This window comes from Rhinopithecus roxellana, chromosome 3, assembly GCF_007565055.1.
Source record: "Rhinopithecus roxellana isolate Shanxi Qingling chromosome 3, ASM756505v1, whole genome shotgun sequence".
NCBI classification, from domain to species: Eukaryota; Metazoa; Chordata; class Mammalia; order Primates; family Cercopithecidae; genus Rhinopithecus; species Rhinopithecus roxellana.
Window position 1 is genome coordinate 155,917,168 of NC_044551.1, and position 141,145 is coordinate 156,058,312.

The 141,145-nt window shown below is 45.3% G+C and overlaps 6 protein-coding genes, 1 long non-coding RNA gene and 1 other non-coding gene across 16 annotated transcripts in view; 4 read left to right on the forward strand and 4 right to left on the reverse strand.

Moving 5' to 3' along the window:
* Positions 1-14,221: 14,221 nt before the first annotated feature.
* LOC104681736 lies at positions 14,222-33,318 on the forward strand. 3 transcript variants are annotated; one of them, XR_004056404.1, is made up of 5 exons: positions 14,222-14,627; positions 16,562-16,591; positions 18,513-18,594; positions 19,232-19,310; positions 32,707-33,318. It is a non-coding gene; the product is annotated as an uncharacterized LOC104681736 (long non-coding RNA). The 3 variants fall into 3 exon arrangements; XR_750607.2 differs by lacking the exon at positions 32,707-33,318 and adding an exon at positions 23,294-23,723; XR_004056405.1 differs by lacking the exon at positions 32,707-33,318 and adding an exon at positions 21,104-21,591.
* LOC115896673 lies at positions 18,963-19,163 on the forward strand. Its single transcript, XR_004056578.1, has one exon. It is a non-coding gene; the product is annotated as a small nucleolar RNA SNORA74 (small nucleolar RNA).
* Positions 33,319-37,705: 4,387 nt separating the features above from the next.
* On the forward strand, positions 37,706-75,126 carry MATR3 (matrin 3). Of its 6 annotated transcripts, none has more exons than XM_030927664.1 (15): positions 37,706-37,863; positions 52,056-53,145; positions 59,691-59,752; positions 60,723-60,764; positions 61,102-61,214; positions 62,058-62,110; positions 62,608-62,733; positions 63,621-63,746; positions 64,046-64,213; positions 66,199-66,330; positions 66,800-66,843; positions 66,935-67,304; positions 69,979-70,345; positions 70,851-70,972; positions 74,029-75,126. In XM_030927664.1, exons 2-15 carry the CDS (start codon positions 52,234-52,236, stop codon positions 74,077-74,079), a joined length of 2,688 nt encoding a protein of 895 aa, XP_030783524.1. In that variant the 5' UTR covers positions 37,706-37,863; positions 52,056-52,233; the 3' UTR covers positions 74,080-75,126. The 6 variants fall into 6 exon arrangements, with proteins under 6 accessions (XP_030783524.1, XP_010386411.2, XP_030783529.1 ...); XM_010388109.2 differs by having other exon boundaries at positions 70,123-70,345; positions 74,029-75,122; XM_030927666.1 differs by having other exon boundaries at positions 37,841-38,086.
* Positions 75,127-85,587: 10,461 nt separating this feature from the next.
* Positions 85,588-112,771, forward strand: PAIP2 (poly(A) binding protein interacting protein 2). Its single transcript, XM_010388112.1, has 4 exons — positions 85,588-85,736; positions 106,826-106,989; positions 107,625-107,804; positions 111,759-112,771. The coding sequence occupies exons 2-4, from the start codon at positions 106,852-106,854 to the stop codon at positions 111,813-111,815; spliced, it is 375 nt and encodes a 124-aa protein (XP_010386414.1). The 5' UTR covers positions 85,588-85,736; positions 106,826-106,851; the 3' UTR covers positions 111,816-112,771.
* On the reverse strand, positions 110,216-126,835 carry SLC23A1 (solute carrier family 23 member 1). 2 transcript variants are annotated; one of them, XM_010388111.2, is made up of 15 exons: positions 126,430-126,835; positions 125,714-125,827; positions 125,115-125,272; positions 123,994-124,082; positions 123,759-123,826; positions 123,402-123,583; positions 123,150-123,270; positions 122,881-123,037; positions 122,412-122,559; positions 121,786-121,891; positions 121,429-121,558; positions 121,179-121,322; positions 120,592-120,687; positions 114,658-114,921; positions 110,216-110,652 (listed from the first exon to the last, which is right to left on the reverse strand). In XM_010388111.2, the coding sequence occupies exons 1-14, from the start codon at positions 126,463-126,465 to the stop codon at positions 114,677-114,679; spliced, it is 1,794 nt and encodes a 597-aa protein (XP_010386413.1). In that variant the 5' UTR covers positions 126,466-126,835; the 3' UTR covers positions 110,216-110,652; positions 114,658-114,676. The 2 variants fall into 2 exon arrangements, with proteins under 2 accessions (XP_010386413.1, XP_030783530.1); XM_030927670.1 differs by lacking the exon at positions 126,430-126,835 and adding an exon at positions 125,981-126,242.
* Positions 126,836-131,024: 4,189 nt separating this feature from the next.
* Positions 131,025-133,603, reverse strand: MZB1 (marginal zone B and B1 cell specific protein). Its single transcript, XM_010388113.2, is given in 5 exon segments — positions 131,025-131,378; positions 131,478-131,588; positions 131,914-132,038; positions 133,402-133,506; positions 133,508-133,603. Coding segments are annotated over 5 exon segments (567 nt in total). The 5' UTR covers positions 133,577-133,603; the 3' UTR covers positions 131,025-131,221.
* Positions 133,604-134,303: 700 nt separating this feature from the next.
* PROB1 (proline rich basic protein 1) lies at positions 134,304-140,286 on the reverse strand. The gene is given in 2 exon segments (XM_010388114.2): positions 134,304-136,194; positions 136,197-140,286. Coding segments are annotated over 2 exon segments (3,045 nt in total). The 5' UTR covers positions 138,796-140,286; the 3' UTR covers positions 134,304-135,748.
* Positions 140,287-140,487: 201 nt separating this feature from the next.
* The window catches only part of SPATA24 (spermatogenesis associated 24), a 7,951-nt gene continuing 7,293 nt past the window's right edge, over positions 140,488-141,145 (reverse strand). The window contains exons 5-6 of the mRNA XM_010388115.2: positions 140,761-140,863; positions 140,488-140,650 (exon numbers count right to left, since the gene is read on the reverse strand). Coding sequence (XP_010386417.1) covers positions 140,521-140,650; positions 140,761-140,863 — 233 coding nt within the window. The 3' untranslated portion in view covers positions 140,488-140,520. The remainder of the gene's footprint in view (positions 140,651-140,760; positions 140,864-141,145) is intronic.

The following is a 141,145-nucleotide window of genomic DNA, read 5'->3' on the forward strand; positions in this document are numbered from 1 at the left end:
TCTCAGCTCCTTGAAACTTCTCTCTCTCTCTCTCTCTTTTTTTTTTTTTTTTTTTTTTTTTTTTTTTTTTTTTTTTTTGAGACGGAGTTTTGCTCTTGTTGCCCAGGCTGGAGTGTAATGTTGTGATCTCTGCTCACTGAAACCTCCGCCTCCTGCATTCAAGCGATTCTTCTGCCTCAGCCTCCCAAATAGCTGGGATTACAGGTGTACGCTACCATGCCCAGCTAATTTTTTGTATTTTTAGTAGAGACGGGGTTTCACATGTTGGCCAAGCTGGTCTTGAACTCCAGACCTCAGGTGATCCACCTGCCTCAGCCTCCCGAAGTGCTGGGATTACAGGTGTGAGCCACCATGCCCGGCCTGAAACTTGCCTCTCTTGACCCTACATGATGTTCCCTTGACTTGGAACTCTCTCTCTTCTCCCAGCTAACTTCTACTGACCCTTCAGGTAGGTCTTAGCCTGAACTCACTTCACCATAAGCCCTTCCCCAGACTCGGTGAGCTGCCTCTGCTTCCTGTTCTTACTGCCCAATATTTTTTCCAGTACAACAGTGATCCTGATTGTTAACTGCTTACTTATTTACTCATATGTCTCCCACATCCAACTGGGAGCTCCCTAAGGACAAAGGCCTACCTTATTCCTTGCTTAGCCCAGAGTCTAGTAGGCTCTTTATGAATAATTGTTGAATTAGTTTGTGAACCAAGCCTTCCCTGTCTTCACAGCACAGACTCAGGCACTGCTGCAGCTTCTACCACCATCATTCTCATAGTTACCGTTCCAGATCATAGGTGATTGATTGTCTGGGTGTTCTTCTCTTTATGGACTGGGGTTGCACCTTTAATGTTTGTACCCGTAATACTCTCTTTTTTTTTTTTTTAGCTGGAGTCTCGCTCTGTCTCCAGGCTGGAGTACAGCGGCGCAATCTCAGCTCACTGCAACCTCCGCCTCCCAGGTTCAAGCAATTCTCCTGCCTCAGCCTCTGGAGTAGCTGAGACCACAGGCGCATGCCACCACACCTGGCTAATTTTTTTGTATTTTTAGTAGAGACGGGATTTCACTGTGTTAGCCAGGATGGTCTCTATCTCCTGACCTCGTGATCTGTCCGCCTCAGCCTCCCAAAGTACTGGGATTACAGGCGTGAGGCACCATGCCCAGCCCTGTACCCCTAATACTTAATACAGAGCTCAGCATTCATCTTTCCATCCATCCACTCATTATTTTTTAACAATTATTTCTTGAGTATCTACTGTGTGCCAGATATGGTGGATATAGCAGTGAACAAGGTAGAAAGGGCCCTGCCCTCAAGCTCACATTCTAGTGGCAAACAGTGAGTGCTCAGTGAACAGGAGGCTCAGTGGACCTCAGCCCTGTTGGGAAGCCTCTGGAGTCTTTCCTGTCAGGAGCTACAAAGCAGGGAGTACCGGTTCTGTAGGGGGGAGAGTAGATTTTCTTGGTGACCTCTGGACCTCTCTTTGTCCAGGTCTTGTTGGGACTGGCCATCACGTATCAGCAGCAGGGAGGGAAGAAATGAGGAAGGGAGAGAGAGGCAAATATAGACAAGGTCTGAGTCCCTAAAGACAGGCAATTATGTGTGGCTCAATGCCCGTGGCCACTTTGCCGAGGCAGTTTGGTAATCAGCTTTCTTTCCTACACTGGAGCAGAAGAAAGAAATAGAGTCACACAGTGAAAGATGTAAAAGGATAGAGATGACAGAGGAAAAGGGAAGGAGAGAAAAAATGGAACAGAGAGGAGGAGGAGCAGGGGTGGGGGGGAGGAGGAGCAGGGGTGGGGGGGGAGGAGAAGCATAAGGAGAGGGAGGAAGATTGAGGCACAGAAAGAAGGCCTGCAGGACTGAGCCCTGCCTGCGTCGTTGGCGGGCAGCTCTGGGGTATAGCTCTTCATTTAGGTCATCAGGGGAAAAAGAAGATTCAATTTTGAACCCTTGGAATTCCCTAGATGCTTTCAGTAGTCCACTGATCCTTCAAGTTGTCTTTGGCTCCATCTGGCCATCCCAGGAGGCTCCTGCCAGGGACCTGCCAGTCCCCAGACCAAGATATAGTCATTGTGGACCCTCTCAAGCAAAGGGCAAGTGAAGGAAAAACAGCCTCTCCGGGAATAGCAGCCACTGATTTTCTTCTTTTAAAAAAATTTTTTTAGTGCCTATATAATTGCAGAAACCACTGATTTTCATCTTTCTCAGAAAAGACCCTGTGTTCACCATCTGTTTCCTGACTAGGGGCTTCAGGCCCTACTCTCTGAGATACTGGCCTGACAGTATCCTAATCTGCAGGCACAGAGCAGAAACTTCCCTGAGCTGGGAGCCTGGGAGGCAGGGCTCCCAGATGCCAAGCCGCAGTCTGAGTTCCTTACAGTGATGCTGCTCTTGCCAGAAACCTCAGCTGCTCGCTCCTGAGGCTGGGACGCCATCTGCTGCTCAGCTTAGGAAACTGGCTGATGGACTATACAGCCAAGGCTAAGTCTGGTGGGGGTTGGGCAAGAGGCCCGCCCTGGGTCTCAGGAGAGCCATGTTTTTTGTTTCTGGATAAATCCAGTACTGGCCTTCAGGGACAGAGCAAATACTCTGTCCTCAGTCGTTCTTCTTAGACTAGGCAGGATGCCTCTCTTCAACAAGAGGAGACCTAGGGATTTTAGGGGGATGGGTGGGTCTGCTCTGCCCTTCATAAAGTTCAGTGTCATCTCAAGGTTAAATTACCCAGAGAGGTCCAGGCTGCCTTTGAAGTTCCATAGATTTCCTCAAAGGGTTTATTTCTTTTCTTTTCTTTTTGCTTTTTTTTATTTTTTTTAATTTGCAGGTTTAACTAAGATTATTACAAGTTGAGTTAATTGGCTGAATGAAATAATGAGGCCAGGCCTAGAGGAAGTGGGGCTTTGAAGAAAAAAGCATGCTCATGCAGAATTGAAATAAAACCTTCAGACTGTCAGCAGTTTTTGAAGCCCCTGCTCTTCGGGCTGTCTTTGTTCAGGCTTCAACCCAGATAGGGTTGGGAACTCTAGTATTTTAGGGGCCACATATTTGTTGGTATTTCTTGAAGAAATGGTTATTCTGAGGAAATTTTCTACAAGCCAGTGTGGTAGCCAGCCTCCAGGATGATCAATCCGCAATGCTGTCCATGTCCTGATATTCATGCACTTGTAAATCCCCTCTCCCATATGGTACCAGGGTTTGTCTGTGTGACCAGTAGAATATGACAGAAGTAATCATATGTAACACACACGATTCGGATATAAAAGACACTGTGGCTTCTTTCTTGGTCCCTCTGTCATCCTTTTTTTTTTTTTTTTTTTTTTTTTTTTTGAGACGGAGTCTTGCTCTGTCGCCCGGGCTGGAGTGCAGTGGCCGGATCTCAGCTCACTGCAAGCTCCGCCTCCGAGTTTACACCATTCTCCTGCCTCAGCCTCCGGAGTAGCTGGGACTACAGGCGCCCGCCACCTCGCCCGGCTAGTTTTTTGTATTTTTAGTAGAGACGGGGTTTCACCGTGTTAGCCAGGATGGTCTCGATCTCCTGACCTCGTGATCCGCCCGTCTCGGCCTCCCAAAGTGCTGGGATTACAGGCTTGAGCCACCGCGCCCGGCCGGTCCCTCTGTCATCTGATCACCCACTCTGGGGCAAGCCAGTTGCCATGTAGTGAACAGTGCTGTGGAGGGTCGTGTAGTAAGGAACTAGGCCTTCTATCAACAGCCACGTGAGCCATCTTGGCAGCAGATCCTCTGGCCCTTGTCAGGGCCTCAGATGACTGCAGCCCTAGTGGACGGCTTGACTACAACCTCATGAGTGACCCTGAGCCAGCTTAGCTGAGCTGCTCCCCAATCCTGACCCCCAGAGACTGTATGAAGTAAACATTTGTTACTTTAAATTCTTAAAGTTTTTGGATAATTTGTTTTGCAGCAACATAACAGATTTGTTATATGGTATTTTATTATATCATGGTATATCATCTGCATTATATTATTTCTTTTCCTTATAAAGTCTGGTGTCTGGACTCCACCCCCTTAATCTCTCTACCTCATCTCTTACCACCCTGCCTCCCCCCGGCTTAGTCTCACCCTAGGCTCAGTCTGCCACAGACCCTTTGAATTTGCTTTTCTCTCTGATGGAACTCCCTCCCACTCAACCAACCCCAAAATCTCTGCATGGTAACTTCTTTATCTCCTTCAAGTCTTCATTCAAATGTCATCTCCTCAGTATAGCCTGTCTTGACACTCTTCACTCCTTGTATAGTAACTCCTACATCTTCCTTTTCCCCCCCTACTGTATTCTTAGCTCTTATAGTTATATAACATGTAGTAAAATATCTTTTACATATTTATCTTGTAATTTCTGTCTCCCTCCACTAGAATGTAAGCTCCATGAAGGCAAGAATTTGTATTTTTGTCTATTTTAGTTAATGTTCTATTCTTAGCATCTGGAATAGTGACAAGTATATGGGAGATATGCAATATATTTAGTTATGGGGAAAAAATGAATGTCATAAATTGCCATTTATACCTTCTAGATTCCATATTATATATCATATGCCATAGTATGATAGTTGACATATATGTTATATTTAAATGCAGTGCAAGGCAGTGCAGATACAAGGGCCATAAATAAGAAGACCCAGCCAGGCACAGTGGCTCACGCCTGTAATCCCAGCACTTTGGGAGGCCGAGGCAGGCAGATCACTTGAGGTTAGGAGTTCGAGACCAGCCTGGCCAACATGGTGAAAGCCCTTCTCTAGTGAAAATACAAAAATTAGCTGGGCATGGTGGTGGTTGCCTAAATACCAGCTACTAGGGAAGCGGAGGCAGGAGAATAGCTTGAACCCAGGAGGTGAAAGTTGCTGTGAGCTAAGATTACACCACTGCACTCCAGCTTGGGGGACAGAGCCAGCCCCTGTTTCAGAAAAAAAAAATAAATAGAGATCCGGCTTTGTTGCCTGTTGGCCAGCTATGTGACCATAAGCCAGGCATATAACTCTCTGGGTCTGTTTTACTCATCTGTAAAGTAAGACTAGTATAACTTCCCTGTCTTATCATAGAGTAGTTGTAGGGATCAAATGAGATGAATGTTACAGCATTTTTAAAGAATCTAACACATGATGTAAGTGTTTCTGAAATGTGTTCCAAAGACCAGTTATTCCAGGGTGTGAAGAAAAAGAAAGGTCAAAGAGGTTTGCAAAATGTGAGTTCCCATATTCTAACTACTGCTGGACATTCGCAACTCACATTAGCACGTGACAAGCTCTGAAAATCCTGCATAGAAATATCTATTCCCAGTGCACCTGACTAACATTGGGAAAACTTGCTCTATACAAATACATAGCATTATCTTTATTATCAGAATAGTATTGTTAGTTTATTATTTATTATTATTATTTTTATTATTTTTGAGACAGAGTCTTGTGCTGTCGCCCAGTCTGGAGTGCAGTGGCACAATCTTGGCTCACTGCAACCTCTGCCCCCCAAGTTCAAGATATTCTCATGCCTCAGCCTCCCGATTAGCTGGGATTACAGGAACCCGTGACCATGCCCAGCTAATTTTTATATTTTTAGTATAGACATGTTTTCACCATGTTGGCCAGGCTGGTCTCAAACTCCTGACCTCAGGTGATCTGCCCACCTTGGTCTCCCAAAGTGCTGGGATTACAGGCGTGAACCATCACGCTTGGCCTATTGTTACTTTAGATCAAGAAGGAATGCTCAAGTTCTTGGAACAGAAATTCCAGTGGGTTGGGCAATGAGATCCAGCAGCTGAAATGGAGATTGGAGGAGGGAAAAAGGAGGAGGAGGAGAAAATAGAAAAGGAGGTGGCACAAGAGAGGACGAAAGGAAAAGAAGAGCAAGGAAAATAATAAGAAGAAACAAAAATGGTGGTGAAGGGAGAAAAGGACAACTAAACTAATACCCTTTGCAAATAACTGTAGAAAAAAGACAGGTCTGGCACGGTGGCTCACGCCTGTAATCCCAGCACTTTGGGAGGCTGAGGCAGGCAGATTACCTGAGGTCGGGAGTTCGAGACCAGCCTGACCAACATGGAGAAACCCCATCTCTACTAAAAATACAAAATTAGCCGGGTGTGGTGGTGTATGCCTGTAATCCCAGCTATTCGGGAGGCTGAGGCAGGAGAATCGCTTAAACCTGGGAGGTGGAGGTTGCCATGAGCCGAGATCACACCATTGCACTCCAGCCTGGGCAACAAAAGCAAAACTCCATCTCAAAAAATAAAAAGAAAAAGAAAAAAGGCAGCCTGTGATCTCCTACGGATGGGGTGGGAGAGGGAATCCTGAATCCTAGAGCTGTCTGCCGAGCCCTGCTTATTCCTTTAAGTGTGACCTCTGCCAGTTTCCACAGTTGGAGCTCAGGCTTCCTTTTCAACTTCAGGGAACCTCTGACTGAAGATATTTCTTCCTTATCAGAGAGGAGGAATCAGGTAAACCAAATCAGCAGTTTCTTAATTTAGTGTACTTATTAAGTGCCTGAAATGGCAGCTGCCATTTTTTTCCTTTCCTTGTGAGCAATAAGCCTTGGCAGCACGCCTGGCCTCAAAAAGGAAGAGGGCCAGCAATTCCTCCTGAAAGGATTCCTTAGGCTAAATGGGACATGAAGAGGCCATCAGGTTTATTCCTGACCTCTAGGTAGGCCTGCCTTGGCCCAGCCAAATAGATGCTCTTAGAAAACGAGATTTTGCAGCTCTCTCAGGCATCCACTTATATTTCCAGCCCTCATGGTGAGGAAGTCCTTTATTATATCTCATGTCAGTCTTTTTCCTATAATTTTCTGTTGTTGTTGTTGTTTTGCCTTTCTCTTATTTCAGAATAAGAGAGTGATCTGTCACAAGTTGCATGCATAGTGCAATATATAGTAACCAATATAGAAACAACCCATCTCTCTGGTCGTATAATTGGTGAATATCATTTGAGAATCCTCATTTCCAGTCAATTGGGAGACTAGGCTTTATCTTTATTTATTTATTTAAATAAATAGAGACCAGGTCTCACTGTGTTGCCCAGGTTGGTTGTTTATTTATTTTAAATTGTGGGATTCAAGGGTGGGATAGGGAAGTAATGGAAAGGAAGCAACATGCATTGAGTACCTGCCTGATCTTTTATATATGACATCTCATTTAATCCTCACAACAGCTCTAAAATATAGCGATTACTATTCCCATTTTATAGGTGATGGAACTGAGGCCAAGAGGTAACATACCTAAAAGTCAAATAGCTAACATAAAAGTAGTGGAGTCAAAATCAAATTCACATCTGACTCCTAGGTTCATGTTCTCTCTACCCAGGGAGCTTGTATATATCACACAGAAACCTAGGTCTTCAGTTTCCTTGCATCGCTGTGAGATATTTGGTTTATTGTCCAATACACATGCTGAGGTTCTGGCTATTTTACATGCCCATTTACTATTTGGTAAACTTAGCACCACGAAGGTGCAAGTAACTCCATCAAGTGAATGCCTAAGAGAGCAGCAGAATCTCCTTTTCTTTTTTTCTTTTTTTCTTTTTTTTTTTTTTGAGACGAAGTCTGGCTCTGTCGCCCAGGCTGGAGTGCAGTGGCCGGATCTCAGCTCACTGCAAGCTCCGCCTCCTGGGCTTACGCCGTTCTCCTGCCTCAGCCTCCCAAGTAGCTGGGACTACAGGCGCCCACCACGTCACCTGGCTAGTTTTTTGTATTTTTTTTTTTAGTAGAGACGGGGTTTCAACGTGTTAGCCAGGATGGTCTCGATCTCCTGACCTCGTGATCTGCCCAGCTCGGCCTCCCAAAGTGCTGGGATTACAGGCTTGAGCCACCGCGCCCGGCCAGAATCTCCTTTTCTCAAAGTATCTGTTTGAGCTGGGCCAGGGGAAGCTTACCTGGAGGCTTTCCTGTGACCAAATCTGAACTCACTCTACCTGATGTCCATTGTAATCTCCATAATGGTAAGGACTATGTCTGTTTTATTTATCATTGTATTCCTCCTAGAGCCTAGCACAGGGCCTGCCACATGGCAGATACTCAATATTGGTTCAATGAATGAACGATGAAGTCAGACAAAGACTCTAAAAACAAGGTAAGAGAACCAACCTTTAAAAGGGCCAATGTTTAGTTTAAAGAAGAAGCAAAGAAGAGGAGAGGTAGCCAGGAAAAGAATGAGAGACAGCAAGATAAGAAAACTCAGCACAAACAAGCAAGATGAAAATAGCCTCTCGCCACCACTGTCCTTTTAAAATTACTTTCTATATTTGAGCCTAAGTGACAAGTGAAATCTCCTCTGTAATTTCCCATGTGTTCAGTTTAATGAATTTCCGGCAAATGGTTTCAGTATTGGAGGGCCAATTTGGACATTGTGGGGGTGGGGTTGGTGAGAAAATGAGGGGTATGGAAATAGACTAACAAACAGTCTAGAAACCAAATGAAGAGGTGATTGAAGGCATGTGAGGAAGGAACCAAGTCCTGGAACTTGTTCAACTCCAAGAAGGACTGGGAATTGATCTTGCTCTAGCTGGTGTCACCATGATGTTTCCCTACATGCTGTAGAGGGAGCCCACAATCCCAGGTTGCCTTGCAACTACGCTTTGTAGCACATTGCCTATTGTCTAAAGAGCTTCGTTTAAACAGAGAGGCAATTGTTAATAACAATTTCAAACATTAGAGGGAATAATGAGACTGTGGCTCTTTCAGCTCCAACATGCCTTCTACATAGCAGGTATGCCATACATGTTAAACTGAGTCACAGTGAGGGGGTTGAGTTATGGAAGGAAAGCACGGGAATGCCCAGTCCACCCCTTTGCATCTGTTTGTGCTGCGGGCCAAATGCCTTCAGTTTTTCCATAGATGGAGGATGGAGCTCTGAGAGGCCACAGGACCCAGAATACAAAGTCCTTTTTATTTTAATCCTTAAAATTGACAATGACAGGCTGGTCATGGTGCCTCATGCCTTAATCCCAGCACTTTGGGAGGCTGAGGCGGGCAGATCACTTGAGCCCACGAGTTCGAGACCAGCCTGGACAACATAGTGAACCCTGGTCTCTACAAAAATTAGCTGAGCATGGTAGTACACACTGGTATTCCCAACTACTCGGGAGGCTGAGGCAAGAGAATCGCTTGAACCCAGGAGACACAGGTTGCAGTGATTATGCCACTGCACTCCAGCCTGTGTGACAGAGTGAGTGAGACTCCACTTCAAAAAAAAAGAAAAGAAAATTGACAGTGACCATGCAGCCCACAATTACAAGCAGAATTATAGATTTTTTTTCAGGTTCTCAAGTATGCTGCTTTCTTTTATGTGAGTGTGTGTGTGTGTGTATGTGTGTGTGTGTGTGTGTATTTTATTTTTTTATTTTATTTTATTTTGAGATGGAGTTTCACTCTGTCGCCTAGGCTGGAGTGCAGTGGCACAATATTGGCTCACTGAAAACTCCACCTCCCGGGTTCATGCCGTTTTCCTGCCTCAGCCTCCCTAGTAGCTGGGACTACAGGCGCCTGCCACCATGCCTAGCTAATTTTTTGTATTTTTAGTAGAGATGGGGCTTCACCATGTTAGCCAGGATGGTCTCAATCTACTGACCTTGTGATCTGCCCACCTCAGCCTCCCAAAGTACTGGGATTACAGGCGTGAACCATGCACCCGGCTGTATTTTATTTTATTTATTTTATTTTATTCTATTTTATTTTTAATACATAGAGACAGAATCTTGCTATGTTGTCCAGGCTGGTCTTATACCCTTGGGCTCAAGTGATCCTCCCACCTTGGCCTCCCAAAATGTTGGGATTACAGGCGTGAGCCACCATACCCGGCCCCATATGCTTTTCACTGTTGTTATTTAAACAGTATTATTGAGATATAATTCACACACACTACAACCTACACATTTAAAGAGTGCAGTTTGCCAGGTGTGGTGGCTCACGCCTGTAATCCCAGCACTTTGGGAGGCCAAGGCGGGTGGATCACCTGAGGTCAGGAGTTCGAGACCAGCCTGACCAATATGATGAAAGCCCATCTCTACTAAAAATATAAAAATTAGCCGGGCGTGGTGGTGTGCACCTGTAGTCCCGGCTACTGGGGAGGCTGAGACAGGAGAATTGCTTGAAACTGGGAGGCAGAGGTTGCAGTGAGCCGAGATCGTGCCATTGCACTCTAGCCTGGGCAACAAGAGTGAAACTCCATCTCAAAAACAAAAAGTGCAATTCAATGGTTTTTATTATACTCACAGTTACGTGCAACCATTGCCACAATTTTAGAACTTTTTCATCACATCAAAAAGAAACTCCAAGCCCCTTAGCTATCACCTTGTCCCCGACTCAACTCTAAGCAACCCCTAATCTACTTCCTGGCTCTACAGATTTTCCTTCCAGTCTCTGCAGATTTTCCTATTCTGGACTTTCTTATGAATGGGATCAAACAATATGTGATATTTTGTGACAAGGTTATCTTAATGTTTTCTTTCTTTCTCTCTCTCTTTTTTTTTTGAGATGGAGTCTCGCTCTGTTGCCCAGGCTGGAGTACAGTGGCATGATGTCGGCTCACTGCAAGCTCCGCCTTCCAGGTTCACGCCATTCTCCTGCCTCAGCCTCCCCAGTAACTGGGACTACAGGTGCCCGCCACCATGCCTGGCTAATTTTTTCTATTTTTTAGTAGAGACAGGGTTTCACCGTGTTAGCCAGGATGGTCTTGATCTGCCCGACCTCGTGATCTGCCCACCTCGGCCTCCCAAAGTGCTGGGATTATATGTGTTAGCCACCGTGCCCAGCCTATCTTAATGTTTTCAAGGTTCATCTATGTTGTAGCATGAATCAGTACGTGATTCATTTTTTTTTCTTTTTTTCTTTTGAGACAGAGTCTTGCTCTGTTGCCAGGCTGAAGTGCAGTGGCTCCATCTCCACTCGCTGCAACCTCCGCCTCCCTGGCTCAAGCAGTTCTCCTGCCTTAGCCTCCCAAGTAGCTGGGAATACAGGCTCAAGCCACCACACCCAGCTAATTTTTTGTATTTTTAGTAGAGATGGGATTTCACTATGTTGGCCAGGCTGGTCTCAAACTTCTGACCTCAAGTGATCCCCCCGCCTTGGCCTCCCAAAGTGCTGGGATTACAGGTGTGAGCCACCGTGCGCAGCCTCTTCTTTTTTTTTTTTTCTTTTGAGACAGAGTTTCACTGTCACTCAGGCTGGAGTGCAATGGCATGATCACAGCTCACTGCAGCCTCAACCTCCCAGGCTTAAGCAATCCTCTCACCTTATCCTCCTAAATAGCTGGGACTACAGTTGTGTATCACCCTGCCCACCTATTTTTTTTTTTATTTTTTGTAGAGATAGGGTCCCATCCTTATGTTGCCCAGCCTGGTCTTGAATTCCTGGGCTCAAGCAATCTTCTTGTCTTAGCCTCTTCAAAGTGCTGGGATTACAGGATCATTCCCTTTTATGGCTGAGTAATAGTCCATTGTGTGGATATGCCACTTTTTTTTTCCATTCATCAAGTAATGAACATTTGGTTTTGGGGGGCTATTATGAATAATGGTGCTATAAACATTTCTGTATAGGCTTTTGTGTGACAGGCTTTAATTTCTCTTGGGTGCATACCTAGGACTGGAATTGCTGGGTCATAAAGTAACTCTACGTTTAATCATTTGAGGAACTACCAGACGGTTTTCCAAAGCAGATGCACCACCATTTTACATTCCCACCAACAGTGTATGAGGGTTCCAATTTCTCCACATCCTTGCCAATCCAACTATGCTTTTGAGAAATAACAAGGACAACTGAAGAGCCCCCTCTAATTGAGTAGCTAGTACACAGCAGCAAGAGGAGTACACGGATGGAGGAGGGGTCCCTCCTCTACTCTAAGCCCTTAGGATCAGCCAGAGAGAATACAGCTATCTCTAGTACTCTTCCTGACCCCTTAGACTATGTTAGCTGCCCCCTGACATGTGACCAAGAATACATATAATACTTGTCATTCTTCTCCACTGGACTGTAAGCTTTAGGCAGTCTTTGTCTGCAGCATCTGAACAGAGTCTGGCACATGATAGATGCTTCATAAATGTTGATTGACTGAGTGACTAACTGAACAAACGACTAGATATTTCTCTACTGGTGGTTCCTGTCTAGGGAGAGAGAAAAAGAGTAGTCACAGAGGCAGAAGTCATCAAGGAGGGAAGCAGGAATGAGAGGAGATGTAGGAGAAAGGGAAAGGCAGGCAAGAAGCTTGGGGACCTGGTGTAACTTGAGGTCAGCTTTAAGTTATGAGGTCAAACTTAGAGCTAATGGACTTCCCCTAGTCCTTTACTTTCCATCTAGCTGCATTTTTTTTTTTTTCCACAAATGTTCCCTTTTATGTTTTGTTATTATTCTCAACAATTTTGTCTTTGGAAGAAGAGGAAACAAAAAAGTAGAAAAATAGTTGATATTATAGGTAAAAAAAACCATAAATCAACCCACCAAAATTAATCCAGAATTTAAAAGGATGGAAGTCAAAAAGGTTGACTATGAAGGATTTTTTTTTTTTTTTTTTGAGACAGAGTCTCGCTCTGTCACCCAGGCTGGAGTGCATTGGTGCAATCTCGGCTCACTGCAACCTCCGCTTCCCAAGTTCACAGCCATTCTCCTGCCTCAGCCTCCCAAGCAGCTGGGACTACAGGCACCCACCACCACGCCCGGCTAATTTTTTTTTTTTTTTTTTTTTTTGTATTTTTAGTGGAGACGGGTTTTCACCGTGTTAGGCAGGGTGGTCTCAATCTCGTGACCTCATGATCTGCCCACCTCCGCCTTCCAAAGTGCTGGGATTGCAGGTGTGAGCCACCGCACCCAGCCTGACTATGAGGATTTTTAAGTTGGGAACAAAAGAAATCATCTTGGTTTTTCTCCAAAGGTCACTGAAAGACCTATAGGCCAAAAAGTTGACCACATGTTCAACAGGACGTGAAAACACGGCTCACCTCACAGCCTTATTTATAATGGCTGGCCTTCCACACAAATCCTGCCTTCTACCTGGCCTAATCTGAATCCACTCATCACCAGGTTATCAGTCCCTCTCTCCCCAAAGGTCTGCATAGCTCCCTGTCCTCAGTTACTTGTCTCTTCTTTGAAAGCACACATGCACATTCACATTCACATGCACATACACCCTCATCTTTCCTTTTCATGAACCTTCAGAGTAGCTCTGCCCTCTGCACTTTGTGTGTTTGGAAAGAAAGAAAGCGAAATATATGAGATGCCAATGCAATTTCTCCTTTAGCAGAGCTCAGCAGGACAATTACCCACCCAATCTGCCTGGTTTTATAGCTCTCATAATCTTCCTTTATGAACACGTTGTGACAGCCGGATGTAGGCATTGATTATGGCAGCAGTCTTCAGCCACATTCCTATTTAACTGCAAAGCAGAGCTCCTGCCTACCAGCCCAGCACTGATCATGTGACTTTTTAAATTACTGTATTTATGGAAGCCTTTTCCCAACCAGAGCCTGTGTCCAACTCCATCAAAACTGGGGAGGATTTGAGCTCGCCACTTCCCCTCCAGTGGCTCTTTGGCCCTACAGCCTAGGGTCTCTTGCTGGAATCAAACTGGGGCTCTGGGCTTTCTTAGGAGAGGTCTGCAAGAGTTAGGGTGCACAAGAAGCATACCTTTTTCTTTATGAAAGAGCTGAGGAAATAGACAATGAAACATGTTGGCAGATGCCAAGGGCAGTGGCTTGGTTGCCAGGGGTTCATCTGGCAATGGTGCCGGTGCAAGAGATCAGCAAAACCCACAGGATAGGTTGTTGTTGTTGAGGGGCGGGTATCGGAAAGGAATTTGAGGGAATTAGAGCATGGAGTTAGGAATTACTGTTTGTAGGCCTTTCCACTCTGGACCCCAGCGGAATCATATGGACTCTAGCCAGTGGGAGAGGGAAGTTTTAGTGTTCCAAAGAAATCCTGGTAGCCTTGCAGGCAGTCTGTCCTGACCAAGGACTCTGCCTGCCTGGGCCATGGTGGAGGACAAGTCTAGCAGAGAAAGCCAGTGTTCTTCAGTTACTGCAGCTCAGCGAAAAATCCCACTGCAGGGCACTAGGGATGCCGGTACTGCAGAGGTAAGCAGTAGGAGTGACTGGCTTAATCTATTCGAAAACCTCCTAGAAAGATCCCGAAGACCGTGGACCAAGGTGACCTGCGTGGGTGGGCGATCCATTAGCCGAATGACAGCGTTGCCGCAGAAAGTCAGAAAAAGGATATGCGTGGGAAGCGCAAAAGCGTGGGCTGGGCCTGCAGCAACGGAAAGGCGCCACGCTCGTGAGGGGAACCAGCGTTCCGGGGGCGCTTAGTGTGGGGCAGGCAGGAAGCCTGGCTCCACTAGGACACACAGATTCTCTCCTGAGCAGCTGCGAACTATGCGCCCCTTCTACCCTTAAGAGATGGGATGGGAGTCCAACAAACGCAGCCATTGCTCAGACCCCAGCCCTTCTCTCCTGTAAGAAGCAGGTTCACCTCTGCCACCGCACTCGCATTTTTTTTTTTTAAGCCCGGCCTTTCCTAGGCGGGGTCAAGGGCCCCGCCCGCCGAAGCCACGCCCATAGCCGCCCCGGGGCGGGGCTCCCCTCGGCTCCCGGCTGCCCTTTCCCCTCCGGCCTCTACCAGTGCTGCTGCGCCCTGCGGAGCTCCGAACACGTGCGCGTGAGTAAGGACCCCGAGGGGAGAGTCCTTGGAGGTTTCCCAGCCTGGGGAAAGAAGCAGTGTAGGGTGGCTTCTGCCGGGGCACGAGATGAAATTGGGGTTCGTCCCCTCGTGACCCCGAACTTGGAGGGCATCGGAAAGAGACCTGGGCCCCGGAGTCGTCCCCTGTTTTTCTACCGTCCCTCTTCTCCCTAGGGAGTCCCCTACAGCCTGACTCTGACAGCCTCGATCTCCCAGTGCCAGGGGCAGGGACTTTGGAAGGTTTGTGAGGAACAAATGTCCGGTGGAACTGAGTCAGCTCCTTTAACCTGAGCCTTGAAAGTGGCACGCTATTTTTAGATCTGTTTTTAGACCCAGCGAACAATGAACCCTCTCTACTCATTTTCCTGTTCCTCTAAATTATTTGGAGGAAGTTAGGAGTGAAATTTGGGGATGGCTGGAAAAAGGTATGATCTTAGCCTTACATAAATTATAATGGTGACTGTGAGGCCGGGCGCGGTGGCTCACGCCTGTAATCTCAGCACTTTGGGAGGCCGAGGCGGGCGGATCACGAGGTCAAGAGATGAAGACCGTCCTGGCCAACATGGTGAAACCCCGTCTCTACTAAAAATACAAAACTTAGCTGGGCGTGGTGGCGCACGCCTCAAGTCGGTAGGCTGAGGCAGGAGAATCGCTTGAACACGGGAGGCGGAGGTTGCAGTGAGCCGAGATAGGCTCACTGCAGGCTGCACTTCAGCCTGGTAACAGAGCAAGACTCCGTCTAAAAAAAAAAATAGTGACTATGTAGAAATATTTATTATCATTTGTGCAAACATTTTGGTTATTTATTTTTTTTGAGACGAAAGTGTCGCTCGGTCACCCAGGCTGGAGTGCAGTGGCAAGATCTCACTGCAAGCTCCGCCTCCCGGGTTCACGACATTCTCCCGCCTCAGGCTCCCGAGTAGCTGGGACTACAGGCGCCCGCCACCACGCCTGGCTAATTTCTTGTATTTTTAGTAGAGACGGGGTTTCACCGTGTTAGCCAGGATGGTCTCTATCTCTTGACCTCGTGATCCGCCCACCTCGGCCCCGCAAAGTGCTGGGATTACAGGTGTGAGCCACCGCGCCCGGCCTAACGTTTTGGTTATTGCTTTTAATCAGTAGTTGAGGTCTTGGCATGACTACTGCCTCCAATTCCTCTCACATCCAATACTGCAGTTATTTTTCTAAGTGCTGTTTTTATTGTCTTTCAGGAAGTCCTGTATTGGACTATCTAGTTTTCCCACTGTTCACTGCCCATTTCTCTCACTGGATAACTTTTCCCTTTTTACTCACTCATATTCACCATCTGAGCCTTTTTTGGAATGTAGCTCCTCAGGTGTTTACAGAGTGCCCACACTATACCAGACATTATCCTGGGGGTTAGCTTATATCACTTAAGCCTCCCAACCACCCTATGTACAGAGTACTATTAGTTATATCCCCATTCGGCTTGGTGTACTCGCGCCTGTAGTCCCAGCTACTCACCTCAGGAGGCTGAGGTGGGAGAATCACTTGAGCCCAGGAAGCGGAGGCTGCAGTGAGCCATGATTGTGCCATTGCACTCCAGCCTGGGTGACAGAGAAAGACCCTGTAATATAATAACTCCATTCTACAAGTGAGGAGACTGAGGTATAGAGAGGTTACTCGCCCAGTGTCATTTGGCTAGACACTGGTTAGGCAATAGAGCCAGGCTCCCTGATACTTGTTTAATGGACTCTTTTGCTACTGTTGAACTGCCATCGTGTATAAGTAACAAGAGGTGAAAACAAAGCTAAACAAGGATAAGCTATTGGTTTTATCGTCTGCTGTTGTTTCTGTGGCTCAGGCCTAAGATACCATGTTTCGAGGGCAAGGACTCTGAGCTGCACACATGTTCACTGTTGGCTGACTAACCTGGAGTTGTTTCATTGCAGAGAGGCCAGCTGTGGCAGATGCAACTGCAGGTGAGTGCAACCCCTTCAGCTCTCTTGGCTCCAGCTGTAGGCAGCTGCCTAGGTTGTCTTGTACCTAGGCAAGTGTTACACTGCTGGGAGAACAGCAGCCAATAGCTGGTTGGCATTCTGGCCCTGGTTCGTGCCAACTCTGTGTTGACTACCCCAGGATGCCAGCATAGTTGCTTATCCATTAATGCAGGGGTGTTTTTTGGCTTCCCTGGGCCACATTGGAAGGATAAGAATTGTCTTAGGTCACACATAAAATATAGTAACACTAACGATAACTGATAGCTAAATTTAAAAAAATTGCAAAAAAAAAAAAACCACCCTCATAATGTGTTAAGAAAGTTTACCAATTTGTGTTGGGCTGCGGGTTGGAAAAGCTTGCATTAAGGTTTAATCTGTGAGAGCATGACTTTTTGCAGAGAGAATAAATCCAGACCTTCCTGAATAGTTCTGGTCCAACAGGTTTGGGTAGCAAGAAGTTTACTTGAATCATACCTTGGAAACAAAACAAAGCTAATGGGAAGAGGGGGTTGGTAAAATAGATGGAAAAGTCACACCTTTATTTTTAGTGCCTACCAAGTGCTCAAAGGGGGCCAGATACAATGGGATTTTTGCTAATTTCACTGAAATTAAAGTGCATAGCTCCCACTACCCACCATAAAAGCTAGTCATGATTCCCTTTGTAGAGGATTTTACAACCATAGTTATCTATGGGATTCCCTATTAGGGAAACATTGATGGGAATTCACTTTAAAATTATGGACATTCTCTAGCTCTTTAATAAAATATTAAAATATCGATTGAGGGGGCTCTGGGAACTGAACAACTACAACCACACTAATTTCTCCTTTGGGCTGACAGTATATTCGCTTTAGTGGCTTACTGATTTTCAGAAATGAATAGTTGTTGCCCCATTAAAGTGAGTTCCTTTTATAATTGTTGCCCCATTATTGAGTTCCCTTTGTAGTAATTTTGTTGTGGAATGCTTTTTCCCAAGTGGTTGGGATGATAGGTGTGTGCCACCACAACCAGCTAATTTTTTGTTTGTTTGTTTTTTTAAGTTGTGGAGACAAAGTCTCATTATGTTGCCCAGGCTTTAGTAGAGACGGGATTTCACCATGTTGTCCAGGCTGGTCTCGAACTCCTGGGCTCAAGTGATCCTCCTGCCTCCCAAAGTGCTGGGGTTACAGGCATGAGCCACTGCACTATGCCTGGCCTGGAATGCTAATTTTTTGAGAAGAGGTTCTTTTGAGAAAAGATGACCCTCAGTTGCTGTGAAAAGTGACATCCTAGTTTCCACAGGAGGAACTGGGGAGGATGTTGGGGGGCAGGGGAGTTGTTTATCAAAGCTTGTTTTGTTAGATCAGTTGGCATTCCCTTAATAGGATTCTCTCAACTAAATATGAGTGCTTTGTGTGAATGCCTCAACTGTGAATAGCCTTTTACATATGGGGTCTTAAGGCTAGTGATATCTGTAGGGTTGGGGGATGGTTAGCTTTATAGTACTCTAGGCAGGGAAAAGGCAAATAATGGTAAATAAAATAATTCCTGAGGCTGTAGAAATGAGGGTAAATCATAAATGGCAAGCAGCATTCTGTTTCCATCTCTCCAGATAAGGGTACTTAGGAGCTGTTGTTTTAGACTGGGGTGCCAAACATTCAAATTCATTGGGAATGTAAAAAACAAAAAATAAATTAGGTGGGTGTGTTGGCATGCACCTGTAGTCCCAGCTGCTTGGGAGGCTAAGCTGGGAGGATCACTTGACCCAGGAGATTGAAACTACAGTGAACCATGGTCACGCCACTGCACTCCAGCCTGGACAGAGTGAGACCCTATCTCAAAAAATATATATATACACAATGTATTGCTATTTATTCACCATTCTGTGTACTAGATCACTAAATTTGCTTGTCTTCCTTTTTAGGATGACTTGGAAGTAGAGCATCCTTCACCCATCTGAAGAGAGGAAATAGTGGCAGGTGACAGTCTGCATGTGTGGTTTTCAGGTAAATATCCCTGTTCATTCCAACATTGACTACCTCCTCTGTGCCAGGCCTGTTGGCTAGTTGGTATCTATCAGGAAACAACTGAGAGGTAAATTAACCTATATTTGTAACATCCATGAAGGAAAGGACAGTATATCTTGTTTTATTCACTGCTAGATCCCAATCACAGTGCTTGGCACATGGCAGGAACTCCCTGAATGTTGGATAAAACAACTGAAAACATGGAAGGGGATTCCTGTTAAAGAGTTTGACAACAGGGTCTGCAATCAGTGCTTCCATGCCTGTTTTGCAGCCAACATTCGACTGATAGGTCTTCCACCTGGAGTGCCTAGGTATCTGAAACAATGAGAAAGCTGTTTCAGGAATCATCCAGCGGTTGTCAGCTATCCAGGCTTGTGTGGTGCCTGTGATGGTGTTACACTCTTGGAAGAGCAAGCACTGTCTTTATTGAGGTTTGGCTCCAAGCACTGTTTTGGTGTTGTAGCTGAGTACCTTTGGGCAGTGTTTTGCACCTCTGAGAGTGGAATGACTCCTCCTGTGGAGTTGGTCCTAGTCTGGGTGCAAACAATTTTTTTCTGTTAGAAAAAGGACTCTGTCTTAGGGACAGCCTGTCATTCTTTACCTCTTTGAATCCTAGATACCTTCACCTGAATATCATCTACCTCCATCATGACCCCAGATGTCTGACAGGCCTGTGTGACACCAAGATAAGTAATGTATGTAGTCTTCTTGTCATGTAGGTTCCAATTAAATTACTGCAGCTCAGACAGGGGTAGGGTACTTAAAATTATGATTTGAAAAATTATGTAGAGTATCAGAATTTTTTTTTCTTTTTTTTGAGACGGAGTCTTGCTCTGTTTCCCAGGCTGGAGTGCAGTGGCTTGATCTCGGCTCACTGCAACCTCCGCCTCCCAGGTTCAAGCGATTCTTCTGCCTCAGTCTCCCAAGTAGCTAGGACTACAGGCACCTGCCACCACGCCAGGCTAATTTTTTTATTTTAAGTAGAGATGGGGGTTTCACCATATTGGCCAGGATGATCTCAAACTCCTGACCTTGTGATTTGCCTGCCTCGGCCTCCCAAAATGCTGGGATTACAGGTTTTTTTTGTTTGTTTTTTGAGACAGAGTCTCACTCTGTCACCCAGGCTGGAGTGCAATGGTGCGATCTCAGCTTACTGCAACCTCTACCTCCTGGGTTCAATCGATTCTCCTGCCTCGGCCTCCTGAGTAGCTGGGCTTATAGGCACGCACCACCACGCCCAGCTAATTTTTGTATTTTTAGTGGGGATGGGGTTTCACCATGTTGATCAGGCTGGTCTTGAACTCCTGACCTTGTGATCCACCTGCCTTGGCCTCCTAAAGTACTGGGAGTACAGGCATGAGCCACCGCGCCTGGCCAAGTATCAGAATTTTAGAGAATTCTTAGAATCTAAAGTCCAACCCTTATTTTCTAGAGCTCTGCTGTGCAGTAGCTATATGCTACATGTGGCTGTGTAAGTTGATAAAAATTAATCAATTTCGTAATCTCAGAATCTGTTTAGCTGCTGACTACCCTACTGGAAAACTCAGAGAACATGTCCACCAATTCAGAAAGTTTATTATGCACTGCTGTTCAAAAGCAGGGATCAGCAAACTTGCTGTAAAGGGCCAGATAATAGTATGTTTGTTCAGCCATGTGGTTTTTGCAACTATGTTTGCAGCTCTAGTGCAAACACAGCCTTAGACAGTAGCAAGTCTATAGTTCTAATAGAACATTGTTTATGGACATTGAATTGGAATTTCATAAAATTTTCAGTGTCAAAACGTTTTTCAATGATTTACAAATTTAAAGACCATTCTTATTTTGAGAGCCATACAAAACAGGCTGGAATTGGCCCTCGGGCTATGGTTTGCCAACCTCTGTCCTAGAGAATGAAATTCAGGCCTTGAAAGTCGAACAGCTCATTAGTGACAGGTTCAGAGCCAGTAGCAACATGTCTCCCTGAAAAATTTAACGTTATCGATAGCTTTGCCTTAGAATGTTATGCTCTTCATCTTTTTTTTTTTTTTTTTTTTTTTTTTTTTTTTTTTTTTTTTTTTTTTTGAGACGGAGTCTCGCTCTGTCGCCCAGGCTGGAGTGCAGTGGCTGGATCTCAGCTCACTGCAAGCTCCGCCTCCCGGGTTTACGCCATTCTCCTGCCTCAGCCTCCCGAGTAGCTGGGACTACAGGCGCCCGCCACCTCGCCCGGCTAGTTTTTTGTATTTTTTAGTAGAGACGGGGTTTCACCGTGTTAGCCAGGATGGTCTCGATCTGCTGACCTCGTGATCCGCCCGTCTCGGCCTCCCAAAGTGCTGGGATTACAGGCTTGAGCCACCGCGCCCGGCCTATACTCTTCATCTTTTAGGGCACTAAGGTGACTGCAAGAAATTAACCAGTAGTAAAAATAGTCTGTTTTTTGTGTGTTTGGGATTTGTGTTTTTTTGCATGGGTTACTTATACCAGTTTTCTCCACTTTTAATGTGCTCCAAAGGGAGAAGTCTTAAGAAAGAATAGCAGTCTGCACTTCTCAAATTCAGCCACAATCTCAGTCCAAGTTGGTAAAACCAAAATGGCTCCTAAGGAAAGAGGAAATTTTTGTGTTATGAACAGTTACAGTATTTTAAATCTGAGTCCTCAAGTTCTAAGCATATAGGTTGTCTTCCTGACTACAGTAGGGCTATCCATGAGCAGACAGAGGTTCCTATGTTGCTACTTGAAAAGAGATAATTCATTGGCATTTCTGTTCCTGTATTCAATATCCCAAAAGGCATCAATGGTGTAGTCATGTGCATTTAAATAATTTGATGGGATTTCCTACTTGATAAATAAAGTTAATTATTCACCTACATATCCCTCTTTTTTTTTTTTTTTTCTAAGCAAAGAAATTTATTTCCTGGTGAGTCTAAGAAGATTAGTAAAACATTTCAGAGTAGTTTTTAAAATCTTTTTTGATACAGGGTCTCAATTGTGTCATCCAGCCTGGTGTGCAGTGGCACAATCACAGCTCACTGCACCCTCGACTTCCTGGGCCAAGCAAACCTCCTGCCTCAGCCTCCCAAGTAGCTGGGACTATAGGCACATGCTACCATGCCTGGCTTCAAAGTAGTTACTTATTTTTTTTAGAGATAGGGTCTCACTCAGGCTGGTGTGCAGTGGCGTGATCACAGCTCACTGCAGCCTCAACTTTCTGGGCTCACGTGATCCCCCGACTCAGTCTCCTGAGTAGCTAAGATTACAGGTGTCACTGTGCCTGGCCTCGAAGTAGGTTTTTTTCTCTTTTCTTTTTTTTTTTCTTTTTCTTTTTTTTTTGAGATGATGCCTTGTTCTGTTGCCCAGGCTGAAGTGCGGTGGCACGATCTCAGCTCACTGCAACCTCCTCCTCCTGGGTTCAAGCAACTCTCCGGCCTCAGCCACCCAAGTAGCTGGGACTATAGTTGCATGCCACCACACCTGACTAAATGTTTTTTTATATTTTTAGTAGAGATGGGGTTTTGCCACGCCACGTCGGCCAGGCTGGTCTCAAACTCCTTACCTCAGGTGACCCACCCGCCTCAGCCTCCCAAAGTGCTGGGATTACAGGTGTGAGCTACCACACCAAGCCGAAGTAGTTTTTTTCTGTTAATCTTTTCCTGTGCTGCAATGGAAACTGGAATGAGACTGGCAGGGTTACTGGTCTGTAAATACCCAGGCTGCCAGCTGCCATAGGTAGCAGTAAATACAAGTGCCTCTTTTCATTGCTTAGGCCAAGTTTCAGGTCTTAGGCCTGTACCATATTAAGAGGAAAAACTAAAAATGAGGGTTTTCAAACATCCCCACCAACCTTGAATTTAAAAAAAATGAAGGAACCACAACTAATAAACACTATTCCTGGCACCTGTCCATGATTTCACTTGCCGGGTTGAAACAAACTAGTCAGTGGGATTTTATGTTGAAATTTTAGATCATGTCTCACTCAAATTTCAACCAGTAAAGCAAAACCCAGAGGGATAAATTCTGCAAGTCCCAAAGGGACACAAAGAGATGGCTAAGTGCCTAGGAATTCACACAAAGGAAAACACCATGCTAAGAGCTACTAATGAAGAACTTAAAAAGAGTGACAATGACTCCTGTGAATGTTGTTTCTTAATTAGGGCTTTGTGAACAGCTCCAGTTAATGGACCTGTCAATATACTCTTGAAAAACAATTTCACTGAATTAACAAATTAACTGTAATAACTTAAAAATCTCTGCTTAGCAACATCTTTATCCTCAATGCTATTTAGGAACACTTATAATGAGCCAACTTGCTGAGTCATAAATTTGTCAGTTTAGTAGCCTAGGGCTTGTTCAGAGGAGTCCCTGCTACTTATTTGGCCTTTCTTTCCCTCCAGTAAAGGCCCTTTAGGGTGTAAGAATGTTCTGTGCTGCTTCTTAAGGGTGATATACTCATTGGGAAAGCACAGTAAAAAGGACTTTAAATTTTATTTTATTTCACAATACTTTTAGATTTATAGAAACGTTGGGAAGATGGTACGAAAAGTTCCCATATATACCATACACAGTTTCCCCTAATAACATCTTACATTGGTATATTATGGTTGTCACAATTAAATGGGCTAATATTGATACATTAGTATTAACTAAAGTCCATACTTTGTTCAGATTTCATTAGTTTTTATGTAATATGTTTTGTCTGTTCCAGGATCCCATTGAAGATACCACATTACACTTAGGCTCCTGTTGGCCATGACAGCTTCTTAGACTTGTTTTTGATGACCTTGACAGTGTTGTTTTGTTTTTTTTTGTTTGTTTTTATTTGAGATGGAATCTCTGTCGTCCAGGCTGGAGTGCAATGGCTCAATCTCAGCTCACTGCAACCTCCGCCTCCCGGCTTCAAGTGATTCTCCTGCCTCAGCCTCCCGCGTAGCTGGGATTACAGGCGCAAGCCACTGGGCCCAACTGCCTCCTAAATTCTTTAAACATTCCATTTTCATTCTGTGGTCTTAGTTTATTCTGTCATGTAGAGATTAGTGGTTGAGCCTGTTGTCTTTGAGAGTGGATGCTGTAGTCCTTACGTGGCTGATTTTCACCCCATAAGCTTATAGTAGAGGATGAGGATTTCCTTTTTTTTTTTTTTTTTTTGAGACGGAGTCTCACTCTGTCGCCCAGGCTGGAGTGCAGTGGCCGGATCTCAGCTCACTGCAAGCTCCGCCTCCCGGTTTTACGCCATTCTCCTGCCTCAGCCTCCCGAGTAGCCGGGACTACAGGCGCCCGCCACCTCGCCCGGCTAGTTTTTTTGTATTTTTTTAGTAGAGACGGGGTTTCACCGTGTTAACCAGGATGGTCTCGATCTCCTGACCTCGTGATCCGCCCGTCTCGGCCTCCCAAAGTGCTGGGATTACAGGCTTGAGCCACCGCGCCCGGCCTTTTTTTTTGTATTCTTTAGTAGAGACGGGGTTTCACTGTGTTAGCCAGGATGGTCTCAATCTCCTGACCTCATAATCCGCCTGCCTTGGCCTCCCAAAGTGCTGGGATTACAGGCATGAGCCGCCGCGCCCGGCCGTGGGGATAGGGATTTCATTATTAGCTGCTAAAAGGGAGAAGCCAAGCCCAGAACTAAGGGTTCTGATGAGTTGAAGGAGAGGAAAGATCCCCCTCAAGGCAAAGAGCCTCTGAGTTAGAATCTGTGCTTCACCAGAGTGACAATGGTAGAACTTCTCTTTCTCAGTATTAATTCTCTTGGAGAGAACTCTAGGGTTGTCTAAACCTGTTCAAATAGGCTGGCTACCCCAGCAAGTGATGGGTTGGATATAAGGCAAAGAACAGGAAGGGTGAAAGGAGGCAGAACAGACAAGTTCTGTCCCAGCCTCTGCTACCTCTAACCCCATGGCATTCTATCCTTTTCTACACTGGGCTTCCATTTCTTACCCCAACCATGATCTATCATTTAGTTTTCCAGGCACTTGACCTCCTGATTTGTGTACTCCCTCCAAGGCTGAGTTGCAGTGAGTGACAATGATCTATGCTAATTACTTATCTTGCCAGAAGACTCACACCCTTTTTAAAGGGTTTATGGCTTTTATTAACTGAATTCTATGCTAGATGTTAGGGATAAATGGTTAACAGGACACAGTTCTTGCTTATCTTGCTATGGTCTGTCAAGCCTTATGCAGTCTAGCCTTATCTCTCTTAGCCTCTTATCTTTATCATCCTTAGATTCCCTTGTTGGCCACCCTGGTTTCTTTCAGACCTTAATTAGCCTTTTGTCACTACCCTTCTACACATGCTGTTTTTCCCTTCTGGTTCCATCTTGGCATTGTCTATTTTGAGATCTCAGCTCAGTTGCAGAGAAGCTGCCTTCCCCATCTGGCCACCCATTCTGTGTGTCATAGTACCATGTTGTACCATAGAGCTAGACACAGGTGCCATGTTGTGTCTTGAAATGTGTTCACGAGCTTCCAAAGGTTTACCTCAATCCCCTTTAGTCAAGAAGCCTCAATTCTACTGACAGTTGGTAATAATAACCTCTCTGTCATAATGTACCCAAAACAGAGTAAGAATATCATGCTTTTCAGTAATACTCCAGTGAGAGAGGCTAAGAGTACCATTTTTGTTCTTGTAAAATAATTTTTTTGGACATGAATACAAAGGTGTCAGGTTACCAAATCATTTACTAGTAGACCCTAACAATATATAGGAAACTAAATGTAGCCTTTAAACATTAAGTGATGATAATGGATTTGGCCGGGCGCGGTTGCCTATAATCTCAACACTGAGAGGCCAAGGAGGCTAGATCACTTGAGGCCAGGGCAGGACCAGCATGGCCAACATGGTGAAACCCTGTCTCTACAAAAGAAAAAAATTAAAAATTAGCTGGGTGTGGTAGTGCATGCCTGTAATCCCAACCACTTGGGTGGCTGAGGCACGAGAATCACTTGAACTTGGAAGGCAGAAGTTGCAGTGAGCTGAGATCGCGCAACTGCACTCCAGCCTGGGCAACAGACGGAGACTGTATCAAAAAAAATTAATAATGGATTTGCAGAGACTTGCTATTTAGATTTCAGACATCTGTTAACTAAAACACATGTGCGGGCTTTTGTTATTATTTCAGTAATCTGTAAATATCTTTATATTTGAGAAAATTTGTGAAACATCTTTGTGTGTAAATTGACTTGCAGAACCTCTCTTACAAGCAGGCATATTGGTAAGTAGCTGCCAGGATATAACTTACAACCAGATTGAAGTGTATAATTATAACATATTTATTATTCTGGGGTTCTATAAAAAATAAAATATTTAAATCTATGATTTTTGTCATTAGGGTATACTTTGGGACACGTGGTGCCATAGAATATCAATACCATTTACTACATGTTGACCATGTTAAATACATTTAACACATCTCTTCTTTTAACAGCCCTACAAGGTACATGTTACTTGCCCAGAGTCACAGTCACACAGGAACTTGTGTGGTGTTGAATGAACCTGGCTCCAAAAGTAGTGTTTGGTTTAGGAGCTTTCATGTATTAAGTCTTGTAAATTTCTGCTTCTTCAATCATCAACCTTGTTCAATCTAACATCTTGAAGGGACTACTCAAATGCCTTACTTACAGATTCTTACACCAATTCCAAATGCCAAATACCTTGTTTGAGACGGTCAACATCTGGGCTACTCTTGCAGTGGGTTCTGTTTGTCCTAATGGAACAAAACATATAGTCTTTTAGATTTTTAAAAAATATTCCTCTGGAAAGCCTTAATGAATGCCACATTCTAATCCCTAGTCTTGCCCTATGATATGATTTATCACTTTTTATTAAAATTCTTCAATGCTTGCCCTATTGTGTCTTGAAGAAACCATGGGTTGTTTTTATTTGAGACAGAATCTCGCTCTGTCACCTGGGCTGTAGTGCAGTGGCAAGATCTTGTCTCACTGCAACCTCCGCTTCCCAGGTGCAAGTGATTCTCCTACCTCAGCCTCCTGACTAGCTGGGATTATAGGGCTGCACCACCACACCTGGCTAATTTTTATATTTTTAATAGAGACCAGCTTCACTGTGTTGGCCAGGCTGAACTTGAAATTCTGACCTCAAGTGATCTGCCTGCCTCAGCCTCCCAAAATGCTGGGATTACAGACGTGAGCCATCACCCCTGGCACTATGACATTTAAAAATTAATTCCTCAAGGGTTTACTTAAATTTTTAGAAGACGGAGATGAAGTTGGATTCCCTTTATATATGTATATGCCTGCTAAATTGGGAACATAATAAGATTTGGGGCTGGGCATGGTGGTGCAAGCCTGTAATCCCAGCTTGAACCAAGAAGGCCGAGGTTGCAGTGAGCAGAAATGGAGATTGTAGCACTGCACTCCAGCCTGGGTAACAGCAAAACTCTCAAAACACTTGAATAGGCACATTGTAAAATCATTACATGATAATACAACACAAAGTAATTCTTAGATTATTTCAAGAATATTTGCGGTTAATTGGTCTAAAAAATTACATAATCTCCCTACATGCTAAAACATTTGCTGTCTGGGCGTGGTGACTCATGCCTGTAATCCTACCTCTTTGGGAGGCTGTTGCAGGAGGATCCTTTGAGCCCAGGAATTCAAAGCTGCCATGAGCTATGATGGTACCACTACACTCCAGCGTGGTGAAAAGATCCTGTCTCAAAAGAAGCATTTGCTAAAATGGTCGGCATTCGGCACTCCCAAGCTTACAAAATGTATCTGACTCCAAAAGCCACAGTAATGCTTAATGAAGAAACCCTGGAAGTCTATCAGTTAAAAAGAGAAAGCTTTATTCAAGGCTAGCAAAGGCAATTAGGCAAGAAAAGGAAATACATGAAAGGGAAAAAACGTTAAAATGAGGTAAGATTACTTGGAATGCTGTTTCACCTGAAAATAGTTAATTGAGGTAGCAAGTAATCAGTTTTAATACAAATTTGTGCTTAACAAGGGGGATAAGTAGGAAATTGAAAGGAAAATAAGGCTTAGAATAATTAAGTTATGTATGAAGAAGGCATTGGAATGATGACTGTACAATAGAGGCCTAATAAAGTAAGTCATACCATGTCCAAGGAATCTTAGCATAGAATGGAAATTGTCAGTTTACAACAGTTGCTTTTGTAAACACTTGCTTTTGTAACTGGACAAGATGATTCTAACATTCATATGGAAAAATACAATGATAGTATTCTGCAAAATTAAGGGTGAAGAAGGAATAAAACACAAAAACAATAGAAGGTAGCTCAGGCTTGTAATCTCAGCTACTTGGGAGGCTGAGGCAGGAAGATTTCTTGACCCAGGAGTTCAAGGTTGCAGTAAGCTGTGGCTGTGCCTCTGCACTTCATAATCTCAACTACTCAGGAGGCTGAGGCAGGAGAATCCCTTGAACCCGGGAGGCGGAGGTTGCAGTGAGCCAAGATCCTGCCACTGCATTCCAACCTGGCCAACAGAGCAAGACTCCGTCTGTGGGGAGGGGGAGGGAATTCTGTGGAGTGATTGGGGTGTAGCCAACTGGAGGCTCCACTTTTACTTGTGGGTGACATGATCTCTCACCTGGAAGCTCAGCTGGGCCTGCTGACTATAGCAGCTTTGCTCTTTTCATATGGCTTGAGATTCTCACAGTATGGCAACAAGGTTCTAAGTGGATAAAAGCAGATCTTGAAAGTTCATTTCTGGGCTGGGCATGGTAGCTTATACCTGTAGTTCTGGCACTTAGGAAGGCAAAGGCAGGAGGATTGAGTGAGTCCAGGAGTTTGAGACCAGCCTGGGCAACATGGCAAGACCCTGTCTGTACAAAATTTTTTAAAAAGAAAACATTAGCCAAGCGTGGTGGTGGGCATGCTCCCAAATACTGGGAGGCTGAGATGGGAGGATTGCTGGAGCCTGGGAAGTCAAGACTGCACTTTAGCCTGGGCAGCAGAGCAAGACCGTCTCAAAAAGAAACCCCACCAAAACCAAAACAAAAGTTTGTTTCTGTATTCTATTATTCTGTAGGGTAAAGCCAGTCACAGGGCCTTCCAGATATAGGGTGAGGGGAAATTAATTGCATTTCATGAGAACAGCAGCACAGAATTTGTGGCCATATTCAGAAGAATATATATGTATACATACACACATATATATGTACATAAAATGCTTTGTATATGTATAGTAACTTCTTAGAACACATGAGAAATATAGTAGTTGCTTTTCTTATTGTAGGTATATCTAAATCGGGAAACTTGATAGGACATCAGTAAAGTGGCAGAATAGAACAGTCTGGTGCTTAGGACCTCACAGAAACACCAATTTGAACAATAATCAATACAAGAAAATACCTTCACAAGAACTAAGGAAGCCAAGTGGCAGATAGTACCTGCGTATGGCACAGAAATAAGAAAAGATGCAAGTGAGAACCGGATTTGCCTTGTATGCAAACTCCAGCCCCACCTCAGTAAAACCCACTGACTGGCAGGCCCTCACAGCCTCATACTCCAGGCTGGTACCTGCAACTCCAGGTCAGGTTCAAGCACCTGTGGACCTACACTTCAGGCTGGCTCCCACATTCAGGCTTCAGGCCCACTGCTGCACATCCAGGTGGCAGGCTAGCCTACCACATATGGTGTGCCCAGTGTCTGGATGAGCTGACTGCTGAAAGATTTTCTCAGTTAAAGCCAGGCGTGAAGACCAGAATAAGTGTCCCCTTAAAATGTGTGGATACTAACGCATGACCATAAGGATCATAAACAATCAGGGAATCACAGAAAGGTGCAAAATAAATCACCAGCAACCCTAAAGAAGTGGCAATTTATGGACTGCCTGACAATTAAAAATAATATTATTGAAGAAGCTCAGTGAGCTACAAGGGAAATCCAGATAGAGAACTAAATGAGGGCTGGGCATGGTGGCTCACGTTTGTAATCCCAGCACTCTAGGAAGCCGAGGCAGGCGGATCACCTGAAATCAGGAATTCCAGACCAGCCTGGCCAACATGGTGAAACCCCATCTCTACTAAAAACAACAAAATTAGCCTAGTGTGGTGGCACATGTCAGTGATCCCCGCTACTGGCTAGGGAGGCTGAGGCAGGAGAATCACTTGAACATGGGAGGCGGAGGTTGCAATGAGCGCCATTGCACTCCAGCCTGGACAATAAGAGCGAAACTCCATCTCAAAAAAAAAAAAAAAAAAAAAAAAAAAAAAATTAAATGAGATCAGGAAAACAAGACATGAACAATATGAAGTTCAACAAAGAGAAATCATTAAAAAGAAACAGGCCTGTAATCCCAGTTACTTGGGAGGCTGAGGCAGGAGAACTGCTTGAACCTGGGAGGCGGAGGTTGCAGTGAGGCAAGATCATGCCACTATACTCCAGCCTGGGCAAGAGAGCCAGACTCTGTCTCAAAAAAAAAAAAAAAAAAAAAAAACGGAATAATGGTACATTACCCTCAATGGTAATTAAAATGTGTTATCAACTGCTTAATAGAGCATGTAAATAGTGGTCTATTCTACTAGACACCTGAGCTCCATGAGAACAGAGACCTTTTATTTTGTTTACTATTGTGTACTGGCAAGTGCCTAGTACACAATAGTAACAAATAGTCTCTCAAATATTAGTCAGCTGCTGAATATCAAATGGTTGACCTCAAAGGTGTGAATTTCATTTTGTCATCTTTTAGGACTTTTACTTTTGTCAAGCTTAATTTTCTCATCAAAAGAAATTTCAAGAAAAATAATGTTATTGATGACAGGACTCCTCATATTCACCTAATACATTTTAATGGATTTTGTGGTGTCAAAATATATGCCCCCCAATCTTTTCTTGCTTTTTCCTCTACTCAAAATTGGAAAAGGTCCTCATTACCATCTCAAATCCATACTCTATTCTGGCATTGAAAGTTTCATCACAGGGCCGGGCGAGGAGGCTCATGCCTGTAATCCTAGCACTTTGGGAGGCCAAGGTGGGTGGATCACCTGAGGTCAGGAGTTCGAGACCAGCCTGGCCAATGTGGCGAAACCCTATCTCTACTAAAAGTACAAAAATTAGCTGGACGTGTTGGCATGTGCCTGTAATCACAGCTACTCGGAAGAGGCAGGAGAATCACTTGAACCCGGGGGGGGGTGTGGGGGTGGAGGTTGCTGTGAGCCGAGATCGCGCCATTGTATACTAGCCTGGGCAACAACAGTGAAACTCTGTCTCAAAAAAAAAAAAAAAGAAAATTTCATCATTAAGTTGTACCAAACTTGTCACTTAGACCTTTCAAAGTCTCACCAGCAGTTCTTGCTTTGAAAGGCCCCATTCTTTACCATTCCTTAGGCACACCCACTCCCACACCCAAATGTGAATACAGCTTTTTACCCATCCCTGTTCACAAACAGGCCCACTTTGAGCGCAGAAACAGCCCCACTTTGAGGTCAAACTCCTTGTCAATCTCTATCAAACCAAGATCCTAAGGGCTGGAGGTTTGTCTTTTCCATCATTGTAGAATGTCCTTTATGAAATAGGCATTTGATGAATGAAATCTTGCATTAATTTTGGTGGCCGGGCATGGTGGCTCACACCTCTAATCCCAGTACTTTGGGAGGCCAAGGCAGCCAGATTACATAAGCCCAGGAGTTCGACACCAGCCTAGGCAACGTAATGAAACCCCGTCTCTACAAAAAATGCCAAAAAAAAAAAAAAAATTAGTTGGGTTTGGTGATGTGCTTCTGTAGTCCCAGGTACTTGGAGGCTGAGGTCGAGGAACACTTGAGCCCAGGAGATCAAGGCTACAGTGAGCCAAGATGGCACTATTGCACTCCAGCCTGGGAAATACAATGAGACCCTGTCTCAAAAAACAAACAAACCAACAAACAAAAACCAAACTTTTGTTTCTTTTGTGTCTTTTTGCTGATAAGCCCCTAAGCACCTGTTATATTTCTTTTGAATCTCCCACATCATCATAAGTTAAATAATTACTCAGTTGAAAAAGTTTGACTTTCTCTGCACAATCACCAGATGGCATTAGAACCTTATGCAAACATGGGTAGTTGTGTATCTGAACTGAGATTTGATAGGCGGTCATGTTTCTGTCTGCTAGAGGACCACAGGCTGTTTCATCTAAGAGTTGAGAACAAGATCAGTTGGAATCAGACTTGCAGAGTAGAAAGCAGATAAGCTTTTGAGTGGAAGACTCAAGAGTCACTGAAAAGTGGGATCCCCTCCAAAAAAATTTTGTCTTTCCAAAGCTAGCTACATGGTGGGTTTAAACATCATCTTTTTTTTTTTTTTTTTTTTTTTTTTTTTGAGACGGAGTCTCACTCTGTCACCCAGGCTGGAGTGCAGTGGCGCGATCTCAGCTCACTGCAAGCTCCACCTCCCAGGTTCACGCCATTCTCCTGCCTCAGCCTCCCAAGTAGCTGGGACTACAGGTGCCCACCACCATGGCCGGCTAATGTTTTTTGTATTTTTAGTAGAGATGGGGTTTCACCATGTTAGCCAGGATGGTCTCGATCTCCTGACTTTGTGATCCATCTGCCTCGGCCTCCCAAAGTGCTGGGATTACAGACGTGAGCCACCACGCCCGGCCAAGCCCAACTAATTTTTTGTATTTTTAGTAGAGACGGGGTTTCACCATGTTGGCCAGGCTGGTCTTGAACTCCTGACCTTGTGATTTGCCCACCTTGGCCTCCCAAAGTGCCGGGATTACAGGTGTGAGCCACCATGCCTGGCCAGCATCATATCTTGAGGGAAGCCCCAGCCCTTGATGAATCCTACCAAATTCCTTTTCCAAGCCTTTCAAATGATTGGCCTCAAAGATGTGAATCACATTTTGTAAGCTTTGCTCAAACCTTGAAAAACAGAACATAACATACAGATGTAAGATTGCAGTTCCACTTTCACAATGGCTATTTAAACATTTTCCCTCCCTGGGCATGGTGGCACATGCCTGTAAGTACCAGTATTTGGGAGGCTGAGGAAGGAGGATAGCTTATAGCCCCAGAATTAGAGGTTACAGTGAGCCACAATCAAGCTACTGCACTCCATCCTGGTGACAGAGCAAGACTCCATCTCTAAATATATAACCTGTCTCTAAATTTATATATATGATAAAAAATAAATACATAAATATATAAATTTCCCTCTTGCAGCTCCAGCTCTCAACAGAAGACTTTCTCACAGAGAAAACTGAGGTTACTTGACTATAATGCCCATGTCTTCCTTCTACCAATCTAATGAAATTTAAGCACTGTCTGCTCCATACCTCCTAGGGAAGCAAGGAAATTATCTTGCTTCCCTATCCTTTCAGGAACCTCTGTTATGGATTATCCCATCTCCTTGTATTTCCAACAATTTCTTCCCTAAGATATCCTTACTGCCAATTAGTTGTGGTCAAGTCCCTTACGTAGTAAAACAAAAAACTCTTAATCCTGCTTTCTCTCCTCTAGTCTCCATAGCTGAAATTTTCTGTATTGAATAGTTTGTCTTCCTTCTTCCCATATTCAGCCCTTCCAGTCTGACATTTCACGCTTTAGTGGAAGCAACTCTCAATGTTACCACTGATACCCATGTTGCTAAATCTTGTAGATGTCATTGGTCTTCATCTTGACCTCTTTGTAGCATTTGACCCTGTTGATCACTTTGTCCTAGAAGTATTTTTGTTGTTGTTTTCAAGGCAACACAATTTCTGTGCTTTCCTTCCTCTGCCTTCCCCTCACATATATATATATTTGCTTTTCTCCCCCTACCTCTGTCCACTAAGTGTCCTGTGCTATACTTGATTAAAGTTCCTCAAGGATTGGTGCTCAGGCCTCTTTTTTCACTGCATTCACTTAACTTTTTTTTTTTTTTTTTTTTTTTTTTTGAGACAGAGTCTTGCTCTGTTGATCAGGCTGGAATGCAATGGTGTGATCTCGGCTCACTGCAACCTCCGCCTCCCAGGTTCAAGCAATTCTCCTGCCTCAGCCTCCCAAGTAGCTGGGATTACAGGCGAGCACCACCACACCCAGCTAATTTTTCATATTTTTGGTAGAGACGGGGTTTTACCATGTTAGCCAGGCTGGTCTCAAACTCCTGACCTGAAATGATCCACCTCCCAAAGTGCTGCGATTACAGGTGTGAGCCACCGTGCCTGGCCGCTCTTTTATTTTTTTTTTATTTTTTATCTTTTATTTTTTCCTTTTTGTGGAGAACGGGGTCTCGCTGTATTACCCAGGCAGGTCTCGAACTCCTGGGCTTTAGCTATCCTCCCGCCTCTGCCTCCCTGAGAACTGGGATTATAGGCGTGAGCCACCGCGCCCGGCCGCTCTTTTATTTTTTAAACATGGTCCCGCTCTGTTGCCTAGCTGGAGTGCAGTGCCACCCCCTCCCAAGCTCAATTGATCCTTCCACATCAACCACCCCGGACGCTGTCTACCCCCGCCCCAGAGTAGCTGGGACTACAGGTGCGTGTACCACCATGCCCAGCTAATTTTTGTATGTTTTGTAGAGACATGGTTTCACCATGTTGCTTAGGATGGTCTTGAACTTTCTGGCCTCAAGCGATCCGCCCGCTTTAGCCTTCCAAAGTGCTGGGATTATAGGTGTGAACCACCATGCCTGGCTTTAAGTTTATTTTTGAACTCCTGTTACTTCATTTACAGCATTAACTTGTAAATTTGTCACTAACCCACAATCTTTCCCTGAGCTCAAGACCCATATATCCGTACCTTAAATCCATATCCTTACCTTAAAATTCATGTGTTCCCAACTGAATTTGTGTTGGATAGTATTAAATAGGACTTGTATTACCCAGTTTATCTTAGATTCTGCATTTGAATTTGTAACCCCAGGGAAATGGCACTTTCCTACATCTCCAGCCCTTTTTAATGTCTATGCACAGGAGGCTGAGGTGGGAGGATTGCTTGAACTGGGGAGGTGGAGGTTGCAGTGAGCCATGGTCACACCACTGCACTCTAGCCTGAGCAACAGAGCAAAACCCTGTCTCCAAAAATAAACAAAATACAAAAAAAAAAAAAAAAATCTGCAGTTTCCCAAAGTCTACCTCAGAGTTTTCACACATTCTGATCCCTCTGCCTGGGGATGCTTTATTCCCTTCACCTACTCATCAGATATTAACTCAAACCTCAGTTTCTCACGAAAGCTTCCCATCCCCTCAGATTATTCACTCATCTCAAATATACACGTATTTATTGGTTCAAAGTCTGCATAAACTGTAAGCTCCATGAGGGCAGTGCTTTTGTCTCCTTTCCTGCTGTTTGCCTGAAGCCTAATATATTGACGCAGTAGGTACTCAAGAAATATTTCTTGTATCACTGACTAAATTAGATTGAGATAAAGTAATATTGTGAATCAGTGGCTTACTACTTATTTTGTAGATAAAACAATTTACCCTGTCCTGAGATGGTAACTTCATTTTTTTTTGAAACGGAGTTTCACTCTTGTTGCCCAGGCTGGAGTGCAATGGCACGATCTTGGCTCACCACAACCTCCGCCTCCCGGGTTCAAGCGATTCTCCTGCTTCAGCCTCCCAAGTAGCTGGGATTACTGGCACGCACCACCAAGCCCGGTTAATTTTTGTATTTCGAGCAGAGATGGGGTTTCTCCATGTTGGTCAGGCTAGTCTGGAACTCCCGACCTCAGGTAATCCACCCGCCTTGGGCTCCCAAAGTGCTGGGATTACAGGCATCAGTCACCGCACGGCCAAGTAACTTCATTTTTATGGCTATGCCATTTCAGGTAGTGCCTTGTTGAGTCATCAAGACTCCACTGACTAGCTTTTTCACCTCTGTTAAATTACATAACCTTTTTTTTTTCTTTTTTCTTTTTTTGAGACAGTGTCTGACTCTATAGCCCAGGCTGGAGTGCAGTAGTGCCCTAGGCTCACGGCAACCTCCGCCTCCTGCTTAAACTATCCTCAGCCCCATCCTCTGTACCAGGTGAGTAGCTGGGACCACAGGTGTGCACCACCACGCCCAGCTAATTTTGTATTATTATTATTATTATTGTAGAGACGGAGTTTTGCCATGATGCCCAGGCTGGTCTGGAACTCCTGAAATCAAGTGATCTACCCGCCTCGGCCTCCCAAAGTGCTGGGATTACAGGCGCCATCTACCGTGCCTCAAATTACATAACCTTTTAATGTCTCAGTTTTGTTATCTACCAAATGGTATCCCCTAGTAGCCGCCTCTCAAGGTTATTGTAGGGTTATGTGTAAACTGCTTATTGCATTGCCCACCCTATAGAAAGCACTCCATATTATAACCATTAACTGTGCCGGAAAATTCCCCACTCTCCAGATGCGGAGTTCTGCAAGGATGGTTGGGGAGAGAGTTGCAGCCAGATTAGGTCTCCAAACAATTTACTTAAGCCTCTGAAGGCCAGAGCTCAAATCCCACCAACCTGGGTACCTAACCAGTACCTCAGTCCCAAGGGTGCAGTCAAATTCACCAAAAGGCGGCGGTGGTCTTTCCGAGGGAAAAGGCTCGCCGTCCTCCGCCTCAACGACCCTCCTGCACAGAATTCCTGATTTTAAAAACCAGCTGGCCACTTTGGGAGGCCGAGGCGGGTGGATCACGAGGTCAGGAGATCCAGACCATCCTGGCTAACACGGTGAAACCCCGTCTCTACTAAAAATACAAAAAGAAATTGGCCCGGCGTGGTGGCGGGCGCCTGTAGTCGCAGCTACTTGGGAGGCTGAGGCAGGAGAATGGCGTGAACCTGGGAGGCGGAGCTTGCAGTGAGCCGAGATTGCGCCACTGCACTCCAGCCTGGGCGACAGAGCGAGACCCCGTCTCAAAGAAAAAACAAACCAGGCCGGGCGCGGTGGCTCAAGCCTGTAATCCTAGCACTTTGGGAGGCCGAGACGGGCGGATCACGAGGTCAAGAGATCCAGACCATCCTGGCTAACACGGTGAAACCCCGTCTCTACTAAAAAAATACAAAAAACTAGCCGGGTGAGGTGGTGGGCTCCTGTAGTCCCAGCTACTCGGGAGCCTGAGGCAGGAGAATGGCGTAAACCCGGGAGGCGGAGCTTGCAGTGAGCTGAGATCCGGCCACTGCCCTCCAGCCTGGGTGACAGAGCGAGACTTCGTCTCAAAAAAAAAAAAAAAAAAAAAAAAAAACCCAAAAACCAGCTGGCTGGGCGTGGAGGCTCACACCTTTAATCCAATGCTGAATGCTGAGAGGCGGAGGTGGGAGCATCGCTTGAGCCAAGGAGTTCCCCCCAGCCTGGGCAAAATCACGAGACCTCGTCTCTGCGGAAAAAATAAAAATAAAAAAAATCAGCTGGGTGTGGTGGTGCGAGCCTGTAGTCCCAGCTACTGGGGAGGCTGAGGTGGGAGGATCTCTTGAGGAAAGGAGTTCGAGGCTGCAGTGAGCCGTGATAACACCAGTGCACTCCAACCTGAGCGACACAGCGAGACCCTGCCTCAAATAAACAAATAAATAAATTATAAATAGACATACTTAAATAAAAACCAGCCAAAATTGTATCGTTTTGCCTTTGTGGCCCCAATATCTGGCGCTTTCCACCATTCCTTGGCAAACTGAACAACCAGCATAAAAGTCGGGTCTAAGCCAGGGACTCTCGCGAATCGCTTCTAACGCATACTCTATTTAAATTTTGTATTGGCTGGGCGCGGTGGCTCAAGCCTGTAATCCCAGCACTTTGGGAGGCCGAGACGGGCGGATCACGAGGTCAAGAGATCCAGACCATCCTGGCTAACATGGTGAAACCCCGTCTCTACTAAAAAATACAAAAAACTAGCCGGGCGAGGTGGCGGGCGCCTGTAGTCCCAGCTACTTGGGAGGCTGAGGCAGGAGAATGGCATAAACCTGGGAGGCAGAGCTTGCAGTGAGCTGAGATCCGGCCACTGCACTCCAGCCTGCGTGACAGAGCGAGACTCCGTCTCAAAATAAATAAATAAATAAATAAATTTTGTATTATGCTATTCAGGAGGTTGACAAACAGCCTTTTAGGGAATGGGACTCGAACTCGTAAGCCACGGCTGTTCCTCCATTTCCCGCCTCAGCTGGATGACGGAGAGGATCTCCAGGATTAAAGAACAACTACCTCAGGCTAGGGCGCGAGCGAGGTGCGCGCGCCGAGTAGGGGGCGGGGCCTGGCGCGCACCGAACCGGACCGAGGGGGTGGGGGCGAGCTCTCTCGCGAGAGTGGGTTTGTTCTTGGGCTGCAGCCGCTGCCGCCACCTCTCGCCAGCGCCGTTGCTGCGGGGGATTGTGGGAGCCTCCGCGTCCCGCTCGCTGGGAGAGAGGTACCTCTCCTTTTCCCTCTCCCTTTCCCTAAGGTAGGCGTGAAGCGGGTAAGAGTCGGGGTGGGGTGGCTGGGGGCTCTCCGTGTCCGCCGGGAGGGGACAACGACAGCGACAGGGGCTGTGGGAAGCCGGCGGCGCGCCTTTCTTGCTCGCTCCCGCTTTGCCTCCCTCCGCGCTGCGTATGTGAGCCGCCTGATCGGCGGCCGCCATGTTAGGAGCGCAGTGGCGGCGCAACCAGCCTTCTCGGGCGGTGGAGGTGAGCGGTCCGGGAGGGAAACACGCGGCCGGCCGAGGGCCCAGGGTGCGGCGGGAGATTGGGGGTCAAGAGGTGCGCTGACCGGCCGAGCTTCCCGCGCGTCCTGGGCTCGTTGTGGGCGGGGGCGGGACGACTGGCCCGTTACACGCGGGCCGCGGCGCTGAGGAGGAGGGAGGAGCTCGCTCGAGGCCTGAGGGACAGACTGTCTATTGGGAGCATGCCGTTTGGGGAGGATGGTTAAGATAGCTAAGTCCTTGGGTAGCGCTGGTCCCAAATAACCCGTTCGCCTTTTTTTCTCTGAAAATGTTCCCCAAAATGGAGGATTTCGCAGACTCCGAAGAGCCTGCTGTTTGAGCAGCGTTTCTTTCTTTTCCCGGTGTCACGGCCTTCACGCCGCTCCTCGCCCATCGCCTGAGAGCGCCCCCTAAGAGTCCCAGCCCAGACGCGCGCGCTCGCGGCATTAGTTGGACATCAGAAACAATTCCTCCCCGCCCCCCATCGCGTAAAAATGGCCGAAAAATGAAACGTTAACGCTTGTTTTTCGTACTGCGTCGTGGAGCTAGCCGCCTGCAGTACTCTGCGAGGCGGGTGATTTGCGCTTGTTTAGTAAGTCACCTCACATCCTTTTTCTCTTTATCAAAATACTATTAGTTCTGGTTCCTGTAGAGAGGATCGTGTGGTGTGGGACCTTCCGGTTTCCAGACAAAGGGTTTTGGAGTACCGTGGTGTAGTCGCCGCATCATTCTTTGCATTTCAAGCTCTGTGCCATGTTCTGTGTTCTGCATTTACCGTGGATGAATATCCCCTAGGTGTTTATCCTGCTCTGTGGCCATGTTCTGTGTGGAATATTTCTATTGGATCAGTTGGAGTTTTTCAGCCAGACATTTCTAGAACGATTATGGTGGTTCTGAAATGTCTAGTCTTTCGGGCGCGCTGGAATAATGTGAAGAATTGTTGATTTCGTAGGTAGTGGTCACGAGATTTTGTATTGATGCTGCGTTCTGTGTTTTAAACCTTGGCTTAAGGTTTCTGAGTAGTCGGTAAAATACATTTTTCTCCCAGGGAAATCTAAACAGTTGACTATGCGGACAAAAATGATGTTTCAGGCTATTTTAAATTTTTTAAATGTTTAAGATTTCTCTTTAAAAATATCTTTACTAACGGCTCAGTCATCTACGCAGTCTATCGACGTTGTTTTTCACATTAGTATTGTTTTAAAAAGCAAGAAGTGCTTGAGACATTTTCGTTGAAAAAACGCTCTGGATGATGCCTTTTCCACTTAAATAGAATGTTTTCGCAAACTCGAAATTAAACAACATTAAAATACTACATGAAGATTCTTGTTGGTTATGTAAGATTTGAAAAAGATCATTTAGCCAGATGTGTGTGTTGAAATGCTTTAAATTTGTATTTCTTTCTTTGCACTTAACAGTATATACTTAGAACATTACTTTGTACTTAATCCAGAGAAGTTTCACTTTATCATCTTTATATATTTTTCAGCCGTGTACAGCTTTTGTTATCACATTTTGAACTAATTTGGAAGGATTTAACCACCCCTTGATCTGTGTATTTGTTTTAGTCTTTAAACATACTAATTTTCTTACTAATGCTTTTAGAGTTTGTAAACGCTAATATTGCAAGTGAGTTAATGGTTTTTACTGAGGAGTGCAATGATGATGTCATATTTTAGGAGCATCACGTAGTTCAAATCCTTAATTTTATAGAAGAGAAGGTTAAAGCCCGGATAGGTCGTAACCGGTTGCAATAGTAGCAGTGCTGCCAGTGTGGTCTACAGAGGCCTTGGATCTTTTTTTTCTCTGAAACAGGATCGCTCTATTGCCCAGACTGGAGTGCAGTGGCGTGATCACTGGCTCAGGGCAGCCTCGACCTCCCAGGCTCAAGTAATCCTCCCATTTCAGCCTCCTGGGTAGCTGAGATCACAGGCGCGCGCTCCCACACCAAGCTAATTTTTTGATCATCTGTAGAGACGTGTTCTCACTATGTGGTTCAGGCTGGTGTCGAACTCTCGGAGCTCTTAGATCTTAATTCAGACTCCTTCATAGTATAATAGGCTTAAAATGGAAAGACGGTGCTTACAGGAATTTATCCTAAGGGAGTAATGTGTCAGAGTTGCGTGTATAAATTTAATACCAGTTTTAAGAATGTTTTTTAAAAATCTAAAGATTCAAGTTTTGGGAATATGCTAATTCTATTGTGGAAATGGAAATCTATACAGCTACTTAAAACAGTATTTTAGGTGGAGAGTGTGATGGGAAAATGGTAATGGTATATAGTTTTAACTGGAAAGGAAAATTTTGTAAAACTGCTAATGTCGTTCAATTGTTTTTTTTTTTTTTTTTTTTTTTTTTTTTGAGATGGAGTCTCGCTCTATCGCCCAGGCTGGAGTGCAGTGGCCAGATCTCAGCTCACTGCAAGCTCTGCCTCCCGGGTTCACGCCATTCTCCTGCCTCAGCCTCCCGAGTAGCTGGGACTACAGGCGCCCGCCACCACGCCCGGCTAGTTTTTTGTATTTTTTAGTAGAGACGGGTTTCACGGTGTTAGCCAGGATGGTCTCGATCTCCTGACCTCGTGATCCACCCGTCTCGGCCTCCCAAAGTGCTGGGATTACAGGCCTGAGCCACCACGCTCCGTTCAATTGTTTTTTAAAGGACAATGTAAAACATGAAAATAGAGATATACCCCGAAATGTTTGCTCAGATGTTGGCATTACGGATGATTTCTGTTTCCTCCTGATGTTTTTCTGAATTTACCACGAGAAATAACATCTACTTTTGTAATGAGAGAAAAAAATGAAAAACGTTTTGTAAATGCTGTAACTGCTTAAAATACTAGAATCTTCTGTATTTTTAAGGGAAATTGGCATAGACATAAACTAGCTGCTTCAAGTCTGAAGTGAAAAGTACTCAGAAGTGACAGAAAGCAGTACTTGTGTAACATTTTGGATATTAGGTATAAGCAAACACAGGAATCATTCTTACGCAAAAATGTTAAAATCATGATTATTGGAAATATTACTAATTAGCTTACAATATGAATTGCCGCCAAAGAATTGAATAATAGATGTTCTTAGAACATCTTTTAGTTAGGGATACTTGCTTTTATATACCTCCTTTAGTTAGAATTACAGTACAGTTATCCCACACTTCTGGCAACAGGTTCTAAAAGTGGGTAATTGTGGCCGGTGGCCTGTATTCCCAGCACTTTAGGAGGCCAAGGCGGGCGGATCATCTGAGGTAAGGAGTTCTGAGACCAGCTTGCCCAACATGGCGAAACCCTATTTCTAGTAAAAAGTACAAAAATTTGCTGGGCGTGGTGGCAGGCACCTATAATGTAATCCCAGCTACTTGGGAGGGTGAGGGAGGAGAAATCACTTGAACCCCGGAGGGGGAGGTAGCAGTTAACCGAGATGGCGCCACTGCATTCCAGCCTGGGCAACAGACTGGAATGTTTAATTTTTTATGTTCCATTTTAAATGTTTAATTTTTTCTCAAAAAAAATTAAAGTGGATGGTTGACTTAACATTTGGGATGGACAGTGCTAAGTTTGTTGAGATTAATTGGAAGGGTTATAGGCTGGGAGTGTAGTTTTGTAGATTTTGCCATTTTCTGTTTATGTGATTGGTTACTATAAGGCACAGTGCTGTTCAGGAAATAAAGTGCTGTAATTTATAATTATTAGCTATGTAGCAAACCTTTCTCATTGGATCATTAAGATTAAGGGCTCTGAAGTTCTTGATAAAAGTTTGTGTGGAAAAGGTTAATGGATAATTAAAAGTAAAACAGAAAACAAGCCTATGGGTTGAGTTTTGGCTATGTACCTTTAAAGGGGTTTTATATGTAATTTAAAAAATTGTAAGTTTTAGGTTTTAACAACACGTTTATATTATAAGCCTATTTGTAATACAGTAAAAGTTACATGATAAAGTGCTGTTATCGACCTAACCTGAATGTAATTTATTACTGTGGCACTTCCGTGTGGATGGAGTGCGGAGTGCCAATGATGTGATGCAGCTTTGGTATACTTTTCCAGTTGTGCATTAAGCCCTGTTGTTCTCTGTATAGATTAAAGCTCAAGGTTCTTTGCAAGTGGAAAACAAAAAAAAAAAAAAAAAAAAAAAAAAAAACGAAGTACTAATGAAAGCTTAGGTTTGAAAAAATTTTTAAACTATTCCAAAATTTAAAGTATGCTTGCTTACCCGCCCCCCCTGCCCCCGCAAACCTTAAAAACATCTTAGGTGACATTCTCTTTAATCTAGAATCCCACTAGAATCCCACTAATGTGTGGTTGTTGATACCCTGTTCTCAGGCAAAAAACAGGTTAGTAGGAAAGCAAGAGAAGAGGGTGCCTGTGGGGCAGGAGAGAGTAGTTCTTTCCTATGCAGATGGATAAGAAAAGTAAAAGCAACAGAGTGCCTATGGTAAATGTCTTGGCCAGCAGTAAATGCAACAAGTATGGAAAGTAATCATTTAATTAATATTAGGGAGCAGTATCATCTGCATTTAGTTCATGACGATGCATAACTTTCAGGTCTTTTAGGATGAAGCGTTTGGTTTTTTTCCTCCTTTGTGAGGATTGTTAGGATAGTAAGCATCCCCCTTTGGTATAGTAACACACAGGAACCTATACCATATGTGAAAATTAAAAGTCAATTATTTGAGCACCCAACTTAAGCAGTAGTTGGAGAAAGAACAGTGATGTCAAAGAAATACAAACATTTGGCTGGGCATGGTGGCTCACACCTGTAATCCCAGCACTTTGGGAGGCTGAGGTGGGGGGATCACTTCAGGCCAGGAGTTCGAGACCAACCTGGGCAACATGCTGAAACCGTTTCTACTAAAAATACAAAAATTAGCCGGGCGTGATGACGTGTGCTTGTAATTCCAGCTGCTGAAGAGGCTGAAGCAGGAGAATTGCTTGAACTTGGGAGGCGGAGGTTGCAGTGAGCCGAGATCGTGCTACTGTGCTCCAGGCTGGTGACAGAACAAGACTGTCTCAAAAAGAAAAGGGATACAAACATTTGAACTCCAAATATTCTTTGTGTGTAGAAAAATTTAGTGGATAATTAAAACTAAAGCAGAGAGAAAAGCCTATGAGTTGAGAGATTTTTAGATATGTGACTGGAAAGATTGGAAAAGCATATCAGTTTTAATGCTTGTATCTGTTTTTGTGTGGGCTGTGGTATTTTGGAAGAGCACCATGGAGGAGGAAGTTTTGCAGTTATGCACCAAGGGACACCAAGAAACATTAGCATTGTTCTTGGTAATGGCAAGAAATTGAAAACAACCTAAATGTTCATCATCTGCAGAATAGATAAGTACATATGCATACGTAATGATACCTATATTGCAGTGAAAATGTAGGTTTAAGTCACAGTTGTGGATAAATCAGTTTTTAAAAGTAAGTCAGAACAGTACATTTGAAGTCGATTTGCATAAAGTTCAGAAATGCAAAATTAACACTTTTTAAGGGTACATACATTAAGTAGTCAAACTTAAAAACAAGGGGAGGGAGTCTTTTGAAATTGCTATGTAGATTTATTTCCAAGGTCTTTTTAATGTTCTGTTTCATATTTTTATATACATTGGTTTGTATAATACATTGAATGATTAAAAGGAGGTGGTGGGCCTTGAGAAAATTATTAGTATTACATGGAATGAGAGAGGGATGCATCCCAGCTATTAATTTTATTTACACAAGCATTGAGTAGTTTCTGTAAATGGAATAGCAAGCAGACGTTTCTATAAGGTGTTTGGTTATGGTTGAGGAAAAGGTTTAAAGAAGTAGAACGGAACCAATATATGAAAGGCATTGAAAATTACATGTGAGGCAGGGCACAGTGGTTCATGCCTGTAATCTCAGCACTTTGGGAGGCTGAGTCAGGAGGATCACTTGAGCCCAGGAGTTCATGAACAGCTCAGGCAACATAGTGAGACCTTGTCTCTACTAAAAATGTAAAAAGTTAGTCAGGTATAGTGGTGTGTGCCTGTGGTCCCTGCTGAGATGGGAGGATCACTTGAGCCCGAGAGATTGAGTCTGCAGTGAGCCAAAATTGTGCCGCTGCGTTGGGCAACAGATTAAGACCCTGTCTTGGAAGAAAAAAAAAAGGGAAATCAGTGTGGATTTCATGTGGTAAGTGGTAGGGAGTAGTAGGTTTTTGAGCCAGGAGAGTGTGAAATGAGTGATGGTTCAGGTTGTTTATATTGAAAGATGATGAGGTATGAGCTTTGATGCTAGGAGGCCAGCTAACAAGCAGAGCTAAGATTATGGCAGAGAGAATAGAAAGGTAAGGTCTATGGCCGTACCACCCTAAACGCACCTGATTTCATCTGATCTTGGATGCTAAACAGTGTTGGGCCTGGTTAGTGCTTGGATGGGAGACAGGTTGAAGGGTGATTTAAACACGTTGGCAATAGAGAATGAAGAAGGAAGATGTTTAGTTTGTCCACTTTTACTAGAATTACTGCAGTATAGTGTATTGTTCTTTATCTTACCTGTTAAAAGTTACTACCAGTTGGCTCACACCTGTAATCCCAGCACTTTGGGAGGCCAAGGTGGGTGAATCACAAGGTCAGCAGTTCAAGACCAGTCTGGCCAACATGGTGAAACCCTGTCTCTACTAAAAAATACAGAAAATTTGCCTGTTGTTGTGGTGTGCGCCTGTAATCCCAGCTACTCAGGAGGCTGAGGCAGGAGAATTGCGGGAACCCGGGAGGTGGAGGTTGCAGTGAGCTGAGATCGCGCCATTGCACTCCAACCCCCGGCAACTTGTGTGAGGCTCCTCTCAAAAAAAAAAAAAAAAAAAGTTACTACCAGTGAGTGAGACGCGATCTCGGCTCACTGCACACTCCACCTCCCGGGTTCACGCCATTCTCCTGCCTCAGCCTCCCCAGTAGCTGGGACTACAGGCGCGCGCCACCACGCTCGGCTAATTTTTTGTATTTTTAGTAGAGGTGGGGTTTCACTGTGTTAGCCAGGATGGTCTCCATCTCCTGGCCTCGTGATCTGCCCGCCTTGGCCTCCCAAAGTGCTGGGATTACAGGTGTGAGCCACTGCGTCCAGCTGTTACTACCAGTCTTTAAATCTGTTTTTGAAAGCTAGTACCTGGTTACTAGTATGACATTAAAGTTGACACATGAAAGAGACTATGGTGCAGATAAAAAGATTATAAGCTCTTTATTCATGTGTCTTTGGATTTCAGTCCTTTTACCTCAAAGTTTTTCTCATCTAAAAATAAAGAAAAATAGATTTTACCTTCTTAGTTTTATGAGGATCAGATTACACCAAATTAGATGATTACTATGGTGCTTTGTGCCAGACACTATTTTAGATGTTTTATGTAGACTAATTTATTAAGTCTTCTTTTTGAGACGGTCTCGCTCTGTCACCCAGGCTGGAGTGCAGTGGTGCAATCTTGGCTCACTGCAGCCTCTGCCTCTGGGGTTCAAGTGATTCTTCTACCTCACTCAGCCTCCCCAGTAGCTGGGATTACAGGCACATGCCACCACGCCTGGCTAATTTTTGGTGGTTTTTTGTTTTGTTTTGTTTTTTTGAGACAGTTTTGCTCTTGTTGCCCAGGCTGGAGTGCATTGGCACTATCTCAGCTCACTGCAGCCTCCGCCTTCTGGGTTCAAGTGATTCTCCTGCCTCAGCCTCCCAAGCAGCTGGGATTACAGGCACCTGCCACCACACCCTGCTCATTTTTGTATTTTTAGTAGACACAGGGTTTCCCTACGTTGGGCAGGCTGGTCTCGAGCTTGTGGCCTTAAGTGATTATCCCACCTCAGCTTCCCAAAGTGCTAGGATTACAGCCATGAGCCACTGTGCATGGCCTAATTTATCAAGTCTTTACAGCCTTATGAAGTAGGTATTATTTTTATTTTCCCCCACCCTTTTTGGCTCAAGATCACACAGCTGTTTGTAATAGAACCAGGATTCATGTGAAGGTTTTTGGACCCCCCAAATTTAGTATGTATGAAATAAAAGTTGTACAAATGTTGATGAAAGTCAAGAGAGTAGGGCTCTTAGGGATACAGAATGGAGCCTTTTTTTTTTTTTTTAATTTGAGACAGAGTCTCACTCTGTCACCCACCCTGGAGTGCAGTGGCACAGTCTTGGCTCACCGCAGACTCCACCTCCCGGGTTCAAGTGATTCTCCTGCCTCAGCCTCCCAAGTAGCTGGGACTACAGGCATGTGCCACCACACCTGGCTAATTTTTGTATTTTTAGCAGAGATGGGGTTTTGTCATATTGACCAGGCTGGTCTTGAACTCCTGACCTCAAGTGATCCTCTCGCCTCAGTCTCCCAAAGGGCTGGGACTACAGGTATGAGCCCCGGCACCCAGCCCAGAATGGAGCCTTGAAAGAAATCACTGATTTTGCTTAAGCAGAGAAGAAAGTAGAGAGCCAAGTTTCTGTCGAGATCAAATAGACAGTGAACATCATCAGGTTAACAGGGTAACTTTCTATCTTGTGAGACAGGTTTACTCCATCAATTTTGTGTAGTTTCAATCAGTAACTATTTCTTGCCTGATTGAAGGTCACTGGGAAAAAAATTTAAACCTAGGAAGACAATATTATTTCAGGTCTGAGTGAGAGTTTCTTACACTGGTTGACAAGTAGTGTTCTATCTTCTCAGCAGCTGATGCCACTCTGCAACACTCTTATTAATTAGCCTAAGGATCAAGAAGTGGACTAGAAGTTGATTTCACATCTGTTAGATGGATTAAGAGCAATGGTCTTAAAGCACTTTTGAAAATACTCAGGCTTGTTTTTCAGCCTTCCTGGCACTACACTCTTTTATCTTTTCTATTGTATGATGACACGTGCTACTTTACCACACCTGGCTAATTTTTGTATTTTTAGTAGAGACGAGGTTTCACCATGTTGGCAAGGCTGGTTGCAAACTCCTGACCTCAGGTAATCTGCCCGCCTTGGCCTCCCAAAGTGCTGGATTACAGGTGTGAACCACTACGCCTGGCCTGTTTTAAAAACTTAAGGCACTCAAAGTACGTGCCATACTGAGATGAGATTGTGACACTCGAAAACATAGAGAGCATAAGATTTGAAAGTGGCTGAAACTCTAGGAAAAAAAATGGAGTAGTTCCTCAGCACACTTCAAAAAACAAACCCTTAAGTGAAATCATTGTTACAGAATATATTAGGAAATACTATATACACCAACATTAAAATGAAAACTTCTAGTACCTTTAAAATGGAAACTATGGTAAGTTCTTTATAAAACCATTAAAAAATTTAATAAATGAAGAAAAATTCAAAGAGTAACTGAAACCTGTTTGAATTGAAAATAAGTTGGATGCTTGTTTGAAAGTCCTGACCACAGGAATCAATATTTTTGTGTGATTTACGACAAAAATCAAGCAGTTGCCTTTCCAAATGATGCTGCTTTGAAATTACTGATAGTCAACTATGTCTGCCATCTGCCAGTGACATGGGTTAAGACATTTTTACTAAATTGGTATTGTTGATTGCTGTCTAAAACGTATTTGGTATATTTTCACATGAATAAGCTAATAAATGATCAAGGTGATTGGCCTTGATAGAACATTTGGAAAATCTGAACATTTCTTGCAGTTCAGAAGAGGAAAATACAAGAAACTGTAGTTTTCTAGCTGTTGCTTGTAAGTTTCAATGTGAAGTTAAAGGATTAAAATAATGTCATGAAGGTATTTTTTTCCCCGCGTATCCCTACTTTTATAGTTAAACCACAAATAATCTTTTATAGTTTTATGGGTAAACCATCTCAAATTAGTTGTGTGTGGGTTTGTTTTTTTTTTTTTTTTTTTTTTTTTTTTTTTTTTAGTTCTGACTACAAAGACTGAGATGAGAAAATTTTATTTTTTTGTTTGTTTTGATTTTTGAGACGGATTCTTGCTCTGTGGCCCAGGATGGAGTACAATGCCGCGATCTCAGCTCACTGCAACTTCTGTCTCCCAGGTTCAAGCAATTCTCTGGCCTCAGCCTCCTGAGTAGCTGGTACTACAGGTGCGTGCCACCATGCCCAGCTAATTTTTGTATTTTTCGTAGAGACGGAGTTTCGCCATATTGGCCAGGATGGTCTCAATCTCTTGACCTCATAATCTGCTCGCCTTGGCCTCCCAAAGTGCAGGGATTACAGGCGTGAGCCACCGTGCCCTGCCAGAGAAAAATTATTTAAAAGAGTGATTATCTCACACAGTTGAAAGCATAGCTGAAGATCCATGTAGAGTAGTAGATACCTCTTAGCATTTTGGGAGGCCAAGGCAGGAGGATCGCTTGAGCCCAGGAGTTGGAGACCAGCCTGGCCAACATGGTGAAAACCCCTGTCTACCAAAGCTGTGAAAATTAACCGAGCATGGTGGTGTGTGTCTGTAGTCCCAGCTGGTTGGGCTGAGGTGGAAGGATGGTTTGAGCCTGGGAGGCAGAGGTTACAGTGAGCATGGGCAATGGAGGAGTCAGACACTGTCTTTAAAAAAAAAAAAACAGCTAAAGATCTTTTCATTTTTTTCTAATACCTTCTAAGAAACTAAAGTTGGCTTGCGCTTATTTTAGTAATTATGCTAAATAACCCTCTGAAAGAATGACTAAGGACTTACAGGTAATCTTTAAGGAAATTTAGATCTGGAACAGCTGTTTGCTTCTGTTCTCCATGAATTTTCAGGGTATGAAAATTTTCAGAAATATTTTAGTAGTCTAGTTATTTTAATTGGAAAAGAAAAATCCAATAACAAAAATCAGATTCTCATGGAATGGGAGGTAGAATATTAACTGAAACGTTTCCTAACCATACATAGGGATGATATTCAGATTTGTTTAGATGTTGAATGTGAAGCTGACATTTTTAAACAGCTTAAAATTGTATCATAAAATAGTTTTAAGTTACAGTTTGTTTTGAGTTGTCTATAAAAATGAATTTTTAAGCTCATTTGTTCAGAATTTGGTTATCGGGCCGGGCATGGTGGCTCACGCCTATAATCCCAGCACTTTGGGAGGACGAGGCAGGGGGATCATGTGAGGTCAAGACCAGCCTGACCAACATGGAGAAACCCTGTCTCTACTAAAAACACAAAATTAGCTGGGTGTGGTGGCATGTATCTGTAATTTCAGCTACTTGGGAGACTGAGGCAGGAGAAGCACTTGAACCCAGGAGGCAGAGGTTGCAGTGAGCTGAGATTGTGCCATTGCATTCCAGCCTGTGGGCATCAAGAGTGAAACTCCATCTCAAAAAAAAAAAAAGAATTTGGTTATCAAGATTGTAGTAAATGGCATTTGTGAAGTGAAGTTGTGGGTAATGTTGATAGTTTTTAGGGGGGTGCAGGTGCTTTCTTTTTTCGAAGTGAAAGGTTCTACATTGATGGGCATTTACACTATTACATAGAGATTTAAAATAGGTAAATTGGATTTTGATAGTAAATGTTCTCCCAAAGCTACTATATTCAAAATTGTTTTAACCTCTAGTGCAGTTTCCTATAGAAAAGCAGTTTTACAATTACAGAAAAAAAACATGTAGTAAAAGAAGCTAATCTTTTGTAAATCTTAGTAAATGTCTCAATATTGTGCTGCCTTTACTAATAGGCAGTGGATCCCATGTGAATGAACCTTTAAAAGTGGCTTGTACATCTTATGTTCAGCATTAACATGATACAGGAACTGTTTTCATAAATGCTTTCTCAACAGTGCTGCCACATCTGGTTTCTCCCAACTTTGTTCTAATAAAACCATTTTTAAGAATTTGGTTTATTTGTGGTTTAATCCAAAATCTAACTTAAGTTGCTTTTCACTAATTTTACCCTAATATCCTTGATGGAGTTGCATTTTAAGTTGAAACTGAGTATCTTAAAAATACTAAGGTGGTTGTTATGGAATTACACGTTGTCATGGGATTTACATTGTTTGTCTTGACTCTTTTCTGAGTTTTTCCGACATCCATTTTCTGTTTGTCTTCAGGTTATCCTTTACCTTTGCTTCTCTTAACTTTTTCTTTTGTAGATCCACTGTTTTCCTATGAGCTACCAAAAAATGTAATTGAGAGCTCTGTAATCTAACAATCACGTTTCCTTAAAATATGACCATTTAAAAAATTTTAAACATAATTGTAATACCATTATTTAATTTCTCTTAGGGAAAAAATAGTTCAAAAGACTGACTTTCAGGAATACAAAGCTTTGGCTACAACATGAGGTCAAAGCTGCAATTAATAACCCTGATACTTAAACATTTTTATTTTGAAAAACCCTCTAAAGGTTTTGATTTTTAAAATATGTGTGAAAATTTAGAGGGTCCACCACCGTTTACATAGCATCTCAGCCACCATTCTGTGTGGCATTTATAAGACATATCAAAGAAACTTTCATCCAAAGAAGTCCACTTATTCTCGTCTTTATTAATCTTAAAGCTTAAGTAGTTTACATAGTGGATCTTGTCTAGAACCATTGATAGTTTCTTTGGTGTATTTTCTCGAATTCATCTTTCTTGGTGTGCAAAAACATCTTCCTGTAACTCCAGCCACCTCTTACAGCATTTCTGTGTCTTTTAAAACTTGATTATATCTATTTTTAAAAATCTAGTCTAAATCTTTCTTGCTGCAACTTTTTTTATACTTCCTCTGCCACTGTATTTGTCCATTTGTATCCTTGCTTTAATCTATCATTGGCGAAATTGGTCCTGTAATAGACTTGTAACTACTGGATATTGTCTGGTTTTACTGTTAAAGTTTAACATATTAAGCTACCAGTGCTGAGTGTATTGGTGATCAAAAAATAGAAAATTTAAACAATGCCTCATAGAATTCTGTACCAAACAACTTCAGATTTACCTCTGTATGTAGTTGTGATTATAAAATTGTTTCACTGAAGACGTTTTGTATATCCTTTAACTAATGTTTTATGATAATCGTGATATAAATTATTTGGAAATTCTTATGTGACAGTTTCTGAGGTACAATAATGATTTAAGAAAGAAAACAATTTCATCTAGAAACACGTCTTGGGGGATCATAATCAGAACATAAATTTATCAGGTGATTTGGGCTATTCTTGTGAAAAGTTTACAGGAAACTGTGTAACCAAGATCTCATTTTCATTTTTACCTGTTTTGTGCTGTAGATATGCTGTAGCCCTGAGCATTAAATGAGTACTGATGGATGCTAATTGGGGAGTTCCCTTCTTTTAATCACCTGCATTTCCTGTACCTAGGTTTTTTCTTGGGAGGGCTCCTATTCCTGTACTGACCAGAGTTAGTTCTCCTTACTTTAAAAGATTAGATACGAAGAAAGCACTGCCTGATGTAGGATGGTCAGTAAGAAGGCAATTAGTTATATAACTGAAATTTGGGCAGCAACTATAGGAAATGACTTATTTTTCTTATTCACATCTATCTTCACCTCAAATTGATTTTGCTGTATAAAGGTCTCAGCTATTATGTTTGGTCTTATATCTTATATTAGGTACTTGAAACCTAAGCTTCATTTACTTATGATTTTACTTGGTTCTTTCTGATAGTGATAATAGGTCTCATTTTCCAAAGCACAATACAACTGATTCATCTTTGACTTGCTGACCTTGATTTTTTTGTTTTTAGTCTTCTCCTGGAACTTAAGCATCATACTATAGGGTGTATTTTTATTCTTCTAAAAGAAGAAACCCATCTATATTTTTACCAAAATTTTGATGTACTCAGACATCTAACCTTTCAATTTACATGTTTTTAAACTCAGTATGAAAGTCCCTTTAATAGTTAAGCTTTAGCGTGAAATACTACTTTTTAAATATCTATATGCAGGCTCTGCATACATCAGGAATCTGTTTAAGATATGTAAGAAATTCCTTGTAAGTTTGAGATCTTAAATGTTTTTTTTTTTTAAATCAACATGATGCATAAGTTTTTTTTTCTTAAAAAAACGGCATCTGCTTAAAGGGATTTATGACTAAAATTGCTTATTTTTCTACAGAGTTGTCTGCTGGTTCTCAGCTTGAAGAAGATTCTGCAGTCCTTATTGATCCTTTTTCTTGGCGTTACCATTTTTTTGAAGCAAAGTTAACCTAGCTTTCTAGTTTGAGCTTTCTTTTTGGCCGTCTTTTAAAAAATTTTTTTTTAAATCTATAAAATAGACAAGAGCTAGTTCCACAATGTCCAAGTCATTCCAGCAGTCATCTCTCAGTAGGGACTCACAGGGTCATGGGCGTGACCTGTCTGCGGCAGGAATAGGCCTTCTTGCTGCTGCTACCCAGTCTTTAAGTATGCCAGCATCTCTTGGAAGGATGAACCAGGGTACTGCACGCCTTGCTAGTTTAATGAATCTTGGAATGAGTTCTTCATTGAATCAACAAGGAGCTCATAGTGCACTGTCTTCTGCTAGTACTTCTTCCCATAATTTGCAGTCTATATTTAACATTGGAAGTAGAGGTCCACTCCCTTTATCTTCTCAACACCGTGGAGATGCAGACCAGGCCAGTAACATTTTGGCCAGCTTTGGTCTGTCTGCTAGAGACTTAGATGAACTGAGTCGTTATCCAGAGGACAAGATTACTCCTGAGAATTTGCCCCAAATCCTTCTACAGCTTAAAAGGAGGAGAACTGAAGAAGGCCCTACCTTGAGTTATGGTAGAGATGGCAGATCTGCTACACGGGAGCCACCATACAGAGTACCTAGGGATGATTGGGAAGAAAAAAGGCACTTTAGAAGAGATAGTTTTGATGATCGTGGTCCTAGTCTCAACCCAGTGCTTGATTATGACCATGGAAGTCGTTCTCAAGAATCTGGTTATTATGACAGAATGGATTATGAAGATGACAGATTAAGAGATGGAGAAAGGTGTAGGGATGATTCTTTTTTTGGTGAGACCTCGCATAACTATCATAAATTTGACAGTGAGTATGAGAGAATGGGGCGTGGTCCTGGCCCCTTACAAGAGAGATCTCTCTTTGAGAAAAAGAGAGGCGCTCCTCCAAGTAGCAATATTGAAGACTTCCATGGACTCTTACCGAAGGGTTATCCCCATCTGTGCTCTATATGTGATTTGCCAGTTCATTCTAATAAGGTGAGTTAACGCAACAGATGCTTCTAATTTCTTTTACATTGTAGTGCCTATTTACCTATATCTTTGACTCTAATTCTGTAGTCTGATGACATTGAGTTGATCAAGCATTTTTAAACTTTTGAGAACACTTACTTTATTTGGAAGGTAATTGTTTTTGAGCATTTTAAACCAGGGCTTTACATTAATGTATTCTGCCTAGATTACTTCTGGCCACAAAGCTGTCATCCACTGAGATTATCTTGTTGGTTTTTGGCATCAATATGTTCTTCTTAATCATATATTTAAGCAGGTTTTTTTGTCTGCTTTGTTGAATTGTTTTAAGTATTTTTTTTGCAGTCAATGTGCTCTGCCATTCAGGATGCTAGATTTCAGCTCTCCATCTGTCTTGATTGCTGATTTGTATGTAGTAAAGATGTATTCTTGAACAATTCTCCTTTTTTCCTTATCTGTGGCTACAGGGAAAGAGTTAATGTAGAGCCCTGGTGTTTGTTTCAGTATGTTTCATATTTTAGATTAGTTCATTCTTCCTTTTTTAATTTCCCTTTAACACAAACTTTCATACTATGACTGAAATTTTTCATCATTTTTTTTCTCCTTTTCCACAACTTTCTTAAACATACTTCAGAACTCACTTTTTATTATCCCATATTACATCTATCCCTTTAGAGACTTGGACAAATCAACTGCTACAGTATCCTGCTCTGTGTTCCTCATAAACAAATTCTTTTTCTGAGTTAGGCTTAGACTTCTGATACAGTCATTTGAAAAGAAAATCTAATTCTCCTTTGCTTTAATTATCACATCTGCCAAAATGGGAACTTTTTCAAAATGCCCTTTTAAATATGTTGTCCTTTCTCTTTCAACTTTTTCAGTGTTACTCGTTCTGACTTTTTTCCCCCAATATATGGTGCAGTTGACTTAAAGTCATCGTTATAGCACCCCACTAGCTTGATCTATAATCTGTGACCATCCATTTTTCCTGATGTGCTCTACTTAACTGGAACAAGTTGCTGCCATGAAATTGATTTGATGGTTACTGTTACAGGGTTTTTCTTTACAGTAACATCTGGAAGGGTCATTTTCTTTTCATAGCTAATCCTTTGATAAACATTTTTTAGTAAGTGAGTATGGATTTTTTTTTTAGTAGACTAAATCATACCATTGTTTTTAATATTCTGTTAAAGAGTATTACCAGTCACTCCCTTTCCTTATGTTTGGATCTCAGTGTTTTTGTCTTTTAATCTTTAATCTGTACCAAAGTAAATTAACATAAATACTAAATTTAGGTTTATTTAAACATTTAAGAAGATGTATTTTCATTAAGAAGTACAACCCCAAACTCTCAAAAGCCAGCAAATTTTAATTGGTATATGTTTTGGGTGTTACCTTTTCCTAAATTTGTTGGCTCTACTAGATATATCATGGAATTCATTTTAGTTTTTGATCAGCACTAAACTTTAAATTTTAGGTCCCGTGTGAATTGATAGAACGAAAAGGTCCATTAAACATTGGTGACTCCAATTTTTTCTACGTTATTTCTTGCCTGTTTATAAGGAAATAATAGCAGAAATGGCAATGTGACCAATATTCTCAGAAAGGATCTCTAAATTCTGAGGAAAATAGATAGTTACGGTGTCTCAAATGAGAGTGATGTTAAGGGACTTAAAAAATCTTTGCTACTGGAGTCATTAAGCTGTTGGGACATCATAAAGGAACACAACGGAACCATGAGAGGACTTAGAGAAAAGTTTCTGTTTTTATGTATGATTATGCTTTTTTTCTCCAAATTTTGCTACCTTCTAGTTCCTGAAGAAGGCTAATAACTTAAATGGATCTAAATTAACAAAAGAGCAGTTTTTACATATTTTGATGAAACTATGGATTCAAGAGTAAGATACCCTACCCTAGTGCAAGAGGTACTTTTCGCCTGTAAAAATGCTTAGGTCCTAACCAGTTTTGGTATTCTGTCAAAATACTGAGTACATTTGAGAAGTATTTTAGAGGCCTTTTGTTTAATTCTGTGGTTTAAATGTGTAAATTGGACCAACTTTAAGAAGTTTAAACACATGGATTATCTGAATTTCTAGTTTTCTAGTTGCCTTACTATGTTTTTTACGTATATGCATTCTATTGAAAAAAATATTTAAATACTCACTTTAGCAGTGGACCCTCTATAACCGCTATAGAAATGACCTTAGAGAAAATTTCTGTGATGGAAGTAGATAATGAAAAATTTTTAAACATTGAATCCTGCTCTCTGGTATTGCTGCATAACTTGGAAAATCTGTTCTTTTTACTTATTGGTATTGTTAAATAGTTTACATGATCAAAAGTTCTTACTGTGAAGTAAAAAACTTAAGTAGAAAATAATTTAATTTGTCATGGAGTGTCATTATTTTTAGATGACTTAAAGTGATGGTGTTGCTTTTATTTCTTTCTAGGTCATTTTAGATCATCAGATTGCTTTTCTTTTTCTTTTTCTTTCTTTCTTTTTTTGAGATGGAGTTTTGCTCTTGTTGCCTAGGCTGGAATGGATGCAGTGGTGCAGTCTTGGCTCAGCTCACCGCAACCTCCACCTCCTGGGTTCAAGCGATTCTCCTGCCTCAGCCTTCCGAGTAGCTGGGATTACAAGCATGCACCACCACGCCCGGCTAATTTTGTGTTTTTAGAGACAGTGTTTCTCCACGTTGGTCAGGCTGGTCTCGAACTCCCTACCTCAGGTGATTCACCACCTTGGCCTCCCAAAGTGTTGGGATTACAGGCGTGAGCCATCGCACCCAGCCATCAGATTGCTTTTCTATGCAATCTCAAGCTTCTCAGCTTCCTTTCACTTAAAGAAAATTATCCACTATAGCACTTTGACTGTCTTGTCACTTGAGTTTATATTAAGTTATTCTTTTTTTCTGCCATTCTGTAAGTGCTTCCCAAATTCTTTTTTTCTGTCTATAGTTTAAGGTATCTCAAATACATCAAGGTGAATGTAGTTTTCCTGCAGAAATGTCTTGACTTTGATTTTGCAGGAGTTACCTCAGTGTAGAGTCCAGGAATATAGATATTTATAAAACTCTTTCACTTAGTCCTCACCGTAAACCAATCAGTAATAGATCGGTAGTACAGATTAGTCATGGGTGAGTTTGGGAGGTACATGACTGATTTTTTTATTTTGGCCTTCCTTCTATCACTTTGAAAGAGCAGACACAGTTTTCCCATAAGTTTGAACCTTTAAAGAACATGGAGGATTGGATATAATTTCTGGTCAGCTATGTGTCCTTTCTAGCTCCTATGAAATAGAAGCATGGCTAGTAGGATAACATTTATTCCTCTCCCAGAACTTAAGAATATTTTAAGTAAAATCTGAATATTTTTAGTTCAGAGAATTCTAAGTCATTAATGGGTATTTGTTTAATTAATCCTTCTTTCTTTTTTTTTTTTGGAGAAGGAGTCTCGCTCTGTGTCCCAGGCTGGGGTACAGTGGCGCGATCTTGGCTCACTTGCAGCCTCTGCCTTTCGGGTTCAAGCAGTTCTCCTGCCTTAGCCTCCCAGGTAGCTGGGATTACAGGCATACATCACCATGCCCAGCTAATTTTTTTTGTATTTTTAGTAGAGATGGGTTTCACCATGTTGGCTAGGCTGGCCTCCAACTCTTGACCTCAGGTGATCCGCCTGCCTTGGCCTCCCAAAGTGCTGGGATTACAGGTATGAGCCACCATGCCCAGCCAAGGCTTCTAAATTTTGTGAACTTACCTGTGGTTCCTCTGGCTTACAGCCATTTTTGTTTTGTTTTGTTTTGTTTTGTTTTGTTTTGTTTTATATTTTTGAGAAAGAGTCTCTCACTTTGTAGCCCATGCTGGAGTGCACTTATGTGATCGTAGCTCATTGCACTCTCCACCACCCAGGCTCAAGTGAGGCACGTACCACCACACCTGCCTTTTTTTTTTTTTTTTTTTTTTTTTTTTTGAGACGGAGTCTCGCTCTGCCGCCCAGGCTGGAGAGCAGTGGCCGGTTCTCAGCTCACTGCAAGCTCCGCCTCCCGGGTTCACGCCATTCTCCTGCCTCAGCCTCCCGAGTAGCTGGGACTACAGGCGCCCGCCACCTCGCCCGGCTAGTTTTTTGTATTTTTAGTAGAGCCGGGGTTTCACCGTGTTAGCCAGGATGGTCTTGATCTCCTGACCTTGTGATCCGCCCGTCTCGGCCTCCCAAAGTGCTGGGATTACAGGCTTGAGCCACCGCGCCCGGCCGCCATTTTTTTTTAATAAGAGACTTGGTTTCACTATGATGCCCAGGCTAGTCTCAACCTCCTGGGCTCAAGTGATCTGCCTGCTTTGGCCTCCCAGAGTGCTGGGATTATATGCGTGAGCCACTGCACCTGGCCGTTACAGCCATTTAAAAAATGGTCTCCAACAAGTCAGTGGTCCATTACTTTCCAATGGAAACTTTAGATAACCCAAATAGCTGATGATTGTAGAGCCAACTGGAGAGATCTTGAGTTCCTTAACTATTAGCCATTATTTTAAAAAGAGACCTGGAAATAGTTTATAGCTTTCAGCATTTTAAGAAAGGTACCATTCTATTTGGATGAGTTCCATTTTAGTTCACAGGATTTTATTTTATTTGTTTATTTATTTTGAGACGGAGTTTCTTGCTGTCACCCATACTGGAGTGCAATGGCGTGATCTCCGCTCACTGCAACCTCCGCCTCCCAGGTTCAAGCTATTCTCCTGCCTTAGCCTCCTAACTAGCTGGAATTACAGGCACCGGCCACCACTCCCGGCTAATTTTTGTATTTTTAATAAAGATAGGGTTTCACCATGTTGGCCAGACTGGTCTCGAACTCCTGACCTCAGTTGATCCTCCCACCTCGGCCTCCCAAAGCGCTGGGACTGCAGGCCTGAGCCACCGCACCTGGCCTTTCACAGGATTTTAGATAATTTTTCTAGCGCATAGGAATGTACCTAAACTGTTGTCACATAAATATAAACCCCTCCTTTTTTTTTTTTTTTAAAGGATCCCATTTATAAAATACCAATCCGCAACTTTTTGAAAGCGTGTATCTTGTAATTTGGTACCTTACTTTAATTTAGTTCAGCTATCAGTGAGCTACCCCCCTTTAAAAACACATTGCCTGACCATGTTTTATATTCCAAATATAATTGTATTGGGTAGTGTGGGTGTTACAGAAATTACAATTTGTGGGAGTTTGTGAAACATCCATAATAGTTGTAAAGCAGGAATTGTAAAACAAGACTGCTTTATAATCAGTTCGGTTTTTTGGTTTTGTTTTGTTTTTTTAAGCACATTCCATGTGCCTGGCAAGGGTCTGATAAGCAGTTTACCTTTATAGACTCATTTGCTTTTCACAACAACCCTATGACTACTGTCCCAGTGAATTTAAATAACACGGACCAAAGATTCACATCTTTGTAATTTCGGAATGGAACCTAGGCAGTCTAGGTAGAGCCCACTTTTCCTGACTCCTCATTCTTACATTGCCTAAAAAGTTAACTCATTTATATCTGCATTTTTTTCTAAAGAAATTATTTGAATAAGAGTTACTTCTTCAATTTAAAATAAACCACGAAAGAGTGAATAGTGATAGAATGTCATGTTTCCCTCCCTAAATTTGTTGAGGCATTCCTTAAATTTGCTTCTTTATTTTGGGGAAATATAAAGAAAGCTTAATATTTTGATAAATGGGATTCATTTTCTAGAAAAGCCATTTCTGTTGAATCATGTTAGCATTTTATGGTAATGCTAATCATGGTGCATTTTTCATTCACTGTGTATTTAATAGGTAGTAAACCTGGAACATCCTCAAAAGCTGGATGTGGTTAAAGTTTTTGTTTTGTTTTGTTTTTGGCGGAGTCTTTGTCACCTAGGCTGGAGCGTGGTGGCACAATCTCAGCTCACTGGAATCTCTGCCTCCTGGGTTCAAGAGATTCTCCTGCCTCAGCCTTCCAAGTAGCTGGGACTACGGGCGTACGCCACCACGCCCGGCTAAAGTTTGTATTTTTTGTAGAGATGGGGTTTCGCCATGTTGGCTAGGCTGGTCTCAAACTCCTGGTCTCAAGTGAGCCACCATGCTTCGCCTAAAAGATTCTATTTTAACTAATTGTTCAAATTTATAGTATATAGTTTCTAGAAAAGTAGATAGAAACATGGATGTTTTATCATTCAGAGTACTCTAAAGTAGCATACAATGAATACTTCAGTTTGGTCCACAGTAAAAGTTAATAAGCCTTGCTAATCTCAAGGTTAGTTACTACTCTTGATCTTTATTAACTCTGTATCTTTTCCCTGTCAAATCTCTTATGTTGACAAGTTAATCCAGTTTTTCCAAGAATGTGCATAGCGTATTTGAGGGCAGGATCAAGCCTCAAGGATTCAGAGAAATGGTTTTAAATTAAATCAATGTGATTTAGTGAATGGGCAGGTGTTTGTATAGCCTATGATACTGCATAGACATTAATGTCCTAAGAGTTTGAATGGTTCAGATGAAAATATTTTAGCTTTATTTTTGTTAATTCTACTAATTTACTTTGCTGCAGGAGTGGAGTCAACATATCAATGGAGCAAGTCACAGTCGTCGATGCCAGCTTCTTCTTGAAATGTAGGAGTTTGAAATACCTTTAAAACATCCTTATCGTGAATCAGAATCAGCCATTATTGGTTTTTGGGAATTTATCATTTACTTGTAATATCCACAATGTTAATATCACGTAGTGGTACTGTATGGGCAATACTATTTACAAGTAAAATGTTTAGATCTGGAAATTTCATATTGAATATTAGATGCAGTAATAATGATATTTTGTTGTTATTTAATATTTCTAGGATACATACACATTGGTCATTATAGAAATTGATGATTTTTACTAGATATAGTGAAAGATAGTATTTGATATGTAGAGTGGATTCACAGTAACATTTTTAATAATACGTACTTTAAAAATGCAAAAGATACAGAAAAGAGGGTAGGTTATTAAAAGATTCTAATTCTTTGTCCAGGAAAATCCTTGGTGGTGTTTTTTTTTTGTTTTGTTTTGCTTTTGAGATCTTTGGTTTTTGAGTTCAGGCTGCTGCCATGAAATGGAATTCCTAAAGAAAACTCCCTGCTTAAGCAGCACACAGTGCCCATTGTTCACTGGAGTTGGAATTTTCACATATGCCTAACTCTGTTGGGGCTATTCTTTCTTTCTAATGTCACAACTCAACTGTGCTCTTGGTATTAATATTGGAGAAGGAAAATCTGTGCTCTGTTCTTGTTTCTATGTAACCCACATTTCTAATTCTTTGTGCAGCACTTCCTCCTTACAATTTAACAAATAGAGGAAAAACTTAAATTTCAACATTATCTTCATTTGCAAGCAATATAAAACAAGTTTATTCTCGTGGATTATTTTGAAGTTCTGAAGTTTTTATTTTGAAATATCTATGGGAAATGCTTTAAAACTATGTTTCTAACACTTAGACTCTCAGATAACTTTACTAATAAATGATCTCTATTTTAGAGGCCAAACAAGGCTGTTTTGTGAAAAGGACAGTTTTATTTTAAAGTTAATTTTCTGGTCTTTTTAAAGCTACCCAGAATGGAATCCTGACAATGATACAGGACACACAATGTAAGTTAAATTTTTTAAGCTACCATTTGTAAAGGAGATCAATGTAAGGAATTCAGGTTTAACTTTCAGCATTTCATGAACAAAGTATTTTCAGAATTTCTTTACTGAAAATGAGACTTGGATAAAATTCACTTCGGTTAACAATTTTTAGAATATATATTATGTAGTAATTTGTATTTTTTTATTGTTAATGTAGACTTTGATCTAGTTACTTCACAGATACCCTGAAAGATTGAAGTGGTTGTGGTCATATGTTGGGGTGCTTTAACATTAAATCTTAATTCTTTCCAATGGACCTCTTTATTATGATTTATATTTTATGTCTTCACTTTACTAGGGGTGATCCATTCATGTTGCAGCAGTCTACAAATCCAGCACCAGGAATTCTGGGACCTCCACCTCCCTCGTTTCATCTTGGGGGACCAGCAGTTGGACCAAGAGGAAATCTGGGTAATTATATAAAATTCATGTTACTTTTCCTTACAGAGCCCTTACTGAAAATGTTTATTTTTTTGAGACAGGGGTTCGCTCTTATTGCCCAGGCTGGAGGCGCGATATTGGCTCACTGTAACCTCTGCCTCCTGGGTGCAAGCATTTCTCCTGCCTCAGCCTCCCAAGTAGCTGGGATTACAGGTGCCCGCCACCACGCCCAGCTAATTTTCGTATTTTTAGTAGAGATGTGGTTTAACCGCGTTGACCAGACTAATCTTGAACTCTTGGCCTCAGGCAATCTACCCACCTGGGCCTCCAAAGTGCTAGGATTACAGGTGTGAGTAGCTGTGCCGGGCCACAAATTTTACTTCTTTGAGACAGAGTCTCACTCTGTCTCTCAGGCTGGAGTGTAATGGTGCAATCTCCGCTCACTACAACCCTGCCTCCCTGGTTCAAGCAATTCTTGCGCTTCAGCCTCTTCTGAGTAACTGGGATTACAAGCGTGTGCCATCACACCTGGCTAATTTTTGTATTTTTGGTAGAGGCAAGGGTTTCGCGGTGTTGCCCAGGCTGGTCTCAAACACCTGGCCTCAAATGATCCATTCTCCTCAGCCTCCCAAAGTGCTGGGATTACAGGTGTGAATCACCACACTGGCTCCTTTCTGAAAATTAAAGGCAATGATTATAGGTGAAAGAAGGCTCATTTAAATATTACTCAGAAATAACATTGCATGAAAAGTGGTAATCACATATTTGTAAGAGCTTTTCGTTTGTGTTTGGAAGATGCGCGTTTTTCAGTAAAATTGCTTTTTTAAGCAAATATATTGATTACAAGACTGAAAACTTTCTCTTCCCATAAAGGTGCTGGAAATGGAAACCTGCAAGGACCTAGACACATGCAAAAAGGCAGAGTGGTCAGTAATGAATGAAGCTTTTGCTTTTACTGTATTTACGATTTTGGGGAATATGATTTGTCCTAAATCCTTACTAGTTGAATATGTATCATGGTCCTTATGGGATGATTGCTATAATTTGAAAACCATCAGGTTTTTATATGGCTTTGATAATAATTAAGACTTCAAATTTTATATGCCCATAGTCCAGTGAGCTCACCTTGATTCAGCATCTTGGAACCTTTGCTCTCCATTTATGTGTACAATATTTAATTTAAAAATCACAGCAGAGACTATGTTTTGACACTTTGAAGTAGTTTAACCATTTGGCTATGGTCAGAAAGAACTTACCCAGTGACGTTTGATGTGTAGTTTTAAAATTCTCTAAAATGTTATGAGTTGTTGTTTTACTTACACTCCCCTGGTTAATTATAGATTATAAAAAGTCCTAATGCATAATTGGTTTCATATTGCTTTAAAGAGACTTAATTGCTTGTTTTTTTCCCCCTAATGGACAGGAAACTAGCAGAGTTGTTCACATCATGGATTTTCAACGAGGGAAAAACTTGAGATACCAGCTATTACAGCTGGTAGAACCATTTGGAGTCATTTCAAATCATCTGATTCTAAATAAAATTAATGAGGTATGAATTAAAATGATGGTATTATTCATTTATTCATGCCACTAATATATTTTCTATAAGAATTAAATGATTTTGTATTAGAAAAATAAAACTCAAGGTAATCTTAAGTTTATCAAATGCGGAATGTTGTAGAGGAAAAGACCGGTAGTGATAAATAACAGTAATAATAGAGTGCTAATGGATTATTAGTAACTATGAATTATGATCCTTAGGTAGTAATTGTCATTATACTACTATAAAAGCTGTAAAAGGAAAATTCTGTGGAAAGCCATTTCAGATCTATACCAAAATGATGGTTTCAAGTCATTATTTTTAGTCCAATAGGCATAGTAAATAATAAAAGTAATGCAGTAGAATGAACTAATATGAGGTGGTCCTTATAATAAAATAGCAAATTGGCAACATTGTTTTGTGGGGTTTTTTTGTTTCTTTGTTTTATGAGACGGAGTCTTGCTCTGTCACCCAGGCTGGAGTGCAGTGGCGCAATCTCGGCTCACTACAACCTCCACCTCCTGGGTTCTAGTGATTCTCCTACCTCAGCCTCCCAAGTAGCTGGGACTACAAGCGTGCGCCCTCACACCCAGCTGAGTTTTGTATTTTTAGTAGAGACAGGGTTTTACCATCTTGTTGGCCAGGATGGTCTCAATTTCTCGACCTTGTGATCCGCCTGCCTCGGCCTCCCAAAGTGTTGGGATTACAGGCGTGAGCTACTGGGCCTGGCCTGTTTTTTGTTTTGTTTTTTAATTCTTGAAAGTATTTTCTACTTACTGATTAAATATATCTGGAAAGATTTGGGGCATTGTTATTTTTTAGGAAGAAAAATCTGTAGTTCAATGTGAGAGGGCTGATTGGAAACAACAGAGAAATAACTTTTTGTACAATTTCAGGCATTTATTGAAATGGCAACCACAGAGGATGCTCAGGCTGCAGTGGATTATTACACAACCACACCAGCGTTAGTATTTGGCAAGCCAGTGAGAGTTCATTTATCCCAGAAGTATAAAAGAATAAAGGTAATGTTTATTTTTGCAAGCTGTATATCAGTTTAACAAATCATTTTAATATTTATTAACTTTGGTTATTTAAAATTACTGCTAAGGCCGGGTGTGGTGGCTCACGCCTGTAATCCCAGCACCTTGGGAGGCCAAGGTGAGAAGTATTATGTGAGGCCCAGGAGTTCAAGGCAAGCCTGGGCAACATAGTAAGACCTCGTCTCTATAAAAATAAAATAATTGGTAAAGACTAGGATGTTTTTAACTGTTAACTAATAATTATTGCACGTTTTTCCTTTTGTTGTTGTTGTTTATTAAAGAAACCTGAAGGAAAGCCAGATCAGAAGTTTGATCAAAAACAAGAGCTTGGACGTGTGATACATCTCAGCAATTTGCCCCATTCTGGCTATTCTGATAGTGCTGTTCTCAAGCTTGCTGAGCCTTATGGGAAAATAAAGAATTACATATTGATGAGGATGAAAAGTCAGGTAATACACATAAGGAATTTTTAGAGAAGATAATTTATTAAAATCCTTTAAGATTTTTCAGTATGTGGCCGGGCGTGGTTCCTCACGCCTGTAATCCCAGCACTTTGGGAGGCCAAGGTGGATGAATCACCTCATGTCAGGAATTTGAGACCAACCTGGCAAGCTTGGTGAAATTCTGTCTCTACCAAAAATACAAAAATTATCTGGGCGTGGTGGTGCGTGCCTGTAATCCCAGCTGCTGGGGAGGCTGAGGCAGGAGAATTACTTAACCGTGGGAGGCAGAGGTTGTAGTGAGCTAAGATTGCACCACTGCACTCCAGCCTGGGTGGCAGAGCGAAACTGCCAACTCAAAAAAAAAGAAAAAAGAAAAAAAATTTTTTTAAGTGTATCCCTATTTTTAGTGATGAAATCTGGAGGACGAGTTGTTTTATTTCATCCTTTTTTTTTTTTTTTTCCTTTTATTTAAAAAATTTAGAGTTAGCCAGGTACGGTGGCTTACGCCTGTAATCCCAGCACTTGGGGAGGCGGAGGCGGGCAGATCACAAGGTCAGGAGATCGAGACCATCCTGGCTAACACAGTGAAACCCCATCTCTTACTAAAAATGCAAAAAAATTAGCCAGGTGTGGTGGGGAGGCTGAGGCAGGGTAATGGCGTGAACCCGGGAGGCGGAGCTTGCAGTGAGCCAAGATCGCACTGCACTCCAGCCTGGGTGACAGAGCAAGACCCCATTTCAAAAAAAAATTAGAGTTAGGCCAGGTGCATTGGCTCATGCCTGTAAATCCCTAGACTTTGGGAGGCTGAGGCCAGAGTTGCCCAGGAGTTTGAGACAACATACTGAGGCCATATCTGTACAAAAAAAAAAAAATTTTAACCAGGCAAAGTGGCGTGCTCATACGATTTTAGCTACTCTGGGAGTCTGAGGTTGGGTGGAACACTTAGGTAACCCAGGAGTCCAAGGTTGTAGTTAACTGTGACTGTGCCACTGCACTTCAGCATAGGCAGTGGAGTGAGAGCCTATCTCAAAAAGGAAATAAGGATGAGGAGAACATCTTTTCTATTTTTCTTTTTTTGTTTTAAACACTTCTGTAATTCAGCATTGCAAGTTTGTGTTCTTCCAGACTTTTATTTTTCTTACAGTATTTTAATATCTTCTGGGCTTATTACTTTTTTGCAGAAATAGTGTATATAGATGGTTTAGTATTTGGCACTACAGTGATTCTTGGGGATTTTGTAAATCTGACAGGTTGGTTTTTTGGTTTTTGGTTTTTTCTGAGATGGAGTCTCGCTCTGTTGCCCAGTCTGGAGTGCAATGGTGCCATCTTGGCTCACTGTAACCTCCCGCCTCCTGGGTAGCTGGGACTACAGTAGGCACACTCCACCAGGCCCAGCTAATTTTTGCATTTGTAGTAGAGATGGGGTTTCACCATACTGGTCAGGCTGTTCTCGGAATTCCTGACCTCAGGTGAGCCACCCGCTGTGGCCTCCCAAAGTGTTGGGATTACAGGCGTGAGCCACTGTGCCCAACCCTATTCAGTGACTTTTTAACTCTGTGTTAAAGATTAAAAGTTTTAGCCGGGTGTGGTGGCTTTCACGAAACTGTAATCCCAGCACTTTGGGAGGCCAAAGCAGGAGGAGGATCGCCTGAGTCCAGGAGCTCGAGACCAGTCTAGGCAAGATGGTGAAACCCCATCTCTACAAAAACTACAAAAATTAGCCAGGCATGATGGTGCATGCCTGTAGACCTAGCTACTGGGGGGCTGAGGTGGGAGGATCACATGGGCCCAGCACATCGAGGCTTCAGTGAGCCAAGATTGTGCCACTGCATTCCAGCCTGGGTGACACAGTGAGACCCTGTCTCAGAAAAGAAAAAAAGTAATGAAGATTTTCTAACCAGTAGGTAGAATACATAATAAGGTTTTATACAATTTTATAAAATATAATGTGCTTTGTGGTATCTCTTTTCTTGTGTTCTTTTCTTTTCAAGGCTTTTATTGAGATGGAGACAAGAGAAGATGCAATGGCAATGGTTGACCATTGTTTGAAAAAAGCCCTTTGGTTTCAGGGGAGATGTGTGAAGGTTGACCTGTCTGAGAAATATAAAAAACTGGTACTGAGGGTATGTAGTGTTTGATTTGTCATCATTTAACAGCCTGTTTTTACATATTTAAAGCCACAACATTCTTCTAAACATTTTTGTATGCTAAAAAATACAGGATTATTGAAATGTAAGTTTATTGAAAGAGGTAAATCTATTGAAAGAAATAAGTTATTGAAAAAGAACAACTTTTTTTTCTGGTCTTTAATGGCAGAACTAGTCTTCCCTAAAGGACACCTTCATTGCTCTTACCTGTTTAAGTTTTTAATAGCGTTCTGCTACCAGAATGCTTTATTTTCCACTTTTCTGTTGGTATGGTCATAATGATGAATGTCTGACTGTAGGCACCTTAGGTTCTTGGATAAGGTTATGGGGATTGAATAAGCTGAGTTGATTATAGGGATCGTCTCCAATTATTAATTCACTGGATAATTGTGTATTCTGCAAATGTATTATTTAACTTCTGTAAAACTTTTTTTGTCTTTTTTAGATTCCAAACAGAGGCATTGATTTACTGAAAAAAGATAAATCCCGGTAATTTCATTTTGTTTTTCATATGTGTTAGTATATTCAACTTAACTTTTTCAGATGACAAATTAATTGTGGTGTGTCCTTTTGATTTCAGAAAAAGATCTTACTCTCCAGACGGCAAAGAATCTCCAAGTGATAAGAAATCCAAAACTGATGGTTCCCAGAAGACTGAAAGTTCAACCGAAGGTAAAGAACAAGAAGAGAAGTCCGGTGAAGATGGTGAGAAAGACACAAAGGATGACCAGACAGAGCAGGAACCTAATATGCTTCTTGAATCTGAAGATGAGCTACTTGTAGATGAAGAAGAAGCAGCAGCCCTGCTAGAAAGTGGCAGTTCAGTGGGAGACGAGACCGATCTTGCTAATTTAGGTGATGTGGCTTCTGATGGGAAAAAGGAACCTTCAGATAAAGCTGTGAAAAAAGATGCAAGTGCTTCAGCAGCAGCAAAGAAAAAGCTTAAAAAGGTAAAGAAAGACATAATACTGATTTGTTTTAGTAGAACATTAGATCAGATCAGTGTTTCAAGTTATTCACCTAAGCAGTGTCAGATAAAGAGAATTACATGATTTAAATCAAAAATAAATCAGATATGAACCAGAATATAAACATTTAAACTCTGCAATCAATAATTAAATAAGACATTTTATTATAGTTGGCAAAAAACATCAGCTCAAAGAGGAAACTTTTTAGTAAAAATGAGGGAGAAGGACTCAATATATGCTTCTGTATTGTAGTGGTAGCATGTGGGTAGGCAGCCTTATAGTGTAGCTTTAAAAAAATAGTTGTGGTAGCATATAGGTAGGCAGCCTTATATTGTAGCTTTGGGAAAAAAAAAATACAGGACATGAGTTTGCAGTAAGTTAATTGACCCGAGATAGTTAAAACTTTTGCCACTCATTCAAAAATTATTGAATAATTTTTCCTATTTGAGATATGTTGGCCTGGTCCGATACTTTAGTATCTTTTAAAACAATTTTGTTTGAACATGTAAGTCATTTAGAAGACACATACAAAGTGAATATAAATATGAAAATACACACATAAGAGTAAAACAAAAGACCCACATTGTGCTGACTGCCTAGCTTAAGGAGTAGGGCATTAAAATGCCTTTGAGGAAAACTTTTTATGTTAAATGACTCATAAAATTTCAGAGTCAACCAGGCCCAGTGGGTCACGCCTGTAATCCCAGCACTTTGGGAGGCCCGGCAGATAACTGGAGGCCACGAGTTCAGAACCTACATGGTGAAACCCCATCTCTACTAAAAATACAAAAATTAGACGGGTGTGGTGGCACATACCTGTAGCAGCTACTCAGAAAGACTGAGCCAGGAGAATTGCTTGAATCTGGGAGGCTAGCGAAGATCACACCACTGTACTCCAGCCTGGGTGACAAGAGCGAGACTCTGTCTCAAGAAAAACAAGTAGAGTGAAATGAAATTTTTGCCATCCTATTCCATATTCCGTTGGTTCCTTTTCTGTAACATTCAACTCAAAACCAGTATTTACCTCTGGGTTTTTATTTGATGGCTTCGTCAAGTAACTTCCTTTATTTTTCTTTTCTTCTTTTTTTTTTTTTTTTGAGACGGAGTCTGTCTCTTGTCGCCCAGGCTAGAGTGCGGTTGCGCGATCTCGGCTCACTGCAAGCTCCGCCTCCCGGGTTCAAGCCATTCTCCTGCCTCGGCCTCCCGAGTAGCTGCAACCGCCACCATGCCCAGCTAATTTTTTGTATTTCCAGTAGAGACGGGGTTTCACCGTGTTAACCAGGATGGTTTCGATCTCCTGACCTCGTGATCCACCCGCCTCGGCCTCCCAAAGTGCTGGGATTACAGGCGTGAGCCATCGCGCCCGGGCAGCTTCCTTTATTTTTCTAACTAGAGCTGATCATTATGTTTACATTTATAAATGCTAATAATTACGTTTAATGGCATTTAATGCCATACCTTTTTCTAAGTTCTTTATATATATATACACATTTATTAATTTAATCCTCAAAATAACCATATGTAGCTCGTACTGTTGTTACCTCCATTCCACAAACAAGGAAAATCAAAGTATGGAGAAGTTAAATAATCCTATAAGACGCAGAGCCAAAATTTAGGTAGTTATTCTTCAGAGCATGATTTTTTTTTTTTTTTTTTTTTGAGACGGAGTCTCATTCAGTCACCCAGGCTGGAGTGCAGTGGCATGATCTCGGCTCACTGCAGCCTCCACCTCCCAGGTTCAAGTTCTCCTGCCTCAGCCTCCCAAGTAGCTGGGATTATAGGCACCCAGCACCACACCAGGCTAATTTTTGTATTTTCAGTAGAGACGGGGTTTTGCCATATTGGCCTGGATGGTCTTGAACTCCTGATCTCAGGGTGATCTGCTCACCTCAGCCTACCAAAGTGCTGGGATTACAGGCGTGAGCCACCGTGCCTGGCCCAGAGCTTGGTTTTTTAGCCATTACACTATTTGAAACTGAGCGTTTGCTCTAAAGAGTAGGTATTTGTAATATACTGTCTTACAAAGGACATTGCTCAACTTTCACCAAATCAAGTTTTTTACACGTTCACTAGCAGCATTGTAGTCTCAGAAAAGATAAAATATGAATATTCTTACCTCATTTAACTTCTGCTGTTTGTGTGAGGCAGACCTTCCATTTTTTAGTTTTAAAATAAGCTAAATTATTTTTCAAATTATCAGTAATTTTTTTGGGAGAAAGGAAGAAGTTATTATTTTGAGCTAATGAATAAAGACAAAGATGCAGCCGGACGTGGTGGCTCACGCCTGTAATCCTAGCACTTTGGGAGGCCGAGGCGGGCAGATAACAAGGTCAGGAGATCGAGACCATCCTGGCTAACATGGTGAAACACCGCCTCTACTAAAAATAACAAAAAAATTAGCCGGGCATGGTGGCAGGCGCCTGTAGTCCTAGCTACTCGAGAGGCTGAAGCAGGAGAATGGCGTGAACCCAGGAGGAGGAGTTTGCAGTGAGCAGAGATCATGCCACTGCACTCCAGCCTGGGCAATAGAGCCAGACTCCGTCTGAAAAGAAAAAAGAAAAAAAGGCAAAGACGCTATCCATTTCCCTTCAAGTAAAGCAGATGGAAGGGATGCTGCAGGATAATTGTTGCAGAGTAAATTTGTCTTTCTTAACAGCGTCGTTTCCCAGGGAGTATGGAAGGTTTTGTCACTCTAGATGAGGTTGGTGATGAGGAAGATTCGGAACTTCAGAAACTTCGTAAATCGGGCATGGCATTTAAATCTGGTGACAAAAATGATGATGGTTTGGTTGAAATTAAGGTGGACAAGATCGAGGAACTTGATCAAGAAAACGAAGCAGCGTTGGAAAATGGAATTAAAAATGAGGAAAACACAGAACCAGGTGCTGAATCTGCTGAGAACGCTGATGATCCCAACAAAGATACAAGTGAAAACGCAGATGGTCAAAGTGATGAGAACAAGGAGGACTATACAATCCCAGATGAGTATAGAATTGGACCATATCAGCCCAATGTTCCTGTTGGTGAGATTTAAGTCTTTGTTCTTCACCTTCCTCACTCTCCTCAAAACAAACTCTTAGGTTTTAAAATAAGATTTTAAAGTTGGTCTTATATAAGCTGTGATAGCATTTTAAATTTGCTTTGTTTTATAGGGAACAATTTATAAATCTTAATGGATATATTTTCCTCTTAAGCATGTCTCTGATTTTGTATTATTTTCTGTTGTCATTCCACAGTGTGTTCCCTTTTCTCCTCATAAAACTTCCTGCAAATTGCACATGCTTTTGTTTTGCCTTTCTATGTTGTTTTTCTATATTATATTTCTTTTTAAGAATACAGTTAGGTGGGACCTGAAACATCAATTAGGTAAAAGCAAAATATGGTTCTATTTTTGTTTTTGTTTTCTATCTTAGGCTGTATTGAACTTCTCAGAAACATGTTTCATTTAAATTATGTTGACAGATAAAATTGTGAATACTAAATAAAATCTTCAGTTTGATTTGTAAGAATGTATGTTTGTGTTTCTAGGTATAGACTATGTGATACCTAAAACAGGGTTTTACTGTAAGCTGTGTTCCCTCTTTTATACAAATGAAGAAGTTGCAAAGAATACTCATTGCAGCAGCCTTCCTCATTATCAGAAATTAAAGGTAAGGCTGAATGTAAAACAGGAGAGTTCTTTTGTGAAAACTTAGTAAGTTCTGGAAATAAGTGGGATATATAAGTAAAAATGTGTATAGTCTTCTCTCTAGACTCAATGCAGTGCTTTATCCTGAAGATAACTTTTTATTTACTTTTTTCTTTTTTAAGACAGAGTTTCACTCTTGTCGCCAAGGTTGGAGTACAATGGTGTGATCTTGGCTCACTGCAACCTCTACCTCCCGGGTTCAAGCAATTCTCCTGCCTCAGCCTCCCAAGTAGTTGAGATTACAGGCATACACCACCACACCCAGCTAATTTTTGTATTTTTAGTAGAAATAGGGTTTCACTATGTTGGCCAGGCTGGCTGGTCTTGAACTCCTGACCTCTGGTGATCTGCCCACTTCAGCCTCCCAAAGTGCTGGGATTACAGGCATGAGCCACCGCGCCCGGCCCTTTCTTTCTTTCTTGATGGATTATGGAAACATCTGTTGAGCCTCTTGTCATAGTTTACCCTTGTTACGTAACAATTTAGTGTTTTCTAACCATGTTATAAATTCCGTGATAGAATTAAACTTACTCAAGTATTCTCAAATTGTTGTTGGGCTGTATCTCTTAATTTGGAAGATGCTGGGAGTCTGAATACTAAAAGTCGCATGACCATTCATATTAAATAATTTTTTAATATTGACATTGATAATGACACTTCAGTTATTTTTATGACCAAAAGAATATAAAGATCAAAGGCGTAAATATATAAACCACAACATCACTGAAGAATAATTCCTGTTGAGATATATTGAAGTTTGTTTTTGTAATTATCAGCCTCTTTGGACTACTTGTTGAAATAGTGACTGAAACTTAAAAGTAGTTGCTAAACAACTCAATTATAGATACCTTGGTTTTTCACACTGCTTTATAATAAGTTAACTATAGTTATTCAATCTTTAGATATGTTCTATGTTGACTAAATGGATGAATGTAATCTTTAATTTTGTAAATAATTTAGGTTCCTGGCTGTGTATCACTTCTGTTTTTTTGTTGTTGTTTTGTTTTTTAATGTAGCTGCTCTTTGCCATCTATATGTCTCTTACCATGCTGTATATGAAGAAAGAATCGTGGTTATTTGCAATGGTAGCAGCAATGTAGTACAATTTTTTTATTTTTATTTTTTTGAGACCATTTTGCTCTTGTTTCCCAGGGCTGGAGTGCAGTGGTGTGATTTTGGCTCACCCCAAACCCCTCTCCCGGGTTCAAGCCATTCTCTTGCCTCAGCCTCCTAAGCAGCTGGCATTACAGGCATGCACCACCACGCTTGGCTAGTTTTGTATTTTCTCCATGGGGTTTCTCCATGTTGGTCAGGCTGGTCTGGAACTCCCGGCTTCAGGTGATCCGCCTGCCTCGGCCTCCAGAAGTGCTGGGATTACAGGCCTGAGCCACAGTGCCCGCCCTGGTACAAGTATTTTTATCTGCTTTGATTTTAAGCGGTTTGGGGTCAAAAACTGTATGTATTGTTGAGAAGAATATGGAAATAATATAAAAGATTGCTTGGTGCTTCCTGTGGCTCCTTTTATTATTTCCTTATATTTTATTTATTTTTATTTTTTTTGAGACAGAGTTTTGCTCTTGTTGCCCAAGTTGGAGTACAACGGCACAATCTCAGCTCACTGCAACCTCTGCCTCCCGGGTTCAAGCAATTCTCCTGCCTCAGGCTCCCGAGTAACTGGGATTACAGGCGCATGCCGCCATACCCAGCTAATTTTATGTATTTTTAGGAGAAACGGGGTTTCACCATGTTAGCCAGGCTGGTCTCAAACTCCTGACCTCAGGTGATCCGCCTGCCTCAACCTCCCAAAGTGCTGGGATTACGGGCGTGATGACCTATTATTTCCTTGTATTTTAAAGAAACTTTGTCACCTTCATCAAGAAACTATTAAGCAATACAGTAACTTGCTAATGGTATATTCATACTTTCCTAACTGAATGTTTGTGGGGTGTTTTGTTTTTTTCTTAAAGGATATAATGGCTTTTAATTCATACTATTTTGCATTAACTATATTAAGTTGATAAATTCCAATGAGATGGAAAGATACTTTGGACATTTTAGATTAGATTTTTGAATATGTCTTTTGTACTTCCATTAGTGTCTTAATGGAGCTGCTGTGTCTAGAGACTCTAGAAGTCCCAGGTTTAATGGCAGGGGTCAGCAAGCTACGCATGTTGCTCAGTCATCTGCTTTTGTAAGGTTTTATTAGAACCCACATCCATAATCATTTAAGTGTCATCTATAGTTGTTTTAGTTTATAATGGAGTGCAGGATTGAGTAGTTAAGACTGAATGGCTCAATGAGTCTAAAATATTTACTGCTGGCCTTGCAAGAAAATGTTTGTGCAGGTGATTTAATGAATAGTGCATTAAGGCCAGATGTGGTAGCTCATGCATGTAATCTCAGCACTTTGGGAGGTGGAGACGGGCAGATCACCTGAGATTAGGAGTTTGAGACCAGCCTGGCCAACACAGTGAAAACCTTGTCTCTACCAAAAGTTCAAAAAAATTAGCTGGGCATGATGGCGAGTGCCTGGAATCCCAGTTACTTGGGAGGTTGAGGCAGGAGAATCACTTGAACCTGGGAGGTGGAGGTTGCAGTGAGCCGAGATCACGCCACTGCACTCCAGCCTGGGCAACAGAGCAAAACTCTGTCTCAAAATAAATAAATAAATAAAATAAAATAAAAATGCATGTCATTTAGACCCATAGTTCTTGGGCTGGTGTCAGTTCAGTGTGACTGTGGTCTTTGTTTTCTCATCTCTAAAATTTAGGCTTAATTATAACATTCAAAATACCCTTTTTTTTTTTTTACCTTTTACCATTTTTTCCCCATGCCTTATTTTAATGTCCTGAAACAGTTTTTGTGTGCTAGTAAGGATTAACTAATTGTTGAAAATATTGACAAAATTATAGTTTAAGTCCCTGAACTTGGATATAAGATATTTGGTTTTGGAATTAATCCATTTTGCTGTGTTTCTCTTAGGTGACTCAGTGGCTTTAATTCTCTCTCTCTTTTTAGAAATTTCTGAATAAATTGGCAGAAGAACGCAGACAGAAGAAGGAAACTTAAGATGTGCAAGAAGATTTAATGATTTCAAAGAAAATAATGGTTCTTCGTTTTTAATGTTAACCTTTTTTAAATACAATACTGATAGTTAGAAGAAAACTATTGTACTCTTTTGTTTTAGTGGAGAAATAATAGATGTCTGTTCATGTGTTAAGTGTTATAGCAAAAAAAAAATACACATATGGTTAAGTTAATGAATAGTTTTTGTTTTATCAAAATGGCAATGGACAGAAGTACTTTGTAGAGATTGACTTCCTAAGCTACTTAAGACAACTTGCACCACTAAGAAAGAAATGTAGAACCATTTGGAAAAATGAAATTTAGTAGTTCCAAGTTTCAAAGAAATGTCAACATTTTATTCCATTCAATAAAGAACAAAACCAATAGTATTTTTATTACTTTCATCTGAAACATTCCATGTTTTAATCTGAGCCTTGCAGACTTTGATTTGGAGTTTGAACCTCTTTTGGTTGCATTTCATTTTTGGAGAACTTCATTAACGTGAGATTGGCGATTCAAATGCAGGTGCAGTTTTCTGTTAATGTCATGCTGTTGTTTAGGTAATAAGAAATATTAAGTAATTGGCTTTAGATTTTGTAATTTTTTCCCTGAGTTCCTGCTAGATTTCGTATTCTAGTAGTCAATGTATTTTCAGTGAAATGTAAAAATATTCCCGTTCTCTTTGACCAGTATTAATTTTTGAGATCTTACTGCTTGTCACTTGAATCCCATAATTGTCATACATCTCTGGTATAAGCAACATTTGATTTTTGAAGTGTGTAGACCATCTCTTCATATTTTCAAGATGTAATTTTACATTTCTGCATTTTTAAAACAGTTTGGCCATAATCCTAGATGCACGCTTCTAATTCATGTACCTGCACATGTGACCTTTGTGAACAGAAATTTGCATGTATAATTTGTGTTTACTTGTAACTTTCTGGTTATATACTGCTTATATCTGTGGATTCAAGTTACTGAAGTGAATACCAATAAAAAGAAAACCCTAGGCCATGTTCATTGGTTATACATGTTTGGAATGTTAACCAACATACTTGTCAGTTGTGGTTTTTATTCGCTCTTAAACTTTGTGCATGCTTTAACAATTTATTACTTTTAAATCTAGAATGAATGTTCTAAAGACTGCCACTAAAGGTCTGAGTTTTAAAAATTTTGCTGCTGGTGGATTTCTTGTTCCTGTTACATAACTAAAAGTGAGGCCATTTGTGGTTTTTAAAAACCTTACGAATTAAAAATACTGCAGGTGAGGCCGGGCGCGGTGGCTCAAGCCTGTAATCCCAGCACTTTGGGAGGCCAAGACGGGTGGATCACGAGGTCAGGAGATCGAAACCATCCTGGCTAACACGGTGAAACCCCGTCTGTACTAAAAATACAAAAAACTAGCCGGGCGAGGTGGCGGCGCCTGGAGTCCCAGCTACTCGGGAGGCTGAGGCAGGAGAATGGCGTGAACCCAGGAGGTGGAGCTTGCAGTGAGCTGAGATCTGGCCACTGCACTCCAGCCTGGGTGACAGAGCGAGACTCCATCTCAAAAAAAAAAAAAAAAAAAAAAAATACTGCAGGTGAACAAAAGCTTGTATTTAGACATACTGTTGACTTAACAGTACAATTGGAAATAGTATGGATGAGCAAGAATTAGTTCTGCCAACTTTTCAAAATAATTATGTAGGGCTTCTTGGTATATTGGATCATCTGTTGTAAACAGTTTTTTTTTTTTTTCCCCCTGAAACAGGGTCTCACGCTGTCACCCAGACTGCAGTGCAGTGGCACAGTCACAGTTCTCTGCAACCTCAGCCTCCGGGCTCAAAGGACCCTCCTACCTCAGCCTCCCGAGTAGCCGGGACTACAGGCTTATGCCATTATGCCTGGCTAATTTTTGTTTTTTTTTTTTTGTATAGATGGGACTTTGCCATGTTGCCCTGGCTGGTCTTGAATTCTTGGGCCCAAGTGATCTCACTTCAGCCTTCCTAAGTGCTGGGACTGTCGGCATGAGCCACCGTCCCTGGCCAAGAAACAAAGTTTTAAGAGGATAGGCGGCCGGGCGCGGTGGCTCAAGCCTGTAATCCCAGCACTTTGGGAGGCCGAGACGGGCGGATCATGAGGTCAGGAGATCGAGACCATCCTGGCTAATACAATGAAACCCCGTCTCTACTAAAAAATACAAAAAACTAGCCGGGTGACGAGGCGGGCGCCTGTAGTCCCAGCTACTCGGGAGGCTGAGACAGGAGAATGGCGTGAACCCGGGAGGCGGAGCTTGCAGTGAGCTGAGAGCCGGCCACTGCACTCCAGCCTGGGCGGCAGAGCAAGACTCCGTCTCAAAAAAAAAAGGATAGGCATTGTCTTTCAAATGTTCAGACCCAAATGCAATAAAGGATATTTCAAATAGTTGGATAAATTTTATGGTCTCTCCTGTTGAAAAGCAGGTGATGATTTTAATGTGACATGCACAAAAAATCCTTGCCAGTTTACTTCTGCAATTTTAGCCTTTACTAATTACCCACTTCTGTTTAATTCCCATTTTTAACTAACAGCAGGTACAGAAAGCACTATGTGCACAATGGAGTTCTTCAGTGTTTCCTGTTGGTGATGGCTTTTTCATAGCTTTTACTTTGTTAGATTTAGCAAGTTGAAGGAAAGAATGCTTTGTTTACTTATTATCTACATTTGAGAGCATTTAGAAATCAGAAATTGTTATAATAAGCTGCTAGTGATAAATCTATAACAGCCCTCAGATTATGAGAAAACTTTTTAATAGGAATGTTTCCACTTAAGTTTGCTGTAAAGTTTAAGAACATGTTTCCTACAGCTATTTCAGCCCTTAGTTTAATCTTATATTCTACAAAAGTGAATGAAGCTTTTAGAAGTACCTTGGGTTTGTTTCATAAGTCTTCTTTGTTGACCCATTGCTAGTAAATTTGGGATCTGAGAGTGTCCTTTAAAAGACTTTAATTGGATAGCTGTAGTATTGCTTTGAGTATTCTAAAAATAAGTTCATTTGAAATATTATTCAAGAGTATGAATTTCCAACCATAGTGTGTGTACATCAGTACTTCTAGAGATTTATTTATTTGAGACTGTCTTGCCCAGGCTGGAGTGCAGTGGGATGATCTCGGCTGAATTCTCCTACCTCAGCCTCCCAGGTAGCTGGGACTGCAGGTGCATACCACTGTGCCCAGCTAATGTTTCTGTTTTTCTTAGTAGAGGCGGGGTTTCACCATGTTGACCAGGCTGGTCTCAAACTCCTGACCTCAAGTGATCTACTTGGCCTCCCAGAGTGCTGGGATTACAGGCGTGAGCCACCGCACCCAGCCCCTCCAGTGATTTTTAAGTGGTAACATTCTGTGGAGCTTTTTAGGAATAGCCATTATATGAGTTCCTTAAGGACAGGTTCCCCTGCCACCTTTTTAAGGTGATGGGGACTGGAAAAGGAAATGGTAAACTATGGAATGTTGTGGCATGTAGTAAGGTTATTGTAGTAAGGTTATACAAGGAGAAGAGTGTACTTAAATTTGTTACTTCAGCTTTGTTCACAGTGGATTTTTTTTCAGCCTAAAGTTTGTGACAAAAGCAGCTCATGGTATGTAATAGAAATCTGCTGGGACACTGCAGAGCATCATATGGGCTGTTTAAGATAACTTGCACTAGGACAGAAGCAGCTCTGGGTATAGTCTGTTGGTTGCCTTCCATCATAGTGTAGCTGAAAGCCTGGGTATTCAGTGTTTAATGAGTTTGAGGTGGTTTTATACCCTGACAGAGGACCCTCACCTCATTGTTGAGCTAGCTGGGTTTGAAGTACTCTCCCACTTCGACCATTAGGTGATAAGGTCAAGATTCTTGGAATCAACACTTGTGCACAAACAGTTACGGTAATTATTTTCCTTTAAAACGAATTGTTTTCAGCCGGGTGCGGTGACTCATGCCTGTAATCCCAGCTTTGGGAGGCCAAGGTGGGCAGATCACAGGGTCAGGAGATCAAGACCGTCCTAGCTAACACGGTGAAACCCCATCTCTACTAAAAATACAAAAAATTCGCCGGACGTGGTGGCGGGCACCTGTGGTCCCAGCTACTCGGGAGGCTGAGGCAGGAGAATGGCGTGAACCTGGGAGGCCGAGCTTGCAGTGAGCCAAGATGGTGCCACTGCACTCCAGCCTGGGCGACAGAGTGAGACTGTGTCTCAAAAAAACAGTTTTCAAATGTTTGCATGCATCAAAATTGCCTACAGGTTAAAGCATTGCTGGCTCCCTGCCATGTTTTCTAATTTCTTAAGGTTGGGATGAGTACTGATAATTTGCATTTTTGAGAGATTGTTTGGAGGTTTTAATGGAAACCCAGCTACACGTATACCCTTAAAGGAAGACCAGTCCTCCATTGGTGATGGTTGTCCTCTTCAACACACTGCACAGCTTCAGAAGGGTCAGGAGGGACACACTTGGAGCCGTGAGTGAGTAAAGGGACACCTACCTAGCCAGCCAGATCAGCTGAATCCGTTTTTGTAGTTCTAGTAGAGATGGGGTTTCACCGTGTTGGCCAGGCTGGTCTCGAACTCCTGACCTCAATCCTCCTGCCTCAGCCTCCCACTCAGCTCTCAGGTGAGCCACCGTACTCGACCTGATGTGCATTTTTAACGCGTTCCCAGGTGATGGCAATGTCAGTGAGATGAAGCTTTGAGAACTTTACCTGTAACTGAAGATGTGTTGGTGGTAGGTAATTGTAACCAGATCCTACCTGGCTTGGTTGGTTACTATTGCCTGAGGTACTGGTTTTGCTACTCTTTCCAAAGCTAAAACTAAAGGAAAAACTATATAGTTACCTTTTTTTAAAAAATCATTTATGGGAGACAACCTCTTTCAGAGCCGTAGATACTGTTTCCCTTTATATTTAGCCAAAGTTTTGTAATTTTGTTGGGGATATGGTAAGAAATTGCAAGGAATGTTATTGGGATAGAACTACAACAGGAATTTGCCATTTTGCCTGGTCAAGCGGTTTATTATCTTTTTGTTTTTCCTTTATTTTGCATCTCTCAAGCTCTACATAGGAACTAATTAATGATGATGCTTGGTAGCAGCTAGTTTGCTGAAATTTAATGAGAATGGAAAAATGGAAATGGTTAATTCTCTGTCTGGCAGATCTAACTTGCTGATGGATCTGTTAAAGCACTAGTAATTGGGTAATAGCCTGAAACTTGAGAGAATTTTTGTCAAAATAACTCCCTATGGAAGTTACTTGAAAAAACTCTTGATGAGAACAGTCAAGAAGTAACATGATTAATTTTGAAGAGAATCAATTTTTTTTTCTTTTTTCTTTCTTTCTTTTTTTTTTTTTTTTTTTTTTTTTTTGAGTCATGGTTTTGCTCTTGCTGCCCAGGCTGGAATGCAATAGTGCGATCTCGGCTCACTGCAACCTCTGTCTCCCGGATTCAGACTATTCTCAGCCTCTTAAGTAGCTGGAATTGGAATTACAGGTGCCCACCACCACACCCGGCTAATTATTTTTTCTTCTTTTTTTTTTGGTAGAGACAGGGCTTCACTATGTTGGCGAGGCTGGTCTTGAACTCCTGACCTCAGGCGAGCCACCCGCCTCAGCCTCCCAAAGTGCTGGGATTACAGATGTGAGCCAGCCCAATTATATTAATTTTAAAGGATTTATCCTTAAAGTTTTTGGTCGTGTCCTGCCTTTGAAGTTTTCTTGTTTGTTGTTGAGACAGGGTCTCACTGTCACCCAGGGTGGAGTGCTGTGGTGCAATCATGGCTTGCTGCAGCCTCCATCTCCCGAGTCAGGTGATTCCCACATCTCAGCCTCCACAGTAGCTGGGGCTACAAGTGCACGCCACCACACCCAGCTAAGTTTTGTATTTTTTCTAGAGGGGTTTTGCCATATTACCCAGGCTAGTCTCTCAAACTCCTGGACTCAAGTTATCCACCCACCTTGGTTTCCCAAAGTGTTGGGATAACAGGTGTGAGCCACCGCGCCTGGCCTATGAGAAGTTTCTTCTAAGGACCTGATCCAAAAGGGTATACACAAAGAGCAGCAGGAGTCCTACCTTTGATTAGGACAAAATGCTTTTCAAGCTTCACTCCTTGCCCCTGCCTATCAAAAACGGGACCAATTTCAGTTGGCTCAACTTTGACAGGGTTGTTAAATAAGAAGTAGCTGCTGCTTATTGGCCATTTGGCTTTTGAGATTTAAATGGAAGAGTTTGTTTTCCTACATGATGGGAAAACTTGAAACATCACAGAGCAATCAGATCCCAGCTACTTTCTTTTTTTTTTTTTTTTTTTTTTTTTTTGAGACGGAGTCTCGCTCTGTTCGCCCAGGCTGGAGTGCAGTGGCCGGATCTCAGCTCACTGCAAGCTCCGTCTCCCGGGTTTACGCCATTCTCCTGCCTCAGCCTCCCGAGTAGCTGGGACTACAGGCGCCTGCTACGTCGCCCGGCTAGCTTTTTGTGTTTTTTAGTAGAGACGGGTTTTCACCGGGTTAGCCAGGATGGTCTCGATCTCCTGACCTTGTGATCCACCCCTCACGGCCTCCCAAAGTGCTGGGATTACAGGCTTGAGCCACCGCGCCCGGCGCTACTTTCTTAATAACTATCAACTCTACTTTTTTGTTTTGTTTTGTTTTGTTTTGTTTTTGTTTTGAGATGGGCTTTGGTGCTGTCACCCAGGCAATAAATTACAATCATACATAGCTCACTGCAGCCTCGAACTCCAGGACTCAAGTGATCCACCTGCCTCCACCTCTCGAGTAGCTAGGGCTACAGTCATGTGCTGCCATGCCCAGCTAATTTTTGTAGGGTGTGTGTGTGTCTAGAAGATGTGGTCTTGCTATGTTGCTCAGGCTGGTCTCAAATTCATGGGCTTAAGAGATCCCCCTACCTTGGCCTCCCAATGTGCTGGAATTATAGGGGTAAGTCACCATGCCCGGCACTTTTTACTTTTTTTGCTACGCTTGCATAAACCCTAGTTTTTTTTGTTGTTGTTTTGTTGTTGTTGTTGATTTTTGTTTTACTTTTTTGAGAGGGGTTCTTGCTCTGACACCCAGGCTGGGGTGCAGTGCTGTGATCTCAGCCCACTGCAACCTCCGCCTCCCAGTTTCGAGTGATTCTCCTGCCTCAGCCTCCCCAGTAGCTGTGACTACAGGTGTGCAACCACACCTGGCTCATTTTTATTTTTGTACTTTCAGAAGAGACGGGGGTCTCATCATGCTGCCCAGGCTGGTCTCAAACTCCTGACTTCAAGTGATTGGCCTACCTCGGCCTCCCAAAGTGCTAGGATTACAGGCGTGAGCCACTGTACCTGGCCCACCCCCACCTGTTTTTTTTAGAGACAGCTTCACCGTCTTACCAGGTTGGGGTGCGGTGGCACACTAATAGCTCATGGCAGCCTCAAACTCCTGGGCTTAAGCAACTCCTGCCTCAGCCTATGAGTAACTGGGATTTACAGGAATGTGCCACCACACTTAGCTATTTTTTTTTTTTTCATTTTTTGTGAACATGGGGTTTTGGTAAGTTTCCCAAGCTAGTTTTGAACTGGCCTCAAGCATTCCTCTGCCTCAGCCTCCCAAAGTGCTGGGATTATAGGTGTGAGCCACAGAACCCAGCCTATGCCCTATTTGAATAGGGAAACCTGCTTTATGGTGTGAGAGCCTGTGGAAAAGGATTGCAGTTTAAGTGATGATTGGTGTAATGGATAGTGAGACTTTCGTGGTACCTCCTAGTTCATTTTCCTGATTTTGGTTGCTTCTGCTGAAACTCCAAGTGTATCTCTGGCCCATCTTATTTTAAAAGGCAAGCTTCTAGAGAGCCGAACATGGGGAGGACATGGAAACAAAAAGCTGAGCTGCACAAAGTCAGCAGGGAAGGGTTTTTCCAGCTGGAAGAGAGGAATTGCTTCTGCCTTTCCAGTTATTGAGCACATCTGTAGGCACACATGATGATTCTGCAAAAACGTTTACCTATTCTACACCTACACATTGTTTTCCAAATCCTGACCATGCTGCCTATTCAACCTACATAAGTTTGGCTCTTTAAGGCCAGGTGAGTTTTAAACTTCACTAAACAACTTTTTTAGGAAAACCTACCACTTACTGTCTGGTATCCTCAGTGCCTAGATCAGTGCAGACATAAGTAGGCATTTTAAAAGCTGAATAATACTTTATCGCCTCACCTCATTCAGAGCAGGACCTTTGCTTACCCTGCAGTGTTAGGCCCTTACTCAAGCCCATGTACCTGCCCTAGCTAGCTACATTCTCTGCCTAGCTTGATACAAAGGAGCATAGGGACAAGACCATTACTGAAGCACTATAGGAACCTGTTAGAGTTCATTTTGGGGTAGGGAAGGGGGTGTTTTCCTCTTTATAAATGCAATATGCAATTGAAGCTTTCCTAGAGAATTTAGACAATATTTTAAAATTCAGAAAATAATGACTCCTTTGAAATCTGACCACCTGGAAATACTGCTATTAACATTTTCATGACCACTCTATCGGATACTTGGCATTTATATCTATTCGTGCCTGTTTACATATAAAATTTTGAAAGATTGTACAAACATGCTGTTTTGCAACCTGCTCTTTTAAAAAGCATTGATATATTCTATATCAATGAATATACATACTTTAAATGATTTTATTTTAATGCGTCATTATTCATTTAACCAATTTCCTGTTAGGCATTTTGATCTTTTGGGTTATATAACCAGGCTATATTCTTACATGTCTCTCTTTACATCTGTCCATTTGGGTAGATTCCTATATTTAGAGTGTTGGGGTAAGAAGGTACATACTTTTTACATTATTGATGAGAAATGAGAGGTCTGTAGGAAGGTGATGATTTACAGTGGGGCCTACTCAGCCATCCTGGGCCTTCTGATTTCTACTTCAACCGCCATCTTAAGATGGTTACTATGTGAATCAGCTAGGTAAATTTTTGCAGTGTTTTAAAACTGGATCTCTCTGTTGGTCCCATTGCAGTGTCTTTCCTTATCATTAGCAAACTTGTTAGCCTTAATTATTCTGTTTTCCATTTATAGATCATCACCATCACTATCCAAGCATAATATTACTACATTGAAGTTTATTTTGCAATCGAGCAGCGTCCTTGTGTCTAGAGAATGCCAAGGAAATATTGGGCCCCTGACGCTTAGCCCCAGTGGTGAACTCTCAATGCGATTTGGAAATTGAGATCTTAACCCCTTTGTGTGGGAAAAACAGCATTGGTCTTTTGAGTGTTTCACATGATTTATCAAATATTTTTTATTACCATTATAACCAGTTAAGTGGATTGTGTTACTAAATAACAAATTCAATTATCTCATGTTTACCTTTTTGTTTGTTTGTTTTAAGACAGGGTCTCACTCTGTCACCCAGGCCGGAATGCAATGGCATGGTCTCGGCTCACTGCAGCCTCCACCTCCCTCCCAGGTTCAAGTGATTCTCCTGCCTCAGCCTCATGGGTAGCTGACTACAGGAGTGTGCTAACACATCTGGCTAATTTTTGTATTTTTAGTAGAGACAGGGTTTCACCATGTTGGCCAGGCTGGTCTCGAACTCCCGACCTTGTGATCCGCCCACCTCGGCCTCCCAAAGTGCTGGGATTACAGACGTGAGCCACCACGCCCAGCCTCATGTTTACCTTTTAAGAGAGTCTGGGTTAGGCCAGGCCGTGTGGCTCACGGCTGTAATCCCAGCACTTTGGGAAGTTGAAGCGGGCAGATCATTTGAGCTCAGGAGTTCAAGACCAGCCTGGGCAATGTGGCAAAACCTCATTTCTACAAAAAATTCAAAAATTAGCCAGGCATGGTGGTACTCAGCTACTTCACAAGCTGAGGTGGGAGGATTGCTTGAGCCAGGAAGGTTGAGGCTGTAGTGAGCTGTGATCATGCCACTGCATTCCAGCTGGGGTGATAGAGCAAGACTGTGTCTTAAAAAGAGTGTCTGGGTCATCTCAGACTATATAAATACCTATGTTGTCCTGTTCAGATTTCCTTCAGCCTCAGGTTGATAGCTTATCTTCACAGTTTAGAATATAGAACTGTAAGTGCTGCCAAAGTGGTTGACCCAGGAGCTAGGGCAGAACCATCTGCATTCATTTCTTTGGGGCTTTGGACTGGCCCAGAACAGTATTCAGTGAATGAAATAGCTCTGAAGAGAAACAGCCCTGTTTCTAAATTCAAGCCTTCCCATGGAGGGAATTTTTTGTCTTAGTAAATAAAACAAACATTGTTTTTAAAAGATTCAAATTTTTCAGGAGAGTAAAAAGTTATTTGCACCCGTTTCCTAGTCGCTCATTTTCCTTCTCCAAAGGGAAGAAACTAGTTTGTGTCCCTCTTTCAAAGATAGTGTCTACACAAAAGATAGTGTCTACACATTTGAACATCCAGATTTGTAAAACACAGACTCTTGGCCGGGTGCGGTGGCTCACACCTGTAATCCCAGCACTCTGAGAGGCCGAGGCAGGTGAATCACGAGGTCAGGAGATCGAGACCATCCTGGCCAACACGGGGAAACCTCTATCTCTACTAAAAGTACAAAAATTGGTGGGGTGTGGTGGTGTGCACCTGTAGTCCCAGCTACTCGGGAGGCTGTGGCAGGAGAAATGCTTGAACCCGGGAGGTGGATGTTGCAGTGAGCCGAGATGGCACAACTGCACTCTAGCTTGGGCAAGAGAGCCAGACTCTGTCTCAAACAAACAAAAAAACATACTCTCTTCTTTACATTGCTTAGTGTCACTAGAAATGTATCTTGGGGCTTCTCAACGATGACAGGAAGGAAGCATGGGTAAGAATAACTATGGGGCCGGTGCACCCAGAATCACGGACTAGGAAATTCTTGAACCCAGAGGTCACGCTCTTCTATCCTGTGTGGAAACAGCATTTCCTCCTTTAGCCACAAAGAAGTCTGCACATGTATTTGTATTTTGCGTTTGCATCCAGCTTCAAAAAGTGTGTTTTTGTGCCTGCACGTGTCTGAGTGCGGGTGTTTGCATATCATTTAGTACGCCTCTGTGATTTCCCTTAGTTTATTTTTCTGTGTCAGGATCTTGATGTGACTCGGTGCATGTCACTGTTTGTGACATTGTGTATCATTCTTGGGGTGTGTATGGGTGTGTGTGTGTGCTATGTCATTATCTAAATATTACTTTTTTGGGGTGTGTGTGACGTCTGTAAAAGTCCACGCCTGTGTGTCTTGTCAGGGTGCTCTTCAGTGTCCAGCTGCCTCACTCATTGCATCCCATCATTCCCGGAAGATGGGCGGGTGTGGGAACAGTGGTACGCCCCCATTCCTGCCTCTCAGAGAGAACGTGCCACAGCGTTCCCGGTACACCTAGCAGGCGGCCGCAGGGCCACGCTAAAAGGCCGTTGCGCGTGCACCCGTGTGCAGCCTTGGAGACAGCCTTCGAGACAGCCTTCGGGGTCGCGCGTTCTCGCGCGCGGCCTCTAGTGGCTTCGGAGGGCAGAGCTGACAGAAAAGAGGGCGGGGCTGACGGCGACGGAAGTGAAGTCACTTCCGGGCTAGGGTGTTTGTTTGGACTGGAGAAGGGAGGCGGCGGGCGAAGCGCACGTCGAGCGGGGGAGCGGCGCTGCCTGTGGAGATCCGCGGAGGCCGACAGGATTCGTTGGCTGCCGTCCCCGCTGCTGTGCACTGGGTGAGAGGGTCCCCTCGGGCGGAGTGGCGACAGGGGTGCGGCGGTCGAGGGACAGCACGTCGGCGACGGCAGAGGGGCCTAAAGGGTTCCCTGGGTGATTGGCCACCGAGTCCCTTGCGGCCTCGGTTGTTCACTGTCTCTTTCCACCAAGTCTGAGGGATGAGCTTGGGCCGACTTCGTACTTCGTCTCTCTCTTCTCTGAGACATGGCCGTCGCTTTTTTTTTTCATTGTCACTATTAATGATTTGGATCTCGCAGCTCTCTATCCGGGTCCCCAGTGGCGCGAGGGTTGCCGGGATAGCACGTTGCCTTGTTACCCATTCCCCCGGTCCTTTCTCCCTCCGCCGGGTACCCTTTCCCCTGCCCCCCACCACCGCCTCGGCAACAAAGCTCATTGTTTCTACCCACTTTACGCCTGCGCGTCGCCACGCGCAGCTCCTACTTGCTGCGCGTGCGCGCCTTAGCCGAGGCTGGGGTTTTTGGGAGAGAGGGGCGGAGGAACTGGCGGACTCTTGGCGTCCTGGGGGAACGCTGCAACCGTCGACGGGCCTGATCAGATGATCGTCTTTCCCCCGTTTCTTTGCCATCCCGACCCCTTAATTTTGGTTGTATTGTAGCTCATGTCCCAGAAAAAAGAACCTTTAGAATACTGGGAACCCTTACCCTAGGAGGGCGTTGAGTTAGATGAACTTTAAGGTTCTCTCACTTTTTAATAATTTTCTGTGCTTACTCTCCTTCCCCGCCACCGCCACCAAAAATAAATAAGGCTTGTGGTGAACTTACGTCATCAAAACATTTGTTGCAGCAGCCACCAGTGATTTTTTTAGGGACTCTTAAAAGGGGTCTTACCTGTTTCCTTTTGTTTCTCTTTTCTCTGATTTGGCACCCGTATCAACTCATAAAAACCCCAAACTCTAGAAAGAATTTGCCTTCCAATTTGCCTTGAAAGGTGTAGCAGCTGACAGCCTTTGACGTTTATTCCAACGGAAAGCAGATGCTCATGTTGGGTGTGCTGGCTAATGTTGGAACGTGGTGGCATTGTTTTTTCAGATTTCATTAGAGCAGTTAGATCAGATATTGGTTTATATTTTCGTTAAGTCGCTTTTGAAATTTCATCTGGCATGGGTTGTGTTTGCAATAAGTAAAAGTTCTCTACAATAATTTTTAATGGGACTCCACTATTTGCTTTCGTGATTCTGTTTCCAGTTAGTGAAAGACAGGATATTTGGAGAAAATTAATCTGTTTATACCACTTGTCAGTAGTGAACTTGAAGAAAACTGTTTTTCACCAAAAAATATCACCGGATAGGTAACTTGACAACAACTATAGAGCCCATTTGTGTTTCTTTAAGGAATGGAGGTTAGGGAATGGAGATTTCCTCTAATGATTCAAGGCTGTGCATATTGCTCCTTAGGAACTCAAATTGAGGTAATTTCACCCTCTTTGGGTCCGAATGAGTTTATAGCAGGCTTTTCCTTAAGAACTCTGCACCTTATTCAGGTTTATCCGTTTATGACTCTAGAGTGTGATGCTCCAGTTTTAGTGAAAAATTTAAAATTTATTAAATCAACACTTAGCACAGCAATTTGGTTGATACTGTGGGAGATTAAAGAATGTGGAAGGCAAGACCTCTGCCTTGTAATCTAATAACGTTTTGTGCTTTTAAAACATTTTCTTGTAATTTACATCCTGTTATTCATTCATTACCATGAAACGTGAAATGGGCAGAGCAAGTTTTTTTCTTTTTACTTTTTTTTTTTTTTTTTTTTTTGAGATGGAGTCTCACTCTGTCGCCAGGCTGGAGTGGTGGAGTGCAGTGGCTCAATCTCGGCTCACTGCAACTTCCGCCTCCCCGGGTTCAAGCGATTCTCCTGCCTCCGCCTCCCGAGTAGTGGGGACTACAGGCGCTTGCCACCACGCCTGGCTAATTTTTTGTATTTTTAGTGGAGATGGGGTTTCACCGTGTTAGCCAGGATGGTCTCGATTTCTTGACTTCGTGATCCTTCCGCCTCGGCCTCCCAACAGCAAGTTTTATCTTGCCCACTTGGGAATTAAGGAAATAGAAGCTTGAGAGATTATTTTTATGTAGCAAATATTTATGTAACACTTAATAATGCCAGGCATTTTTCTAATTGCTTTTACAAATATTAACTAATTTGATCCACAACATAGCTAGAAGATAGGCCCTACTATAAAATGAAGATAAAAAATGAGATGTGAAGTAACTTGCCCAATGTCACATAGCTAATGATGGTCGGAATTCGAATCCACATAGTCCAGAGATTGTGTGCTGTTAACCATTATGTGGTGCTGTGTGATTTAGTGACAGGTCTAGGGTACTTTAAGGTGGTTAAGTAGCATAGCTGGGATTTGAACCTACAATCTTCTGTGGTCTAAGGTCTTCTGACTGTGGTCTAAGATTAAAGTTCTCCGAGTCTTTGCCTTTGTGATCTAGACGACCTGTTGCACAGGTGCATGAATAGTTTGCATTCGACATAGGCTAAGGTTCAGTTCCAATAACTCCCTTTTTTCTTAATTTTTTCATTGTTTATAGAGTGGTGCTGTCCAATGATGAGGTACTGTGTGTAGTTATGAGCACTTGAGATGTGGCTAGTGTAAATGAGTAACTAAATTTTAATTAAATAGATCTATGTAGCTGATGGCCACCATATTGGAGGGGCACAAGTTTGGGGAATTTGAATTGCCTCTGCTTCCTTTATCAGTTTGTATAAATTTGGGTGACATTTCTAATGTACCGGAGCTTTTATCAGTAAGGATGATCCATCCTTGCTCTCACCTAATTACCCTTATTACACTACAGTTGAGATTAGGGTAGACTTTGGGATTTTCCTGTGATATTGTATCATCTCTATAGGTTTAATATCTGTGATTTTTACCTTGTCCCTTGGTCTAGAGACCTTTAACTGCCCTAAACGTTTAATCACCGAGATAGATAATGCTAATTGTTATGTGCCAGGTTCTCTAACTAGGTACTGTTATTAATTCCCATGTAACAGATGAGGAAACCGAGACTCAGGTTAAATAACTTGCCATAGTCACACAGTAAAGCAGCCTGGTTCCAGAGCCCATGGTTTTTTGTTGTTGTTGTTTTTGAGATGGAGTCTCACTCTGTTACCCAGGCTGTAGTGCAGTGGCACAATCTCGGCTCACTTCAACCTCCGCCTCCAGGGTTCACACCATTCTCCTGCCTCAGCCTCTCGAGTAGCTGGGACTACAGGCGCCCACCACCACACCCAGCTAATTTTTGTTTTTGTATTTTTAGTAGAGATGGGGTTTCACTGTGTTAGCCAGGATGGTCTCGATCTCCTGACCTCGTGATCCGCCCACCTTGGCCTCCCAAAGTGCTGGGGTTACAGGTGTGAGCCACCGCCCCAGCCCAGAGCTCATGTTTTTTAATCATTACCTTATTGCGCCAAATAGTAAAACAAAAAATTCAGTGCTTTTCACAGACTTCAGAGTGGAAAACAGACCAATTGAAAAATTTTGCCCCGGGCGCGGTGGCTCAAGCCTGTAATCCCAGCACTTTGGGAGGCCGAGATGGGCGGATCACGAGGTCAGGAGATCTAGACCATCCTGGCCAACACGGTGAAACCCCGTCTCTACTAAAAAAATACAAAAAACTAGCCGGGCGAGGTGGTGGGCGCCTGTAGTCCCAGCTACTCTGGAGGCTGAGGCAGGAGAATGGCGTGAACCCGGGAGGCAGAGCTTACAGTGAGCTGAGATCCGGCCACTGCACTCCAGCCCAGGCGACAGAGTGAGACTCTGTCTCAAAAAAAAAAAAAAAAAAGAAAAGAAATTCTGACCTCAAGTGATCCACCCACCTCAGCCTCCCAAAGTGGTGGGATTACAGGCCTGAGCCACTGCACCAGGCCATACAACTAACATTTTTATTCAAACATGAAGACAAAAGATATTTTGGACACTGGCTTAGAATGATAAATCCTCAGGTAGCCTTTGGAACTATTTTACAAAGATAGGAAGTTAGGGGAAGATGATGAATATAAGAAACAATTATGAGTGGTCGGCATGGTGGCTCATATCTGTAATCCCAGCACTTCAGGAGGCTGAGGTGGGCCAATCACCTGAGGTCAGGAGTTCGAGACGAGCTTGGCCAACATGGTGAAACCCCATCTCTACTAAAAATACATAAATTAGCCAGGCATGGTGTTACACACTTGTAATCCCAGCTACTCGGGAGGCAGAGGTTGCAGTGAACCGATATCGTGCAGCTGCACTTCATCCTGGGCAACAGAGTGAGACTCCATGTCAAAAAAAAAGAAAGAAAGGCCGGGCGCGGTGGCTCAAGCCTGTAATCCCAGCACTTTGGGAGGCCGAGACGGGCGGATCATGAGGTCAGGAGATCGAGACCATCCTGGCTAATACGGTGAAACCCCGTCTCTACTAAAAAATACAAAAAACTAGCCGGGCGACGAGGCGGGCGCCTGTAGTCCCAGCTACTCGGGAGGCTGAGACAGGAGAATGGCGTGAACCCGGGAGGCGGAGCTTGCAGTGAGCTGAGAGCCGGCCACTGTACTCCAGCCTGGGCAGCAGAGGAAGACTCCGTCTCAAAAAAAAAAAAAAAAAAAAAAAAAAAAAAAAAAGAAAGAAACAACTATGAGTGATGAATTTATTCTTGTTTTTGAGACAAGGTCTTGCTGTGTCACCCGGGCTGGAGTGCAGTGGCGTGATCTTGGCTCACTGCAGCCTCTGCCTCCCAAATTCAAGCAATTCTCCTGCCTTAGCCTTCTGAGTAGCTGGGACTACAAGGGAGCACCACCACGCCCAGCTAATTTTTTTTTTTTTTTTGATACGGAATCTTGCTCTGTTGCCGCAGCTGGAGTACAGTGGCACGGTCTCGGCTCACTGCAAGCTCCACCTCCTGGGTTCACGCCATTCTCCTGCCTCAGCCTCCCGAGTAGCTGGGACTACAGGTGCCTGCCACAACTCCTGGCTAATTTTTTTTGTATTTTTAGTAGAGATGGGGTTTCACCATGTTAACCAGGATGGTCTAGATCTCCTTACCCCGTGATCCGCCCGTCTCGGCCTCCCAAAGTGCTGGGATTACAGGCGTGAGCCACCGCACACGGCCACACCTGGCTAATTTTTGTATCTTTTTTTTTTTTTTTTGAGTCAGAGTTTCGCTCTTATTGCCTAGGCTGAAGTACAGGGTGCAGTCTCGGTTCACTGCAACCTCCACCTCCCAGGTTCTCGCAATTCTCTTGCCTCAGCCTCCCCAGTAGCTGGGATTATAGGTGCCTGCCACCACACCCGGCTAATTTTTGTATTTTTAGAGGAGACAGGGTTTCGCTATGTTGGCCAGGCTGGTCTTGAACTCCTGACCTCAGGTGATCTGCCCGCCTTGGCCTCCCAAAGTGCTGGGATTACAAGCGTGAGCCACCGTGCCTGTCCTGAGTGATGAATTTAGTAAAATATAAATGGATAATAATGTGAAGTGTCAAGTATTCAATTCAAAAATTATTTTAAAACATATAGTAAGAGAAAACCTAATAGTAGGAATCTACCAGTGCTAAATTCCACAAAACTGAAGATTGGCAGGGAAGAAGTGTGTAAGTAAAATAATTTTAAAGGGCTTGCCTTGGCTCAGAGCAGACATTGGGTTGGGTATATTGGAGAAGAAAAGGCATCTAAATGGGTGTATAGAGTTGTTTTTTGTTGTTGTTTGTTTGTTTTCTCTGAGATGGAGTGTCGCTCTGTTGCCCAGACTGGAGTACAGTGGTATGATCTTAGCTCACTGCAACCTCCGCCTCCCGGGTTCAAGCAATTCTCCTGCCTCAGTCTCCTGAGTAGCTGGGACTACAGGCATACACCACCACCCCTGGCTAATTTTTGTATTTTTAGTGGAGACCAGGTTTCACCATGTTGGCCAGGATGGTCTCGATCTCCTGACCTTGTGATCCACCCGCCTCAACCTCCCAAAGTGCTAGGATTACAGGCATGAGCCACTGCGTCCCGCTCTTGGAGTACGTTTTTAATTGATAGGAAAATAGTTAAGTGTAGGAAAATAAACACCATAGGAAAGCAGTAGTTAATAGAACATTTGAAAAAGCATAAGAAAAGTAAACATGAAATTATGGTGAAAGACATAAGACGAAGTATCAGTTATCAAAAATGTTAATTCCTGGCTGGGCGTGGTGTCTCTCAAGCCTGTAATCCCAGCACTTTGGGAGGCTGAGGCGGGCGGATCACAAGGTCAGGAGTTCGAGACCAGCCTGGCCAACATGGTGAAATCCGGTCTCTATTAAAAATATAAAAGGCCGGGCACAGTCGCTCATGCCTGTGATCCTAGCACTTTGGGAGGCTGAGGCAGGCGGATCACGAAGTCAAGAGATCGAGACCATCCTGGCCAACGTGGTGAAACCCTATCTCTACTGAAAATACAAAATTTAGCTGGACGTGGCGGCATGCACCTGTGATCCCAGGTATTCAGGAGGCTGAGGCAGGAGAATAACTTGAACCGGGGAGGCAGAGGTTGCAGTGAGCTGAAATGCGCCACTGCATTCCAGCCTGGTGACAGAGCGAGACTCTGTCTCAAAAATAATAATAAAAATAAGAAATAAAAGCCAGGTGTGGTGGCGGGGGCCTGTAATCCCAGCTACTCTGGAGGCTGAGACAGGAGAATTGTTTGAACCCAGGAGGCAGAGATTGCAGTGAGCTGAGATTGCGCCACTGCACTCCAGCCTGGGCAGCAAAGCGAGACTCCATCTCAAAAAAAAAAAAAAAAAAAAAGGCCGGGTGCGGTGGCTCACGCCTGTAACCCCAGCACTTGGGGAGACCAAGGTGGGTGGATCACCTGAGGTCAGGAGTTCGAGACCAGCCTGACATGAAGAAACCTCGTCTCTCCTAAAAATACAAAAATTAGCTGGGCGTGGTGGTGCATGCCTGTAATCCCAGCTACTCGGGAGGCTGAGGCAGGAGAATCTCTTGAACCCGGGAGGCGGGTTCGTGCCATTGCACTCCAGGCTGGGCAATAAGAGCAAAACTCCATCTCAAAAAAAAAAAAAAAAAAAGGTTCCTTATGAGACAACAATTCTCAGACTGGGTCACATATTCTGTCTACTGTAGTGGAGGACTTGGATAAACCACTTTCAGAATTGAACAGATCAAGTAAAAAAGATGAGTGTAATATATATACATCATTCTTGTACTTTAGAAATCACAGGCCAGGTGTAGTGGCTCACACTTGTAATCCCAGCACTTTGGGAGGCCGAGGCGGGCGGTTCACAAGGTCAGGAGTTCGAGACCAGCCTGGCCAACATGGCAAAACCCCATGTCTACTAAAAATGCAAAAATTAGTGGGTCGTGGTGGCATGTGCCTGTAGTCCCAGCTACTGGGGAGCCTGAGACAGGAGAAGCACTTAAACCTGGGAGGTGGAGGTTGCAGTGAGCCGAGATCGTGCCACTGAATTTCAGTCTGGGTGACAGAGTGAGACTCTGTCTCAAAAAAAAAAAAAAGGTTAAAAAAATTGAAATACTTGAGGTTGAAAGATCATGCCTGCAACTTCTCAAATGGTTAAGCAAAAAAAAAAAAAAGAGAAAACAGGCAAAAGTCTGTTTGATGAATCTAGATGAAAGGTTTGTGTTCCTTGTACTCTTTCATTTTTTGATATTGGTATAGAAATATACAATTACGGAATAAAGAATCTCAGAATAGATACAGACATGGGAATTTAATTATGATAAACATGAGGAATAAGCTTTCATTAGTTAGTGGGGGATGATATAATTTATATGGAAAAATATAGATCCTTCACATACTTAAATGTTTACATGAACTAAAGATTTAAATATAAAAACTTGAAACTATAAAAATATTGAGAGAAAATACAGGAAATATAATCTCATTGTGAAAAAAGACTTTCCAGAAGCTGTAAAGGAAAACAAATGTCATTTTTAGCTCATCTGATGGCAAAAATAAAATACAGGCCGGGCGCGGTGGCTCAAGCCTGTAATCCCAGCACTTTGGGAGGCCGAGACGGGTGGATCACGAGGTCAGGAGATCGAGACCATCCTGGCTAACACGGTGAAACCCCGTCTCTACTAAAAAATACAAAAAACTAGCCGGGCGAGGTGGCGGGCGCCTGTGGTCCCAGCTACTGGCTGGAGGCTGAGGCAGGAGAATGGCGTAAACCCGGGAGGCGGAGCTTGCAGTGAGCTGAGATCTGGCCACTGCACTCCAGCCTGGGCGACTGAGCGAGACTCCGTTTCAAAAAAATAAATAAATAAATAAAATAAAATACATATATAATATCTGGAATTGTTGAAGATACAGCAGAAGTGATGCACCCAAACAGTATACTAGGAATGCATATTGCCACATTTTTATAAATAATTTGTCATCTCTTACAGTTAAAATGCACATGGCCCTTGTTGACACAGTTATTCCCACTTACAGGAATATATCCTATAGGAAGCACTACTACCTTGTCTCTACTAAAAAAAAAAAAAGTGCATAGCAAGATTGTGTGTAATGGCAAAAAGTGGGAACATAAGTGTACATCAGAAGGGGGTGGTTGAGTAAGTGGTGTTGTATCCATTAAAAAGTGAAGTAGGCCGGGCGCGGTGGCTCAAGCCTGTAATCCCAGCACTTTGGGAGGCCGAGTCAGGCAGATCACGAGGTCAGGAGATCGAGACCATCCTGGCTAACAAGGTGAAACCCCGTCTCTTACTAAAAAATACAAAAAAACTAGCCCGGCGAGGTAGTGGGCGCCTGTAGTCCCAGCTACTGGCTGGAGGCTGAGGGAGGAGAATGGTGTAAACCCGGGAGGCAGAGCTTGCAGTGAGCTGAGATCCGGCCACCGCACTCCAGCCTGGGCAACAGAGCGAGACTTGTCTCAAAAAAAAAAAAAAAAGTGAAGTATACCAATACTTGCTGACTAGGGAAGATTTTATGTAATATATTTATTATAATTATGTTAAAATACAGAAATGCTTTATGCATGTTTATATAAACAAAGAATTATGAAAGGATACATATTAAGCTGTTAACATTGATGAATTACCTCTATGATAGGATCGGAGATGGAGAGGGAAAAAATATATACACTTTAGACATTTGTACACCTAACTTTTTTTCTTTTTTTGTAGATAGCGTGTACTTTTTACATTCATCCCTGTCACTTTTTTTTGTGAGAGATGGGGTCTTGCTCTATCACCCAGGCTGGAGTGCAGTGGTGCAATCATGGTTCAAGTAATCCTCCTGTCTCAGCTTTCCAAGTAATTGGGTCTACAGGTGCACACCACCATGCCCAGCTAATTTAAAATGTTTTTTGAATAGATGGCATCTTGGTATGTTTCCCACACTGATCTTGAATTCCTGACCCCAAGTGATCCTCCCACATTGGCCTGCACTTCAATGCTTGCGTTCCTAACAAAATTGATCCTAAATTTGTGCAAAGACCCCGCTGTCCGAAAATTTTCAAATGAATACTGAAAGCATAAAGTGAAAAATTACTGTTTATGTCAGATTGAGCATCCTGATTTGAAAATTTGAAGGCCGGGCGCGGTGGCTCAAGCCTGTAATCCCAGCACTTTGGGAGGCCGAGATGGGCAGATCACGAGGTCAGGAGATCGAGACCATCCTGGCTAATACGGTGAAACCCCGTCTCTACTAAAAAATATAAAAAACTAGCCGGGCGAGGTGGCGGGCGCTTGTAGTCCCAGCTACTCGGGAGGCTGAGGCAGGAGAATGGCGTAAACCCAGGAGGCGGAGCTTGCAGTGAGCTGAGAGCCGGCCACTGCACTTCAGCCTGGGCGGCAGAGCAAGACTCCGTCTCAAAAAAAAAAAAAAAAATACAGTATTCCAAAATCTGAAAAAAACCCAAAACACTTCTGGTTCTAAGCATTTTGGGTGAGAGGTACTCCACACTTATTTTGTGATTTTCACTAGGGAAATCTGATTTACATGTATTTTAATGACTACTAGATACATTAAACTAGTCTTTCTGAGTTAGTCTTGCTGTGTTATCAAAATGTGTTATCTCCTTTGCATGAGATTAATACTGATCTTTTTTATTTTTGATATATTTTCTGACAGTTTTAGGGTTTTAAAGTATAACATGCCTTGAAACAAATACAGATGTAAGAAACCTGGGGAAAAATTATTGGCTTTCTCGGTTAATTCCTGCCAGTTTTTTTTCTTTGTTTTGTTTTGGTTTTTTGTTTTTGAGATGGAGTTTTGCCTTTGTTTCACAGGCTGGAATGCAATGGAGCGATCTCGGCTCACCGCAAACTCAGCCTCCTGGATTCAAGTGATTCTCCTGCCTCAACCTCCCGAGTAGTTGTGATTACAGGCATGCACCACCACGCCCGACTAATTTTGTATTTTTAGTAGAGATGGGGTTTCTCCATGTTGATGAGGCTGGTCTCGAACTCCCAACCTCAGGTGATCTGCCTGCCTTAGCCTCCCAAAGTGCTGGGATTAGAGATGTGAGCCACCACGCCCAGCCTACCTGCCAGTGGTATAGTGGGTCAGAATAAGGCATGAGCCAAAGATAAGATAGTAACAGATGAGGTCGGGCTCACGCCTGTCTGTAATCCAGCACTTTGAGAGGCCAAAGCGGGTGGATCACCTGAGGTTGGGAGTTTTGAGACTGGCCTGACCAGTGTGGAGAAACCTCCCTCTCTACTAAAAATACAGAATTAGCCCGGCATTATGGTGCATTCCTGTAATCCCAGCTACTCAGGAGGCCGAGGCAGGAGAATCGCTTGAACCTGGGAGGTGGAGGTTGTGGTGAGCCAAGATCGCGCCATTGCACTCCAGCGTGGGCAACAAGAGCGAAACTCCGTCTCAAAAAAAAAACAAAAGTAACAGATGACTATAGTCGACTTCTCAGTTTTGTGTTTTTGTTTTCCTCTGTGACTTATTTGTACCAGAGTTTGTTTTTTTACTGTATTGTTAAGTCATTACATGCTTTCGGTCCTTAAAGGTCATTCAAGCAAATTAGTTCCTTCTTTTGTGTGTCCAGCATTTCCTCTAAGTTTTAATTATTTTTGTTCTGGAGAAGAGCATTCTCTCAGCCAGGGAAGACCCTCAACATATATAGGTTTGAGTTCATTGACTCTTGGGATGTTGAAGTCATTTGTTTCTGGCTTTTTCTGAATAGGATGATAATATACCCCAGGTGTTGTACACATTTTTAATGTGTATTATTTTCTTAAGGGTTACCGTGGAGATTATAATTAACATCTTAGTTTGTAACAATTCAGTTTGCGTTAATATCAGCTTAGTTTCAGGTGTATCCAAAAGACTATAGTGACCCCCACCATTATTACATTTGTAATTACAAAATAATTACATGTATTTTGTAATTTGTTACTACAAAATACATGTTTATACATTGTATGCCCTTTAACATAGATTTATAATTCTTGTGTTACGCATTTGTCTTTTTTTTTTTTTTTTTTTTGTGAGACAGAGTCTTGATGTTGTTGGCCTGGGATGGAGTGCAGTGGCACTGTCTCGGCTCACTGTACCCTCTGCCTCCTGGGTTCCAGCAGTTCTCCTGCCTCAGTCTCCTAAGTAGCTGAGATTACAGGTGCCTGCCACCATACCCACCTAATTTTTTTGTATTTTTAGTAGAGACGGGGTTTCGCCATGTTGGCCAGGCTGGTCTCGATCTCCTGACCTCAGGTGATCTACCTACTTCGGCCTCCCAAAGTACTGGGATTACAGGCATGAGCCGCTGTGCCCAGTCTTGTCTTTTAAATAATGTAGAAAGAAAGAAGAGTAATAAGCCAAAATATGTTATTACAGACTTTTGTGTCTACCTGTATAAGTTACTTTTACTGGCCTTTTAATTTTGTGTGGATTCAGTTTAATGTCTATTGAGTTCTTTCAGCCTGAATGACTCACTTTAGCTTTTCTTATAGGACAGGTCTACTAGTGACAAACTCTGTCCATTTTTGCTTATCTGGGAATGACTTAAAATTTCTCCTTCATGGCCGGGCGCGGTGGCTCAAGCCTGTAATCCCAGCACTTTGGGAGGCCGAGACGGGCAGATCACGAGGTCAGGAGATCGAGACCATCCTGACTAACACGGTGAAACCCCGTCTCTACTAAAAATACAAAAACTAGCCGGGCGAGGTGGCGGGCGCCTGTAGTCCCAGCTACTCGGGAGGCTGAGGCAGGAGAATGGCGTAAACCCGGGAGGCGGAGCTTGCAGTGAGCTGAGATGCAGCCACTGCACTCCAGTCCGGGCGACAGAGCGAGACTCCGCCTCAAAAAAAAAAAAAAAAAAATTTCTCCTTCATTTTTGAAAGGGTAGTTTTGCCAGATAAAGACTTCTTGGTTCGATTATTTTCTTTCAGCATTTTGAATATGTTACCTTCTGACCTCCATGGTTTCTGGTGAGAAATCAGCTGTTAATCTTATTGAGGATCCCTTGTATGTAATGAGTTGTTTCTCTTGGTGTTTTCAAGATGCTCTCTTTGTCTTTCAACAATTCGATTGTGTTGTATATTGGTATGGGTCATATTGAGTTTATCCTACTTGGGGTTAATTGTGGCTTCTTAGATACATAGATTTGTGTCTTTTTATCAAATTTGGGGAGTTTTAGGCTGTTATCTCTTCAAATGTTTCTGACCTATTCTCCTCTTCTTTCTGGGAATTCCATTATATATATTTTGGCACAGTCGATGTCTCCTGGGTCTCTCAACATTCTGTTCATTTTTCTTCATTTCCTTATTCTGTTTCTCAGACTGGATAAATCTCAATTGACCTTTCCTTAAATTTGCTGATTCTCTTTTCTCCCTGCTCATATCTGCTGTTGAACCCCTCTAGTAAATTTTTCATTTCAGTTGTACCTTTTTTTTTGAGATGGAGTCTTGCTCTGTCGCCCAGGCTGGAGTGCAGTGGCATGGTCTCAGCTCATTACAACTTCCAACCTCCTCCTCCTGGTTCAAGCGATACTCCTGGCTCAGCCTCCTGAGTAGCTGGGACTACAGGCACGTGCTACCACATCTGACTAAATTTTGTACTTTTAGTAGAAACGGGGTTTCACTATGTTGGCCAGGCTGGTCTTGAACTCCTGACCTTGTGATCCTCCTGCCTCGACCTCCCAAAGTCCCAAAGTGCTGGGATTACAGGTATGAGCCACTGCGCCTGGCCCAGTTATACTTTTAAACTCTAGAATTTCTATTTGTCTTTTTTTTTTTAATTTTACTTATTTATTTATGTATTTATGTATTTATGTATTTATTTTTGGAGACAGAGTTTTCACTCTTGTTGCCTTGCCCAGGCTGGAGTGCAGTGGTATGATCTCTGCTCACTGCAACGTCCACTTCTTGGGTACAAACTATTCTCCTGCCTCAGTCTCCCAAGTAGTTGGGATTACAGGCACTCACCCCCATGTCCGGCTACATTTTTTGAATTTTTAGTAGAGACGGGGTTTCACCATGTTGTCCAGGCTGTTCTAGAACTCCTGACATCAGGTGATCTGCCTGCCTTGGCCTCTCAAAGTGCTGGGATTACAGGCGTGAGCCACCGCAGCCCATTATTTGTCTCTATTGATATTCTCTATTTGGTGAGACATCATTCTATGGTTACTTTTATTTTTTTCTACATGGTTTCCTTTAGCTCTTTTAATGTATTTAATATACTTGATTTAAAGTCTTTGGCCAGGCACAGTGGCACTTTAGGAGGCTGATGCGGGCAGATCACCTGAGGTCAGGAGTTCGAGACCAGCCTGGCCAACATGGTGAAACCCTGTCTCTACTAAAATAATACAAAAATTAGCTGGGCGTGGTGGCAGGCGCCTGTAATCCCAGCTACTCGGGAGGCTGAGGAAGGAGAATCGCTTGAACCTGGGAGGCAGAGGTTGCAGTGAACTGAGATTATGCCACTGTACCCCAGCCTGGGCAACAGAGCAAGACTCCGTCTCAAAAAAATATATAATATTTATATTGATACCTCCAACTTGTACCAAGAACACAGGCTGTTGTCTTCAAGGCTTACCAAGCTCCAAGTGGGAGATGGCACCAAGGTAGTTTAAAATACCACAGAGGTATTGTACCAGAATTGAACTTCTTTTTTTTTCTTAAGCATTCCTTTGGAAGTTTATCGTTGCATTGGCAGTTCTTTTTAGTAGTTTTGTGGAGATGGGGGTCTCACTATGTTGCCCATGCTGGTTTTGAACAGCTGGGTCTGGAGATCCACCTCAGACTCCCAAAGTGCTGGGCCCTGGTGCATGTTTTAGAGTCAGGCTACCTTGACTTGAATTTCAACTCCACTGTTCAGTAGTTGTGTAACCTGGAACAAGTTACTTAAGACTTAGTTCTTTGTCATGGAAATGAATTTGGCCGTAATCCCTACAACCACAGGACTTTCGTGAGTATTAAATAGATGATGACTGTAAGGCCCTTAAATGCTATACTATTGTTGAATATGTGTTTTCTTTTTAAGAAAAATATATACAATATTAGCAGTGCTTACTTTTGGGAAAAGGATTTGGAGTGAGGATTGTGTCTGGTGGTAGAGAGGGAGTCAGTTACCTTTTTTGCTCATTGTTTCTGTCACAATTGAAAATGTATAGCTGAGGCCGGGAGGGGTAGCTCACGCCTGTAATCCCAGCACTTTGGGAGGCAGAGGCGGGCGGATCACGAGGTCAGGAGTTCGAGATCAGCCTCACCAACATGATGAAACCCCCGCCTCTGCTAAAAATACATAACTTAGCCGGGCGTGGTGACACACGCCTGTAAACCCAGCTACTCAGGAGGCTGAGGCAGGAGAATCACTTGAACTAGGGAGGGCAGAAGTTGCAGTGAGCCGAGATCGTGCCACTGTACTCCAGCCTAGGTGACAGAGTGAGACTCCATCTCAAAAAAAAAAAAGAAAATGTATAGCTAAAAGACTGACTAGCATTGAACACACTGGGTTCAAGAGAACTGAAAACATGCTCATATAAAAACTTGTACACAAATACTGATAACAGCAATATTTATAGCCAGAAAGTGGAAATAACCGCAGATGTTCATTAATCACAGTAAATAAACAAAATGTGTATCTCCATATAATGGAATATTATTTGGCAATTAAAAGGAATGAAATGCTGATACCTGCTACAACATAGGTGAACCTTGAAAACAAGTGAAAGAAGCCAGACATGAGAAGAAGACAAATATTTTATGATTCCATTTATATGCAATGTTCAGAATAGGCGAATCTATAGAGACAGAAAGTAGACTAGTGGTTGCCTGCTGTTGGGGGCCTTGGGAAATAGAGAGTGACTACAGATGGGTATGGAGTTTCTTTTTGGGGTGGCAAAAATGTTCTGGAATTAGGTAGTGGTGGTGGTGTTAAAACCACTGAATCAAGCACTTTAAAATAGTAAATTCTTTTTTTGAGCTGTCTTGCTCTGTTGCCCGGGCTGGAGTGCAGTGGCGTGCGATCATGGCTGTCTGCAGCCTTGACCTTGGGCTCATGTGATCCTTCCACCTCACCCTCCTGAGTATCTGGGACCACAGGCGTGCACCACCACACCCAGCTAAGTTTTTTTTTTAAGACAGAGTCTCACTCTGTCTCCCAGGCTGGAGAGTGCAGTGGCACAATCTTGGCACACTACAACCTCCACCTCCTGCGTTCAAGTGATTATCCTGCCTCAGCCTCCTGTTTAGATGGGATTACAGGTGTGTGCCACTATACCTGGCTAATTTTTTTATTTTCAGTAGAGACAAGGTTTCGCCATGTTGGCCAGGCTGGTCTCGAACTCCTGACCTCAAGTGATCCGCCTGCCTCAGCCTCCCAAAGTGCTGGGATTACAAGCATGAGCCACTGTGCCCAGTGTGAAAAGTAGGATTGTATGGGCATAAGTTGGGACTGGATACAAATTGGGAAAATAATGAAAAGCTATTTTATATTGGGGTGTCTTTTTACCTAACTTAATGATCGGTTCAGAAGCAGATTAAGCAAAGTTCCCTCCACTTGTGAGGCAGAATCAATCCCACCTTTTCACAGTGTTAGAGAAATATCTAAAATGTAATTATTTAACAGTAAGCAGTTTGGTAACCTGCCATATAAGAATGCGAAATTTTCTGCTGGGCACGTTGGCTGATGCCTGTAATCCCAGCACTTTGGGAGGCCGAGGTGAGCAGATCACTTGAGGTCAGGAGTTTGAGGCCAGCCTGGCCAACATGGTGAAACCCTGTCTCTACTAAAAATACAAAAAAATTAGCTGGGCTTAGTGGCACGCTCCTGTAATCCCAGCTATACAGGAGACTGAAGCAGGAGAATCTCTTGAACCCAGGAGGCAGAGGTTGCAGCGAGCCGAGATTGCACCACTATACTCTCCATCTCAAAAAAAAAAATGGGTAATTTTCTTCTTCTTTTGTTTTCTTTCTTTTTTTTCTTTCTTTATTTTTTTTTTTCTGAGATGGAGTCTCACTCTGTTGCCCAGGCCAGAGTGCAGTGGCACAATCTCAGCTCACTGCAACCTCCACCTCCCAGGTTCAAGTGATTCTCCTGCCTCAGCCTCCCCAGTAGCTGGGATTACTAGGCATGCGCCACCACATCCAGCTAATTATTAGTAGATGGGTTTTCACCATGTTGGCCAGGCTGGTCTTGAACTCCTGACCTCGTGATCCGCCCACCTGCCTTGGCCTCCCAAAGTGCTAGGATTGCAGGCATGAGCCACCAACACCCAGCCTTCTTATTTTCTTTAGAGGAACTGATTATTATTTAGTCAAGACTTGCTATCAAAACAGTTTTTCATCCAAGTTTTTTTTTTTTTTTTTTTTTTTTTGTTTGAGACGGAGTCTCGCTCTGTCGCCCGGGCTGGAGTGCAGTGGCGCGATCTCAGCTCACTGCAAGCTCCGCCTCCCAGGTTCCCGCCATTCTCCTGCCTCAGCCTCCCCAGTAGCTGGGACTACAGGCACCCGCCACCTCACCCGGCTAGTTTTTTGTATTTTTAGTAGAGACGGGGTTTCACCGTGTTAGGCAGGATGGTCTCAATCTCCTGACCTCGTGATCCACCCGTGTCGGCCTCCCAAAGTGCTGGGATTACAGGCTTGAGCCACCGCGCCCGGCCTTTCATCCAAGTTTAATGATAAAAATAATAGATATTTATTGTCTTTTTTCTGTCTTGTCTGCTAAAGTGCCTCAATTTCCTAACAAATCATACTATCATATTTTCTTTTCTTTTTTTTCTTTTTGACACAGTCTCGCTCTGTCACCCAGGCTGGAGTGCAATGGCACAATCTTGGCTCACTGCAACCTCCACCTCCCGGGATCAAGCGATTCTCCTGCCTCAGCCTCCCAAGTAGCTGGGATTACAGGCATGCGCCACCATGTCCAGCTGATTTTTGTATTTTTTTAGAAGAAACGGAGTTTCACCCTGCTGGTCAGGCTGGTCTTGAACTCCCGACCTCGTGATCCACCCACCTTGGCCTCCCAAAGTGCTGGGATTACAGGCGTGAGCCACTGCGCCCGGCCTCATGTTTTCTTTCTACCGTCACCGTAGCACATAACTCTTGAGTCTGTTTCAGCCTTTCTTCTTTTGTTTGGTTGCGTCGTCGTCGTTTTTCGAGACAGGGTCTTGCTCTGCCGCCCAGGCTGGAGTGCAGTGGCACTATCTTAGCTCACTGCCACCTTCACCTCCCAGGCTCAGGAGATCCTCCTACCTTGGCCTCCCAAGTGGGACTGCAGGCATGCACCACTCACCTGGCTTTGCCATATTGCCCAGGCTGGTCTCAAACTCCTGGGCTCAAGCGATCCACCCCTGTCGACCTCCCAGAGTGCTGGGATTACAGGCAGGAGCTGTGCCCAGCTTGTTTCTGCCTGCCTTTCTTTTTTTCTTTCTTTCTTTTTTTTTTTCTTTTTTGGAGACAGGGTCTTGCTTTCTTGCCCAGGCTGAAGTGCAGTGGTGTGATCTCACTTCTCTGCAACCTCTGCCTCCCAGGTTCTAGTGATTCTCTTGCCTCAGCCTCCCAGATAGTTGGGATTATAGGCATGCACCACCACATCCAGCTGATTTTTTGTATTTGTAGTACATAGATGGGGTTCTCTATGTTGCCCAGGCTGGTTTCAAACTCCTGGGCTCAAGCGATCCGCCTGCTTTGGCCTCCCAAAATGCTGGAATTACTGGGGTAAGCCACAGAGCCCGGCCTGCGTTTCTTTTGTAGACATACATATTATAACTAGGACAGAAGTTCCCAGAAATTTTTAGTTGATGACCTCTCAACAATTAAAATTTTCACCACTGTGATCCTATTGTCATTAGTATCTACTATTTGTCATATTACATGAACAGCTATGGATTTTTATTACACTTATGTCCTCTTAAGGGTAAGTCCATAAAATTTAAAGGGCCAGGCAACACACATAGGACTAGTCTTTTCCCTGAAACATATCCCAAAGGGAAAAAAAATACATATATTTCCAGCAGGAGATTTTAGATTTAGTATTTTACTTGATTGTGATAAATTTGAAGTAAGCAGACCTCATTAGACCTTTCTTTGGCACAAGTCACAATACTGCTTGAGTTTATGTATAGGTGAATTGTTTTATGTAAACCTATTTTTAGTGATTTCAAACTTAATGAATTGGAATATTTTAGAATGTGAAACCTTGTGCTTCAAATATTTAGCCTGCAATGTATCAATTAGGTTAGATCATGTTATCAGCTATTGAGTAGTATAAGACATCAGGCTTGTATTTGATAATACTTATACTCAGATGAAAAGATACTGGGCTGGGCGCGATGGCTCATGCATGTAATCCCAGCACTTTGGGAGGCCGAGACAGGTGGATCATTTGAGGTCTTGAGTTCAAGACTAGCCTGGCCAACATGGTGAAACCCAGTCTCTACAAAAATACAAAAGTTAGCCGGGTGATAATGGCACAAGCCTCTAATCCCAGCTACTCTGGAGGCTGAGGCAGGAGAATTGCTTGAGCCTGGGAGGTGGAGGTTGCTGCACTCCAGTCTAGGTGACACACTGAGACCCTGTCTCAAAAAAAAAAAAAAGAAAAAAGATACTAGATGCCTGAAACTCACTGTACAGTGAGGAAATCCAGACATGGAAGAACTTGACAAGAACCTAGAGAAAAAGCAGACCCAGAATGGGGTGTGAAGGAGAGATCAGAACTATACCTGAAGAACCTGAGAGGTTATTAAAAATCTGTTAGTTTTAGGCCAGGAATGGTGGCTTACGTCTGTAATTCCAGCACTTTGGGAGGCCGAGGCGGGCAGATCACAAGGTCAGGAGATTGAGACCATCCTGGCTAACACAGTGAAACCCCGTCTATACTAAAACAATACAAAAAATTAGCCGGGCCTGGTGGCAGGCGCCTGTAGTCCCAGCTACTCGGGAGGCTGAGGCAGGAGAATGGTGTGAACCTGGGAGGCAGAGCTTGCAGTGAGCCAAGATCGCACCACTGCACTCCAGCCTGGGCGACAGAGCGAGACTCTGTCTCCAAAAGAAAACTGTTAGTTTTCACTTTCAATCCCTGGACTTTTTGAAGTCAGTTTTAAAAAATTGAATTTGCTCTTCATCATTTAATCACTTGATGACTCAGTCTTCCAGACTGTGTTTGGTGGTGGTGGTGGTGGTGGTGGTGGTTGTTTGAGGTGGAGTTTCACTCTGTTGCCTGGGCTGGAGTGCAGTGGTGTGATCTCAGCTCACTGCAACCTCCACCTCCTGGGTTCAAGTGATTCTCCCACCTCAGCCTCCTGAGTAGCTGGGACTACAGGCATGCGCCACCATGCCCAGCTAATTTTTTGGGTTTTCTTTTTTTTTTTTTTGAGATGGAGTTTCACTCTTTTTGCCCAGGCTGAAGTGCAATGGTGTGATCTTGGCTCACCACAACCTCTGCCTCCCAGGTTCAAGCAATTCTCCTGCCTCAGCCTCCCAAGTAGCTGGGATTACAGGCATGCACCACCACCCCGGCTAATTTTGTAGTTTTAGTAGAGACGGGGTTTCACCATGTTGGTCAAGCTGGTCTTGAACTCCCGACCTCAGGTGATCCACCTGCCTTGGCCTCCCAAAATGCTGAGATTACAGGCATGAACCACTGCCCCTGACCTCTTTTATATTTTTAGTAGAGACGGGGTTTCACCATGTTAGGCTGGTCTCAAACTCTTGACCTTAAATGATTCACCTGCCCCGGCCTCCCAAAGTGCCAGGATTATAGGCATGAGCCACTGCGCCCGGCCGACCATGCTTGCTTTATAAAGCAAGTGATATGTAATATAAAATATAAATTGGATGGTTTGGAGAGAGTCCATGTAAGCAACTGATGTACTTCATTTGCTGTTATCAGAAAACATTAGATGTGGCCAGGCACGGTGGTGCACAACTGTAATCCCAGCACTTTGGGAGGCCAAGGCAGGCAGATCATCTGAGGTCAGGAGTTCAAGACCAGCCTGGCCAACATGGCGAAACTCCGTCTCTACTAAAGATACAAAAAATTAGCTGGGCATGGTAGCATGTGCCTGTAATCCCAGCTACTTGGGAGGCTGGGGTGGGAGAATTGCTTAAACCTGGGCAGTTGAGGTGGCAGTGAACCGAGATCATGCCAGTGCATTCCAGCCTTGGTGACAGTGAAACTCCATCTCAAAAAAAAAAAAAAAAAAAAAGGAAAACATTAGATGTTTTAGGCTATCCTCTCCTATTAAAACATTAAAATCATTTGAAAAAAAATGAAGCTTTCCAATTGTGCACCTTACCATGTATCGTCTGCCTCTAACACCTATTCATGATGCCTGCTAATAAATAGATGCTTATTAAGAACCGAAAGAATCAACTGGCCTCGGTGGCGCATGCATATAATCCCAGCACTTTGAGAGGTTGAGGTGGGGAGGATCACTTGAGCCCAGAAATTCGAGACCAGCCTGGGTAACACAGACCTTGTTTCTACAAAAAATTTTTTAAAAATTCAGCTGGGTGGTGTGGTGGTGCACACCTGTAGTCCCAGTTACTTGGGAGGCTGAGGCAAGAGATCAAGGCTGTGGTGAGCCATGATCACACCACTGCACTCCAGCCTGGATGAAGGAGTGAAACCTTGTCTCAAAATAACCTGAATAAATAAGTAAATTAACTGTGTTGTTGTTCTTTTAAGGTTAAAAACGACAACCAACATCAGCCATGAAAGATCCAAGTCGCAGCAGTACTAGCCCAAGCATCATCAATGAAGATGTGATTATTAACGGTCATTCTCATGAAGATGACAATCCATTTGCAGAGTACATGTGGATGGAAAATGAAGAAGAATTCAACAGACAAGTTAGTTTTTTGTACAAACATGTTCTTTTTCATAGTCCATTCCGGCCCTCAATATGATTGTACTTGTCGGTGAAATGTGTTTATCTTGTCCTTTATGTATGAAGTATGTAGATTGATATGCCACCACTCCTACTTACTTGGCTGCTGATTACTACCAGGCTTAACTGCTTATGGAAATAACCTGGGGAGCTTGTTTCAGGGTCCCACCCTAGGGATTCTGAATCAGGAGGACGAGGGTGGAGCCTGGAAAACTTTTTCAAAGCTCCCAGATGGTTCCAGTGAGCAATCAGATTTGGAAACCACTGCCTTACACCAGTCAGATTGCTGTTACTGTGAAAGTCAAGAATTTAGGAGTCAGGAGTAGACAGGCACAGAAAAAAGTGACAGGCATCTCTTTTTACTTCTTCCCTGCCACTCAGTGGAAAAAAGAATGTTCTACTAATAAAAGTAAAAACCTAGAAAAACCCTAAACAGATCTTCGCAGGTCATTATGGTAAGCATTTTTTTTCCTTAGCACAGAAGCAGAAAAGAAAGTGTGACCTTGTGCCTTTAAATGGTTTAGTTCAGGATATTTTAAGCCATTCCTAGTGATATCTACCAAGTGTGCTACAAATTATCCTTTATTATAAATCTAGATAGAAGAGGAGTTATGGGAAGAAGAATTTATTGAACGCTGTTTCCAAGAAATGCTGGAAGAGGAAGAAGAGCATGAATGGTTTATTCCAGCTCGAGATCTCCCACAAACTATGGACCAAATCCAAGACCAATTTAATGACCTTGTTATCAGTGATGGCTCTTCTCTGGAAGATCTTGTGGTAAAAACTTATTTTTCATCTTTTAAGACCTAGTGCAACTTTTGCATAAGTGGAAAAGCCAGTTCCCATCTATTTAAGAATTCTGCATCTTCTTCCCCTTCAGAAATTGTGCTGCTTCTGGCTGGGCATGGTGACTCATGCCTGTAATCCCAGCACTTTGGGAGGCCGAGGCAGGTGGTTGACTTGAGGTCAGGAGTTTGAGACCAGCCTGACCAACATGGAGAAACCCCATCTCTACTAAAAATGCAAAATTAGCCGGGCATGGTAGCACATGCCTGTGATCCCAGCTACCCAAGAGGCTGAGGCAAGAGAATCTCTTGAACCTGGCACACAGAAGTTGCGGTGAGCCGAGATTGCACCATTGCACTCCAGCCTGGGCAACAAGAGCGAAACTCCATTAAAAATATATATATAAAATATAAAAATTGGCTGGGCATGGTGGCTCATGCCTTTAATCCCAGCACTTTGGGAGGCCGAGGTGGGTGGATCACCTGAGGTTGGGAGTTCAAGGCCAGCCTGGCCAACATGGTGAAACCCCATCTCTACTAAAAATATAAAAATTAGCTGGGGTGGTGGTGCATGCTTGTAATCCCAGCTACTCAGGAGGCTGAGGCAGGAGAATCACTTGAACCTGGGAGGCAGAGGTTGCAGTGAGTGGAGATTGCACCATTACACTCCAGCCTGGGCAACAGAGTGACTCTTGACTCAAAAAAAAAAAAAATACAAAAATTAGCTTGACATGGTGGCAGGCACCCGTAGTTCCAGCTACTTGGGAGGCTGAGGCAGGAGAATTGCTTCAACCTGGAAGGCAGAGGTTACAGTGATCCGAGATCGTGCCACTGCACTCCAGCCTGGGTGACAGAGTAAGACTCTGTCTCAAAAAAAAAAAAAAAAAAAAGGAAAAAGAAATTGTGCTGCTTTTTACAATGGAAGCAGAGTCTCATGACATGGAATCACTTCTGGCAACACTGTGGAGCTAGTCTTAGATGGACTTCTAGCCCCTGCTTTTAGTCCTGATGTTGCCCTAGGGTACTTAAATGTCCTAAAGAATTAATAATTTAAACACACACAATATTATCATGTTACTTGCCTATACAAAAGTAGCTTGATGGAGAAGTTTTGCTCTTTAATCTTGTTTTGGCTGGGCTCAGTGGCTCATGCCTGTAATCCTAACACTTTGGGAGGCTGAGGTACTGCGGATCACGAAGTCAAGAGTTCGAGACCAGCCTAACCAACATGGTGAAACCCCATCTCTACTAAAAATACAAAAATTAGCCAGGCATGGTGGCACATGCCTGTAATCCCAGCTGTTCGGGAGGCTTAGGCAGGAGAGTCGCGTGAATCCGGGGGGTGGAGGTTGCAGTGAGCCAAGATGGCGTTGTTGCACTCCAGCCTGGGAGACAGAGTGAGACTTCTCAAAAAAAAAAAAAAAAGAAAGAAAAATTGGGGAAGTGGGGAAAATTGTTATAACTAAACATCAGCACTGGAGTGAGAACTGGATGGGTCCACTGAACTAATCTGTATACCATAATTACCTATGAAGCATTAAATACAAAAATCAGTTCTTTAGTTGCATCCCAACATGCTCAGTTGTCTGGGCATATTAATTTTTTAAAAGTGCTACAGAGGATTTATTTTACAGCCAACCTGCCTGAGTTTGGAAACCATTCTTCTAAGGGATGGTGTAGAGAGCACTGAAGTTTACATTGTGGTATAGCCTTTGTTGCAGTAAGTGATGGTAACCTATTTGAGCAGCCGTATGATCTGAATTTGAGCAGTCTGTGCGGTATGATTACTAACGGCTACATTAGTCTCTGTAAATAATCCCAGTTACCCTGCAGAGTAACACTCTTGGCTGAGCATAATATATAGCTTTAATCGGGACCCAGTATAATTCCGTAGTACAGAAGCTGGTTTGTTCTTCTCAGTCTATGTGATACTACTTTGTTTCATTCTTATTCTTCTGTCGCTCCCAAAAGATTATTCATTTAAGAACACTGTGCCTAGATGTGGTGGCTCATGCCTGTAATCCCATCACCTTGGGAGGCCAAAGTGGGAGGATCACTTTGGAGTTCGAGACTAGCCAGGGCAACAAAGGGAGACCCTATTTCTACAAAAAGTTTAGGTTAGCTGAGTATGGTGGCACCAGCCTGTGGTCCCAGGTACTCGGGAGGCAGAGGCTAGAGGATCACTTGAGCCCAGGAGGCTGATGCTACAGTGAGCTGTGATTGTGCCACTGCCCTCCAGTCTGAGCAACAGAGCAAGTCCCTGTCTCAAAAAAAGAGAAAAGGAATGCTGCTTTTTTTTCTTAAACTTCACACTTTTAAAGTATAGATACATTATTTCCCTTGCTGGAAGGGAGAATATATCCTGTCCAAAGAAACTGCTATGTATAAATTACGAAACTAAAATTATTTCTTCAACATGATGTTTAATATTATGCATTAGTCTTGAAGTGATGTAGGGTCAAATTCAATGTAAAAGCCTTCCAGCATACCTACATTTCAGGCCCTGGAACCTGTCCTCATTTCTTTTTATTTTTATCAACTTACAGTCTAAAATACCACAGAGGAAAATTTCTATTCTTCCTAGATGCTGACAGGTCTACTTAAGAGAGTAAAGATTTAGAGACATAGCATAACATTGGTACGAGTCTCTAAGACTCAGACTTTGGCCCATCTCCCGCTGCCCGCGGCATTTTTTTTTAACTGATGCAAAAAATTGAATCCCAGAGAAAGATGACTTATCTGAGTTTACATAGAAGTTAGTTAGGGGCAGGGCTGGGATTTCAGACTTAGGTCTTCTGGTTCCCCATGTCGTTTTCTTTTCCTGTTATATACCACGCTTCCTGTGGGAATTAGAAGATGGCAATTGTAGAAAAACAACTCCACATTTTTAGTGAGGATTCTAAAGTAAAATTAATCCATCAACAATTCCCCAGTTACTTTAACCGTAATATCAACACTTGTTTAACATGTTTCCTTGGTGTTTAGTCTTTTAAGAAAGCTACATACCATAGTTTGATTAACAGAATTCCTTGTTCAGTGCTATTCCTTTAATTTATGTGAAGTTACTGAATTTCTGGTTACACTTATGCAAACTGAATTTCAGTTCCTACTTTCTCTTTAGAAAATTGATGTAATTTAGGCCGGGCACGGTGTTCATGCCTATAATCCCAGCATTTTGGGAGGCCGAGGCAGGCAGATCACGAGGTCAGGAGATCGAGACCATCCTGGCTAACACAGTGAAAACCCATCTCTACTAAAAATACAAAAAATTAGCTAGGTGTGGTGGCACGCGCCTGTAGTCCCACCTACTCAGGAGGCTGAGGCAGGAGAATCACTTGAACCCAGGTGGTGGAGGTTGCAGTGAGCCTAAATCATGCCACTGCACTCCAGCCTGGGCAACAGAGCAAGACTCCATCACAAAAAAAAGAAAAAAGGAAAAATTGATGTAATTTGATATGCTGTATAGCTTACATCTGGTTCCTCCTTTTGGGGGTTTTTTGGGGTTAAGTATAGTCTTACAGACTGAGTTCTTTTGTCTTTTTTTTTTTTTTTTTTTTTTTTTTGAGACAGAGTCTCACTCTGTTGCCCAGGCTGGAGTGCAGTGGCGCGATCTCGGCCCACTGCAAGCTCCGCCTCCCGGGTTCACGCCATTCTCCTGCCTTAGCCTCCCAAGGAGCTGGTACTATAGGCACTCGCCACCATACCCGGCTAATTTTTTGTATTTTTAATAAAGATGGAGTTTCACCGTGTTAGCCAGGATGGTCTCAATTCTGGCCTCGTGATCTGCCGCCTTGGCCTCCCAAAGTGCTGGAATTACAGGCGTGAGCCACCACACCCAGCCCTTTTGTCTTTTTTGTTTGGAAGATGTTTTTGCATGAGGATCTAGGTTGAATTAGTACCTGAAACTATGTTAATGAACTTGCTTTTTTATGTGCTTATTTTCCAGGTCAAGAGCAATCTGAATCCAAATGCAAAGGAGTTTGTTCCTGGGGTGAAGTACTGAAATATTTGAGTAGACAGGGCCCTCTTTTGGTGGATGTAGCACAATTTCCACACTGTGAAGGCAGTATTAGAAGACTTAATTGTAAAAGCTCTCTCGTCACTGTGTTACACTTATGCATTGCCAAAGTTTTTGTTAGTCCTGCATGCTTAATAAAAGTGCTGAGACTGTTATTAAGTAAAAAGCTGTCAAACACTTACTGAAAATAGAATTGGCCCCATGGCTTGATGTGAAGACAGCAAGGAAAGAAGCACCAGTCAAGTTGTGAACAAGCACCAAATTAAAAGACCTAAACCTTACTAAATTGTCTTTTTTTTGAGGCTAAACTGGTCCCTTAGGGTTAACTAACACTTGTTAATGTCTAAACTTTAAAATCAGTAAATTTAATTTGAGTTTCTACTGTTAAGCATATTTCTCAGACTTAAATTTGATTATGTCCCCATCAAAAAGAATCTCCATTTTCTGAAGGTCTGTTAGTCAATTAGAGATAATTTGTTATAGACAAGTATGTCATATTACTGAGGCTACAAGGTAGTCAGCAGATGAGTGCCAGTCCAGGCTTTTCTGGTATGTTATTGTGTTAAAAATACTGAGTTATAATGTTACATCTGAGGAAGTATGTAATTTGAGAATTGTAACTTCTAAGGGATTCACTGCATCATAGCTATGCTGTATAGAGTCTAACATATGACCAATGCCAACCCATAACCCAGCTGAACAAAGATACTGTAACATTATGATTTGAGTGGTGCTTTTCCTTGCTTTGTTAACCATCACAAGAGTCTGCAGCACAACTTTTCTTTTAACAAAGCTAGAACAGTTTTGGCTTCTTAAACTTCATATTTGGGTAGGTTAAGCTGCCATACGTGTTCAGTGTGAATAGTGTTTAAGTTGAAAATATTGTAAAAAAATTATATTTTTTCAAAAATATTTAAAAAAATAAATAATAGTAGAACTGAGCAGATGGTTGTGTTTATTGGTGCTGGAATGTACTGTAGTGGTGTTACTCACTTGAGTATGGGCCCAGTGCCTCAGGACAATCTTGCTGGCAAAATGTGCTAAGATTTCAGGCTTTGTTAGATTCTAACAAACAGGTATGTTGTTATGCAAGTATCTGTCCAGAATACAGCAATAGAATAACCCCATTGCCCGTCCTTGCTTCTTAATCACCTCAGACTTCAGTGCCAGTGGAATCCTAGATAGTCATGTAAGAAACTTTGGCCGGGCACGGTGGCGCAAGCCTGTAATCCCAGCACTTTGGGAGGCCGAGACGGGCGGATCACGAGGTCAGGAGATCAAGACCATCCTGGCTAACATGGTGAAACCCCGTCTCTACTAAAAATACAAAAAGCTAGCCGGGCGACCTGGCGGGCGCCTGTAGTCCCAGCTACTCGGGAGGCTGAGGCAGGAGAATGGCGTGAACCCGGGAGGCGGAGCTTGCAGTGAGCTGAGAGCCGGCCACTGCACTCCAGCCTGGGCGACAGAGCGAGACTCCGTCTCAAAAAAAAAAAAAAAAAAAAAAAAAAAAAAAAAAAAAAGAAACTTTATGGCTGACCAATATGATGGTAACCTTGCTCTAATAGAACCTCTATTGTTTTTTGTTCTTCACAAGGGCTTTTCTTGAGCTTGTTGAAGAAGATTAAGAAAGCCATATAGTCAGTTCTGACTCACATTCTTCTGGGAGTGGGGGGAGGTTCTTTGGTGTGGTCATGTGTACCCCAGTGTGTGGTTGGTTGGTTGGTTGGGTTTTGGAGACGAAGTCTTGCTCTGTCGCCCAGCCTGGAGTATAGTGGTGCAATCTCAGCTCACTGCAACCTTCACCTCCCAGGTTCAAATGATTCTCCTGCTTCAGCCTCTCAAATAGCTAGGATTACAGGTGTCTGCCACCACACCTGGCTAATTTTTGTATTTTTTTTTTTTTTTTTGAGACGGAGTCTCGCTCTGTGGCCCAGGCTGGAGTGTAGTGGCACGATCTCAGCTCACTGCAAGCTCCGCCTCCTGGGTTCCCACCATTCTCCCGCCTCAGCCTCCGAGTAGCTGGGACTACAGGCGCCGCCGCCACGCCCGGCTAGTTTTTTTTGTATTTTTAGTAGAGACGGGGTTTCACCGTGTTAGCCAGGATGGTCTCGATGACCTCGTGATCCACCTGCCTCGGCCTCCTAAAGTGCTGGGATTACAGGCTTGAGCCAGCATTTTCCATATCGCATATCAAAGTGATACTTGTCTAGCATACTGAAGTACAAGAATGAGGCTGCCCATGGCTGGGGTTCTTAGCTCAAAAACTCTTAATTGGCCCAGATTCTGCCCAGGTGTCTGGAAGGCTAGAGGATCTGCATTTCAGCATACTTGTAGCCTCTTAGTGGCCCACACTAATTGGGAAGTTCTGCTCTTACTATGAAATGGTAAAGGAATTCCACCCAAAATCTGTATATTGACTTTTTACCCAGCTCACCTTCTCTTTGAGGACATTCAAACAGTTTACAGGAAAGATAACTGAGTAGTTTGGTTTTTTTAGATGGAGTCTCGCTTTGTCGCCCAGGCTGGAGTGCAGTGGCATGATATTGGCTCCCTGCAAGCTCCCTCTCCCAGGTTCATGCCATTCTCCCGCCTCAGCCTCCCGATTAGCTGGGACTACAGGCGCCCGCCACCACACCTGGCTAATCTTTTGTATTTTTAGTAGAGACGGGGTTTCACCGTGTTAGCCAGGATGGTCTCAATCTCCTGACCTCGTGATCCGCCCGCCTCGGCCTCCCAAAGTGCTGAGATTACAGGCGTGAGCCAACCCCCCCAGCCAAGAATGTTTTGATTATTCAACCCTCCCACAAAAACCATAGACACATCCTACCTTTCCTGGAAGTCATTTTTCAGACCTTGGTGCACACAGATGCAGTTTCTATATTTTCTGGAGTGTCTTCTGGAATTGCAAACTGATCTTTTGAACTTGAAAATCCTTTGAAGACTGGACAGATAGGAATGTATTTCAGAAAGGCAATTCTTTTTACTATGCCCATCCCAATGGGGAAATCATAGCTCTTGAGGCTGGAAGACGTGTCACTGTTGGCATGAGCCCCAGCTTTCCACTGTATCAGACCACGCTCCTCTGGGCTACCTGGAAGAGGACAGTGGGGTCATTTACCAAGGCCAGCAACCCTCAGCCGCCCCCACTTTCCGTAACGCACTCTTAAGGTAGGCTTCTGGAATCAAGTATCTTTCTTAACTATCATTTGGTCCTAAAAAGTGGCTGAATCTATGGTTTCTGACCTCCTAATTTGGCTAGAGCTCTAAGGAACACTAAAGGATACTAGTTATAATTAGTATTTATTGTATAACTACAGTGTGCCAGGCTGTGTGCTAAGTGCTTTAATTTCATTATATTGTTTCTTCAAAACATATCCCTGGGAAGTGTATAGATACCCTTGTACAAATTTTTATTTTATTTTATTTATTTATTTATTTTTTTGAGACAGTCTTGCTCCGTTCCCCAGGCTGGAGTGCATTGGCGTGATCTCGGCTCACTGCAACCTCCTCCTCCTGGGTTCAAGCGATTATCCTGCCTCAGCCTCCTTAGTAGCTGGGATTACAGGCGTGCACCACCATGCCCAGCTAATTTTTGTATTTTTAGTAGAGACGGGGTGTCACTATGTTGGTCAGGCTGGTCTTGAACTCCTGACCTTGTGATCCACCCGGCTTGGCCTCCCAAAGTGCTGAGATTATAAGCGTGAGTCACTATGCCCGGCCTATACAAAATTTTAAGATGAAGAAAGGGATAAAAATATTATTGTCAACCTAAATCTGAGTGTGTGGGTAATGTGTGTTAGGCCCATAGGGACCGTATCAGGCCCAGATTGTGTTCTGGGGGTAAGGGAGGCATATTTTGAAACACTATAATCAGTATTAACATTTCGTATTATGATTCCGTATGTGAAAAACTCATTTTTATAATACAAACTTCAGAAAGTCAAGCTAGGCCGGGCGCGGTGGCTCAAGCCTGTAATCCCAGCACTTTGGGAGGCCGAGACGGGTGGATCACGAGGTCAGGAGATCGAGACCATCCTGGCTAACATGGTGAAACCCCGTCTCTACTAAAAATACAAAAAACTAGCCGGGCGAGGTGGCGGGCGCCTGTAGTCCCAGCTACTTCGGAGGCTGAGGCAGGAGAATGGCGTAAACCCAGGAGGCGGAGCTTGCAGTGAGCTGAGGTCCGGCCACTGCACTCCAGCCCTGGCGACAGAGCAAGACTCCGTCTCAAAAAAAAAAAAAAAAAAAAAAAGAAAGTCAAGCTAAATAAAATCTTTGATGGAGGTAGGGATACACCAAATAATTTTTTTTTTTTTTTTTTTTTTTTTTTTGAGACAGAGTCTTGCTCTGTTGCCCAGGATGGAGCACAGTGGGTTGATCTCGGCTCACTGCAGCCTCAGCCTCCCAAGTAGCTGGGATTACAGGTGTGAACCACCGCACCTGACTAATTACTGTATTTTTTTTTTTTTTGAGACGGAGTCTCGCTCTGTGGCCCAGGCTGGAGTGTAGTGGCACGATCTCAGCTCACTGCAAGCTCCGCCTCCTGGGTTTCCACCATTCTCCCGCCTCAGCCTCCGAGTAGCTGGGACTACAGGCGCCGCCGCCACGCCCGGCTAGTTTTTTTTTGTATTTTTAGTAGAGACGGGGTTTCACCGTGTTAGCCAGGATGGTCTCGATCTCCTGACCTCGTGATCCACCCGCCTCGGCCTCCCAAAGTGCTGGGATTACAGGCTTGAGCCACCGCGCCCAGCCTAATTACTGTATTTTTAATAGAGATGGGGTTTCAGCATGTTGGCCAGGCGCTGGTCTCAAACTCCTGACCTCAAGTGATCAGCCTGCCTTGGCCTCGCAAAGTTCTGGGATTATAGGCGTGAGCCACTGCGCCTGGCTAGTAATTTTTACGACTAGGAATTTTCCCTCAGGTGGGGCAGCGTCACATGAGATCTCAGGTTTTCACAAGAGGGCTGGGATCGACAAAAGACTGAAATACTATAAATCTAGCAGAAGGAGTGGGGATTTCCACTTGCTGGCCGCCCAGGCTGAGAACAAACCCATGAGTAGCACAAACCAAGTTATGTTCCAAAATCTCACAGGAGAGGGCACTGAGGGAAGGTGAAGTCCCCAGGGAAGACTACCTGGAAGAGACACTGTTTGATTGGGCTTGGCTGTACAAAGGGCACACACAGTGGGCAGAGTAGAGTGGGATGAGCCGTAGGTGTGGTGTAGGACTATGTTCCTGGTGTCTGATTACCTCACAGCACTGCCGAGATATACGTGGCAGCCAGCCCAGAGGTCCGTCTAGCAGACCAGTCAGCCTGCCCACTACATCCCAACCTTCAGTGCCTTCTCTACTTCTCCAAGCCCCCTCCTTTTTCCTAGGCCTCACCCACTCTCCCTCATCGATAAACCCTCCCAATAACTCCAGCCCAGCTTAACTGACTTCATTGCTTGCTTAAATCTAGTTTTACCACCTATCTTGTGCCAGGAGCTCCTCTACACAAATTGTTACTGACTTAACACTTTTTGGCATATCCTCCTCAGTGTCTGATTCAGGGCCAAGCTGGTAAGCTCTAGCAGCATGTGCTGAACTAAACAGACTGCCTTCTAGTTTGGGCTATGGATAGGTAAAGACAAAGAACACCCCGTCTCTATTAAAAATACAAAAAATTAGCCAGGCATGGTGACCGGCGCCGGTAGTCCCAGCTACTTGGGAGGCTGAGGCAGGAGAATGGCGTGAACCCAGGAAGCGGAGCCAAGATCATGCCACTGCACTCCAGCCTGGGCGACAGAGCGAGACTCCGTCTCAAAAAAAAAAAAAAAAAAAAAAAGCAAGTGCAAAGTGACCCATCCCCAGCAGGAAGTTAAGGACTGGAAAATGCTTTTGCTATTCCATGGTTAAGGACAGGGTTTTGAGCCAGCTAGACCTTAGTTTGAATCCAGATTTTATGACCTTAGGCAAGTTTATTAACCTCCCTGAGCTTTAGATTCCTCAGTGTATACTGAAGACTGCTGAGCTTGTGTGGCCTGACACACGGGATGACAGTTGTGATGCTCAGATGGGTTGAAAGGTGGGGTAAAAGGGACTCAGGCGGTTCTGCAGCCGTCGTCAAGGATGACCGGATAGCTTAGCCACCCAAGTCACAAAGAAGCCTCTTCATGTACAGACGCCTACCCAGATGCTCTCCATCTCCTCATATCCCCTAGGCACTGAGGCTCCCACTTGACTGTCTCAGGCCCATAGGATGGTCTGTTCCAGCCCCAATCTAGCATCCTCTAAATGGGGAGGGGTGAGTACCATGTTCAAATACCCACCCATCCATCGAAGGGACAGCTGCTACCAAGAGCACCCTGTGATTCTGCCTAAAATCCTATGGGGAACCCTGGCCCTCCTCTGTCCTCCCCAACCCCAAACCACCAGCTGTGCAGAGACAGCCTCTGACACCTATGTTATATGAATATAAACACTTCGATCTTCAGACAGAGGGAGGAAGACAGGACCTGTGGCTGTGATCAGGCCGGTAAGTGACTGGGGATGGAGGCCCATCATCTTGCTGCTACCGTCCCTTATGTCCCTATACTGATGCAATCATTAACTTGCCGTCTCCATGGAGCCTTCCCCAGTCCTGCAGGCCAGGTCCCCTGAAACCCTCCAGCAGAGGCAGTATGGTGCATTGGGTGGGACACAGGCCATTGACTGCGTCAGATGGATGTTAAAAATCCCAGATTTAGTGAGATGGTATATAGCATGCACTTGTACTCTGAGCTCCTCAGGTGGCTGAGGCAGAAGGATTGCTTGAGTCCAGGAGTTTGAGGCTGTAGTATGCTATGATCACACCTGTGAATAACCACTGCACTCTAGCCTGGGCAACATAGACCCCCATCTCAATTTAAAAATAGAGGCCAGGTGTGGTGGCTCATGCCTGTAATCCTAGCCGAGGTGACTAGGATTTGGGAGCCCAAGGTGGGCAGATCACCTGAGGTCAGGAGTTTGAAACTACCCTGGCCAACATGGTGAAAGCCTGTCTCTACTAAAAATACAAAAATTAGCTGGGCGTAGTGGTGTGCGCCTGTAATCCCAGCTACTTGGGAGGCTGAGACAAGAGAATTGCTTGAGCTCAGGAGGTGGAGGTGGCAGTAAGCTGAGATCACGCCATTGTGCTCCAGCCTGGGTAACAAGAGCAAGACTCCGTCTCAAAAGAAAGAAAAAAAAATAGAGGCCAGGTGTGGCTCACACCTATAATCCCAGTACTTTGGGAGGCTGAGATGGGAGGATCACTTGAGCCTAGGAGTTCGAAACCAATCTTGGCAATAAAGTGAGACCCCATCTCTACAAAAAATTCAAAAATTAGCCGGGCATGGTGGCATGCACCTGTGCACTGGTAATCCCAATTACTTGGGAGGCTGAGGTAGGAGGGTCACTTAAGCCCAGGAGTTTGAGGCTGTAGTGAGCTATGATTGCGCCACTGCACTCCGGTCTGGGTGATAGTCTGAGACCCTGTCTCAATTAAAATATATATCCCAGATTTGCGATGTTTTAATTTTTTTTTTTTTTTTTTTTTTTGAGATGGAGTCTCACCCTGTCACCCAGGCTAGAGTGCAATGGCACGATCTCGGCTCATTGCAACCTTTGCCTCCCAGGTTCAAGTAATTTTCCTGCCTCAGCCTCCTGAGTAGCTGGGATTACAGGCACCCACCACCACACCCAGCTAATTTTTACATTTTTAGTGGAGACAGGGTTTCACCATGTTGGCTAGGTGGTCTCGAACTCCTGACCTCGTGATCTGCCCACCTCAGCCTCCCAAAGTGATGGGATTACAGGCATGAGCCACCACACCTGGCTTCGATGTTTTAATTTTGTGACTTTGTGGTTTTTGAGGATGAAGTAAGACACTTAGCTCTGCCTGACCTATAGTAGATGTTTGGTAAATGTTAACTGTTTGTTATCAGAGCACCTGGTGACATTTATTTTATGTATTTACTGGCACCTTTATGTGGGCCCCACAAAGTATCCTCCACAATCTTTGCAAAAAGCTCTGGTACCAAAGGGAAATGTTAGTGGCTCTTCTAGTCGCTATTGTGGCAGGCTGCTGACATATTGGAGTGGATGGATTTTGCCAACAAACTGATGCTGCATTTATCTCTGTCCTACTCTGAAAAAGCAAAGACATCCCTCAGCCTAGTGGCTATTAAGAAATGAAGAGGAGGCCAGGTGCAGTGGCTCATGCCTGTAATCCCAGCGGGCGGATTACTTGAGGTCAGGACTTCAAGACCAACCTGCCCAACATGGTGAAACCCCCATCTCTACTAAAAGTATGAAAATTACCTGGGCACGGTGGCAGGCACCTGTAGTCCTAGCTACTCGGGAGGCTGAGGCAGGAGAATTACTTGAACCCCAGAGGTGGAGGTTGCAGTGAACTGAGATTGTACCACTGCACTCCAGCCTGGGTGACAGGGTGAGACTCCATCTCAAGAAAAAAAAAAAAAAAAAGGAAAAGAAAGAAATGGAACAAATGGAAAGGAAAGGATTCACAGGACCCAGCAGTGACTCTCCTGGCCCAATCCTCTTCAAGACTTCTGAGGCATGTCTGTGCCTCATTCTCTCCCTCCAGCCAGTGAGAACTCCGCCAGCCCATCTGTTCCTGATGCTCCCTGCAGGGCCTGCATCGCATGGTACCTAGCTACAGCTACAGCTTAGAGGCCATCTGTTGGAATGCATGAGTCCTGCTTAGTTCTTCATTCCCCTCCCAGGACTGAACCATACCTGGCACTGTGTTGTCAAGTATGAAAGCAAGGCACCCGCCCACAAACATCTCCGTGGTCAGCAGCACAGTCAGAATCTGATCCACTTCAAGAATGCCTGTGGAATAGGCCAAGGGCCAATGGGTGTCATGGCCCAATTCGGAGAGCAGAGTTGAGGGACTTCCTCTTGTGCAGCCATGGCAAAGGAACAGTACAAAGCCCTGTCTCAAACCTATCTCTGTCTTTCCTATCTCTGGGTTCAAATCCCAATTCTACCAGTTGCTAGTTGTTCACCTGGGACAAATCACTGAGCCTCTCTGAGCCTCATGTTGCTCATCTGGAAAGTTGAAATGGTAATGGACAAATGATAAATATAGATAAATAGATCTATGGAGCTGTTTTGAAAAATAAGCACATGTAAAGGTCAATATCTGTCCACAGGAAGTGTCTTAGTAAAGGACAGCTGTAACCCAGGCTCTCAGCTGCTGATTGACACCCAGAGTTGGGTAGGATTTGTGGCTGTAGCTGTGTGGAGCTTTTGAGGGAGGGGGCTGTGCTCAAAGTTTTGGGCCCACCCCGCCTTTGGAGACAGTAAACAGCTGGAGGCACCTGTATTGATGGCTCCAGGGTTGGACTCCAGGTAATTGGGCAGCGTGAGCCCGAAGAACATGGAAAATCCGAGCACGAAGAGGTTGCGAGAGGAGTTCATGTCCACAAATTGCAGGTTGGACAGCCCCACAGCTGTAATCATGCCTAAGGGCGCAAGAGAACCACTGGAGGCGTCGCGCACGCGCAATCCAGGTGGGTCCCACCACTCGGCGACCCGCACCGCGACCTGTGGCCCGCGCCAGACACTCACCAAACAGAGTGCAGAACATGCCCCCCAGGATGGGGTCAGGGAGCGAGGCGAAGAGGGCCGTGAACTTGCCGATGGTGCCCAGGACCAGCATGATAGCCGCACCATACTGCACCACGCGCCGGCTGCCCACCTGCCGGGGAGCCAGCGGGGGAGCTAGACCAGGGGACGAGGCTGGGGCGGGGTTAATTCCAGGGGCGGGGCCTGTTATAAGAGCGAGGCATAAACCTGCTGGGGCTTGATGCGGGGGCGAGGCCTCTCAAAGACAGGGTGGGGCTAAACCAAAGTGGGGACCGGGTTGGGGCGGGGCCTGCGGCCCACAGAATTAGATCGGGACTTGGCTCTGGCTCGTCGCGACACCTTGGTAATCCCCAGGACGCCAATGTTGGGACTGGAAGAGGTGGACCCGTTGCCCGTGCCCAACAGCCCCGCGATGATGCAGCAAATGCCTTCGGTGAAGATGCCCCTGTGAGGAAAGGGCGAGTTGGAGCTCGGTCCAGCCTCTGCACCAGCCTGTGTTCCCCATCATCTTAGCGGGTCCGCCGTCCTCTGGCGCTGTGGGGGCTGCAGCTAACAGCTGTAGCACTCCCTACTCCAGGCCAGAGTGCTCAGGCTCCAAAGCTAGTCCCAGTGCCCTGGCACTTAAATTCTGTGGGCAATTCTGGCCTTCAATTTCCTCCTGGGATAAATACCGGTGCCCGTCTCACAAAATGCTTCACAGATTGCATAAGAATGCACAGCCAGAGCCGGGCACATCGAGGGCTGTCAATGATGGTGGTTCCCCTCGGACTCCGCCATCTTCTCAGCTACTCCCAGCAACCACAGAGGGGTGATAAGAGGGCACCCCCATCGCACAAGCAAGGAGAATGAGGTCTGGAGCGTGTTCCCGACTTGCCTAAGCCTAGCCCCTGGGCCTCCACCCCGTTCCTGTGTGTGCTTCCTGGGGGGCCCCTGAGATCAGATACTGAGGAGGGCAAGTAGGCTACCTGTTGATAGCATGTACTGGAGGGGGTGGCGCACCAGCCAGGCGCGCACAGGCGTAGTAATCTCCAATGGACTCAATGATGCCTGCCAGAGTGGCGCTGAACATTCCCAGGACGGCAGCTGCAGTCACTGTGGGCAGGCCCCACTGACCTGTGCCGGAGGGAGACAGGATGGTTGGCTACAGTGAGGAGACTGTGATGGTTAGGAATAGACAGGGCAGTACTGGAAGAAGCAAGAGCAGGTAAGGAGACCTCAGGCTGGGATGGGAGCTATACAGTTGTGGGAGCTTATTTGGGTCACTCAGAGCCAGGAAGTGGGACTGAAGCTTTGTCTAAGTAAAACACCGCTCTGCTGGGCGCACTATAAATGTGCGGCTAATACTAGGTGTGTCACCTGCTGGACTGGGGTCACCAGGATTGTCTCATAGGTGGTCTCAGTTGGGGACAGAGGGGCCCAAGGGATGTTGCTCACAGGGGTAGGGGATGCGGATCCAGGGCGCAATAGCCATGATGTCACCACGGGCATCGGTTCGTGCCTGGAAGCCATAGGCTTTCGGGTCTGTGGGCAGCACGTCTGTCAAGGTCAGGACATAGCAGAGCAGCCACACGGTCATGATGGCCAGCACGATCTGAAGCAGGGGGGTGAAGGGGCACTGGAGGTCTCTATCCAGGCTAACCTGCTCCCACCTCAGCCCAAGCCCTGGCCATAGTCCCAGCCCCAGCCGCCTGCCAGGTCCTCACAGGAAACATTTTGAAGATCTGGATGCGAAGGAGAGTGAGGCCCTTGCCCCAGCGGTAGACAGGCAGCAGGAAGGTGAGGTTGCGCAGGTACTGGGAGAAGAGGATGATCAGGAGAATGGAGCTGGGGGCAGAGGCACAATCAGGAAGTGGATGGGAGGCCAGGGTGGGCCCAGGAGCCGGGAAGAAGGACGAAGGACATGAAGAGGGTGGGGTGCTGGGGCTGGGCAGGGATCAGGCCTGGTGCCTGCTCACCAAGCTGAGATGCCCCAGTGGGAGCCAGCTCGGTCGCCAGCAGCTTGGAAGACAGAGAGGCCAATGAGGGAGACAGTGGGGGTGACTGTGAGAGGCCCAATATAGTTTAGCAGGGCCCCAGGCAGCCCCAGCAGACCAATCACCACCTCCACCACGCTGGACACCATGATTGCACCTTGGACCTGGAAGGGCAAACATCAGCTATAAGTCACCATGTAAAGGTCGTGACCTGGCTGCTATTAGCAGGAACAAAGCTCCTGGACTACCTCCTCAAATCCCCAAACTCAGCGGCCACCCTCACTCCCATATAGCCCCTCCTCAGGACCCAGCTTCTTCTACCCTTATGTGCAAACCCACCTCACGTATCCGTGGGTGCCAGATATGAGAGGTATTCAGGGGCAGACTCCAGTTACCGTAGATCTCCTCTGGGGGTAGAGTCAGGGACACACACATGGACCAGGTACAGAGACAGAGAGGGAGAGAAGATGCTGCCATGACTGCACCCTGGTGTCTGGACCCGGGACAGTTGCTCAGACCTCCAGGTCTCTGGGCCTTCCCTTTTCCCCAGTGTGGACCCCAGAAGTGTACCCACCTTCCGAGGGGCATTTCCATCTCTCCAGAGCCAGTATGGCTTTAGCTGGAACCAGAAATGCCAAGGCACTGGCCTGAAACAGCGGCAGCCTGAAGGAGAGGCACAGAGCAACAGGGGTGGGGAGGAGGGATATAGATGTGGGGGAGGAGGGATATAGACATGGGGAGAGATCAGGAAAGGAGAGCACAGAGAGAGATCAGGAAAGGAGAGCACAGAGAGAGTGACAGAGACATGAGGGACAAGGGCAGATGAAAGTCGCTGAGGCCCCAGGGAAGACCAACTCTAACATTTTGGCTGCCCAAGGAAGAAAACAAATGGAGCCCCCAACTCAAAACCTGCCCCCTTTCCTTCCCACCACCAGCTCCTGCACTGTTAGGAGGGAGTACCTGCCCGGAAGTGGACAGCTCAGTTCCCACATCCAGGTTTCTCTCACAATCTTCCCCTGTCCCCCACCACTCAAACAACTCAAATGCCACCCAGGCCTAGGGCTGTGCACTCGGGAGCGTGGGGCCCTGGGAGGGTGGGCTGTCGAAAAGGCTGGCACCAGCCCTGGGAGCTAGCTCAGGGCTGCCATTTGGGCAGTATTCAGAATGGGGCTTAAGAGCGGAGAGCTGGCCAGGCTTGGTGGCTCATGCCTGTAATTCCAGCACTTTGGGAGGCCAAGGCAGGTGGATACAAATGCAAAATTAGCCAGGCATGGTGGTGCGTGCCTGTAATCCCAGCTACTCAGGAGACTGAGGTGGAAGAATCGCTTGAACCCAGGAGGTGGAGGTTGTGGTGAGCCAAGATTATGCCACTGCACTCCAGCCTGGGCTACAAGAGTGAAACTCCGTCTCCAAAAAAAAAAAAAAAAAAAGGGGGGAGAGCCAGCGAGGGTACATTCCCTTTCCCTTCCCTTAATTCCCTTCCCTTAAACTTTCAGATGCTTGGTCTTTGAAGTGTGCTTAGATCAAGGTTCCCAGGGTCAGGGCTGCGCTGCCCAGCTCTAAGGCTGGCCTGGGATAGGAGAAGCAGTTGGAGGCAGATAGTGGCTTTTTTGTCTCACCGATGTCCTCTGGGAGCCCACCTGCTCCTGCTGTGTGGATCACAGTTGGGGGGGGAGGGGGAGCTGGGTGGCTCACCGGATGCCCAGGGTGGTCTGGATGAGAGTGGTGATGCCCACGCACGTGAAGATGGTGCCGATGAGCTGACTAACCACGTGCTGGTCGTGGCCCACACACAGCGCCTCAGCCAGCAGGAAGGGCACGGCGATGGTGCCACTGAAGCATGTCAGGTAGTGCTGGGCAGAGGGAGAGAGCAGAGTGCATGAGGCAGGACCCTAGAGCTCCAGGGAGAGGGGACAGCCTAGTGTCCTCATGCTTGCCTCAGCAGGCCTTGACGTGGCTGCCTGCCCAGGACCCGCAGTCCCCACAAGGGATTCCCAGAGAGCTACTGCTGACCACTCTGGGGGTCACTAATTTCCACCCAAGTTATTCCTGCGGCTTCCGTGGAGTTGGCTCTGCACCCTGTCACCAACACTCCACCTGGCAAGTGTCACACGCCCCCAGGGAGTTCATCCTCTTTCAGGACTCAGTCTCTGCCCCACCCCTGCCTGCTGACAGCCATGTGCTGACCTCAGGATTTTCTTCCTGTTACCCAAGATACTCCCTGCTGGCCAGGGAGGGGCTGGAGTCCCCGCGGAGTGTGCAGAGTGAGGGCAGGGAGGCCCTGGGGGACCCACCTGGAAGCCCAGCAGGATGCACAGGTACCAAGGCGGCACGTCCTCAATCTTGTACAACATGTCAAACTTAGGCTCTGTGGGTAGGTGGGTCGGAGGGTCCCTGGGGGATTCATGCTGGGGGCAGCAGAGATAAGTAGCTTAGGGTGGAGTGATGGAGACAGACAAAATCCATTCTGCCCCGAAAACAATCAGGCAGCCCGAGTGGCCTGTCAGCAACTGAGAGTGGGGTCCCCGCCCTCCCCAACAGTTCATCCACCCGGTTCTCACTCGGCCTGGCCACAGTTGTCTCCCACTTCACATTGCTTCCCACAGGGATGAGTCTATTGTGCCGGCTTCTAGAGCCCTCAGGACCTGTCATTTTAGCCAGGGAAATGGACCCCTAAGTCAGAGGTCTTGGGGACCACACGAGAGGGGGCCAAGAGGGCTCGAGACTGTAGACAAGTCCAATCCGGTCCCACCTCTGCCCCCTGAAGATCTTTGGGGTGTCACTGGCGGGGAGGTTAGGCCTCTCCTGAACCGCAACCTAGAGTCAGCCAGTCCCAAAGCTGCAGGCTTCTTGACCCCCACCCCCACCCATCCCCCAGTTGCCACATTCAGTTTGGGACAGTCACTCTTTATCAAGTTCATCAGAATGTTTATCTCTGGCCTCCAGGGAGAAGGCCTGCACAGGCCCTCCAGCCCCCCACCGCCCCCCGCCCCCACCTAGCCCCCAGCACCTGTGTCGGGCCCTCGGGGTCCTCGTGGGCCCTCATCTTTGGGGCACAGGTTTGAGCAGTTCCTGAAGAGAAGAGGGGATGACTTTACAAAGGCCAAGGAGGAGGACTTTACTCCACGTATCAGGCATTGTTCGAAGTAAATCTATAACCAGATGCCCAGCTCCGGATTACGAAAGGGGGGCCTGGGCAGAGGTAATGTATTAACTCTCACTAGGGCAGTAAAAGCCACCCAAGCCTCTGCCACATGTGCCCTTCCCTGCCCACATCTGCACCTGGGTGCTGGACCTGTTCTTGTTTCCCAAGAGAGGGCCACAGTCGAGGGGTGAGGACCAGAAGTTTACCAAGCCCCAGGTGAGGGGAGAAAGAGGGAGTGGAAACAGGCACTTATTATGTAACCCCCTGTATGAGGCCCTTCCCCATTTATTAATAACCAGTTCATCATTATCATCATCATCATAGTCATTCTCATTATTGAGGAATGGCCTTGTGCCAGGAAACATGGATTTGCACTGTCCCAAGTAACCCCTGTGCTGGGCGGTATTAACCCCTTTAACAGCGAAGGAAATAGATTCAGTAGATGTGATTTGACCCAAGCCATGCAGATAGCAAGGTTGCAGAAACCATTCCTAAAATTCAGGTTGGTCTGAGCTGCCTTGCCCCCACCACCTGCACCCCTCAGGGTCCCTGAGGCAGGCAGCAGATAGGCCTCTGCAGATGGAGCAGGCCCAGCCTGGCCTGCACCCTGTATCAGGACACAGATCCCTTTCCCTCCCAGTCACATAATTTGTGGGACCCGGTGCAAAGTGAGAATGTGAGGCCTTTATTCCAAAAGTATAAAGAATTTAAGGCCAGGTGCGGTGGCTCAAGCCTGTAATCCCAGCACTTTGGGAGGCCGAGACAGGCGGATCACGAGGTCAGGAGATCGAGACCATCCTGGCTAACACGGTGAAACCCCATATCTTCTAAAAATACAAAAAAAAAAAAAAAAACCTAGCCGGGCGAGGTGGCAGGCGCCTGTAGTCCCAGCTACTCCGGAGGCTGAGCCAGGAGAATGGTGTAAAACCCGGGAGGCGGAGCTTGCAGTGAGCTGAGATCCGGCCACTGCACTCCAGCCCGGGCGACAGAGGAAGACTCCGTGTCAAAAAAAAAAAAAAAAAAAAAAAAAAGAATTTAAAGATAGTAAGAGCATTAGACGGAGCATGAGGCCTTTCTATGCACCAAGCCCGGTGTGACTGCCCATCACCCAGCCCAGGAAGGCAGTCCTATGCCCAAACTCTCTCCCCTCCTGGCAGGCCCAGCCCAGCCTGGCCCTAGGGCCTGAGGATGGCAGGGGGGACATGGGGAGGGGCCCTAAGAGCTCAGGCTCCTCAGCAGGTGAGGGCTAGGCCTAAGGTCCCCATTCTGTTCCCTCTGGGCTGCCCCAGCCCCAGCACTCCAGGGCCCACCTACTTCTGGGTGGCTGTGCCCATGGCCAGGCCCTGCCTGCAGGGCCAAGGGGCGGCACCTCTCTCCAGCTGGACAGCACATTCATGCCACAGCACTGAGTCCGCCTGCCTGCCGGTGTCCACACTGTTCCTCTGTCCATCCACTTGTCCTCTCCTCTCCCTCTTGGCTCCTACTCCCAATTTCCCAAGTTGCTGGACCAGTTTGAAGCCTCTGCAACTCCCCAGCACTTTCCTCTCCACCTTCTCCTCCCAGAACTCCCCAGGGGGCTGTGGATACCAAGCCCCACCCCTTGTAGACAGGGCTCCATGGACACTCAATTCAACCCAAACCACACAATACGCATAAAGAACAAGGTGGAGAACAAGGTCCCAGATCCATAGTAGCACAAAGGAGCCCACACACCAGAACTGATGCAGCCTCTCTAATCACCCCACAGAAAAACACAGGTCCATGTCACCGGAGCCCGGCTCCATACCCTGTCCTACTGACAGCTTAGTGGGTTTCTTGGGCCCTGACTTTCCTCCTTGTGTCTAGGGGTTCTCTCCTGAGTGAAGGCCAGGGAAGGTGGGGCTTCAGGCAGGTCCTGGAACAGGTGAGGGATGGAGGGGGCTGAGCGCAGCTCCCAGGGAAGCTGGAGTGGCCAGGGCCTGCCCCAGGCACCTCCATTTCCCCAGCAGCTGGCCTCCCCGGTCCCCTAAGTCTGAATCCTCTCCCAGCCCTGCTACGACTCAGCCTGGGACTTGGCCTGAACCTCTTCTGTTGTCTAAGTTTCAGTTTCTGCATCTGTCAAAGGGGGATTAGATTGTCTTCCTACACATGGCTCTTGTGCAAAATAAAAATATTTCTAAAAATGGGGGTTAGAATGTTCTGTCTCTCTCCTGGGCTTGGCCAGATCAGAGACACTCACAAAGGAAACTGAAAGTTCTGGTGCCACCGATCTCCAGTTCCCAGACCTAGATAGGGTCCAGGGCTCCTTTACTAAGGAAAAGGCTCAGCCAGAAGAATTTCTGGGGAAAGCAGGACTGAGAACCAAAATGTTGAATCTGGCTGGTCAGAAACCCAGGGCCCATCCATACCAGCTGGGGTCAAAGGCAGAGTGTGGAAAATGAACAGCCATTGGGTGTAGACCCAGTGAGACGTGTGTTCTGGGAGGGGCGCAGACAGCATGGAGTGGCTGGAGTAGGTGTGCCACAAGGTGGTCTGCCTGCAGAGTTTTCCTTGGTTCTCTTTTCTCATGATGGTTCTGAAGACCTGGGATGTCACTGAACCACCTTTGCAAAATTATGAAGACAGTGAAAGAGATCTAACTTAATCAGTTCTAGCTTGCTTCTAACCTCTAAGTTGTCCTTCTTCATTCCTGAGTGTAGGCTGAACTAACCTTGGGAGAAACTTAGTTTTTAGTTTATAGTCTAAAACAAAGACAATAACAGCCCTTTCTCAAAGCAGACTTCCTTCTTGCCTGAGGACTAGAGTGCCTTTGTAGGACGGACTAACATTAGCCACAAGATTAGAAATTATGGTTTAGGAGTCATGCAGCTGGAGGCTACAAGATTCTGATCCTCTCTAAACTGCTCCTAAAATCAGTGCTTGGGATACTTTGCAGACCCTGCACTTGATGGATCAGCTGGCACCACCCAGTTCCATAAATTGCCTCATTGGAACCTGGGAATCCCACCTAGGAACTGACTCAAGGCAAGGAGACAGCTTCGACTCCCTATGATTTCAGTCCTGACCAATCAGCACTCCTGGCTCACTGGTTTCCCCGCCATCCATCAAGTTGTCCTTAAAAACTCTGCTCCCCGAATGCTTGGGGAGACTGATTTGAGTAATAGTAAAACTCTGGTCTCCTGCACAGCCAGCTCTGCGTTCATTACTCTTTATTGAATTCCCCTGTCTTGAGAAATCAGCTCTGTCTGGCTTGGGCAAGGTGAACCCTTTGGGTGGTTACATCACCACGCCATTGACGGCGCTCTCTTACCTCTGGAAGTTGTAGGGATGTATATTTGGCACTCTGTAGGAGGGATGTAATATTGTGAAATATATATTTGGTCTTTGACCTCGTTTCCTGGAGTACAATTTCTAAAATCTTAGAATTCCCAAAATGATGTCTTCTTGTGTGCTAATGATTGACTGATGGCTAGCAGCCCCTAGGGTAGCTTCAGGACAGGGGCTGGTTACCAGAGAGACCAAGGCAGGATTTCAGCCCCCTACCCCGCACCCCCAGCCGAGGGAGGGCAGACAGCTTGGAGGGTAAGTTGTTCGCCAATGGCCAATGGCTTAATGAATCATGCCTACCTAATGAAGGTGGAGGTTCCTGGACAGTGATGCATCCATGAAGGGCGTGGAAGCTCCGAGCCCATTCCCCATACCTTGCCCTACACATCTCTTCATCTGTATCCTTTGTAACATCCTTTATAATAAACTGGCAAATGTTTCTCTGAGCTCTATGACCACTCTAGCAAATTAGTTGAACTCAAAGAGGGGGTTGTGGGAACCTCATCCTGAAGCCAGTAGGCCAGAAGCTCCGGAGGCCTGGAGTTGGAACTGGCATAGGAATAGGGGACAGAACGGGGGACTGAGTCCTCAGCTGTGGGATCTGATACCATCTCCAGGTAGATAGTGCCAGAGTTAAATTTTGGTGGGCACCCAGTTGGTGTCGGCTGCAGAACTGCTTGTCTGGTGTGTAGGGGAAAGCCCCCACGCATTTGGTCACAGCCATCTTCTGTGTTGTTGTGGAGTGAGAGAATAGAAAAAGCATTTTGAAGGCTGGGCTCGGTGGCTCACACCTGTAATCCCAGCACTTTGGGAGGCGAGGTGGGTGGATCACCTGAGGTCAGGAGTTCAAGACCAGCCTGGCCAACATGGTGAAATCCTGTCTTTACTAAAAATACAAAAATTAGACGGGCATGATGGCGGGTGCCTGTAATCCCAGCCACTCAGGAGGCTGAGGTGGGAGAATCTCTTGAACCTGGGAGGTGGAGGTTGCATTGAGCCGAGATCACTGCACTCCAGCCTGGGCGACAGAGACTGTCTCAAAAAAAAAAAAAATTGATTTTGAGTTTTTTTTTTTCTTCCTTAGAAGGGACATCAGAAGAAACACCAATGTCTGCACTCCCAGCACCCCAAGCACCTTTTGCAGAGAAAAGAAGTGAGGTCACTGGGTTTTATTTGAGTCCAGAGGGGAAGGCCTTGGCTCCCACCCAGGCCCCAGGGCCCTGAGGCTGGAGGAGGGAGGCAGGATGGCAGCACAGAGCAAGGTCTTCCTGCCCTCCTGGCTGCCTGCACACGGGAGTGGAGACCCTCAGAGCAAGCCCCAGCTTCTTTCAGAGGAGGGTAGAGTCCAGGACTAGAGCTCTTCTCTTGTGGCTGACACTTTCTCTGAGCAGGCCCCTTGTGGTCCCCCACACAGCAATGACTCCAGAGCCCCTTGGCCTTGTTGGTGGGCTTCATAGATCTGGTCTTCTCCAAACTCCCCCAAGTAGTGCAAACATGTCCTGGAGAGCCTAGGGGAGCCCAGTGGGAGCCTCAGATGCTGCCCAGCCCACAGTGGGGCAAACCAAGGCTCCAGGAGCTTCATTCTATCCCCAAACCCCGGGCATCACCTGGTAGGCCAGGGGCCTCCTGTGACCATCACGCTGATGCTTGGCTCTGGCCCCTCACTAAGTCCTGGGCCTGTGAGACGTTTCACTTGGTCCACTTCTCGAACTCCATAGCTGGTGGCAGTGGAGAGGAGAGGAGTACAGCTTTGGCAGGAGCCTAGCCAGGGAGAGACCCTTCTCCACACCAAGCTGGGCATGCTGGGTGTTTGCGGAATTCAGAGAGGGAAAGCCTTGTCCCAAGGTCACAAGGTGACCTTGTCTGCTGGCCATCTGCTCTCTCACTTGCTCTCAGCTCCAGAGCCCAGACTTCATCCCAGCCAGCCCCTTCCTTGGACCAGGGTCCTAGTGGAGTGTGTGTCGTGTGAGCAGGTGAGTGGGAATCTCCACCCACCAGGCCTGCCCTTGGAGGAGGGAGGTAGGGGCAGGATTTTCAACTCACTCCTGCCAGTTCCGGGAGCAGCTCCGGTCCAGGACATCCGTGTAGACCGACTCGCTCAGCTCCCGCCGCCCCCCAAAGTTTGGGGTATGAAGTTTGGTCTCTGCTTTTGCCAGATTTTGCCACATCTGGAACAAGGAGGCACTGGGAGGCAGGGCCTCAGGACTGCTGCTCAGTTAGGGGGAGGTGGGGAGGATAGGAGCAGAGTCTCTGGGGAGAATAAGGCGGCAAGAGAGCTGTTTGAGCAGGAAGCACCTGTGAGGCTGCTGCACGGCCCCTCCCCCAGTCCCCAAAGCTCCCTGGGATGGGAGTGGGGGATGGGAAAGAAATGCTAAAGTGGTAGGTGAGGCCTGGGCACTGGGGTCCCTCCTCCAGGGCACACCTGCCCAGTGGCACGTGCCATTTTATTTTTATTTATTTATTTAGAGTCTCACACCGTCCGTCGCCCAGGCTGGAGTGCAGGGACGCGATCTCAGCTCACTGCAGCCTCCGCCTCCCAGGTTCAATCAATTCTCCTCCCTCAGCCTCCAGGTACCTGGGACTACAGGGGCGCCACCACACCCGGCTAATTTTTTGTATTTTCAGTAGAGATGGGGTTTCACCATGTTAGCCAGGCTGGTCTCAAACACCTGAGCTCAGGCGATCGGCCCCGCTCAGCCTCCCAAAGTGCTGGGATTATAGGCACGACCCACTGCACCCGGCCAGCATATGCCATTTTAAACCACAAGAATAGGCCGGGCGCGGTGGCTCAAGCCTGTAATCCCAGCACTTTGGGAGGCCGAGACAGGCGGATCACGAGGTCAGGAGATCGAGACCATCCTGGCTAACACGGTGAAACCCCGTCTCCACTAAAAAATACAAAAAACTAGCCGGGCGAGGTGGCGGGCACCTGTAGTCCCAGCTACTCGGGAGGCTGAGGCAGGAGAATGGGATAAACCCGGGAGGCGGAGCTTGCAGTGAGCTGAGATCCGGCCACTGCACTCCAGCCCAGGTGACAGAGCAAGACTCCGTCTCAAAAAAAAAAAAAGTTTAACCACAAGAACAAAGTAAGAAAAACTAACAGCACAAGTACTCCCAGGCCCCCACCTCACAGAGACACTGGCGCGCAGGCATGCTCAGCAGGTGTGTGAACCCAGACACACGCATACTCACGTGCAGGTGCTCACACGTGTGCACGTGCACCATGTACACATAGCCAAAGTCGCCCCGTCAGGTTTGGGGAGGGAGTCCAGAACCAAGGATGGGCCTGGAAAGGGAGAAGCCTAAGGACAAGTGAGTGATTCCCTGGGGTCTCAAGATACGATGGAAGCCTCCCAGATTGTCTGCTCTCTGTTGGGCAGGCAGATGGGTAAACTGAGGCATGGAATATAATTAAAGACTGCATCTGTGGTTTGATGCCCAGTGGTAGGGATCGGGGATCAAAGGCTGGTGGTAGAATGTGAGGTGGATTGAGGGGTCTGGCTTGAGAAGGGGTGTGAGTGAAGGACTCACCTGGTAAGCCACAGCTCTGCAGGCATCACAACGCAGGTGAGTGGGCATATGGGCTGAGTACATCTCCTCATCGTCCAGTTGTGGGGCTGTGGCTGTGAGTGGGGTCCCTGTCCCCAAGGCCCCCTGGGATGGCCCAGGCTCCCAGCAGCAGCAGCAATGGTAGTGACAGCCTCATGGCCCCAGGAGCCAGGTCAGCAAGTGTAGGATGTGGCTGAGGTGCAGATGTGTGTGTGGTTGTGTGGTGTGGGGACTGCCACAGAACACCTGGCCTAGACCAATGGGGAATTGACACCTCACCCCTCCCATCCTCCTCCCACTCCCTCCTCCAGGGCCCTGAAGATGCCACGTGGGCATGTCTTCTAGCTGGACCCTGGCTCCAGCCATCTCAGCTCAATTTCACAGATAGGGAGCAATGAGGCAAGGAAAGGGGCTGGGCCTGGGCAGGAACACATAGGGGCCCATACCTCCCACATCCTGTGATCTGGCTAAGTGGTAGGCACTCTGCTGAGTACCTTGTGGGAAGAGTTGGTTGGCTGCCGTCATCTTTTTTTATTGACCTTTCTGAGAAATAAGACTGTCATGTTTATTCTGCCTCTTCCAACACAAAGGCTCAGAGAGAGGTGACAAATCCAAGGCCACGTAGCTAGAGGGGCCATGCTGAGAAACCCAAGCCTGATTGACCCAAGGCCCCCGGCCACTCAACCACCAGAAGGAATGAGGTGTGGCTGCCAGCCTCCTGGGAGGCAAATTCAGGGAGACAGGGATGCTACAGTGTTTCTAAGACACACATGGTCTCCTTCCCTAGCCCTGAGGTCCCCTCCACCCAGGCCATACCCAGGCATGGAAGGACACTGTGGAGGGTGTTGAGAGGCCATGGCAGGAAATCAGGCACCTCACACCAGTTATTTCAGCCATCATGGCTCCATGGTCAGTGATTTATTACACACCAGGATGAGGTAAAGGCACCTGGGGTGGCCCCAGGGCCTCCATGCCATCGGAGCTGGTGTCTCTAGCCAGAAAACGGCCAGCTGTTCTGATTCATAGCTCTCCTAGTCAATTTCCAGTCCAGGGCAGAGAGCAGGGACTGCTAGACACCTGGGCCCCCTGACAGGCCTGGAACAACGAAGGCATCCATCCCCATCCTTGCCACTGCTTCTCATGGAAACTGTCCTTCGCAAACTCATCACATCACACACCAGGCTGGCAAGGGCCAACCATTTCTGGTTCAGAACTATACACAGACCCCCACGCACACCACCTCCCACCTCATGTAGACCCCCCTCATCTCCCTCAGAGGCTCCTGGAATCTCAGGGCAACTGAAGTGCAGGCTCTGGGCCCTGTCCCTTGCTGTGACTGCTCTGTAGGGCCAGCCCCTCTCTGGGCCTTGTTGCCACATCTGTTACTGGGGAGTGGAATCTGCCAAGAGCTGCAGGTCCCTCTGGCTACTCCACCAGCGGTATCGCTTCTACTGCCAGCCCTAACCCACCTTCTAACCACACAGAGGGGTCAAGAGACTCCTGTGGGACAAGAGCCCAACCCTCCCTCTTCTCAGACCTTCCTGATGACCATTTCACCTACTCCCGATGTAGGGGGTCGGGGACAGAAGCCCCACCCCTGGCCCAAAAATGAGTCAGCTCAGCTCTGAGGCCCAGGCTCCCCATCTTCCCACCCCAAGTTCTAGGCTCACCCCTGACCCAGGCCCTCTCTGTATTCTTTGCTTTGCTTCCACTTGCTGTCCCCCTGCCTTAGCTCCCTTTCTCAGAACCAGCCTGGCCTGGGGCTGTACTGGCCACTTTCCCCCCAGTAGCCTCCAGGGCCAAAGCTCAGCTCCTCTTCCTAAGAGCAGATGTGACAGCCAGGGTCCTTCCTGCCACCTCACCAGGGGCACTGGCCAGCCTCACCTCACCTGGGCCTGCTAACAGGGAAGGCAGACAGTTCCCCACCCTGTCTCCTGCTGCTCCGTTCCTGCTGCCACAGGGCAGCTCCAGCACCTCCTCTGATGGGCTTCTGGGGACAAGCCCAGGGATGCCTCACTTTCCCTATTTGCTTGCCCACATATACACATATACACACACCCACACACCACACCACACCATGCCCTGGGAATGCCTGGGAAAGGGATACATAATTTCGTTGGGGGAGGAAGTAGGCAGCCACTTCCTGGGTGACTCCAGCTCCACCAGCCTCGGGGCTCAGATTCATTCTCTGAAGATCACTTCCTGTCCGACGACTGGCTGGGATGGGTTAAAGACAGAGGCAGTGGAAAGACAGGAGGGTAGGGGCTTGGATGCCAGAACCTCCCAGGCCATCCAAGGGCTCCAACTCCATGGGGATCTGCCCGGGGCCTCACAGTGGGAACAAGGAACCCTTGCCGGGCTGGGTGGGCACTGAGCTGGAGGGCGGCGCACAGAAGAGCAGAGGAGGTGCGGGGCTGGGGGTCCCGCTCACTGGCAGGTAGTAGGTCCCGTCCAGGGGCCCTGCCTCAGAGACCCAGGGTAGCTGGGGGTTGCCGAGAGCCTGTGGGCCCGGGGACGGTGGCAGGGAGAGGCTGGATATAGGCCCATAGGCGGGCGGGTAGAGGCCGAGGCCCAGGGCCAGAGGGGTGTAGACGCGGTGGGGCGGCCCAGGGGACGAGGGCGGCAGCAGCACCTCCACGTACTGCCCACTCTCGGGGTCGAAGAGCACCCGCAGCCGAGGCTGACGCGGCGCCTCCACGAAGTAGTAGCGGCCGCTCTCGGGGTCCACCAAGACCTTCCCCCGGGGCGCGGCCCCGGGCGGCTTGCGCACTCCTGGGAGGGGCTTTGCGGGGACCGGTCTGTGGGAGGCGCCGAGGCAGCGCGGGGCTGGGCAGGGGCCGTCCTGCCCGCCGACGCCAGGGACTCCAGCGGGAGTGGCGCCTGGACGGCAGCCGGGGGCTCGGGGGCCGTAGGAGGTGTCTTCGGTTTGGGTGCTATCCCAGGGCTCGGGCTGGCGTGCACCTGAGGGGAGCTGGGGCGGGGCGATCGGACTCCTGCTGGCCCTACGGGGCAGCGCTGGGATGAGCTGCGGGCGCCGCCTAGAGGGCTGGTCCGACCCTTCCCGTCGGGGACAAGGCGCTGGGCCTCTGCATCCCTGTTCTTTCCTCCAGGGCCGCGCGCTCGCACTCCCGAGGTTACCTCGGGCCGGCGACCCAAGGCCAGGGCCCCAGGCAGGCGGATCTCTGTGCGCTTGAAGGGCTTTGCTGTGCTGTTCTCTGCCCTCCGCCGCATGACCCCGTTGGGCTGTGAGGCGTCCTGGGGGACCGTGTCGAAGGACGGTTCTGGAGGCTCGTAGGGGTGCGGCACGACCGGTAGAAAATCCTTGATGAAAACGGAAGTGTAGTGAGCCGGGACCGGGGGCCCCAGTGCCGGAGGCTCTTGCGTCTTGGATTCGCCGCCCTCCTCCCCGCAGGGGTCGGCAGGAGGCGCAGGTAGCCTTGAGCCTGGGGCTCCTGCCGGGAAGCCTGGCGCGTACGTGGTCTTCACCAACTTGCGCACGTCTCGAGGCCGCGGAATGGCCACGCGCGGACGTCCCGAGGCCGCCTCTCCAGGACCCAAGACTTCCGGGCACTTATCGGCGTCCAGGGTGCCGACAAGGTGGCTGCCGGGCGGCTCGGGTGCTGCCACCTCTGGGGACGGCTGACTCCCTCCAAAGGCAAGATCCGGAATCTCCCGCGTGGATGGACTCTGCATCTCTGTTGGTTCTGGAGTCCCGGGTGGGGACGGTGTAGGCGGTGCCAACTCCTCCTGAGTTAACCCATTCTGAGCTTCCTGAGTAAATACTATCGATGCGCCTGGCCCCATGGGGTCCCACGTCTCTTGGGGAGATGGGCCCCAAGTTCCAATAGGACGATCTGGAGCCTCCCACGGGAAGAAGGCCGGCGGGGACGGGCTCCTACCTGGTTCCACCGCATCCCCGACTGCCGAATGTGGAATCTCCCACCGGGAAGGGGCTTCGAGGGACGGGCTCCTTTCCCCGGCAACACACTGATTCCACTGGGAACGGATCGGAGGGGAAGAGCTTCTCCTGCTGACAGTTTCCTCGACGGCAAGATTCTGATTTTCCCACGCGGAGGAGGCTTCAGGGAACGATGGGCTACTCACCCTCCGAGTAGTCCGATCCCACGGGGACAAGTTCTGGGGCGACGGGCAGCGAGGACCCCGTACAGCCCCATTTGGAGCCTGCCACGGCGGGGACGGGCTCCTTGGCCTCACAGCCCTACTCGGAACCTCCGAGGGGACCCTACATTCAAAAGGCGGACTCCGTGCCCTCTGGACAGTTCGATCCGGCGCCTCTTGCGGGAACCGAGTCTTCCGCGCCTCCTGGATCTTCTCCTCTGACTGAAGGAAGATGCTAGAGCTAACAGGACCCAGCGGCTCCGTCCCGGGCGCAGGCTTGTCGCGCCGAATCGCTCGCTCGCGGAGGCTGGGCCACGGCCTCGGGGCTTTGGCGGGGGCCGAATTATCTTGTACGCGAAGTGGCCGAGACTTAGTCTTCTCCAGGACCACGCGGGTGCTGCGGGCCGTTTCCCGGGTCGCAGGTTCCGGCAGCCCCGTGGGCCTGAAGGTGGCGCTGCTCGCGGCCGGGGCCTCGGGACTCAGTTTTCTGGCCAGCGCCGTCTGCACGAAGCCCGCGGCGGCCTGCAGGCGGCCCAGCGACTCGTCCAGGGAGCCGGTGCGCAGAAGCAGCCGGGGGCGCGGCGCGCCGGCCGCCCGCGGGGGACTCTGGGGCCGGGGGCGCAGCTCGATCTGACGCTTGGGCACCGTCCGGGGCCTGGCGGGTGCGGCGCGCTCCTCCAGAGCCACTTCCACACACTCGAACTGCGCTGGGGCGGCAGGACTTGGCCCACGGGGCCGCAGCTCTAGGTAGGTGGCCCAGCGGGAGCCACCATCTGGGGCCTGGGACTGACGTGGGACAGGAGCGGGAGATGCTGGCCCCGGCGGCAAAGGACTAATGAAGGCCGGCTCCGTGAGCTGTTGTTGTGCCTCGCGATTCTCTGCACCGGAGCAGCCAAACAAGGGCCCGACGCCGAAGATGACTTCCATCTCCCCCGACGGCAGCGTGCGCAGCTGGGGCTGGGGTGGCCGTGGGCCGGAGCCCTGGCCTCGCGAGAAACCCGAGCCGGGCCCGTGCCGCTGGCGGCTATTCTGGGCGCTGACGGACAGGCGAGGCTGGGCACCCGCCCCCCGCCCAGGGGCCACCCAGGGCCAATTCGCTGGGCCTTCCGCGTCCGGCCCAACGTCCGGGGGCTCCGGAGAACCCGGAGCCGTGTAGTAGGAGCCTGACGAACCAGAGGAGTCCTGGCGCCGCGCGGGGGCCGCGGGCAGCTGCCTCGGGATCCCAGGCAAGGCTGGCGGGGCGAGCGCTGTCAGCATGGTGGGGCCGGACGCCGCGCACTATCTCCCTCGCATTCGCCTCCGCTGGTGGCGCCGGCACTGTCCCCGCCCCGCCCGAGGATGCCGTGGGGTCACCGCGCCTTAAAGCGGCCGCGTCCACTCCTGAGCCAGCGGCGCCTGCAGCAGAAGAGACCTGGGCCCTGCACCCTTCCCTGTCCAGCCCCCATGCCCAACTAACACCCTTCTCAGGCACAAGCCGGAGTACCTGGGGTGGGCTCCAAGTTTTGGCGGACAGGCAGGTGAGGTAATGGCAGGCCCAACTTTTGAAGCCTTGGAGCCAGGAGTTAGGCCCAACTCCACCCATCACAGGTGAGGAAACTGAAGCCCAGCAGGGATCCGCCTGAAGTCAGGCACTGCTATGTGCGGTTCAGGCTGTGAGCCAGACCTTCAGACCAGGAGACTCAGGTAGAGCCAGCAATTTCATCTTCCCCTCAGCCCCGGGTGTCTTAACATCACTGCAGGGGACCCCCCCATTGCTATTGCTGGCCTCAGCTAGAGCTCCTAAGGGTGCACACACCACCTTCCTTGGTCCCAGTTACACTCTCCCCAATCCCCAACCTTCAGTAGAGTGAGGAGTACCGACCAATAGAGGCCTCCCTGACTCCTCAGGGCCTCAGGAAGGTACTACTCTGGCTGGACCCATTGCCCTCAGTGGGACCTATCGGAAGGGGCTGGAGTGGACAGCTCTAGCTTTCACAATCTGCCTCAGCACCTAGAACAGGCCCTGGATACCGATGTGGGGTCCCATGGGAAGCTTCGAATTAGCTTGTGGTCCCAGCTCCAAAGACCCCTGAGGCCAGAACAGCCCTGTGCTCCCCCAGGTACTCACAAGGCCCTAATTTCAGCCCCCACAGCCTTAGGACCTGCCCTGGGGACAGGCACTGGTGGGGAGGCAGCCACCACCTGTCATTGTCTTACAACTGTGGGCACCACTTGCCCTTAAACTTCTGGCTTCAAGGTCCTGCTATGACTCAGGCCCCAGCTGGCCCTGGAGCAAGAACACTGACCCCTCCTGTGTACTTGGCCTCAAACTGACCCAGGACGGGCCACACTGGGCTAACCTGACCCCTGAAGTGGGTCCTCTGCCTGGGTGTGTCCTCATGATAATCTAGGGGACACTCAGTGATGGCTTCTGAAAGAATGTTGCTAGACCATCCCATCCAGCCCTGCCTGTGCAACTTGTGCAAGTCCAGGTCCCTTCCCAGATTGTTTCTCCACCTTAAAACCACACACAGCATTGTCTTTTCTCTTCCTCCCATTTGTGAAGCTCCTATTTGTTTGGGGGAGGGTCAGCAGGTGCAAATGCAATTTGCAGGTATAACATTATTATCATGTGATAGAAACGGACTTCCCAAATTCCTTGTGGTTCTGGAACCCACTGTCTTTGAAGTTTCTGGTCAGGGCTTCCAGCCCTGTAGTCAAGTTGGGAGAGTTAAATTTACCAGGACACTGGGAGTGGGGTAGGATGTTACCGGGTAACCAGGGCTGTTTATATAGGAAGGGATTAAATACCCAAAGGAAGCGGTGGTGCCTACCAGACAACAAACACCCAGCTCCTCCCCTAGGCTACAAGCCCCCACCTTGTGGACCCCTACCACTACCCAAAAGGGAGGGAAGTAGCAGGGGCTAGAGCCTGGGGACTCCCGGAGCAGAGAAGGCAGAGGCTGGGGATTATAGCCAGAGAACAGGAAAGTGGCGGCCATTTTATTTTTCCCTGGGATGCTGGTGGCTGTGGGCCTGATGCGTCCCTGAGGCTTTCTTACGCTTCTGGTCCAGCACCTGGGCCATGTAGCTCTCCTGCTGCTTCTGGATCCGGAAGTCAGACATGTGATTCCTGCAACGGAGCCGGCTGGTGGTGGGCTGTGGACAGCCCAGGGTACGTAGGGGCCAGAGGTCTGGCTCTCCAGTGTCATCAACACCCCCAGCCAGGCCCAGACCCCTCACCTGAAGATCTGTTTCTGCTGGCTGATAACTTGCTGCAACTCTTTAATCTCATTCTCTTTGCCATTAAGTATATCTTCTTGCTTTATAATGTGAGACTCAATCTCTGTGGGGGAGAGAGGCAGGGAGGAGGGGTGGTTCCCATCCCAGGGCTCCTTCCTGAGATAAGGCATTCCCTCATGGGGCTTTTCAGAGCTTGGCTGCCCACCCAGGAGTTCTCCATGAAGAACTGCTAATACCTTAGTATGAATGAGTTTATTATGCAGTCTTGGGGGAGTGCAGTGTTTGAGGATTGTTGTCAGTGACTTCACAAGTCTATTCTGGACCAGAGGACCCACATGAGGGCAGGAGAAGGTCCTTGGAGAGAGGTGGGCAGTCCTGCCCAAAG

Excerpts from the sequence above, each read along its gene's own strand:
- MATR3 (XM_030927664.1), top strand. The coding sequence starts at position 52,234 with ATGTCCAAGTCATTCCAGCAGTCATCTCTCAGTAGGGACTCACAGGGT. Across the intron at positions 59,753-60,722 it reads TGCCAGCTTCTTCTTGAAAT|CTACCCAGAATGGAATCCTG; the intron begins GTAGGAGTTTGA and ends GTCTTTTTAAAG. Across the intron at positions 70,973-74,028 it reads CTCATTATCAGAAATTAAAG|AAATTTCTGAATAAATTGGC; the intron begins GTAAGGCTGAAT and ends CTCTCTTTTTAG.
- PAIP2 (XM_010388112.1), top strand. The coding sequence starts at position 106,852 with ATGAAAGATCCAAGTCGCAGCAGTACTAGCCCAAGCATCATCAATGAA. Across the intron at positions 106,990-107,624 it reads AAGAAGAATTCAACAGACAA|ATAGAAGAGGAGTTATGGGA; the intron begins GTTAGTTTTTTG and ends TTATAAATCTAG. Across the intron at positions 107,805-111,758 it reads CTTCTCTGGAAGATCTTGTG|GTCAAGAGCAATCTGAATCC; the intron begins GTAAAAACTTAT and ends CTTATTTTCCAG.
- SLC23A1 (XM_010388111.2), bottom strand. The coding sequence starts at position 126,465 with ATGAGGGCCCACGAGGACCCCGAGGGCCCGACACAG. Across the intron at positions 123,584-123,758 it reads GGCACCCACGGATACGTGAG|GTCCAAGGTGCAATCATGGT; the intron begins GTGGGTTTGCAC and ends TTGCCCTTCCAG. Across the intron at positions 123,038-123,149 it reads AGATCTTCAAAATGTTTCCT|ATCGTGCTGGCCATCATGAC; the intron begins GTGAGGACCTGG and ends CCCCTGCTTCAG.